General features: G+C 40.1%; 3 protein-coding genes across 4 annotated transcripts; all 3 read right to left on the minus strand.

Annotated features, from left to right (window-relative positions):
- Window positions 1-2,545: 2,545 nt before the first annotated feature.
- On the minus strand, window positions 2,546-3,525 carry LOC131248578 (uncharacterized). The gene is made up of 3 exons (XM_058248921.1): window positions 3,404-3,525; window positions 3,247-3,322; window positions 2,546-3,167 (listed from the first exon to the last, which is right to left on the minus strand). Exons 1-3 carry the CDS (start codon window positions 3,470-3,472, stop codon window positions 2,851-2,853), a joined length of 462 nt encoding a protein of 153 aa, XP_058104904.1. The 5' UTR covers window positions 3,473-3,525; the 3' UTR covers window positions 2,546-2,850.
- A 152-nt stretch (window positions 3,526-3,677) lies between these two features.
- Window positions 3,678-5,285, minus strand: LOC131249567 (uncharacterized). Its single transcript, XM_058250370.1, has 4 exons — window positions 4,703-5,285; window positions 4,467-4,594; window positions 3,800-4,254; window positions 3,678-3,684 (listed from the first exon to the last, which is right to left on the minus strand). The coding sequence occupies exons 1-4, from the start codon at window positions 5,283-5,285 to the stop codon at window positions 3,678-3,680; spliced, it is 1,173 nt and encodes a 390-aa protein (XP_058106353.1).
- A 16,580-nt stretch (window positions 5,286-21,865) lies between these two features.
- On the minus strand, window positions 21,866-99,461 carry LOC131248579 (protein HLB1). 2 transcript variants are annotated; one of them, XM_058248922.1, is made up of 14 exons: window positions 98,991-99,457; window positions 76,878-77,003; window positions 64,253-64,322; window positions 63,282-63,395; window positions 63,115-63,198; window positions 55,347-55,397; window positions 52,462-52,491; window positions 51,788-51,850; window positions 51,567-51,632; window positions 51,234-51,362; window positions 49,820-49,855; window positions 30,347-30,466; window positions 28,964-29,134; window positions 21,866-22,159 (listed from the first exon to the last, which is right to left on the minus strand). In XM_058248922.1, the coding sequence occupies exons 1-14, from the start codon at window positions 99,338-99,340 to the stop codon at window positions 22,049-22,051; spliced, it is 1,521 nt and encodes a 506-aa protein (XP_058104905.1). In that variant the 5' UTR covers window positions 99,341-99,457; the 3' UTR covers window positions 21,866-22,048. The 2 variants fall into 2 exon arrangements, with proteins under 2 accessions (XP_058104905.1, XP_058104906.1); XM_058248923.1 differs by lacking the exon at window positions 28,964-29,134 and having other exon boundaries at window positions 98,991-99,461.
- Window positions 99,462-144,179: the final 44,718 nt, after the last annotated feature.

A 144,179-nucleotide genomic window follows, 5' to 3' on the forward strand; every position in this document is an offset into this window, starting at 1 on the left:
CTTGGTACTTCTATGATCACAACATGCGATTACCTACATCATATAAATAGTTGGCATGTATGTGAATGTTATGTTGTGTACATAAAATGACTAAACATACAATTAGTTTAAACATAACTTGAGTATTAGTATTTATTTATTTTATGATAATAAAAATGATTTAATTGGATTCTTAATAAGGGTCATGGTATGTGTGTAAATAGGTTGAAAATCATGGTTATAAAGTGATAATTGCATAATTGTAAATAAGATTAAAAACATGGGTAAAAAGTATTTCTATCTCAACTGTTATTTTGAAAAGAACCATGGCAAAATAGTATTTTTAACTCTTTTTTTTTTTTTTTTTCATTTTGTCTTTTAGTGCATGAGTTTTAAGGGTGCAAATTGAATAAGCAAATGTGACCCACTTGATATTTTGATTGAGTTCATTTATGGGTTTGGGCCCTAACAGAGGATGACCATTCAAGTGGATGGTGTAGATCCGACGCATACGTCAATGTGGTGTATACATCCCAAAACCCAAAGTAATACCCAACTTTCAATGTTAGAACCCTTCCAACACTAGATTTTTTTTTTCTTTCTCAATTTTCTTTTTGTACTGAATCCACTCTAAGCATGTATGTAATATTTTAATTGTTTATATGATTGTTACCCTCATAGTGACCGTTGGGCAAAAATCTTGGTCCTAAATGAGATTGTATGGTCCATAATTATCAAAAGAAACCAACATACGGTCCCATTATTTTACTTCGGTGGGGATCATACAGATCTCAGATCCATCACAAGATTTCATTATAAGCTTTACATGACCTTCCAAACATATTGGACGACGACAATATAACATATACATCATGTTGGGCCCTACTACCCTAATCCCAAAAAAAAATGTGGACCATTTTGGCATCTAGAACAACTTTGGTTCCACCAATGGAACCTTGAATATTATGTGTGTATATTAAAAATTGGGTCCCATTGTGAGAATCTGAGCTGGCCATCAGATAGGCACATAAGGTTTGTCTATTGGGCCCAAATATTTCCTTGATACAAGACGTTTGTGGATCGGATGATGTTTGATAGTGAATGCTCATTTATATTGTTCTATAAACTATGGTCGACCTGAATTTTGATTTAGGATGAATTTTTAGCCCTAAGATATATAAGGGCCGAAGAAATGAATGAATAGCATGGATCTTTCACACACATTTAAATGGGCTTTACACAAATGATGCACAAATCCGGATCAATTATGGATCTAAAATTTTATTAAATATGGTTTAGACATGATGAGTCTTTTAGCTTTATAAAAACTTTCTTGGCAGCCCACACATGATTCGTATGCACTGGATCCTTCCTATTTAATAGTTTAACAACATTATTTTAAGACATAGGTAAAAAAAGAGCCAAATTCGAGATTCTGGTGGACTATACTATTACTACCAGTGTTTGAGTTGTCGGTATCGCTACAAGTTTTGCTGGCCGGAGATAAAGATATAATATCGTTATCGCCGATAACCGGAAATGCAGGGAAAAGGGGGAAAATATGGGGGAAATGGTGGAATTTTTCAGTGAAACTTTAGGACATGCCTAAATACACATATTTACATATTCAGGAATAGAAATTTTATAAAAAGAATGCATTAAATTAGAAGTTTCCATTTAATGGGGGCCAAAAAGTATGCGTTGTCGTAAGAAATCACTCAAGTAGTAACCAAAATTAGTTTATATAATACAAATGCAAGCTTACAACAATTAAGACATGCAAAAGTAAATGAATTGAAAAAAATACACATTTCTGGCCATGTTTCATCCCCACATAGAGTGACGAGGTGGCTCGTAATCATTGTCCGGATCCCATGGCAATTGAGAGTAGTACTGCTGCCCAACATATTGGCAGTACTATTCCCAGGTCATTCTCTGCTCGTACCAATTGAGGAACTCTTTTATATACCTCTGATAGTCATCCTCCCCAAACTGTACGAGAACACCTAAACGTGGGAATTGCGTGACATATATCGACGGCATTTCCTGAGCAGGGTACTGAGGAAACAGATCAAGTCCAACCCCGACTCCTTGATAGTATTACTGCCAGTCATATGGGTACCCCGAATATCCTCCTGTCAAAGGGTCATGACTCGAAGAACTATCTTCCGGCTGCTTGTACCCATGGGTAGATGAGCGTGACTGAATGTCAGAACTGTCATGATTATACCTGTGATATCCCCCATAAGCATAAGGTGGGACAGAGGTGGAGCTCCCCTGATCTGAACTTATGTCCATAGATGACAAGCTGCGTGTGAGAGCATCAGTCGCGGCGCGTCCGGCTTTCTTCTTTGAACGACGTTCGAACATATATCTGAGCTCCGATGCTCTCACCCTGGATGGTGGACGAGATCCATGATCCCCGTCCTGAGTGGCATGGTCAAAGCTCTGCTCCTCAGTGAACTGGCCAACGGATCGTTAGCTCTGAGCCGTCGTGTACCCCCCACCACTGCCACCCCCACCACTGCCACCCCCACCCCTACTAGTACCACCTATACTAGTGTTGGTGCCTCCGTCCCCTCCTTCATCACCATCATCATCGTCGTCATCGTCCCCAGGACCAGTGTCAAGTGGGGGTTGAGTCTCATCATCATCATCACTCACTACAACTTGATGATGAGGAGGAGGCCGTGAAGATGCTTCCTCACCCTGATTGGAACATGCCGAACTCCTCACCAAAGGATCAAAGGAGTCTGTATCCGCCTTTTGTTCCTCTACTACCTGATCAACATCGATATCCAGAGCCGCTGCTCCCTCGGCTACCTGTGGAGCAGGGCCTCCCTCTGCATCATCTAAATCAGCTGATTTGACCTACTCATAAAGTGGGTCCTCATCATCATCACCTATCTGTGTCATGTTACCTATAGACAACAGGTCTAACGGGTCTTGATTTTCTTCCATGTCTCGGTCTACCCGCAACTGCCTCTCTCTTAACTTCATATTGTAATGGCAGTAAACGAGCTTTTGTAGCTTCTCATATGCTAGTCTGTTCCTCTTGCTGGTGTGTATGAGTGACCATGTGCTCCAGTTCCTCTCACACGGTGAGGAGGATACAGTCTGTGCGAGAACACGGACTGCCAATAATTGCAGTGCGGGCGTGTCGACTCTATACATCGCCCACCACTCACCTATATATCCATGAGGAGCTTGTTTTAGTTTGAAGTTTAAATAAAAAATACAATTACCTAATTATGTTACCATACTCACATGGCATCATCGTTTCAGTCGATGCTTTTGCTAGTGCGGATGAGAACGTACCCCTTGCATCCCTAAACCGCAGCAACTGTAAACACAGATTCACATGTTATTATTTTTAATCACCCATATTTCTAGAGGCTATAAGGAAGAAATTTTATTGCATTACCTGGTTACCGAAATCTGCTTGCGCTGTTGATTCTGGGAACAATCGTTCAAACGCCTCGTGGACGGCCATCGTCAAATCTTTATTCTCATGGAGCCGACGTTTATAATGAAATTTGGAATTCAGGTAGTATGTTGAAACTCAAATATTAGTTACTTAGTTGTATTAACATGCAAACAGAAGTGATGCTTAAAGTACTCAGTTGTATTAACAAACTTACCAGCTTGGTGGAGTGGATGCTCGAGAGTCCCAGTCCATCGACGATCGATGATATCGATCACCCACTGATACGAAGTGGGGATTGCAGTCATTATTCCCTGTCTCATAATTCTCATAAGCTCATACATTGACCTCATCGAAGGCCACATCTCATTATCTACGGCTCGTAGGACCTTGTACATCGGATGCAGGAAGGAAACAACGTTGTGAACTTTATCCCAGAAGGCATCGGAAAGCACTATATTTGAACATGTCTTTACACCCTCAGTCTTCTTCTGATTCCACTCCATGTATCTCTCGGATCTGAACAAATTTCTGAGACCCACGCGGTGCCTGTATAAGCTGTCAAGTGCAATGAAGTTCGTGGCGAATCGTGTCGCGCCTGGTCTAACGATGTCCCCTCCACAACACTCACGCATTGCAGCCAACAACCATGAGTGATTATATATAAAGTTTGTCACTTTCCTCGCATCCTGGATGGTTTTCTTGACAGAATCCCTCTGGCCAATCTCCTCGAGCATTAAATCAATGCAGTGTGCTATACACGGGGTCCAATAGAGATTGAACTTCTGTATCAATTTCTTCCCCGCCTTAACGAACGCACTACCATTGTCCGTCACAACTTGGACAACATTCTAGGACTCAACATCTCTAATCACTCCTTTCAGGAGAGCATATATGTATTCGTGATCTTTTATTCTGGCTGATGCATCAATGGATTTGAGGAAAACCGGTTGTCCTCTACAGTAACCATGAAATTGATAATGGACAATTTCGTGGGTCCTGTCCATCCATCACACATGATTGTTACCCCATACTACTTCCAATTCGGCTTGAGTCCACGTACCCAAGCCTGCATCTCCTCGTACTCCCGATCGAGGTAGACGCCAAGAATCTCCTGTGGCGTGGGAGGCTTCACGCAGGGCCCTGCACGCTGCACCTCCTCAATCATATTTTTGAAGTGAGGATTGGCTGCTGCATTTGTTAGTACATGGCTCGAGATGAACCACCTAGATATAGCGCCACTTACTTTCTCCCTGAGCCCCTTGCTCTACATATTTTTTAATCTTTTTTTATTAACACCTGCGATGGGTGCATCTGGGACACGAGCGTTTTGCGTGCGTTGTAGGCCATGCCTGCTGCCTCCCTCAAATCGTCTGCTGCTCCCACCAGCCTCATGTCGGGACGTCCCAAACGACGGCCTACTCTCATCAATCCATTTTCTTTGCTCCCCCTCCCACTCTGAAGCCCGAGACTCACGAATCACTTGTCTAAAATCACTCATTTCTCGAGCCGTAACACAGTCATCGAGGTACACAATCCCCTCATCGTCGTCATCATCATGCTCGTCGATAGCACCTAGGCCCCATCCAGTGCCTCGTAGCTCCTCCCTCATATCCCTCTCCCAATCCCTTTGCTGCAGCTTGCGTGACTTCACTTCAGTTAAAACTGCTTTCATCTCCTCTCTCACTGGCCTTGTTACACTTGGACAGTCTTTCACATTCTTGTATCCCCCTGCCAAATGTTCTTTTAGCCTAGACACTCCCCCACTCCGTATCACTTGGCCACAATAGTTGCATATGGCTCCATATTTATTTCCCTCCACTGGCCGTCCATGTTTCCACCTAATGTCCCGTGCTCCTCCTTTTTCCGATCCAGACGACATTTTGCTCCCTAGTAGTATACAAATTTGTAATAATCGACAAAAAAGGTGCATCGGCTCGTATTCAGTGTAATAAGTCCAAATCATTTCAAGGGTTAAGATGTTAGATCAAATCAAAATTTCATATAAATTACAATCGAGGAAAGAGTTTGCAGATTACATACCAAGTAAACTTTAAGGGGCCTATTGTGATTTATACATACAACATGATGAGTATTGGAAAAAAAAAATGAAACAGATATAGTCTCAGGTGGACAATGTAAAAGGAAACGGTTGTGATTGTACGGTCCACCATTAAACACTTATTAGGACCCACCATAATGTGTCCATAATGTTTATTTTCCATCCAACCCGTTGAAAAGGTTACATAAATCTAGATGAAGTGAAAAAACAAATATCAGCTTTATACAAAACTTTTGTGGCCCATAATAAAGTTCAAGTGGACCCCACCATAGAAAATAGGGACTGTGATTGCATATCCACCATTAAAATCCTCCTAAAGATGGCTGTACTGTTTACTTGACATCCAATCTGTTGATTAGGTCATACAGATCCAGATGAAGGGAAAAAACAAAGATAAGCTTGATCCAAAACTTTTATGGCCCTCAAAAAGTTTTTAATAGTTGAAGCTTATTCAACGCTTTTTCCAATAATGTGGTCCACTTGAGACTGTTATATACCTAAGTTTTAGTCTCATTCTATCAAATGATGTAGGAAAATAGTTGGACAGCATAGATGAAACACATTCATCATGGTGGGGCCCACAGAGCACCAACCACCATCCATGGCTAGTAGTAGGGGCGTAGCCAATCTAGTTCCTTTGGCTACAGTTTTTAGCTACAGCTTTAATCTGTAGCCAATGCCCCTGAAATTGGTTTGCTTACTGAGTTAACTCTTATTGTACTGAGTAAACTCAGTTGGGCCCACTGTGAATTTATGTGGTTTATCCACACCTTCCATACGTTTTTCTGTCTCATTTTAGGCGTTGAGCCCAAAATTGAAGGTTATATAAATCTCAAGTGGACCATACCACGGGAAACAGTGGAAATAATGATTTCCACCGTTGAAACCTTTCTATGCCCCACAGTGATGTTTATTTTTCATCCAAACTGTTCATGAGATCAAACAAACATGGATGAAAGGAAAAAACAAATATAATCTTGTTCCAAAACTTCTGTGGCCCCCAAGAAATTTTCAACGATATAACTTTAATTCACATTGTTTCCTATGGTGTGGTCCATTTTAGCCTTGTAAATCCTTTTGTTTTGATATAAGGCCCTAAAATTATCTAGTAAAATGGATAGACAGACTGGATAAAATACATAAACCACGGTGGACCCCACAGAGTTTACTCAATACCGTTAGCATGCTATACGCAGTACGTAAACAAAATCGGATTGCGTACTCAGTTACTCAGTACGCTCTTATTGTACTGAGTAAACTCTGTTGGGCCCATTGTGAATGTATCTGGTCTATCCATGCCGTCCATCTATTTTTCCATTTTATTTTAGGGGTTGAGACAAAAATTTAAGCATACCAAAAGATCAAGTGGACCATACCACAGGAAACAGTTGGAATAATGATTTCCACCGTTGAAACCTTCATAGGGCCCACAGTGATGTTTATTTCTCATCCAACCTGTTCATAAGATCACTAAAACATGGATGAAGGGAAATAGAAAACACAAGCTTGATCCAGAACTTCTGGGGGCCCCAAGAAATTTTCAATGTTAAATGTTCAATTCACACTGTTTCTTGTGGTGTGGTCCAATTGAGGCTTGGATATATTTCATTTTTTGGTTCAAGCCCTAAAATTAGCATGTAAAATGGATGCATGGAGTGGATAAAATACATAAATCAAGGTGGACCCCACAGAGTTTACTCAGTACGCAATCCGCTTCCGTACGCAAACAGCCATCCCCTTTCAACAGCAGCGCAGGACTCGATTTTCCTTCCTCCGCTGCAAGCTTAGTGGGGCCCACTGTGATATTTGTGAAAAATCCTCCCCGTCCATCCGTTTTGTGAGTTTATTTTAGGACATGATGCAAAAAACTAACCGTATCTAAATCTCAAGTAAGCCTAAAACGTGATAATTAAACGTCCACAGTTGAAATATTCGTGGGGCCACATAAGTTTTGATTCAGCTAATATTTTTTTTTTTTTGAGTTCATCCCAATAGTAATGACATTATTAACGGTACCGATGGCATCTAAACATCACTGTTGAACCCCAGGAAGGTTTCAACGGTAGGAATTTTCCTAGCCACATTTTTCCTATAGTACGGCTCATTTGAGCTTTGGAAACGGATAGGCTACTCCCCTGCCGTGCTCTGTGGGCCCCAACACAAGGTATGTGTTTCATCCATTCCGTCCATCTATTTTTATAGATAATTTTATTGTATAGAAAAAAAAGAAACAGGTATATCCCAATGTCAATTGGACCACATTACAAGAAATAGTGTTGGATGAACTTTGACCATTCAAAACTTTTTGAGGGCCATGAAGGTTTTTGAACAACCTGATCTTTTTTTTTTCCCTTAATCTGGGTCTATATGACCTAATTAACAGATTGGATGTCAAATAAACAGTATCGTGGGCCTTAGGAGGATTTAAGTGATGGATATCCAATTACTATTATTTTCCTGTGGTGTGGTCCACCTGATACTTTTATCCATCTCATTTTTGGGATAAAGCCCTACAATGATCTGAAAAAATTGATGAACGGAGTGGATAATACACATACATCATGGTGGGGCCCACATACATCATGGCTGGACCACACCATAGGAAATAGTTGAATTGCACATCTACCGTTGCAAATTTCTTGGGGCCACGGAAGTTTTGGATATGCTTAAATTTTTGGGCTCAACCCCTTGAATTAGATGGAAAAACGGATGGACGGCTTAGATAAACCACACATGCATTTAACGTGGGCCCAACTGAGTTAGTCAGTACAATAGGAGCGTACTCCCACAGCGACCGTACCTCCCAAGCTTAGAAGTATTTCATTTTCACCTTCGCTCGGCACGAACTCCTCACCGCGAGAGGGATTTTCGCGCGAGAGAGGGATTTTCGCTCCGTGAAATCTGATTTGCCGTTGCGAGAGCGATTTTCGCTCGGTGTGAAATCCGATTTCAGGGATTTTCGCTCGAAGCAAGAAATTCAAAAAACCGAGAAGCTCTGTCGAGAAAAGAGGGGAGATAGCGAGAAAAGAGGGGTTTTGCGTACACATATCGGCTCTGTCGATCGAGAAGCTCCTCTTCTAGCTCCGGTTCCGACTTCTGATTAACCAGGTACGAAAATCACTTTGAAAATTTTTTTCCCCGATATCCCTGATATTTATCGCCGAAAAGAGGGGTAGGTGGCTACAGTTTTCTCGTGGGGTTGGTGGCTATAGTCAAGATTCTGAAAATATCGGACAGACGCCGATAATATCTCCTAATATTTCGTCGATAATGGAGTACGAAATGCATATTCCGATAATATCGCCCATCTCGAAAAAATCACCGATATTTCATCGATATTTCGTCGACAACTGGCAGAGAAACGAATTTAGGGGGTTTCGGTGTCGCAGAGCTGACGACACCGATATTATCGTCGATATTATCGACAATTCGCCGATAACTCGAACACTGATTACTACATTGCAGACTGTTTATTCACTATTAAACCTTCCTAAAGCTTGTCTAGGGCCCATTATGACATTTATGTCTGATTTGAATTGATCATAAGGCCACACTAATATGTTTAAAGAAATATACAAATGTCGGCTTGATTTGGAGTCCCTTTAGGCTCCAAGAAGTTTTTAATGGTAGATGCTTAATATCCACTATTTTAATTGGTATGGCTCATTTAATGATCATGTTGGCCTGATTTGTAGGATCCCACCTTATATCATTTGTAAGAATCGAGTGGATCGTGTGGGTTAAACCCCACACGTTAGAGCAGGCCCGACACAAATTCACATGTCAAAAGTAAAATTAAAAAATATTTCAGGGTGTTATGTATTTTGGTTTGGTTTATATTTCACATGCTTTCTGTGCTCAAACGTACACTACCTATATGTATGCATGGAATGGACCCTCAGTTAATTTGCACCATCCATCATTGACCACATGCATAAATCCTATGATTATATAGAAAAAATGAAATAAATAAAGTATTAATCTCTCTCTTCTTCTTCTTCCTCTTTTTTTTTTTTTTTTTTGTCTTTTCAGGGGCTTCCTTTCTCTATATACCCCCCCCCCCCCCCCCCCCAAATTTTTTTTCTAAGTGCATATCTTCTCCTCTCACAACTTTATTCTTGAGAAGACGGAGTTATTAAGAGGTTAAGAGATACAAGGAAGAGATTCGATTCTCTCTCTTAAATTCAAAATTAAAAAAAAAAAATCATTTTATTTATTTTTTATTTTATAAAAATTTACGAGTGTGGGCTGCTTGTGATGACCAGGTAGTGTCCACTATAAGAGTTGGGAGAATGATCTACTCTAATCACTAGGTGTGGTTGAATCACGGTAGGCAAGATTTCAAAAATGAAATAGAGCCAGTGATTAGGTGGGTCGCACCATGATGAATAAATAGAGTGATAGTTACCATTAAAATAAACTGCTTTGAGTTTTATTTTCATTAAAAAAAAAAAAAAACTTATGCACACGTGTAGTGCATGTATGGCTCAAATGTATTGATGCCCACGACTAGGTGATGAACAGTATAGATAAAAGTAAAAATAAAAAATATGGGTCCCACGTCTACAAGTTTAGAGAGGCACATAGTCTTGTTGCTTTACCATTTTTTTAAATATAATATATCAATATCTTATAGAGAGGATAGCCATCATCTCTCCTCTTTACATGTAAAACTTCTAACAAGTGTGCGGTAGATTTGTACTATACAAATGGAGTGAGATTTGACCACGGCTCATTATTCGACGAGCACTATCCATGAGTCCAATATTGGCTCATGATCTTTCATTGGTGGTCTTGATGTGCTTTAATGGCCTATACTTATCTGTAGTTCAAAGCCAAGCATGTATACAGTTAATGGAAAATCTGATTGATAGATTTGATGAATACATTACAAGCTTCATAATGAACGGTTTATTTCGAAATTTGGATGCGTGATTTATGAATGAAGAGTACTCTCTATGGTTTAGATTCAAGCTAGACTAGAGTTGAATGGTTAAAATTGATCGATCTACATATGTAAGCACTCAAAATCACGAGTCGTTATATAATGTGAATGCGAATGCGAATGTGAAAGTGGATATAAAAGTGATATATAATATTAAGCATGCATTCATTATTTATCTCACACTCTCAAACTTGGGATCAGAGTCCTTATATTTGGGTGCTGAATTTTGGGGTGTAAAAACTTATTTTATTAATTGAATGTAAATGCAATACAATCGATATATAAATAAAATAAAGCAAAAATCATTGATGACGGTTTAAGCGAGCGAGACAGCCATGGATGATTGAGAGTTTTCTGAACCTGAATGGTCATGAGATAGTTGTCGAAACCTGGATGGTTGGGAGACGGTCATGGTTTGATAAGCAAGCTGTAACTGAAAATTTTATTAAGGACTTAGAAATTTTTGGTATCTAACGATGGTGCTATTAATGGTAAACTAACCTGAACACGAGTTGTTATAGCAATATGTAGGACAAAAGTGGAGACTAAACCAAGCCACACTAATCGATCTGGACTTGCTATAGTATGATGCTCAACAGAAGTGGAGATCGGGTTAAACTAGGCTAAGTTAAGATACGATCGGCGTCCATGTGAGAAGAAAGATTGATGGACAACATTAAGCTTAAAGGAGTTGTGTTTAGATTGACGACATCAGGTGCTTTTTGTTTTCTGATGCTTTTATAGACTTGAATTAGGCGGTGGCCTTGCGTATGATCCATTGGCTTTTGGGATCGATATTCCAATCAATTACCAGCCTTAGCTTGGTAAACTTTTATTTTGATATGAGGCAGCTAACCATTATCTTATCATGTATGGTGGAGTTTTTGTTTTTAGATGGTTTTTTCCTCTTAGCGCGTGCTCAAGAGTCTGCAAAGACTTGTAACTGGATATCACTGTCTTTCGCATTACACTGAATTACACATGATCTTTGGCCACTTTGCGTATGTATAACATATGCTTGCTTGCCATGTGTCGCAGGGAGAATGATTGCTTTTAGGGTTTCGGTCGTATTATGCATCTAAGCAGCCTAGCTTTCTTGGCGTGATACTCGTCTTCTACAAAGATATGTATATGATCCTCATAATCTCTCTCACGTGCTCCGTAAGTACTTTTGCTTGCCTTCGTACAAGTGTATCAACACATGAAGCATTCTACTCATTAGATTTGGTTGTGACAAGTTGGGTATAACTACAATCTTCAGGTTTGGTCGCGTAGGCACATTGAGCATTAAATCTTTATCAGTTTCTTTTTAACTATCCATTTTTTATTATACATGTGTGGTCCACTTAATGAGCAGACAAGCATGATTTTTTTTTAGCCCAGGAGCTTGAATTGTGGGATTAGCCTTATGAGCGGCTAGGATATTTTAGGCATTCAAGTTTGACACGTGTAAGAGGTGAGTGCCAATCTTAGAAGTGAATGGTGTAAATACATAGATATAGTGTGTTTCAAGTATTCAGGTTTGCAGTGTGGAAGAGGTGAGTATCGATCTTAGGAGTGAACGGTATAAATACTTGGATATTAAAATTGCACCGGGAGTTGTCTAACATAACACCACGACAATCTGTAAAAGCTTGGCGGAGCTTACAATGGTGGCTATGTGTGAATATATAGGACCGATTAAAAATTCTGCCAATTTAAAATTTAATTGCTTAATTATACAATTTATCAATTCAAATTAATTATGACAATTAACACTTAAATTTCCAACTCATAACTAGGACCAATCATATATAGATTACAACAGATATTCCAATTCAAGCAACTAGTTTATAAATGGTAATGTATATATGTGTGTGGGATGTACAAACTATTTTAATCGTAACATTCATCTAATCATGCATTCATATAATATTAATCAATCAAATAAGCATAATTAGAAATGTGTTCAAATGATTTGATTTTTCAACACCACTCTCAAATGTTAGGATTATCTGACTAATCAATCAGATAATCTTAACATTCATCTCAAACACAAGCATATATAATGGTTCAATTTTTTAACACCAATCTTGGCTGACGCACTCTCCTAAAGTGTATCGGTATTCACTATTTTAGAGGTTCTGAATTATGTTCACCTCTAACCTTTACAATCCTACACAAAGACCGACTCTTTCAGAGATTTACATGATTTTCGATAGGCTACCCACGAACCTCAGTCCTATACAAGAACCTACACGTACACACCCATGTTGGTGACCTATACAGGGACTTAATTTAGGTCTTATACAAGAACCAAGGTCATACAAAAGAAGTTAATCGATTTTGGCTATCAAACTCTTACATTCAATCTTGCACAAGGAAGGAGTGTACATGGACTCTACAAATGACAACCTTACTTGTCGGATTAAGCCCCGTTAACATACTTTCTCGAGATGTTTTTTCAATGCTCTCACATGCTTTGAATCAATTTCTTATTACTCCCCCGATCTTTGAAGTAAATGATTCAGCTCTACGATCAAACACCTTACATGTGATGCTCCTTTAAGGTGACCAAGGCAATGGGAGTTGGCTGAATCTCTTACAACTAATGATAAAATTGGATTCATAGTAGAGATTCACATAGATGGTCATTTTAGAGGTTGTTTAGACAAAGAATATACCTATTAAGTTTAGTATAACATTTATAGAATATGATATGCAAATTTCTTCCATAAATAGAGTATTTGAATGCTTATATAGTGATGAACCACTTAAAAGAGGGCATAAATCTCAATGGGTGAGAGCCTAGAATGATTTGGAAGTATTGAGACACTCTAGGGTCTTTTTCTCACTCAAAACTATCATATCAACAAAGATCTAATTGCTAGATTTGTAAGAAAAATGCTCCAATGGATCTAACGACTACTCTTCAGTCGGACCGAAAATAGGGTTGGTCCGATAGAAATTGGCAGTGTAGGGTTAGTTTAACCTAAACTATCAGGATATGGTCATTTCTAAAAACTGTAGGCTCGAGCTTAGGTCGGGTTGAAGTTGGCTTCGGTCGCACCGAAGGACTCTTTGGTTAGAGTCGAATTACTTGAATTTAGGATTTTTCTTGTTGTCATGTTTTGAATACCTTCGGTGAGACCGAAAGTTGCCTAAAATTGCTTTAAAGCCTAGCATAACATATTTAAATGAATTCCTAAGACTTTGAATGATCAAACAAGATTTTTCTATTAAGAATAGATCATTTAGAGGTATGTTATTTTGAACTTAAAGAGGTTTAGGATATACTAAGGCACCTCATGTTTACCTATTTCTTCACTCCTTAATGCTCCATGTTTTCATGTATTTTCAATCTTCCTTATCTTCTAATGGAGGCTCAACCGACTCATTGACACAGAGACTCACGTGATTGACCAACAAGGTACACGAATAAGTGCACAACAGATATGGTGACAAATTTGACAATTTAATGGTTGGATCAGGTGGGTCCACATGTGGTAATAGTGGAACGTTGGATAAGTGGGTTTAACTAAAAATAGTAGATGATTCTAAAATTACCCTGATTGGATGACCGTGAACATATAGAATAGGGGCTTGAGAAATGGACGGCATGGCCATCTTTACTCTCACCATCTATTTTTCATAACTTTGATCTGATGGTTTTGATTACCCAACAATGATATCGAGCCATTGTGCAATCTCCGATGGACCACCTCTATCCATTAGATGTTGTTGATCATAGACGGGCACACATGGTTGCATATAGTGTTGCGCATGAGCTGAGCTAAACCACGTTTGACCCAAGTTTGGTTTGGCTTGTTTATGTGACATCGTTTGTTTGAGCTTTACACAAGCCAAACTTCAAGCCTATCTTTATTGTTTGAGCTTGGTTTGGTCCAAATTATATGAGTTTGAGTTTGGTTTGATTAATATCTGAGTCGAACCGAGCCAAGTTCAAACATGAGTTATATTATTTTTATTTATTTATTTATTATTATTATTAAATAAACAATATAAATAATATGAACTTTTTTAGTATAAAGATGACATTACAAAATAATATTAAAAAAGATTCATACAAAAGTAACAACGCTAAAAAATAACATAAAGTTTAATATTCTTTATATGATAATAATAATGAACAAAAAGTTACGAATAAAACATAAGCATATATGCGTTACGAATAAAACATAAGCATATATGTGTCTCAAAGTTCACAATCTTAGAAGGCTATGACCAAAGTAATATAATTACATGGAATAAATATCTCAATGTAGGTAAAAAAAAAGTACTTTCATATAGACGTAGTCTCACCTTTACCCTCATGCTCATCCTCATCCTCCTCATCAAAATCATAACTAGTACTTTTGTAAACTGGATGCAACCAATCTTAAGAACATATAAATCATATTCAAAGCTTAAGTTGACTAAATAAAAGAAAACAACAGTGTGCATTCATGTGTTTGTATTATGTATTATCCACATTGTCATACATATATATTATCGACGCCATCCAGCATTTTTACATATCATTTTAGGACATGATCTCAAAATTGAATCATATCCAAAGCTCAAGTGGATCACACCATAACAAATAATATGCATACAATCTACGAGCGGAATTAAGCCAAATCAAACCATGCTGAATCAAGCTAAGCCAAACCAAGCGAGTATTGCCCTAGTTTGAGCTTCATTTGTTTTTTTTAAACGAGATTGACTGCAAGGTTTAGTTTGGTTGAACTTCTATTCCAACCAATCTAAGTCAAACTTTTTCAAATCAATCCAAGCCGTGCTTTCGAGCTGGCTTAGTCTGTGTTCAGCTCTAGTTGCATAGAGCTCACTGGAATAAGGTAAGAATAACATGTACTAATCATTTCTCATGAATCATGTGGCAATTATACATGCAAAATTATTCAGCAAAAATAAATAAATAAATAATCCAATGAGGAATTATATAGTGTTATCCGCATCGCCAAATATATAGATTTCATTCATGTGGGCCCATGTTTTTATAATGCCAAACCATTGATACGATGGGCCTCGGCATAGATGGAGTGTTGTAAATTATTACAGATTAATATATTTCTGTATAATGTGAAAATCAAAAAATTGTAAAATAATCTGAAATCAGGACAAGCAGAAGCACGTCAGAAACGCTGTCCTTAAAGCGTTATTTGCCCCTACTTAAGTGAATTGAATATGCTGATAGGTTACAGGCAAACCGCTTATAGGATACGACGAGCCTGGTGTGGGTCTGCATTCAGCAAACACGAAGGCCCACTAAATGGAACTCTTATACACTCTATCTGACAGAATTACAATATAGAAAAAATCCCAAAAGAGAAAGAAAGAGAAGAAATTTCTTTTGATTTAGAACACTGCACTGGTCAGTACTTCAGCCACTAGTTCAGATGAACTGTTCTAGACTACACCGTTCGTCTGTTCTTCTAGCAAAGGTTCAACCCTTGCTGTCTTGCTGGAACCATTGGAGTATTGGAGAGAAGTAGTGAGCTGTGTCTCAATTCGTATGGATCTACTGGAGTGGGTTGAGGGATGGTTTGGAAACCCATCTAGACCCTCCTGTTATAGGCTATGATAGCTGGGGATTATGGTCCAGAGAATTAAATCTCATGACCGTTTTCTAGCTGTTGGAGAAAACTAGCCGTTTTATGGCCGTTTTCTGACTGTTGTGCATGGGCCATTAAGCTGCTGCATGCTAACTGTTGTGAGACAGCAGCTAGCCATTTTCTAGCTGTTGGGTTAGCCATGCAACAGTTACAGCTGAACCGTGCACTAACTGCACAGCTGTTACAGATCTGCTGCAATAGTTCTATTTTCCAGCCCTCTATATATTCTGGAGGACTCTCATTCAGTCCTCTAGTCTTCCCTTCATCCAGCCATCTGCCTTAGTCGCACTGCGACTCACACACGTCTCGCTTCGGTTCGCTCAAGGTCACGAAGGAGCGACTCTCTGCGACACGATGCGGACGTGCGAAGTGCGCCACTATCGCCTCTACAGCCACACTGCCTCACTGATGCAGGGGAGGACGTGAGGTCGAGCATTGTCTTCCTCAAGAGGATCACTATGTCTTCCTCAAGAGGATAACTATTCTGAATCCACGGAACTTCTTTGGACTCCTCACAAAGACTTCTCGAATCCACGAGGAAAGAAAACAGAAAATAGAAATAAATTCTAATAAATTCGAAATTGATTAATGAATGAGTAAAAACGAATTCACAACCCTTTAAATAGGGGTACCAAGCAATGGGAAAGAAATCAGAATCAAACTACAACTAAAACTCCTTGAATTCGCGACTTACTATAAATAGTAAACTTACTATTTATAGATGGTCGTGATGTGTACTAGTGTGCAAGGTTTTCGCCCAAAAATAGTAAGTGTCCTATTTGGCTTCACCAAACCATTCTCCTAATTATTCTAAGCTTTTTTCACGTTGGGCGCAACTTCTAAAGCCCGATGGATGAAGAGTTATAATCAATCTAAAACTTACTATTTATAGTAAAAAACGAAATTAAAACAGGGAAACGACTGTCGATCAAGGGGTTTTTCGCAATTTCGGGCTGCATAACCAGGCATAGCTAGGTTGGTTGGCTAAAGTAGCTCATTCTACCCCAAAATCATATATTTTACGTCAGATAACTCATTCCGGATTGCGAGATACGCTCGATCTAAGGTCTGATGGTCCGGATCACTTTTGTCGTCGACCGGGCCTTTTATGATCCATCTTGGCCATGAAACTGTCCGCGACCCGCTCTACATCACTCACATGCCCATGCCCACGCCCTCGCATCGAGCCCGTGCCCGTGACCAAGCGCACGCGCGAGCACTGGAACACGCAAGGTCTATAGTCCTTAGACTAGGTGAGTAAACATTATAATACTCCACTGTTTTCATTTAAACCATTTTTCTTCTCTTCCCTTTCCCATGTGGGACTATTCCTAAAAACCCACAAAACAGTGTTTTTGCAAAAACAACTTTTTTATATATCGTATATTATTTTTTATTATTAAAATATATTTTATAAAAATCAATATTTTTGCAACATGGAGTACGCCCAAAATTGGAAATCCCAATTTTTTAATATCGTGGAAGGTGGACTATAAATACACGGTGAGATGTAAAATAGCAACGGTGCACATTAAATAGATAGAATGCCAAATATCGTGAGGGTTACGGTATTTCAATGTGTTATATATGTTTCCAAGGCATCCACCATCCACGGTGAGACCCATCATTTCAACGGTTTGGATAACAGTGCATCTATTGATTGAGTGTACTTTGGGAATGAACGGATCCTACTTTGGGAATTGATCGTGTACGTTCCAACGCATGTGAGTTCCTATGCAGTGGAGCTCCTGTGCGGCTCAGAATAAAGTGTGTAGAATTCAAACTGTGCACCATGTGTGCCCTGCAGTGTTCACCGAAGCTCAAAGAAATAAGGCTGCTCAAAAATGCAGAATCACTCCTAAAACCTCTAAATTCATGTGGTGTGGCCCACCTGAGTTATGGAAGAGCCTGATTTCTGAGGCATTCCTTGATCCTAGCAGGGTGCGATCTGATGAACGGGTTGGATGGCATATAAACATCAGGTTAGGCCCCATACAAAATCAAGAAGCTTCTATGGTGGTGGGTGTCCCATCCCCATTAATCCATGTTGTGTCTCAGTGGTGTGGCCCACCTGAGTTTGGATGCCAAATCCCTCCATGCTGGGTGTTCCCTCAGCTGATCCATTAAAATTTAGTTTGACCTAGTTTGTTTTGAGAGAGATCCATTTGAGGGGAGGTGAATTTTAATTAGGCCCACTTAAGGTGCTCTTTTGAGTACTAAGTCTTGGACCGCCAACATTACAGAATTTCATGATTTTGAGTACTAAGTCTTAGACCACAAACATTATTAGTAGGAATGACCTTATGAACAGTTTGGACCGAAAATAAACAACAAGGTAGACCCTGAGAAGGTTTCAATGGTAGGCATTTCCCTATCCACTTTTTTCTATTGCTCACTTGATTTTTGGACTTACGTCATGACATGAAGTAGCAAAACGGATGGACATGGTAGATTTCTGACAAACATCATAGTGGGCCCCTCCTAGCTTCCGATCATAGTAACTTCCTGTGATGGAGGTGGTAGGCAATCCACGTCTTTGCTTGTCTATCAGGATCCATCTATCTTGCCAGATGTTAATGGACATACTGTTGCCTATTGTCAGCTTTTGCAACATCCAATTATACACACATGTAGCTTGTAGTGCACTTCTTTGACTTAAAAGGAACCAAGGATCTCATCAGCAACAATGACAGTTATAATATTGAGAAAAATGTTGATAATCTGGAAGTTTGTGATGAATGATATCCGGTCCACTTATTAATTGCTTAGGGCCTGTTCTGAAAGATGCATTGCATTGGAATTAATATCATTATTGTATAATGATTATATGTCTGGAAATATCATGGTATTTCGACCATCCAGTCCCAAATTTGGGATCTAATTCTTCCTTTAGGAATATTATGAAAAACCAGTGGTAGGTGGATACTGGAATTGTAATCAACGACTGGATTTCACAACTGATGCCGCTCACCTATATTCACGTTCAACTCAGTTGTCATATGTAAAAGGCAATATAAATGGGTGGCATAGATAAAACACATGCATCAACATGAGGCTACGAATGCAGTGGATTTCAAAAGTATCTTTTGTTGGGACTGAAAGGTCAAATATCAGGGTTAATTCAATCATTTCCATTGATTTCAAATGCCGATGAAATTTATATGCCACCTAATACAATGCAAGACCACTTAATCCGGTATTCCAAATAGGCCCTTCGCAGCTGCATTTATGGTATACAAGTAATTTAAATTAAACTGTCCAATTTTTATATATTGGCTTAAGTTTACGGTAAACAAAATAAATAAATAAATAAATAAGTAATGCTTATTTAGTTATCTGAGTATCAAATTTTTGGATTGGACTTTTATAACTGAAACATATCTGATTATCATATTTCAGGAAACAAGTTTCCATGAATTAGAGGTTAGGATTGTAAAAGCCATCCAATTTTTGGACTGTAACTTTGTGACAATGAGTTCCACAGTTTAGCCGGTTGTACACCAGATGTGTCACCATAAAGTGCCTGTATATCAAGCGTAGTAGTAGTACGCTGGAGTATCAAATAACTCTATAATATTTCTCTCTTCGCACATAGAGTCTCTCTATCCCTCTCTCTCTCTCTCTCTCTCTCTCTCACGTGCATCGCACACGATGGCGACAAGTACAGACATTTAATGAAGAAAACCTTGGGCCCGTAAGCTTTCTTAGTAAAATCAGTAAGAAGGCTCTTATACTTTATATTCTATGTTTAGTAAGAAACAAAAACTAAGTGCCCCACCTCTCTCTCTCTCTCTCTCTCTCTCTCTCTCTCTCACTCTCTCTCTCTCTCTCTCATCCATCCCATCCGCATAAAGCAGTCACGACAAGGCCTACTCTCCCAAATGAAATTCCTATGTATGGCTTCAAGAAACATTAAACTAGTATATCTCTAGTTGTAGTGATTGTAATGTATTTCACATTCAAATAAAGATAAAGAACAAGGTAGCCTATCCGCTTTCATATTGATTGAGAGTCAAGGTGCCGTCCTCACCCTACCTTCTCTTTTATCTAAAAGAAGCGCATAGATTCATTATTCATCACGTGGGACCCTTTTCTTAACATGCCCTTGCAGAAAAATCAGGGCCGTCCACTTATCAGCCGGGTCACAAACTCACAATACATGAGAGGGTAAAAAAAAGAAAGAAAGAAAAAAAAAGATTAGATAAAGGAAAATATAATGTAAAGTCTCCACGCAATATAAACTGGAGGTCCACCTGAGACTTATTTTTGAGCCAAGAGGATCCCACTTGATAAGTGGCCAGGATCTCCCGCGAGTCACCTCTTGAAATTTGAAGAGGCGAAGAGCCACAACAATTCCATTTAATATATTATTTTAATGCTTATTTGGCAGTATGTGAGGAGGTTAACGAAGGATAACGTCTCAACTAGATCTCACAACTTAAGGTGGTTCTATTGTGTAACAGTGACGTGGGAGCAGGTGGGCCATTTGATAAAAGGTCCTGATGTTAAGCTCCAGTTTGATGCTTTGATTCAGACAAGTTTGCTGATGGTTGCAGCAACGTTTCCTACTTTTTGGATGCTAGTGCGGTAGGGCATCCCACTCCCAATACCATTAGCTTCTCCACAATCTAAACAAGTGGACCTCCACCGCATTTAAATCTGTTTTTATATATATTTTTTATACCTAGATTTTTATCATACTTGCATGAACATCAGTTTCTCTGATAAACTTGTACATCCGGGCATCTGGGCTATCCATTACTCCACGCAGTGAAAGTCGCACCAACCATCTGTGACACGTGTGCAGAGGAAACTGGAAGAGATTACCCTTCTAACAGGGATGAATCTGTGTACTTTTGCCTAATCTGACTCAACAAGAGTGGGGTTCATCACATGGATGGTCCGGATGAATGGGATCCGACAGCGTCTAAGCCCTTATTTGATAATGCAAGATGGTCCACTTGAGATTCAACCAGTAGTGAGTCTTTACTTGCTTGAAGAAGAAAGAAAAGAGCTCTCCTCCCTTTGAGACAACAAGGGAAGAGGAAACTCAGTTACCAATTTCTGACCGTCTTATCTTCTATCTCAATCAGGAGCCATTCACCTTTCTTGTTACTTGTCCCATCTTCTCTTCGGTCTAATCAGGCAACCCTCAGCCACTCAGTTTCCTCCAGCCAAAATTGCGCAGCAACCCTCAAACGACCCACTTGCCTAACCATGAATACCTATTACAGATTTACATCTCTTGTTGGAAGAAATTTCCGTTTTGGCCACCCAAAAACTGCTCAGTGCAGATGTGAAGATCCAAGTCGATGGTTGTCTTGGGTGCGAACTGCCTCAGCCAACAGGCTCGAGGCAACCAGTGATTGTAAGTTGGTAAATTAGTCCATGTGGGCCCCACAGACTCTCTTAAAATTAGCTTGGCTCTAACTCCCTGTGACTACAAGACTCTTCATTTCATTTCACCTTTCATTAAGATATCACAGAAACCTGCAGAAGATCTTGTCTTGCATTGCAGGATTCACCAGATTTCATCTCCTTGGATTACTTGATTTCTGGCATATGATCCTCTTCAGCATCCACATTCATCCACTCTCTTGATGCAGACTATCCGTTTCTGTGGGCAATTTTCTGACCCAGGCCTTGTAAATTTAAAGGGGAAAAAACCAAAAAAAAAAAAAAAAAACAAAACAAAACAAGCAAAAACTCATTTTGCATTAAATCCTCTTAAGTCCTGATGTTTTTGAAGGCCAAAAAGAAAATGAAAAAATTAAAAAGAAGAGCAAGGAAGAAGGAAAAGAAAAAGAAAGACGAGCACAAGCCAAAACAGCCCAGGAAAGTAGAAAAACCTAGACATTGCCAGTCTAATAACTCGAAACGAATTATAATGATGGTAGGATAATAAAGTTCAAAAGAACATTGCAAAACATGAATATTCTACAGTCCTTTTATTTGAACAAACAATATCAGCGTAGGCCCAGTATCATCTCCATAGAAGTGATTGCCCATCAACAATTCGTCAATCAGCCAGTTATAACACCTGCAAGAACATCACTCTTTCCACGTGCAAAGATGGTGTAAACAAGGCGAATAGCATCCAGCCAACCGTCCAGGGATTCCCATGTGTCGGCAACCTGAAAGACATAACATAAATTACAGATTCCGACTTCAATCAATGAAAAGAAAAATTATGCTGTACTTGACAAAATCAAAATAAGATAAATAAAGCATGTACTACAGATGCAGTTGTTCTGGAAAAAGAAAAAATATATATGTGGTGCTGCAGATGGAACCGATTTTTCTTTGCAAAGTAGCTTATTTCAGTCCTGCCTGTAAAACTGACAGTCTCTAATTATAAGTAGACAACTTGCTTCAGGAGAGTTACAAAATGTTAGAGTTTTGTTAAGCCATACTCCCACTACATGCAGTCACAGGTGCCCTCCTGTTTGGGACATCCAAGCCATTCATCAGGTGAACCCCAACAAGGTCATGAGCTGGACGAAAAATAGGCTGGTCGACTCATCCACTTGGCTACACATGTACAAAACAAAGGACAGTTTCAAAAAGAACGCACATGGTCCCCATTCAACATATGCATGATCTGTCTGATGAGTTGACTGGCCCAATATTTTAAGTCAGGTAATCCACTAGGCAAGGATCAGGTGCCTCCATGGATGTGAGGTCACAGCTTCCTTTTTCTTTCTGCGGAAAATCTTCTGTTAAAGAGACCAAGTCTGAAACTTTGTTACTCTTGTCAAGAAGACATCAACACTAAACCAACCATAGTGCCATACATCTAGGCTGATTGGCAAGACATGAGAGCCAAATATTTAAGCTTTCTATGAAGCTTGGGGTTCCAAAGACCAAAAGGCCAGGCAAATCATGAATAACAGGATGAGTTTGTGATATGAAAATGCAAGCATTATCATGATGAAGATGCATCCAATTTAGACGTCCAAGAACAGATAGACAATGCTTTCCGCGCCGTTTCTTCGTTAAGGGGGGCTACAATGGAGAAGCCACACACAGGCACTTGAATAACGCACCAACCATCGGAGCCTCCCAAACATTTGGTGGTTTGACTGGACTGGGAACACAAACAATTATAACTTTTAGACAGGCTGATGGTAATTCAAGTGGATCATTAGGGTCTAGATGGGTGCCAGGAGTAGAGGTGAAATATACTGCCATGGAGTTCGCCATCAAAATAGAAAGGAAAAAATTAATAATAATAATCTCTGCTGACTATTGCTGAAAATGGTCATTTCAAAATCAACATCTATCACCTCTCCAGATCATGCAAGAGCACATTCCACATTTTCGCAAATCAATCAAACCAAAACCGTGCCAGCTCCTCTCTGTATCTCAATTTTTGGGGAACTGTATTTTCATCTCTTTTAAGCAAAACATCAAAATGACGTTCTTGAAGAACAAATGGAACTGAGTAATTATATTAGTTATTTCTTGTCCCTCTCCTCTTCCCTTTCCTTTTTTCTTTTAGGTTATTAATGCACTCATCATGATAACCATCATCACCTAAGCCTTATCCTAACTAATTGGGATCAACTATACGAATCCTGTTATGGAATTCTACTCTATCAATGACCTTATCTTCAAATAAACCATATGTTATGCAGGACACATGATTTAATGCTAGCATGCAACGTGGAGATTATGAAAGAGTCCATAAAGTAACTCAATGAACAAAAGATGTTAACCTACTAAGTAATTAAGAGTAAACAATAGAAAATAAAATCTGATTTAACCTAAATCACATGCCTACATGCTAAGAAATCATATAAATCAATTCAAACTAGGACCGATGAAAGGATAAAATTACCAATTTAGCATAGGCACATTCCACACTCAAGGGATAGATTTGTAGGTTTTGTGATTAGGGTTAGGATGATAAAAATATGAAATTTGAAGAATTAGGGTTCATGGGAATTGAGAATTTTAGAATTAGGGTTTTTGAAGAAATTGGGAAAAATCTAGGAGAGTCAGGGATTTTAGGTTTAGGGTTAGGGTTTAGGGAATTGAAGAAAGAGGTTTTGATATAAGGATGAAGGAAAGCCAAAAGGGGGTAGGTGGGATTCACACGTGTGGTCGTACGGTCACACGTGTGGTGTGGGATGGATGGGTTTAGGTCGGTTAGGGTTTAGATTGTGGATGGGTATAGAAAAGTTGGGTTTGGGAGAAGACGAATATCTGGGATGGGGAGAATGAAGAATCTAAAGAAAATACCTAAATGGGGAAGAAAAGAAAAGGTGCGGGGATAGATGAAGACCTAGTACATCCATTGATGAAGATTAGCCTCGCACCAATCTTCCTTCCAAATCGCATGGAAGTATCTTCAAATCACATGAAGATGGGAGAAGTAAGCAAAAGCTTTTCTTTTTTACTTTTTTTTTTAAATTACAAAATCCAATGAGGTTGGATCTCCACCTCGTGTTTTTATTATTAAAAATTCAGCATAATTACAACTATGTCACTCACTTAAGTGAAGTGGCACATACTCCAAAATAAGAAAACTAAAACATTTATTATCAATCTCAACCATCAAATAAATCTTAAAAATAACAAAAAACATAAAGAAAGCAAGATCAGAGTCCAAGGGGCCCAGATCTAAAAGATCCGGTGGCCCGATGGCCTGATCGGCAAGATCCAACGGTCGGTTCGACATGAAATAGAAATCATATGACAAAAATGATCTCCTAGGCAGCCCACATGCATCATCCCAAGGCGGGGTCTTCCTAATGCACGTCCAATGCATGTGGGGTCTTCAAAATGGCCCGGCGGGCCCCATCTAGAACTCGTCTCCCATCCACAAAGAAAACTGCACTAATGTGGGTGGTCGTATCCGTCTCTGGTACACCTGAGTAGGTCCTCTGATATCCTCATCAATTCCCTTCAGCTAAGAAGATTTCGCCTCTGGCGAAATAAAGCTGCAGTGATGCTCGAGGAGATCTGAGTCTCGTCGCTGAAGCTCTGCCTCTGTGATCCACGTACTATTTGATTTTGGTCTGACCTTCCACTTAACAAAGTATTCCTGGTAACCGCCATGTTGTGTGGAAACTGCTTCTTCATCTAAGATCTCCTCGATCTCCTCTCTTCTTGTAGGTATGGATGGTAAAGGTTGAGAAGAGGGGTCCAAGTAATGACCATGGGTTATGGGACAAGTCGGGAGCATCATCATTAAAGTTCATGTGAGGGTTAGGGGAATGTCCATGAAATGGTACAAGATCTTCCACATTAAATGTGGAACTGATACCCATGTTAGGTGGAAGATCTATCAAGTAAGCATTTGAACCAGCCTTTTCAAGATTTTATATGGTCCAGTGTTATGAGCTTGTAATTTTTATGGCTCTCTATGGAAACCCTTTTGGATGTATTTTAATCATGACTTCATCACCCATAACAAACTCTTTAAACCTATGGCGTGAGTCAACAATCATTTTGTATGTTTCATTACTTGTATTGATTATTTTTTTAATCTCCACATGCAAGTCATGCATATGTTGTGTAGATGCATGTGCAGACTCTGAAGGCCTATGGAACACAGTCATGGGTATGCAATCTATAGGGGTCCTAGGCTCATTTACTTGTCTTTCCAAATCCACTTCCTCCCCAGTACTCATTTGATTATGATGAAGGTTTGGTGGAGTTAATGCGTGAATATCCCGCATGGATGTAAGCTCATCCGGTATGCCCTCTAGAATAACAACATTGGACTCCTCTAATACTGGACTCACCTCAGATGGTAATTCTACACTACCCTCAGGTGGCATTTCCATAATAACCTTAGGTGTGACCTCACTTACCATGTGGGCATACAACGTCAAATCGGTTTTAGTCTCTCTTTTAGACTGTTTGGCATTAACTATAAGAAGAGACTTAAGCTGAAGTTTCATCACACCTTCAGGACCACGTTTCTTGACGTCCTTCTTTTCCAAGGTGCTTTTTAGCGGGAGAGGCTTCAAGACAATCATTTTGCCTCTATATAGAAACGAACACGTATTCGAGCGACCGAACAATATTGCGTCCCTGTCATATAACCAAGGCCTGCCCAAAATGATGTAGCCTATATCCATGGGCAAAACATCACACCACAACGTGTTCGTATAGGAACCAAACTGGATGGAAATGGGACAACGCTGAGAAATCGGAATCAAAGATGCATCAACCCATGAGACTCGATAAGGTTGAGGGTGAGGAACGACTAGCATATCTAAGTGGTCCACAGTGTGAGCAGATACCACATTGATGCAGCTGCCACTATCAATGATCACCTTGCAGTTTTTGCCACCACACTCGGCATAAGTGTGGAAAATTGAATTCCTGCACCAATCATCACTTTCTACAATTTGGCTTAAGGCACGGTTAATAATTGCAAGTGGCATAGTCTCAACTCCTTCAATTTGATTCCCGGCTTGTGATTTGACATCTTCCCCCATGTTGGGGTTTGCCTGAATGAAGGTTTCAAGCTGATCGATACGCGCATTGGTCACGGTCAATTGAGTCATGGTGGTCTTATTGTGCGCTTCAATAGCCGTCAGACGATTGTTGATAGCATTAAAGGCCTCGGCAATCTGCTCTAGATTCACAGTGGGATGTATACCAAAGCCACGTCCACAACAAGTGGGCATACACAAGGACACTCTAAAAGGAAACCCTAGGTCCTATGACAATGTGATGACAATGATAGTACTAACCTAGAGATTACGCTAGACACTAACCAGAAAATCCAGCAAGTTGCTATCCTCAATTCTTACGTTGAAAATTCAGTAAGATAGTAATCCTAAGGTGCCAAACTGAAAATTCAACACGGGTGTAATCCGAAAATTACAAGCTGAAAATTCAGCAATGTGATAACCTGAAATTACTATGCTGAAATTTCAGCAATGGTATAAGTGGGGATGCAAACTGAAAATTCAGCAATAAGATACTCCAACAAAAATTCAATAATATGATCCTATATGCAATGTGTACTCTACTAACCATAGATGTGACTCTAACCTAGATGCAACACAAAAATCTTACGCTAAAACTATCTCTCTAATACCAAATTTGATGCAGGACACATGATTTAATGTTAGCATGCAACGTGGAGATTATGAAAGAGTCCATAAAGTAATTCAATTAACAAAAGATGCTAACCTACCAAGTAATTAAGAGTAAACAATAGGAAATAAAATCTGATTTAACCTAAATAACATGCTCGCATGCTAAGAAATCACATAAATCAATTAAATCTAGGACCGATGGAAGGATAGAACTACCAATTTAGCATAGGCACGTTCCTCACTCAAGGGACAGATTTGTAGGTTTTGTGATTAGGGTTAGGATGGGAAAAATATGAAATTTGAAGAATTAGGGTTCATGGGAATTGAAAATTTTGGAATTAGGGTTTTTGAAGAAATTGGAAAAAAACTACGAAACTTAGGGATTTTAGGTTTAGGATTAGGGTTTTGGGAATGAAAGAAAGGGGTTTTGATATAAGGATGATGGAAAGCCAAAAGGGGCTAGGTGGGATTCACACGTGTGGCGTGAGATGGCTGGGTTTAGGTTGGTTAAGGTTGTAAATTGCGGATGGATATGAGAAAGTTAGGTTTGGGAGAAGACGAAGATTTCGGATGGGGAGAATGAAGAACCTGAAGAAAAAACCTGGATGGGGAAGAAAAGAGATGATGGTGTGGGGATAGATGGAGACTTTGCACTTCCGTTGATGAAGAATAGCCTCGTTCCAATCTTTCTTCTAAATCGCATGGAAGTATCTTCAAATCGTATGAAGATGGGAGAAGAAAGCAAGAGCTTTTCTCTCTCTCTTTTTTTTTAATTTTTTTATTTTCTTAATCACGAAATCCAATGGGATTGGATCTCCACCCCCCTGTGCTTTTATTATTAAAAATTCGAAATTAAAAATTCAGCGTAATTACAACTATGCCACTCAATTAAGTGAAGTGGCCCATTGTTCAAAATAAGAAAACTAAAACATTTATTATCAACCTTAACCATCAAATAAATCCTAAAAATAAGAAAAATATATAAAGAAAGCAAGATCAGAGTCCAAGGTGGCCCGATGGCCTGATCGACAAGATTCAACGGTCGGATCGACACGAAATAGAAATCCAATGACAAAAATGATCTCCTAAACAGCCCACATGTATCATCCCAAGGTGGGGTCTTCCCGATGCACATCCAATGCATGCGGGGTCTTTAAAATGGCCGGGCGGGCCCCATTTGAAACTCGTCTCCCATCCACGAAGAAAATTGCGCTAATGCGAGTGGTCATCTCTGTCTTTAGTACACCTGAGTAGGTACTCTGATGTCCCCATCAATATGTCATCAAATGGTTATTTATCCATTCAATTTTCTCGTATATGTAGTCTGTAGCTATGGAATGTTTTCTGTACCTTCAAGTAGAAATTATGGCAGCAGTAGTGGAAGATGAGGGCTTCAGGTGAGTGAATTTATTGAATTTACAAACAAATGCACGTCTATTCAAGAAGTGCTACCAAAACAACAGACACTCCAATACGCAAACAGTTTACATTTGTGAATCGAACATCAAAATAACGACAGAAAAAGGACATGAATTAAGGCACCACCAATAGTGTAGGAGATGCCATTCTGTGGTGTTTCTTGCACTGACCTAGGACTATGAATGGGCAGTCAAGATGTCAGAGCATGGTCCTGACTGATTATGTGCTAGGTTGTCACGGAAGATGGAAGATAGGGAAGTGTGGCTTATCACATGGAGTATGGCATCAAGTAGTGGAGCACAACTGAGCCAGCACTCTATCAGATACTTCAGTAGCGTGACAAAGAATTTTGAAGTTCAAATAATAAACCAGCCACTTACATGACTAAAGACAACATCCTTTCTCCTGCCTACAAACAAATAAATTTCCAATGGACTTGAGGAAGGAAATCTTTACCAAGTAAACTGGTCCATGAATTGTATCAATACAGAGTCCTGCACCTGGTGGTAAGGTAAGATCTACACATGCTGATACAGAAACAATGTCTGGAACATCGACTTTGACAGCTGATTTACCGATGTATGCTGCAGTATATGACCTAACAGAAGGACTTTCAACCTTGTTAACCTGCAGAAACAGATTCAGCACATTCACTTGAGAATTTCAATAACAACAACAATCAGCCTCAAACACCTGAGTTCGATCAGGCGCTACTAAAACCAAATAAATGCATAAAATAGGAGAAACTCCATTAATGGAGAGTAGGGAGAGGGAATGAAATGGTAAGAGGAAGAGTATGGTTGGTTTTTCTTGAGAGTTTTGGAAGGATTAAGGGGGTTTTCAAGAGGTTGGGGTGTTTGAAATTACTCATAACATTGTCATCAAATCCCAGCACCCTCATTCAGCTCCTCTACCTCTCTGTCCCCCTCCACGTCTCCTCCCCTATTTGGCATTCTATGACACCAGATACTGGATATCTTTAAAATCAAACTATCCAATGGATTTAGTACAGTTGCAGTCTCTACCATTATCTGAAGAATTAGTTGCTCATGCTTAAATTCAAAAAAAAAAAAAAAAAAAAAGGACAGAGAGGAGTACATAATATCCAGATTTTTGGAGGTTGCATTTTTTTTATTTTTTTATTTTTATAAAAATCTTTTGAAGGTTATTTCCACTCACTGCTCTCTGGTAGAGGAATCATATATCATATTTATAGTTTAACCACTTGACTTCCATCTGAGCTCAAAATAAATAAATAAATATCTATTCGAGCTAAACAAGTTGCCCCATTGTTTTTAACAGCAAGTTGCAGCATACACATAAATGCGGTAAACAAATTGCAATGCAAAAAAGATAAATAGAAAAAAAAAAAAAAAGGTTTTTTAATTAATAAATAAGATTTTATTAAGAAAAAGAGAAGGAGAAAGATTACAATAGAGGAAGGAATCCCTGAAAAGAAGGGTTCTACCCACCCTTTCTCTATACACAGTATCAACAACAGAATTTCCCTCCCATGAGGATGAGAAGTAACCCCAGCAGAACTACAGAATTCCTTAAATCTCTTCAACCCAGATAGGAAAGCTCCAGAGACAGTTTCTTGAAGCAGCCTATAAGACTCTATATAGATTTTATATGGGCATTAAGTGATTCATGATCGAGGACCACACATCCCTTTTACCATACCAAATATAAAATCCAAAATGTACAAACTCAGAGATAATGACAAGATAAATCAACTGTGAGAAGATATTTATATGATATTTTCCTGTGATAAACAAAGGATAATAATTTACCCATCTGAAGCTCATTTACATCAAAAGCCAGGAATAGTAATCTGACCTGCTGAAGTCCTTCATGATTCAAAACAAATTGGGATCTTCTCCAATCACTGTGAGGTGCAATTGGATTCCCTGCAGGTGGTGCGGTCAAATATCCCACCTTAAAATAGGGCAGAGGTAGCTGGCAAGAAATGGTGTTTTTTGTCAATAAACTACAAAAACACTCATAACCTGGCAACGCTTGAATTTAATAATTAAAAATGGTAACAAGATTATTTCCCTACAAATATTTAGTCATCTAATTTTCTTAGTAGGTGTGCTGGGTGTGAATCCAGAAATCAATGTTGAAGCCAAGAATGCCTACCATTGATCTATGGGCTCAAACCCATCACCTAGATTCCCATAAGGCAAGGCATTTCTAATATAATGTTTTCCAAGAGTTGGGCGAACAATTTGTCTTACAGGAAGAAAGAGAGGAATTCCTGAACACAATCAAGCATGGCAAGTTATGTACAAGCAAAATGGACAAATGAAATAGCTGAAATAATCTACTTTTATGATTGACCAGAGATAAAAATTAGTATAAGGCTGTAGGATTTGCAACAGAGACATTGGTGGAACATTTACCACCGGAAAAGAACTATTGGTTCCTACATTGTCAGGTAGATAATATCAAAAGCCAATGCGTTCAAATACTAATATAATGTGTTATGGAACCGTAACTCACTAGACTAATTTTGCAGCAGACATCAAACATTTGCAGACTATACTTCCACGGAATCATGCTGACAAAAGAATTTAAAAGTAATACTCACGTATTCCTCATCCTACTAGAATGACAAACGCACATCAGTCTCATCTGTGAACTTAAGTGGAACTTTTGTCTCCAAGTAAGCTTTTGAATCTTCCCATCTCCCTTGGATGACATTCACTGGAATACTCGGCTGGTTTGGCATGGCTTTATTTATTTATTATAACAAATTTGGGTGCACAGTGTTGAGTGTGTAGGCAGCTGACTATCGTAAGCATGAAAAGGTAATTAAACAAATATCTGGAGGCCATTCAAAACAAAGGCAAAGTTTGCTGGCTCGTCTGCCATAGTTTCCTTCTCGTGAATATTCACAAATTGAGAGCAGACGAGAGGTCAGTGGACTGGTTCCTTTTGGTGACTACTGGGGATATGAGAGCTAACAGGAGGTCAATGGACCCCATGGAAAGAATTTTGGAAGCACTGAGAGAGGTCCAAGTTGTCCCAAGTATAGCAGAAAACAAATATGAGAATCCCAATGATCCATATAATTGCCGATGTAATAACCAATACCACCTTGTAATATCCAATACCACCTTGTAATATCCAATACCACCTTGACCTGAGTTACCTTCAACTTAGCCATTGATTCAGGAGCATCTAAGAAGCAGGAGAGTCGAAAGGGATCATGATACCAATAAGCAGTAACCTATTTTTTTCTCACTTTTTTTTAATGAAACTTTTCAGGTAGCAAATTGATGACAAGATAGATCGAGTGATGGCACTAACAAAGTAGTCCTTGGATCATATTCAGAGTAACAAGAAGACTCGAAAGAGTCTGATCTGAAATTGGATGGCTGAATTTGTGAATGATCTACATGGGAGACCCACAACCCTACTCCATGATTAGATCATTATTCAAAGTATTTCAGGAATTTGTGTTAGGCATCTTCTTGTGTAATTAATGTTTTAAATGTCTAGGTTCATTGTAAAGTGTCTTCAGATTTATTGTTTAAAATAAAGTGTCTAGATACATTGTTTAAAATAATGTCTAGATTCGTTGATTAAAATTAAGTATCTAGGTTCATTATTTATAATAAACTGTCTAGGTTCATTGTTTAAAGTGTCTAGATTCTGGTTTTCCATCTATAAATATGTAACCCTTGCTAGAAAGAAAGGACAATGGAATCTCCATAATTCTTTGCATATTAAAGAGTTCTTAGCTTGGTTTTTTGGTGTGAGAACCTTGTTGGTAGAGCCTGTTAGGACATGAAATCAACAACGGTAAGGTGGTATTTTATGTTTCTTGCTTGTGCCAACTCTTTAGTTCTTGTGATATCTCACATTAAGGAGTTGTGGTTGCTTCATAAATGATGTCAGAATGATACAAAATTGCTCTCGTAGTCCTGTTTGAAGGCTTATTGAATTCGCTCTCCAACAAAATCAAGATCATATTATTCAAAAAAAAAAAAATAGAGGTAATGGTAATTTTATTAACAAATTGCCAAGATGGTGCAGCAGCAAACTAAAAAAAAAAGAAAAAAAAGAAGAAGAAGAAGAAGAAGATCACAAGAAGCAAACCTCCCCACTGAATTACATAGACAAAATACACTCATTCTCCCACCCAGTGCTTTAAATATCAATGATATCAGCCGATATATCCCACGATATATCTTGTATCGCACCCACCTGTGCGATACGATACGCACAAGTAGTGGGATATATCTCACATGATCGATCCAGTGAGCATTTTTTATTTTTGATCCTTTTTTTTTTCTTTTGTAAATCATGTTAAATCGGTGTCCAATTGTTACAAATCCATGATTTTTCATGTTTTGCATGAAAAAGATTAGAAGCTTCGCTTTCAAAATTTGGAGGACATGGGCCCAGTTGCAGAAAATTGAAAAAAAAATATATATATATATTCCCAATTTTGCGCAAATCAGTTGCAATCATCATGTCCAAACATAAAATCAAACAAGTATGCAGCGTTCGAGTTGTCGGTATCGCTACAAGTTTCGCTAGCCGGAGATAAAGATATAATATCGTTATCGCCAATAATATCGCCGAGAACCGGAAATGCAGGGAAAGAGGAGGAAATATGGAGAAAATGGTGCAATTTTTCAGTGAAACTTCAAGATATACCTAAATACACATATTTACATATTCAGGACTGAAAAAATTGCAAAAAGAATGCATTGAATAATAAGTTTCCATTTAATGGGGGCCAAAAGTCATGCATTGCCGTAAGAAATCACTCAAATAGTAATCAAAATGAGTTTATATAAATATAAGTATAGCTAAAATATAATAATTAAAATAAGTAAAAGTAAATGAATTAAAAAAGTTTTTGGACAGCTTTGAGACAATGCTACTTTTCACTTCCCTCGTCTGGATGGCTTGGATCATACAATTGTTGTTGTTAAACAACCAACATCAAATGGGCCACTGCCAAGAAAAAGGGAAAAAAAAAAAACTAATCCAAAACTTCTGTAGCCCCATGAATCTTTCAATGGTGGAGGTTTAATTTGCATTATTTCCGATCATGTGACCCACTTGAGTTTTGGATATGCCACATTTTTTGGCCCATGTCCTAAAATGATTTAGAAAAATAGATGGGCGGAGTAGGTTTCTCACAAATATCACGGTGGGTCCACTTACCATTCATGGCAAGCCCTTCTTTGAAGGCTGTGTAGGAGTGGATTGCAGATTGAGCAACTCTTAATGTACTGAGTAAACTCCATGGGGTCCACCGTGATTTATGTATTTTATCTACTCCGTCCATCCATTTTACCAAACAATTTTAAGGCTTTATTCCAAAAATGAAGCATATCCAAAGCTTAAGTGGGCCACACCATAGGAAATAGTGTGAATCGAACGTCTATCGTTGAAACATTCTTGATGGTCATAGAAGTTTTAAATGAAGCTAATATTTGTATTTTCCATCTATCTGTGTCTTTGTGATCTTATGAGTAGGTTGGATAACAAATAAACATCACTATAGGCCCTAAAAAGGTTTCAACGTTGGAAATCATCATTCTCGTGATTTCCTGTGGCGTGGTCCAATTGAGCTTTGGATATGCTTCAATTTTTGGCTCAACCCCTAAAATGAGCACGAAAAGTGGATGGACGATGTGGATAAAGCCCATACATTCATGGTGGGCCCAACATAGTTCACCTAGTACATTAAAACCATACGAGTAACCCAGTACGGTGGGATTTCTTCACAGTCCATTATTGGGCCATGGGGCTACATCAATAATATAAGATGTATATCTACACCGTCCATTCACTTTGGCAGATTATTTTAGGGTATGGGCCACAAAATCAGTCAGATCCAATTCTGAGGTGGACCACACCATAGAAAATAGTGGTCATTGAATGGCCACCATTAAAAACTTCTTGGGGCCCAAAAGTTTTGATCATCAGCCTGATAATTGTGTTTTCCCTTCATTCAGGTCTATGTGAACCTAGTAAAGTGGTTGGGTGGCAAATAAAAAGTACAATGGGCCTTAAAAGAATTTTAATGGCAAGCGTTCAATCACATTGTTTCCCGTGGTGTGGTCCACCTGAAATGTGGATCTAACTGATTTTTTAGCTCATTCCATAAAATGAGTGTCCAAAATAGATGGACGGAGCATATAAAATATGTTACATCCTAGTGGGGCCCATAATACCGTAAGCAGCTACGACTCGACTGCAACATGAGCATCATCAGTGTCCCAAAAAAAAAAGGACGCGGATTAGATACTGATAGGTTGAGTAGCGAGTGGGCTACTAAAGTGACGTCACCAAGTTCTGTGGACACCACTATGATGTATGTGTTGTATCCACACCGTCCATCCATTTTGAGATATCATTTTAGGGCATGAACCAAAGAATGAGGCTGATAAAAAGCAGTAGTGGACCCCACCATTGAAAACAGTAGGGAAAGTGATTCCCACTATTGAAACTATCCTAAGGCCCACCATAATGTTTACTTGAAATCCAACTTGTTCAAAAGTTCCAAAAAACATGAAATAAGGGAAAACACAAATATCAGTTAATCTAAAACTTTTGTGACCTTCAGAAGTTTTTAATGGTGGGCGTCACTGTCCCCACTGTTTTCTGTACTGGGGTCCACTGGAGCTTTGGATTTAACTCATTCTTTGGATATTGTCTAAAATGATATCTACAAATGGATGGAAGGTGTGGATACAAAACATACATCATGGTGGGGCCCACGGAACTTGGTGACGTCACTTCAGTAGTTAGTTTAGCTAGTAAACCTGTCGGTAGCTAATCTACGCCTGAAAAAAGGGGTCCGATGCCATTTTCCAAAGGGGAATAGGGTTTTCCGTTTCTATTTGGAACCCAAATCCCAATCTAAGGGTTTCCATTTCGAACCCAAATCTCCAAATCGAACCAAAATTCCCAAGAGAGCACAAATTATTTGCCGGAATTCTCGTTGATTTTGAAAATTTTCATCCATTCGAAGAAAAAAAAGAAAGAGGGGAGGTTTTTTCATACCTGCAGAAGACCGAAACACATCTGTTGTCGATCAAGGCCCACCGAATTCTTCTTCCGATCAGGCGTACCTCTTCTACAGGTACCGAAATCACCTTCTTACAATTTTTTTATATTTTATATTTTATTTTTTGGCATTTACGATGCTCTCCCCAAAATTTCTGATAGTGCTTTTTTATTGGCGAAATGGAGTTGGTAGCTACAACGAATTTGTCGCCCGGCAACTCTGATTATCGGGGAAACTCTAAAAAATTGCCGATAATTCGCCTAAAACTGGCAGAGAAATGAAAAAAGGGGTTTTCGGTGTCGCAACGCTGGCGACACCGATATTATCGACTTTTCGCCGATAACTTAAACACTGCATATATGTAACTTGATCTAGTGATTCTTCTTTTTCTTTTGAGTGTATTGCTTGTGTTTCCACACGTCGTCTTATAAATGATATGAATAGACGTTGAATATACTTACATCAATTCAGTTAGACAACACATAGATTAAGACCCCATACAAAGAAAACCTATTATGCGCACTTGTTTTTTGTAACGTTTTGATTTATAAGTGTGTATTGATGTCTTTTTAAACGATCGTTGAAGTTTCATTGAAAAATACGACCAATTTCCCAATGTTTCCCCATGTTTCCAACAACAGCGATACATTATGCTATACAACCGACATATCCCATGCAATAACCGATACGTATCTGTATCCCAAGGGTGTGATACGTAACGCGATACCGATATTTCGAACACTGCTCCCACCATTACACGCACACGCATTCCATGACAAAACCCCTCGCCGTCACCCTTAGCCACTCAAGAGTTCTAGCTAACATTATTGAAGCACCTCCCGTTTCTCTCCTCCCAAATCGCCCAAAGACTCGTGAATAAACATTGCCGCCACAAAGCCTTCTTCTCCACAGCATGCTAAGCCATCTACAAATTACTAGCTGAACTCAGCATGAACCAAGATACACTTAAAATAGTGAAAAAAAAAAAAAAAAAAAAAAAAAAATTCCACACCTTGAGAGAAAATGGGCAATGGAGGAAGAGATGATTGACTGATTCGGAGTTAGCACCGCACATCAAGCAAACATTAGGTAATATCATCCCCTGTTACTAACGATTCTCTAGGCCCAAGACACTTTCCCTACCGACAAGCCAAGCCAAAAGCTACAATGTTCGGAGCGGCATTGTAGAACCACATATATTGTATTCTTGGATGCTCCATCCACCCCTAGCTTGTGAAGCATTTGGTAGAATGACCTAACTAAGAAACTCCTTGATTTGTCCCTTTGCCACATCATTTGGTCCTTTTACCCGCTAGCCAAATAACACAAATGAATGACTTTAAGAAGCAAAGTCATTACTATCACCTCTTCATCCGAAAGGAACAAACAGCATGGTGGGGACCACACCACAAAGTTACTACACATCCAGACATAGCATGTTACCAGTATGTTGTGGGTCAAAGTCAGTCGAGCAATTTTTGGAAAAAAATTTTGCAAAGATGTATCTCCAAACCACACATCTTTCCAAAATTGAATCTTCTCCCCCATCCCTAAGACAAAAACCAATCCCTTCAACAAAAGCTTGACTTTATTGAAAGAATCCTTGTCCAAATCATCGAGGCTCTATACAAGGATGATTCCTTAGTGCACCACCCTCCTACACCACAACCATATTTGGTAGCTATTTTAACCCTCCATAATGCATCTTCCTTCATCTCCAACCTCCATAACCGCTTACACAACATCGCTCTACCCATCACCTTCGAGTCCTTAATTCCAACCCCTCACTCATCATAAGGCTTACACACCTCTTTCCAACTTAACAAATGGAACTTGGAACGCAATCTATCCAATCTCACTAGCACTGACTTTGGACAGCAAAAGAGTGACATAAAGTACATCGGCAAATTTGTTTCAATTAGAGTTATACGACCCAGAAGGGATAGACACCGGCACTTCCATCGAGATAATTTCCTTTCAACCCTTTACACTACTACATTCCATGGATGTTTTTCTAGCTTGCCAATGCACAATGGCAACCCAAGATAGGTGGAAGAGAAGGATCCCGCCTCATACCTAAAAATGTTAGCCAGCTTCAGAAGATCCTCCCTAGGCAAGTGAACACCTAGCATTACATTTTAGCAATATTCACCTTCAATTCGAAAACAACTTCAAAACATCGAATAACCATTTTCAAATTTTCCACCATAACCTCATCAACATCGCAAAACAAGAGTGTAGCATCTACTAACTAAAGATGGGAAACCAAGGAGCTAATCCTATCCGCACAGAAACAACAAAAGAGATAACTTTGTTACCCACATTCAATCATTCTACCCAGCGCTTCGGCTACCACCACAAAAATGAGAGGGGATAGCGGATCACCTTGCCTCAATCCTCTCGAGCAATGGAAAAAACCTTTCCAAAATCCGTTAACCAACACCAAGAATTTGGCAAAGCTAATACACTTCTTCACCTATCCCCTCCACGTCACCCCACATCCGATTCTCCCAAGCATGTAGTCCAAAAAGCCCCAATCCATATGATCATAAGCTTTACAAATATCCAGCTTACAGACGACGCTACATAACCTTTCCTTGTATCTACAGTCTATGCACTCGTGAGCTATTAGAGCGCTATTCAGAATTCATCGACCCACAACGAAAGCACCTTGGAACTTGGAAATTACATTTGCTAGCATCCCTCTAAATCTATATGCTAGAATCCTAGCAATGATTTGTAGATGTTTCCAATTAAGCTAATGGGTCTATAATCTTTTAGTTTTTCTACTCCTATAACATTAGGAATCAACGCAATGAATAAGGCCCCGATTTCCTTCGAGAGCTTCCCCCGATTGTGAAACTCCTTCAAGAACTCCCTCACATCCCCTTCCACACTTTCCCAAAACATCTGGAAAAAAATGCTAAAGGAAATCCATCCGGCCCTGATGCTTTCTCTTCTCAAAGAGTCCACAGCTTCCTTGATTTCAGCTTTAGAAAATTACTCCAACAAGTCTGCTTTCATCTTTGAGACGCTTTAAAAGTGCAAAATATCTAGAATTGGCCTTTTCCACCCTTCTGTTGTCAACGAGTCTTTATATAATCAAACTACCATATTACAAATCCATTTTTTTCTCTTCCTTGACTTCAGCTTTAGAAAACTCCTCCTCATGCAAGTCCACTTCCATCCTTGAGATGCCCTAAAAGTGCGAATTATCTAGAATTGCCCCTTTTCACCCTTTACATCTTGCTCAAGGCACTCACTATGCCATAAAAAAATCTTGTATTCTTGTCACTCCCCTTTAGCCAAGCAACCCCCGATCTTTACTTCCATTTGATCTCTTTCACCTTAAGGCAACTTGTGTATTCTTTTTCTTTTCTTTTCTTTTTTTCTTTTTTTTTCTTTTTTACATTGGATAATTTTATTCAAAAAGGCCGCAGCCGAAGATTTACAAAGAAACCAAAAAGAAGCCAAACAAGAGGGGGGGAAAACAACTCTAACAAACTATTAGGGAAATGAGTGATTGCCTTTGCCACATTTGCTCACTCCATCACATGCATTTTGACCCTATTAAAAACCTCTGATATATGCCCTACCTGATTCCTAAAGCAACGATTATTCCTCTCCAACCATAGGAACCATAGCCCTGCTACTAAGCATAATCACTCTGCTTTTTTCCCTTTCTTCCCTAAGCCAACTCCATGCCACATTAGAAAGAATTGACCAATGGATCCCAGCCACACCCATACCATTCCAAACAAATTCAAAAAACATTCCCACATCCTTCTTACAAATGAACAATGAAGAAATAGATGATCCACCAATTCCCCATCCTACTAGTACATTAAACAAACATTCGGAATAATCAGCTTCCTCTTGCGAAGATTATCAACCATTAACACCTTGTTACACCCACAAGCCAACGCTACAAGCTTAGGAGGAGCCCCATATCGCCAAACATAAGTTGTCTAACAAACCCCCTTGCTAGAACCTCCGCCACTAAGCATTTTGAAGAAAGATGACTTTTCAAGGATCCACAATAACAAATCGAACTATGATAACATAGGATACACCTTGTAGAGCAACTTGAGCTAGTTAACCAACTCCTCGATCTGGTCATCGTCTAAATTTCTCTTACACGACAATGCCCAAATAATTTCCCCACCTTGCACATTGAAACAATTAGCAACCAAAATATTCATCTCTATCAAACAACTCGCTAGACAAGGAAAGACCTCACACAATTTCTATTGCCCCACCCATGTCCTCCCAAAACCTAATGTTCAAACCATTTCCTAGAGAGAAACCTACCCCTTCCCACACCTTGCCTTTTATTGATGCCATCGATTTCCAAAGATAGGAAGATCTATATAGGGAAGATGATCGAATCCACCTTCTTCTTTTCCTACCCACCACCTCACTCCATAGGCTACCCTCTTCCACCCTGAACCTCCAAACCCATTTTCCTAATAAAGTCATATTCACTACCTCTAAGCTTCCCAAACCTACTCCCCCTTGATCCCATTGTTTGCACACATTCTCCCACTTCATAAGATGAAATCTATTTTTCTATTCCACTCCCCTCCATAGGAAGTCCTTTTTTTCCCAGTTTAATCAAATATCGACTTTGGGCATTTAAAAAAAGACATGAAATAAATCGGGAGGTTCAACATTGCCACCTTGGTTAAGTTTAGCCTCAGACATCTTGCGTATTCTTGCCCAAAACTCCTTCAAAGAAATGTATCTTTCTCAGATAAAACCACATCCTTAGCTTTAATGTCAAGTTTATGAAATCCTACTTACGATTTCCTCTATTTCCCCCTCCCCCCTACCTAATAGCTCTTTTTTTTTCTTTTTTTTTTTCCATTTTTTGATTTTCCTCTTCATTAGCTTCATCTTCTGACTTAATCTACTGTCGGATGAGCCTTTTCTTCTTGAAATCACCACTTCAGATATAGTTACAAATCTCCCAAACATACACTTGAAATTGAGCTCTGTCCACCCCTCTAGGTAGTTTTCCACAAAGAGGGTGGGGAGCTTAGGGATTGAGCCCAGTCGTATCGAAACCTTCTTCCCTACTATCAGAGGCTTCATGCCTATTTGCTTCCATCCATCACCCTTTGCCTTCTCATTCACCATTTCTCCATCAACCATTTGCCCTCATCACACCCGCTAGACGTTTGATCCTCCCATCCACTGACTATTTCTCTTTTGTTGCCCCATCTAGCCGATGCTCACCCCTTTGTTAACCACCCGACCTGCTTCATCAACCTCCTTCAACCCTTGACTGGAGATATTCCTGGTGCACCATTAAATCCTACTCCACCCTCCAACTCGACACCCCTTTCCCGTGAGCCTCCATTAATAGGCATATTTTTTTCTCTTACTTCCCACCTTCCAAACCGACTCTTGATCTCTTGAACTACATCTTCGTGTCCTGATTTCCTCTTATCCTCACGAATGATTTCCTCGGTTCCTGCCCTACTCCTAATCTTTCTTCTTCTTCTTCTTCTTCTTCTTATGTTTTTGAAAGATGATAATTTTATTGGGCTAACCACCAAAAAGAGAGACAAAAACAAAAACGAACACAACTGAGAAGAAAAGTCAAAAAGGAAACAATGAACCAAAGACCCCAAAACTTTACAGGACAAACCCAGCAAAACTAAACAAACACACCGCATTGGGGAGCCCACTCCCTAACAAAACAAGCTACCTTAATAGCAGCCCTCCCTCTCGATTCCTTAGAATTACAGAAGCATTAATTATTTCACTCTAACAAAATAGCCCAAAACGAAGCCAGCAACGCCGCTCTCCACTTTTTTTTCTGCCCAAGGAGCCTCCTTCAAAGTGCCACAAAAGAAAGAAATCAGGAACCATAACAACCATCACCCAGCTGACTAAGGCTGCTCTAAAGATGCCTAACCAAACTATTCAAGAAAAAGAGCAATGAAGAAACAGGTGGTCCACTGACTCTTTTGCGTTCAGACATAACAGGCAACCGTTGGGGATTATGAAAGACCTCTTTCGCTGGTTATCCCAAAAAACAAAAAGGAGAAACAAGAAACCACAAAAATGCCCTCAGTTGGGCAAGGATTTGCTAAAGAAGGGAAGGAATTCTTAAGACGGGAAGCACAAGAAACGAACTCTACTGCCCTTCCCTATCATAAACCTGAACCTAGCTGAAACAAAATGGGACATTTTAGCTATAGACTTCCAGAGAAAAGAAGTCCTATAAAAGGAAGAATCTATAGTCCACCAACCTATAGTCGTGGTATCATATTTAGCAGTTATAACCCTTCTCTAGAGGGAGGAGTCCTCAACCCCAAATATCCACACCCACTTTCCCAACAAGGCCGAATTGACCATATACTGACTTTTTATACCAGCACCTTCAGCAAATGGCTTGCAAACCTCATTCCACTAGGGAAGGAGCCACTTGGAAAAGACCGAGGACAACTCTTCCCAAGAACTGGGTCTAAGTGATGGGTGATTGGGACCATACACTCTCAAAAAGACCCACTTGAACGCAGACGCAACCTCCATGAAGACTATATTCACACACACACACAAAAAAAAAAAAACCCCCACTCAAGAATCTTCTTTCCTCCATAACATCAGAATCCCTCTCGACACCCCAACAAAGTCTAGTGCTACCCACCCAACAGGCTTACAGCCCCAAACAGACTCAACTAAATGATGGTCCACACTTTGGAGCATAGACTCCTAGAGGACAATGATAGCGGCCCTGGACTTTTTACAGACCGACTTTACAATGAGACGCTTTTGGGGGCATCCCAACCCTCAAACATTCCAAGATAGAAACTTCATTGGGAAACTATTCTCAGCCTCTGCCTTTCCTCTCACCAAAAGGGAAAACTACCATCTTTGGACTGACCAACTTATCTCGAAGGAAGAGAGCAGGATAGGGGAGAAAAGAAATAAGAAAAGCAAAAATGGGAGAGGAACTCGAGGGGCTTCCTCTCCTGCACAATCAGCTAAAGATGAGGAAAAGACTCTTTGAGGGACAAGAAGCCGAGGAGGAGACTCAATATTCGAAAGATTGACACAAGGGCCCTGACCTTGGAGATCTAAGGCAGTAGGCGAATGACGCTTGTCACCGTTATAGGACGAGAGATCATTGGAGCCCCCCACTGAAGACCCCTCATTTAGAGAATGATATTCACCATCAAGATTTAGGGATCCAAGTGTTGACACCGAAGATGACCTTAACAACGAGATCTGATTGCAACCGTCATCGTCAAAATGAGGAAGGGCACGGAGGGTTAACATGTCAACCATTGAAGGACCAGATGCCCAAATGTCTAGGGGAACGAGAGAAGAAAATAGCAAAGGGTCGATCTCCTCAGGACACCTATCCTCTTCAATACCCAAGGGACAAAAAAGAGCCACCTCATCATTAATAGCAAGATACAAAGGAGATCGACTCAGTTCCAGGCAGTGTTGTCATGTGTGACCACACATTCGCATATGGGCACATTGGAGTGCAAAATCGCAGATGCAACAGTGGCATATGCGATCATTGTATGATCGCATATTGGCCAATGGTCAGAAATTTGACCATTTTCTTACCATTTGAATTTTGTTCTTTTAAAAAAAAAAAAAAAAATCAACATTTTTTCCCTATAAAAAGGCATTCATAACCTCCTATTTGCATTTTACATGCACTCAAACTCTCTCTATACTCTCATACACCTTCAAAGTCTCAAATCTCTCATTCTCTCTTACATAATTACATTCTTCATCTTTCAACTCTCAAATTCAAAGCCGCCTCCATCTTTCTTTCAAGTTTCAATCAAAATTCAAGAAAATAGAAGCAAAAATACATCAAAATTGAATTCCAAGTCAAGTCTCACATTTCATTTTTTACATCAATCTTTTTCTAATTTGTAGATATCATTTCATTTTCTACATCTCATAATTCTCATTCATTTCATTTTCTACATTCTCTTATTTATTATATCCATTCTCTAGTTACATAATATACATTCATAACATACACACGCTCTCTCTTTCTCTCTCACTTTCTTTACATGCAAGAGTCAAGAGACTCAAAACATTTTTTTTTTTAATTTATAGTTTGTTACAACTTACAAAAAGATTCATAAGATTCAACTTTCAAAAATCAAGTAAGAGTTCAAAGGCAAGAATTTACATTCTACAAGAGCAACAAGAGTACAAGACTATACTTACAAGTCTACAACATTCAAGAGTCAAGACTCAAGAGTCAAGACAAGAAGTCAAGAATATATTTCCGAATTTTAAATTGTGAAATTTCTCTCTCTCTCTCTCTCTCTCTCTCTCTCTCTCTCTCTCTCTCTCTCATCTCTATTTCAGTATTTCTCACTCCCTCTTCCTCTCCCATCTCTTAAGTCTTGACTCTTTACTTTAATTTTTACTAGTTTACAACTTACAAGCTATAACATGAAGAATCAATACACATACCATACCATGTCTTCTTCCCAATCTCCCTCTTTGCAACCCAAGTCGAATGACCTGGGTTAGAAGTATGGGCACTATCGTAGTGTTACGGATAAGACTCACATAGTATGTGAGTTATGTGGGTATGTGGGTTCCGGTGGTATTACGCAGTACAAGCAACACCTTGAACATTTACCGGGGTCAAATGCAAAAGCATGCAACAAAATTATTCCAGAAATCCGAAGGAAGATCATGGAGTATATGGATAAACAATCAAGAAAGAGATGCGATAGTGTCCTACGTCATGATGAATATATGGAACAAGACGTGTACAAAGATATAAACATAATTGATGTAGATGAAGCTAGTCCTACTCTCCCCTACTTCGACAGGTCGGTTTAGACCACCACCAACGGCCTCGAAAAGAGCTCGAGGGCATGGGCACATGGATAGATGGTGTGGACCACACCCCAAGAATGTAGCCGACCAAAGGGGTCGGTGCAAAGGGCTGGCTCAAAAAACTTTAAAAAATCGGTATAAACAAAAAGATAAGAAAACCATCATTCAATATATTACCAAGTGGTTTTACCAAATCCGCATTGCTTTCAACGCAATTAAATCGAGAAGCTTCAAAGTTCCGATTGACGCTATAGGTCAATTTGGACCTAAGCTTAAACCTCCTTTATATTATGAAATGAGGGAGAGATGCCTCAAAACCGAAGATGATTATACATGATCCTTTATAGCCAAATATAAGGAATCGTGAAAAATGTATGGGTATTCACTCATGACCGATGAATGGACCGACAGATCCAGTCGGTCTTTCATTAACTTTCTAATAAATTGTCCAGCTGAGACAATGTTCTTAAAGTCTATGGATGTATTAGGTCATTCGCATACTGGAGAGTACTTGTTTACCTTACTAGATAATGTAGTTAAGGAAATAGGTGAGGAAAACGTTATCCAGGTAATTACAAACAACGCAGCCTCATATATAATCGGTCTTCTTATGGAGAAGAGGCGCCGTTTATTTTGGACCCCCTGTATAGCCCATTGTATTGATCTGATGTCAGAAGATATAAGTAGGTTATTTTTAAATCTGATTGCAAGGGCTAGAAGAATCACGATCTTTATGTACAAACACGTCCTTCTTCTCAGTCGAATGAGAAAACACATTGGAGTAACTTCCTACGTCCAGTAGTCACCCATTTCGTTACAGCCTTCTTAACACTACAAATATTATATACCAAAAAATCAGAACATAGAAGATTTGTAGTATTGACCGATTTTACAAGTGGGCATTGGTCAAAAAAGGCTGAAGGGAAACAAGTTCAACAAACAATCCTTTCACAAAGTTTTTGGACTCGGGTGGTAAAAGCACTAAAAGCATTCGAGCCCTTAGTCACTGTGTTGCAATTGGTGGACGGGGACGAGAAGCCTCCAATGGGTTACATATATGTTGCGATGGAGAGGGCGAGAAATAAGATTATGGACCGTTTTAACTATAGAGAGCGTGATTACAAGCCTATTACAGATATTATAGATAGAAGATGGGGCAGCCAAATGTTATCTCCAATGTATTCGGTTGCTTATATCATTAATCCAACCTATTCATCTGCTTCTCCTGATCTAACAGAATCACTTACTATACATATGGTTGGATTTATTGATGTGTTTGAAAGAATGATTCCAGATAAAGAAGAACATGACAAAGATCTCAGCTCTATTGGACTTCTATACAAAGAGTAAGGGCATATTCGCAAAAGATATCGTCATCAGCTATCGAACAATGAAATTGCCCAGTAAGTAGTATGAATGTCTCAGCTTTTTTACAAATAGTTTTTTTACAATGTAATCTATAAAGTCTAACCTACTTAAATTGTTTTTCTCAGCTGACTAGTGAGTCGCCTATGGATTGGACTCAAATAAGAAGGATCCAGCTCTAAAAAAGTGGCCATAAGGATTCTTGGACTCATGTGTTCTGCCAGCGGTTGTGAGCACAACTGGAGCATGTTCGAGGTAGTAAGTTTGGAATGAAAATGTTAGTATGTTAGTATGTTATAGACTTACAATTTGGTAGTTGTAACTTCAACTTATAAGTGTAAGCTAATTAACTAAATAGATAATGTCAAATGCATTTTCTTTCATGCAAATTCACACCAAGAAAAGGAATCTTCTTGAGCAAAAGTAACTCAACGACTTAATCTTTGTCCAATACAATCAGAAATTGCGAGAACGATTCCAGACTAAGAAAAAAAAAACTTGGTTTCTTTGACCCTATCTTCTTAAATGAGCCGGATGCAAATAACAAGTGGCTCATAGAGACTGAGAACCTGGTATTTGCTGGGGAGGACCTGACATGAGTGGAAGTTGAAGATGTTGCATACGAATCAACACCTGGAGAAGGTACTTCTACTTCCACTCGAAGGCGAACGACATGGGAGCAAGTAGTAGCAGTCAAACCGCGAAAGAGATTGAGAAAATAAGAGCAGATGATGATCAGGCTGAAGATCCACCATTGGATGTTGATGAAGTATTAATATATACAGATAAAGAAACAAAAGAAGTGTATGTAGAAGAAGGAGATGACTCGGATGATAACGATGATGATGACGATGGTGGTAGTGATCAAATGCCACAATGGCAAATAGATCAATGTATATAGTAGCATTTACCATTTAGTATTATTTTGTTATAATAGATTAATAATAAATAAGTAGCTTCTTCATTTTGTTTACTTACGAAGTGTGTTGATTGATATTTGTTAATTGTATTGTCGAATGTTGATGACTTAATGTTTAATTCATTGTTTAATTGGTTTTATTTTACTCAAATGTATTTTAAACATATAAAATTATTTATCTATTAACTTAGGAAAGTTCCCCCCTGCTTTCTTTCTTTTTTTTCATATTTTTCTTATTTTCCCGTATTTTTTGGATTTTAAAAAAAAATTTCGAAAAAAAATATGTGACCGCAAATGCGCACAGGCATATGCGATCGCATGTGATATGACAACATTGGTTCCAGGTGTCTCAAATTAAGAATGGGACCTGTTGAGGCGTCGACACGTGGGTTCCAGGAGGGCTAGAGGAGAGAGAGTGGACAGTTGGGCCCCTGATTGAGAATTGGGCTTCCAAAAGCTCCCTTCATTCCTAGAACTGCCCAAAATACGAGAGGGCCCAGTTGACAAATCTAACAAAAGGTGGCATGGGAGCTCCCGAACGTGGACGCCATCAGAAGAAACACACCTCCAAACCAAGCGCACATGCAAACCGAGCTCCACAGGTGGGATTTGCAGGAACAGTGGACTCATGGGAAATATCTACAAGACAACCAAACCGTAGCCCGCCCCTTAGGAACATGGTGCTCTTGCAAGGAACGGTAGCAGGACCATCGAGCATTGTGGCTCACACATCAGGAGCACCCATTGCCACAGCCTCGACACTAGCTGCAATTAACATCAGCCCACCGCCATCACCATGGAATCCAGCAGGGAGATGTCTTGAACACTGGCTTTCCCAATAGACTTTGACATGGAATTTAACCTCCCCTACCAAGACAGGGATAATGGAAGGAGGAACAGCCCCATTGACAATGTCGATGCATATACGAACCCATCGAAGCTCTTTCCAACTGAGAGAATCGTCGTCTATACTGACAACATTCCCTATATAGGAATTGATCTGCTAAGCCTCAAGCACTCGTCACATCTACACAGAGAAACAAAAGGGTCATTATGGAAATTTTGACCCACCAAAATAATCCTATAGATGTTTTCTCTTGGACCAAGAGAAAACCATGGCGCCAAATCAGAAAAATGTTTGAATAGGAAATTGTCGACCAACAAACCACAAGCGTGAACAAACTAGAAAGACTAAAAGAGGGATACCAAGGAGAGAAGCCTTCTTTGAGGAAAACAACAAGTCTCTGTTGAAGCCTAGACTTGATGGATTCAATGGCAACAAGCTGAACAAACACCTCTCCATTAGAGAGAAAAGGCTAAGAACACAAGGCCATGGGAAGGAAGGGAAGCGAACGATGAAGAAAGACCATGACCGGCCAACCTCATGGCAGAACCAGGAGGTCCTTGATGGAGCAAAGGGGTACTTCCGAGGACCTCCTTAAAGGACACCCTACCCCCCTTCAAAGATTGCCCCAGATAACCTCTAGAATGAATATCAGAAGGGGCAGAGATCTTGTGCCATTCATAAATTCACTTCATGATTGCAAGAGCTTTTCTGGAGCTCACTCTCTGATTCTCTATGATTTGAGGAAGTGATGGCAAAATTATGGTTTAAATGCATGAGTATGATGGAAGTATTAAATTTGGCTCTATTTTAACAAGTTGTTTGGTTCACTAGTTCTTTGAGTTGGCTTTTGTATCTATCTTAGAGAAAAGGAAAATATGTTGGTCTAGGGACTCTTTTCAATGTGTTTTATGGTTGCTATTAGATTTCATGCATGGCTAGGATTAGACTACGGCTTTTCTACGCTTTGGGACAATTTGTATGCTTGACGGAGCCTACTTTGGATGCTATTGCATGAAGAATGGGAGAGATCTCCAGTACTCAAGCAAATTGCTGCAATGCTAATCTACATCAAGGTACGGAGAGAAATCTGCATTTCTGAGATTCGATAGTGTTTAATTTGCTGGCTTTATTCATTACATCAATCACCGAATTGATCAACCACAGCCAATGTGTGGCTATTACTACATTCTTTGCTTTCTTTTCTATCCACCATGCAAATTTTGACATGAAAACTAAATTGATATCAATCAAGAAGATATGTTAACCACATCAATTCTCAAACTTGCTCACATGTAAAGCCAACTTTGAAGCAGATTTCTCCACCCATTATGCTGTTAGTGCAGCTCAGTTCTCTATTTTTAGGGGAATCAATCAAATAAATTTCAGTCCCACTAAAAGTCTCCACAAGACAGCTTGAGCATATCAATGGTCTGCACTGGTTGTGTGAAGATAAATTCAACATAGATTTTCAGTTTGATGAAACCCTCCATTACACAGTCCCACTAGAGTGATTCCAGAGGACTGTTCAAGCACATCGATGGTCTGCACTGGTGGTGAAAGGATATTCAACATAGATTTTCAGTTTGATGCAACTTCCTTCTCCTTCCTCAAGCTCCACTGCAAGAGCTATGACTGATATCCAGCGTGTAAGAATTTGCAGTACAGATTCCAGATCATAGTTCTATCATGATGTAAGATTTTGCAGTACAGATTCCTGATCTTAGTTCTATCATGATATGTAGGTCATAACAAGTATGCCACCAAAAATTTTCATCAAAAGAAATACTCATCATCATAGCCTTGTAACAGTTATTTGGGGTCAGCACATTCAAGCATAAGTAACTGAGGGGGAAAAAAAAATAGAAATGATGACCTACAACTGGCTGTAGGTTAACCTCGCCTACAATTCATTTTTACAAGTATTTTTTCCCTTGAAAGTATCATATATTTTTAAGGCAAGAGTGGAAGAAGATTTCTGAAGGCATTAAAACTGAGTTGTAGCACAACCACCTTCAAAGAAAATTGTCTGAGGGGACAAATATAGATAAATAACTCATTTTATAAAGATTCTCCATTTGGAACAGGGTGCAAATTCCCGTTGCACCTTATTTAAAAGCCTCTAAGAATGGAGTCCTTTAAATTGGCTTGAGACAAAAAATCAATGCAATACTGCGCCAGATTTGGCAATGGCCATGTCAGCCATTAGCCATTCTGCTTAATACAAATATGGTAACTTCCAAATGGAGCCCTAAGAATGCATAACAATAGAAGTCCAAATAACTCTGAAGTGAAATTAATACTGACCATAGAGCGGACCAGCCTCAAGGCACTGCGATAAACCTGCATGTCAGAGACCAATTAAAACATTACTCTATTTCAAAAGCAAAATAAATATAGTATGAAGCAATGTTGTTAGAATTTTATGATTCATGATCTAAATCACTGATAGAACTTTTTTTTCAGTACAAATTTCACAGTCATTATTCAAATTCAAATCATGAACTGCAAGCTTCATATGATCGGTGCAATTTGACTCACAGTTGTTTCGACTAAAAGTTAAGAAGTCATAGTTTGGGTGGAAAGCATCACCTTTTTTCATGATTTTTGAGTTCTTTGCTGCTTGGCTATCATTCAGAAGTTTTTTCGTTTTTCTTTTTCTTTTTTTTTTCGGATAAAAGAAAAGCCTTTGTTTAATAATTAGAGGATTTGAGGTGGAGTATGAAGGCACTTGTATTTTTTTCATTTTTTTTCCTTTCAAACTTTAAACAAACTTTAAACCATGAAAAATAAAATAAAAATAAATAAATAAAATAAAAAATAAAAATGACCATTTTGTTTACATCACCAGTAGTATTCTAATTTTATCTTCTGCCTCGTGATTCTAACCAGTGGAACAGATCACCATTGGAGGAACAAGTCATCATCTCTTTGTGGAAGATTTGCTGCTGGTGAGGCAATACTAGGATCAGGTTTCCTCAGAAATCTAAAACACTAGTTTCTTTCTTCTCCTTTCTTTCATTTTAGCTTTTCCTTCTGTGTTTTTGTTCGTGGGTGGCGAAAATGGTGGAAGAGGTGGACACAAATGCTCCCACATGTATTTATTTTATACATAAAATAATTAGCATTTCCTTCTGTGTTTTTGTTCGTGGGTGGCAAAAATGGTGGAAGAGGTGGACACAAATGCTCACATGTATTTATTTTATACATAAAATAACGTTCAGCCATTGATAAATAACAAAATAAAATTGTGATCCACCTAAAGAGTGAATTGGGCTGATTTTTTGCACAAGGTTATCCTTGTGGTGGAGCCAACCTATTGAACAGTCTGGATGTCACACAAACATGACAGGTTGGAAGATATCTGATGGGTGGACAGTAACTTACAGTCCACCAGTGTGCGAGAGAGAGAGTGAAGGATTCCATCCCTCTCTCTCTTTCTGAAAAAGAAACAATTTGTTTTTCCATTTCCGTATTCTCTGTCATTGTTTTCAATAAAATCAGTTCTTTTAACCATTTATTAAAAAAAATAAAAATGGAAGTGGTGGAATCAAACTCAGAAATCTGGAGATCCATTCTCTAGTAGAATTCAAGTTTTTATACTTATACAGTAAAGATAGCATTCCTCTTCATTAAATTTGCCTACACCCACAGAGATATGTAACACAGGACAAATTTTAGGAATGAAAAGGGAATAAAAGTGATGAACATGCAAATTTACCGAGTAATTTGGTTTCAAAGCATGAGCAGCCGCGATATATATAGCTGAATTACTGTAAAGTTCATTAGGGGAGACTTCTTTTGCATCAACTGGCCTACCAATTCTTAAAGTGTCCTCTGCCAACCCATACTGAAACCCATTTAAAATAACAAAATCAGATAAGATCGTAATCAAATTTGAATTTTAACACAACTTGCATAGAATAAGAAGACCACTGTATAAAGTATTTTATGTTTTGTTCTAACAATATATGGCAAGTATTCAAACTGAAAAAGAAAAGCATTCAACTTTGGGACACCAAATTTGGAAGGAAAAGAGTTCTATTAAACCAACCAGAACTGTGCCAAGGTTGTAGATTGCTCGATGGAAATCAAATTGCAATTGGATTGATGCACGGAACTGCCAAAAAAAATACAAACGGAGGGCATCAAACATGGATAAAACATCAAGAAATTACCGATTCTTAAATAACCCATTAAGAGGCAAATCTTTTTGGCTGCTTACTCCTACACCTGCATCTTGATAATCCGATGCCTTCGAATAAGTTTCTGTACCTTACTTATTGCAGTTCTTACAATAGTCTGCTTTTCCCGGGCAGGAACAATAGCACTGAGTTCCTAAATAGCAGCAAAAGAAGCAGAAATCAATGCTACCATCATAAGCACATTATGGAAAAGATTTTCAAAAAACTTCAGTAGAATCAAGAGACATACATTATAAACATTAATGATATGGTGAAAAGGAAAAAAGAGAAAAGTGCATTCATATCATCAAAGGTTAAGAGGAATGCTAATTGCAAATGCCCCATCTTCAAGTGCCAAACACACACCATATATAACAGCATGGCATGTGTCTGAGGTTCAGGAAATTCATAGCACGGTGCATGTGTCCTATCAAAAATTAGGCCATCCCACTCATCAGTTGAGCAACAAACACATTATATGCAGACATTGGTTAGCATTTTTTATATTATTTGATGAATGACAATCAATTAAAGAAAAAGAGAAACAGATCAATGACAACACTGGTTATCATTTTTCTGACTATCCATTTCTTTGTACATGCATGACCCCGACAGGAAAGGTTTTTGGGCTAAAGAACATTTATCATGAGCATCCTCTATGAACGTTCCATTCACATGTGTTTGTGTTTGGTGCTTGAACAAGGGACATCGGAAATTAGTATTCCACAAAGGTTTATCCAGTTCCTTGACTGAAAGAGAAGATACCTGCAGAGCAAGTCCCCAATTATTAAGTGCCTGCCATCAGTAACAAGAAAGTATGAGAATATATGCAATAAATGTAACTAAAAAAGACTTCTCAGTCAACATACTCAGAAATTAGAAATGATATGAGGATTTAAAAAAATCCCTCGCGGAACAACAAAATAACAGATATTAACTTCCAGCTTATGCCCCTCAGTTATGGTACAAGATCAGCCACAATGATTTAAGAGCAGAATGAAAGATGATCAAGAAATGTGGTGGAAAAAATACTTGAAAAATGATAAAATTTTCAGAATAAAAATTTAGCAGCATGAAGCAGGAGCAATTATTTGGTTGTTCTTGAACAAAAGGTACCCCTCAGAAGCATTTGTACACAATAATGAATGCGTGATTTGAATTTAGATTTAATTAAAGAATTACGAAATTTGAAAGGAAGTCTCAAGATACATTTACATGATTAAGGATATGTATGTGGGAGTGGTAACAAATGTGAGGACCACTAATGGAGAGACAAATGAGTTTCAAATTATTTTAGGCTTATACCAAGGGTCGGCATTGAGCTAATGAGCTTCGTATTGGTTTTGGACAAGTTAAAAATGCATTTGCAAGAAAAGGTCCCAAGTTGTATGCTGTTTGCAGATGACAGTTTTTTTATGGACGAGACAAGGGAAGGCATAAACATAAAGCTAGAACTGTGGAGGGATGCCTTAGAATCTAAAGGTTTTAAAATAACTAGAACTAAAATAGAGTATAGGGAATGCAATTTTAGCAACGATAGGAGTAGCAAAGAGTAATTTGTTCAGACAACTGACCAAGAAGTTTCAAAACGACCATTTTCAAAATCTTGGGTCGATAATTCATGCGAGCGGAGAGATTGAGAAGGATATTGCCCATAGAATTCAAGCTAAGTTGAAGAAGTTGAGATGTACCTCTAAAGTCTTATGTGATCGTCATGTGCCAATCAAACTAAAGGGGAAATTTTTATACGATAGCTAGAAGACCAGCCATGGTTTATGGGGCAGGTTTTTTTTTATATATATAGAGAAGTTAATAGGAAAGAATGTTGGCCAATTAAGGAACAACATGCTCATAGGATGAGCGATCTGAATGATGCTGAGATGGATAACTAGCAAGTTGAGGAAGGATAAAGTTGGAAACAAATGCATCCGAGGGAACTTAAACTTAGGAGCAGCACCAACAGGTGATAAGATGAGGGAAAGTAGACTTGTTTGAGCATATGCAACAGAGACCAAGAACTGCACCAGTTAGGACTTTGGAGTGAGTTGGTTCAAGTTGAAGGCTCTAAAAGTGCAAAGGGAAGGCCCAAAAGGATGTATGTGGAGGTAGTAAGAAATGACCTGAGGACCTATGGTTTAGCCAAGGATATGGTACGTGATAGAATGGAAATGGCGAAATAGGATTCATGTAGCTGACGCCAATTAGTTGGGACAAAGCTAAGATGATGATGATTTTGACTAAAGAAAAAAATGCACAAAGCAATTATAAGTTTATAACTATAAACTCTTAGTACATTTAAAGCCAAAAATGATAGAACTTCAGATAGTAAAATTTGATTAATGATGATCATGGTTTAAAGACAATTAAGCTCAAACAACTCAGCATCGGTTGGCGTTATTACAAGTCACATATATAACACACCATCATATTTTTTATCAACATGTCGGGAAATTTTATTAGAAAAGATGAAAAAACAGAAGAAAACAGCAATCAAACAAAGACAATAGCCCAAATCCCAAATTGAACATACAACATGCATCCCTCACCTCCAATCAGTTACTAACAGAGATTCCTCAACAGCCCCCCACAACTATAAGCATCTGAATCTGCTTCACAGTGCACATTGGAAAAGAAGCCAACCCCTTCATTGTTTCTATCAGTGTTTGCACAAAAGAAATTTCAAGACCCATGCAAATCTCTGATTTCTTCTATCACATCAGCAATTCTCCATGGGTAGATACATCCTCTTGCCAATGAAATTGTATTCTTGGAGTGGATAGCAGCAAGCTAATCATTGAGATTATGAGGGAAGTCTACCCTTGTTATCTGGTAAGGTCATTGAGTGCCATCATGCGTTGTTTCTGTTAGCGTTCTGGTGGGAATTTTTTTACCAATGTGTGGTGCTATGTTTTTTCTTTCTTTTTGAAGAAAATGGTTTTATTACTCCGCAAGAAAAAGCACACACGAAGTAAGCCACATAAATCAAACACCTCAATCAGATGGGAAGTCTTCCACAGGCTGCGGCGTGATGGTCCACCTTGTTGCCTTCTTCGAGTCTCCCCTCAATTTTTTCACGCTAGTCATATTGACCAGACATGATTCTCCGATAATTATTCATATTTGCCAAACTCAATTAGACTAGATCATTACAGAAAAGGGCACCCCAAATTTAGAAAAACTTGATAGTGTTTTCGTAAATAGTATAAATAATTGGTACATACGTACGTATGTATGTATGTATGTGTGTGTGTATTAGATAACACTTTATTTCCAAACATTTCCCCATTCCCTATTTTTCTTTCTTTTCTGGATTTTTCTAAAATAAAATGCACTCCACATGACTTAGCCAAGTCATATCCAATTGGTGAGCCATACCTATTTTAGCCACGGCCAAGTTTGGCCACCCATGCCTGAGTCTTTAGTCTCAATCATGGTATTGATTTATGGTGTTGGGAGAAAGGGGAGGTTCACAAGTGGAAACAGGAACGAGATTTCATAGGACAAAACAAAACAAAAAAAAAAAAAAAAAAAAGCACCTTGAGTAGGAGAATCCTATTGCCAAGGAATTGAATACGAGCGACTTGCATAACACATCAAAACCCAGAGAACATAACAGGAAAAAAAAATATACAAATTTTCTCAAAGCATACCTGAGGACTGTTCCAGTTGAGTTGAACGGCTTTCTCGTAATTTTTTGTGGCCTGCAAAGAATTGTATTAATGTTTCCAGTCATGCATTGTTCTTCAAAATGACAAGAGTTATTGTGACATCTCACTACATACTGCAGATAAACTATTACATGCAAGTCCTACATTGTGAAATTATACAAGCAGCTGAAAAGTTAACACATCAAGCATCATCAATAGTTTCAAATTTAAAACTTAATCGTTTCTTGAAACTTTAATTTCATATCCAAAAATAAGCCACGAGATAAGCATAATCATGTAGCGGTCACCAGTGTTCGAAATATCGATACTATCGGCCAATATTATCAGTATCGCACCACTGCGAGACGATACACCCCCAATAACCACCGGAAGATACTAAAAAATTCAAAATCCCAATATCGGCTGATATATTGTCGATATCGCACGATATATCGACGATATGGCGAGATTTCCTCTCCATTATCGTCGAAGACAAATGCACGGACAGAAAATTGGATCCGGCTTGTGGAGAATAAAAAAAAAAAAGGAAATCGGAGCGTACCTGGCTGGAGGTGGGCCACTCGACTAAGTAGGATTTTCTGCAAATTTTCTTCAACTTCCTCCTTTCTTGGAGATTCCGGCGAGGAATCAGGCCGTGGTCGACATTTCCGGGTCACAGGGGAGAAATCTATCGACGTCCGAAGAAATCCAAGCGAAATCTGGAGAAATCCTCTCCGAAATGTCGAGAAATCATCGTGAGATCTGAAATTTCCTGGATTTGGGCGAGATTTTAGGGTTCCGGCGTCGAAAAACAAGAGCGTCCGAGCCCTCTTTAAGTGATTTTGGGTTGGGTGGTGTACCGCACACCACCGAGTGTTGACGTCATCAAGTGTTGTGGGTCCCATCATAAGGCATGCATTATATCCAAACCGTTCTTCCATTTCGCGAGCTCGTCGTAAGGCTTGAGCCGAAAAATAAGACAGATCCAGAGAACAAGTGGACCACACTGCAAACAACAGACAATAATGGGAGATTGAACGTCTACCATTGAAACCCTTTCGAGGTCAGAGAAGTTTTGGATAAATATGATATTTATTTTTCCTCTTCATCCAGGTCTGTGTGACCTCGTTAACAGATTGGATGGAAAATAAAAGTCATGGTGGGCCCTACGAATGTTTTAACAGTGAGAATCACTGTCCCACTACTATTTGTGGTGTGGTCCACTTGAGCTTTGGATATTAATTATTTTTTGGCTCATGATCTAAAATAATCTCTCCAAATGGTTGAACGGTGTGGATATAATAAATATATTATTGTGGGGCCATATAACATTAAATCTGGTCCAAAAGGAAGCGGATTGGCTGGTGTACCACACGAGGACGCGGATTGCGTACTACCCCCACCCGTCCCTAGCTCCGAACGGGCAGGTCTGTGGTCGGGCCCACCGTGATGTATCTGTACATCCAAACCGTCAATCCCTTTTCTCATATTATTTTAAGGTATGAGTACGAAAATGAGGCATATCCAACGCTCAAGTGGACCACACCAAATAATAAGCTTGGTTGCATTAAAATGCACTAAGCATTAAATGTCAATGGGATTAAATGCAAGAGTCATTTTGTAGGGCCCACCATAACGTTTATTTTCCATCCAATCGGTTCATAAAGTCACAAAGACATGAATTAAGAGGAAAAACAAATTTTATATTGATCCAAAACTTCAGTGAACCCCTAAAGGGTTTCAATGGCAGACGTTTAATCCCCCCCCATTACTTTTTTCAGTGTGGTCCACTTAATCATTAGATCTGTCTTATTTTTCGTCTCAAGTGGACTATACTCAAGGAAACAATGGTGGTTGAACACAGTACCATTAAAAACTTTTTAGGGTGCACCTTGATTTTCCCTATATTTTAATAGGCACTTAATTTATTGATAACTTCACATAAGTTTGAATGAAGAGAAAAAGCAATTATCAGCTTGATCTAACCTTTTAACCTTTTGTGGCCCACTAATGGTCAATCATCATTGTTTCCTATGGTATGGTCCACTTGATTATTGGATCTGCTTCATTTTTTTTGAATAATGTCCTAAAATGATATGAAAAAATGGATGGATGCGGTGGATACTGAATATAGTTGTCATAGTTCAATCGCACAGCGCATATCTTAATACAATATACAAAGGAAACCTATTATGTCCATTTCTTTTTTGAGATTTTATGATTTAAAAGTGTGTATTAGGGTCTTTTTAAATAATCCCTGAAGTTTCATTGAAAAAATCAACAATTATCTTAATGTTTCCCCATGTTTCCCAAAAGTGCGATAAATTATGCGATACAAACGATATATCAAATTATGCGATACAAACGATATATCCCATGCGATAACCGATACGTATCTGTATCCTAAGGGTGCGATACATTGTGCGATACCGATATTTCGAACACTGGCGGTCATACAGATATGATTCAAAAGCCAAATCAAAGATCTAAACCAATTCTCTATGATAACATGCCAAAAAGTCTCTTCCCATGTTGACCATAAATTTGGTTTAAAGACTTGGCGATTCAGTTCAACAACTCATTCAGCCGTGGGTCAGGTCAACGTAGGATACAACTCAAACAAGTCAGACCGAGTTGCCCCAACTCTTTTTTCTTTCTTTCTTTTTTCTTTTTTCTTTTTTTTCTTTTTTTTTTTTTTTTTTTGAAAGATACTGATATCATTGAGGCCAAAAGGAAGAAGAAGAAGAAGATGAAACAGGCAGACAAAGAAAAGAAGAAAAATACTAATACAAAGCAGCCAAACTTAAGGTGCCCATTCCCTTATACATGAATTCACCCTATTTATCACCCAATGCTTGGAATTCTTCCTATTCCAGAAACCAATCGTTCTGCTCAAGCCAAAGGATCCATATAACTGCAAGGAGGGTGATCTTCCAACGAGCAGAGGAATTCTTATCTGGAGCAACCGAGTGCCAAACTTGAAAGTTGCAACAGAAGATCTCAGGAATAAGGCATCACCCACCGCACACTGAACTGACACAATATGCTGGTCCAAACCTCCCTTGCTAGATCACAGTGAATGGAAATATGATTAACAGATTCTGCATCCTTGAAGCAGAGGAGGTAGATATTGAGAAGCACTATTCATCTTTTGCTCAAGTTATCTACTGCCAAAATCCTATTTCTTCCTGCCAACTAGGCAAATGCTACAACCTTATGGGGAGCTCCATAAGTCCAAACTGTTGCTGCAAAATCACATAGCAGTGTTCGCAACATCGATACAATCGGCCGATATATCAGCCGATATTATCGTTATCGGTCCTCAGCAGCACGAAACCCCGAGAAATTATATTCAAAAAAAGAAAAAAAAATCCCCAATTTCTGGATATCGTGCGATATGTCACACAATATCGCAATTTATCGTGCGATATTGCCAATAAATGCATGATATTGTGCGATTTTATTAAAAAAAATATATACATAGAAAAAATCTCTTACCTATTTTATTTGCCTGAGGGAGCCTCAATCGAGTGAATTTGGGGGGTCCGGATCATGTAAGAAAACCCTAAACCCCTCGTTTTTCTTCGAAGAGAATTATTTTGGAAGGAAACCAAATTTCTGGCAATGATTATGGGGATTTGATTTGGGATTTGAAAAAATAAATAAATTTAGGAGAGATTTTTGGGATAATTAAGGATTTTGAAGTCGCCGAGGCTCGTGGGTTGCCAGTTTAACAAAGAAGAGAAGATAGGAAGAGAGTTTTCAAACTCTCGGTCTTTTTTTTTTTTTTTTGGGATATAGGATTTGGTGCGACTCGGTTGCACAAAAGACGGTGCGACCCTTACGTTGAGGCCCACCTTAATGTATGTATTGTATATCCATGCTATCCATCCATTTGGAGATATAATTTTAGGTCAAGAGACAAAGAATGAGTTAAATCCAAAGCTCAATTGGATCCCACCACAGAAAACTGTGGGGATTGAACGCCTACCATTAAAAACTTCTTAGGGCGACAAAAGTTTTCGATCAAGCTGATATTTGAGTTTTCCCTTTGCCCATATCTGGTTGGACTTATGAATAGGTTGGATCTCAAATAAACATTATGGTGGGCCCTAGAAAGGTTTTAAGTTTCAACGGTGGGAATCACAGTCCCCACTGTTTTCTGTGATGGGTCCACTTGAGCTTTGGATCGGCCTCATTCTTTCGCTCTTGCCCCAAAATGATCTCTCAAAATGGATGGACGGTGTGGATACAACAGATACATCATGTTGAGGCCCACAGTCGAGGTCCCACCAACATTGTTGGTTCCACATTGCGTGTACAGGCGTGGGTTGGGTACTACCCAACTCTGGGCGCAGTTTGGATGGATCCCTAACTGTGGGGTCCATTGTGATGTATGTGCCTTAAATCCACACCGTCCATACATTTTGCAAGCTCATTTTAGGGCATGATCCCAAAAATGAAGTAGATCCAATTGTTAGGTGGACTATGGACCATAACACATGAAACAATAGTGATTGAATCGTCATCATTAAAACTTCATGGGTCCACCAGAATGTTTATTGCCATCCAACATGTTGGTAAGGTCACAAACACCTGGATGAATAGACCACACGAATATCAACTTGATCCAAAGCTTTTGTGGGCCCATGAAAAGTTTTTAATGATCAATTACAATTGTTTGGTCAACTTGAGATTTGGAACTACTTCAGTTTTGGGACCATGTCCAAAAATGAGCTTTCAAAATGGATGGACAGAGTGGATATAGGGAACATAAATAATAGTGGGCCCAAAAATGAAGTATATCCAAAGCTCAAGTGGACCACACCACAAAATCAATGTGAATTAAACGTCTGTTGTTAAAAAAATTTAGGGGTCTACCATAATGTTTATTGACCATCCAACTTGTTGATAAGCTCATAAAGACTTGGATAAAAGGAACACACACACACACACACACACACACACACATATATATCAGATTGATCCAAAATTTGTGTGGCCCACAAAAAGTTTTTAATGGCCAATAACCATTTTTTCGTGTACGGTGGTTCATGTCCACTTGAAATTTATATTTGTGTCATTTTTTGGACCAATCCCTAAAACCATGTGGCAAAACAAATGGACGGCATGAATATACCACGCATTCATCGAGGTGGGACCTACTGTCGGGGTCCCACTCACATGGTTGGTTTCGTGTGGCATGTCCCAGGCGCAGACTATACAAGTACAACCCAGGTAACACCTGCTAAGGTGTTATCCCTACTATGGGGCCCACCTTGATGATGTGTTGTATATCTACACCATTTCTCTTGCCCATATTAGGATGTGATCTAAAAAATTAAGCAGATTCAAATCCCAAGTGGACCACACCAAAGGAAACAATGGTGATTAAGTGCACCATTAAAAATTCCAAAGGGCCATCATATGGTTTTCATAATGTTTATTTTCCATCCAACCTGTTAATAATGTCAAGCATACCTGGATGAAGGGAAAGTATAAAGATCATCTTGATCCAAAACTTTTGTGGGCCACATAAAAATTTTTAATAGTCATTCATCATTGTTTCTAATGTTGTGGTCCACTTGAGATTTGAATCTTCTTAAGGTTTGGGATTGCGTCCTAAAATGAGATGGAAAAACATATTGACAATGTGGATGTACAACAAATACACCAAGGTGGGCTCCACATGGTCAAGGTAACAAATACATCACTGTTTTTGTCAGACAACACACAACGTAGAACCTTATACAAAGGAAACTACTATGCACACTCCTTTTTTGAGAAGTTATGATTTAAAAGTGTGCATTAAGGTCCTTTTTTACAATATTTGAAGTTTCATTGAAAAATTCAATTATTTTCCCCATGTTTCGCAAAAAGTGAGATAAATTACCCGACACAAATGATATATCTCATGCAATAACTGATACGTATCTGTATCCCAAGGGTGCGATACATGGTGCAAAACCGATATTTCGAACATTGATCACGAGGAACCTGTAATGAAGAGGTTGAAATCCGAGTGAAGAAAGATCTCACAAAGAAAAGACCAGAATTATTCAATCTCCGCACCAGAGAATCCTTCTCGTCTGGGTTAGGCTGAATCCCTTGCAACCGAGACAAAAGACTAAACAGCTCATCAATCTCCTCATCCAAGAGATTTCTATGGTAAGGTGGTAAACTAATTTAAGATCGAAATATCTGGACCCGGACTAAGCCCAGCAAGCCTAGGAAAGGCCGACCTTAGAGTTGAATCCCCGCACCATAAATCTTCCCAAAATCTAACCCGAGAACCCTCCCCAACTAAAAATCCCATCCCCTTGAAAACCTTGGGCGCTACCCTAGCTATATATTTCCAAATAAAGGAAGTGGGATACAAGGATGATCCTTTATCCACAACCCAATATGAGAGGCTCCATACTTTCCAATAATAATGGACTTCCAAAGACCGTCTTCTTCCAACCCAAACCTCCAAACTCATTTTCCCAACAAAGCCAGATTTACGTCCTCAAGCTTCTTGATTCTTGCACCTCCTTCAGAACAAGGTATACAAACCTCCTCCTAGCTTAACAAATGGAATTTGCTGGAAGGAGCCCCTCCTTGCCAAAGGAAATTCCTCCTTAGTCTATCCTTTCTAAGACTAACTTAGGGCACTAAAAAAGAAAGATGAAATACCAGGGAAGATTAGACAGAAAAGCCTTGATTAGGGTGAGTCTACCCCCAAGAGACGGGAGCTTATTTTTTGAGGGAGAAAGCTTTCTTTCCATCCTCTCCAACACCTTATCCCAAAGGTGCTTCGATGTTTTCCCTACACAAAGGGGCAACCCGAGATTAAGAGGAAAGGGCCCTAGCTTTAAACCCACAAATATTTGCCATAAAAGAAGATCTTCGAATCAGACAGATGAGCTCCAAATAGCTCACTTTTGATCAGATTGACTCAAAGACCCGAGCCCACCTCAAAACACCTTATAAGTTTTCCAAGGTTATCCACCATCATCAAACCATTAGCTTTGAAAAAAAAATAATGATAAGAGTATCATCTGCGAACCGACCCACAGATGACCCCTCCCAAACATACGACTCAATGCTCCATAAATGATGACAAAGTAACTAAAAAAATTCTAAAAAAGACGAAAGAAAGAATATATATATATATATATATATATATATATATATATATATATATATATATAGAAAATTTCTAGAAAAAGGAAAATGTGGTTTAGGCAACTTTCGAGTTAATTTGTTCAATTAGGACCTAAAAGTACCCAAAAAAAAAAAACATAAATCCATTAACTATTTTTCCAATTAAAAAATATTTTTAAGTAAACTATTTTTGTTAAATTAATATATTTATGCATATTAACAAAGTAAACCCAAAGATGTTTTGTTTAATAATATTCAAGCAATAATCCCCTCAAAATAATCTTTTTTCATTTTTGAAATTAAAAATAAAAAAATAATTAAAAAAAAAAATCTTTTTACATTTTAAAGACTTTATACTACAAAAATCTTTAAAATTAGCTATAAATGCAACATTTCAACATGGATACCATAAAGGGAAAGCAAAGTCATGTAAATGCACAACACAATTTACTTTCATAGCAAGAAGTGCAAAGAGGAATGCTGAAAAAAGTGTAAAACTTCAAAGATATGAATACAAGATTATTTCCATGAGCAGTGTAATGATGGCACCAGTAAGAAGGTACCGTAATAACTAAAATAGCCACATCAATGACAACATCAGTATTGTAAAACACTAAGGCCAGACCTGTTTCCAGAGTTCTTCGGCCTCCTTAGTACGACCACGCATTTTTGCTCGATCGGAGATAGCAATAGCCCAATTGTAAAAGGCCTAGCATAGAATGACAGTAACTCATCAAACTGTACTAAAGAGAGGAAATGTAAACAAGATTTCACAAGTAGGGTAGAGCATACATCATGAAGAGTAGGGCAAAGTTGGGTAGCTTCATCATATTTTTTACAAGCCTCCTCAAGCAAAGCATCTTTTGAGGGTGAACTAGATTCTGGACCCACATTGTCTGCACTTTCCTGTTAAGAAGAATTAATATCAGTAAGAAAGAATGCTTGCAGCTTGATGCATTTTGAACCTGATGAGAAATGCTTGAAAACTCATATTGCAAAATGAAGGATCGAATAGGAAAATCATTCAAATGTGAACTCCAAAATTTACAGAATCAAGCAGGAAAAAATTGTAAGCTTGCTAAGAAAAATCAGAATCAGAAAATTTCTTTTTTTTTCTTTTTTGTTTTTTGCTTTTTTTTTTTTCTTTTTTTTTTTTTGAAGGGAATGATATTTTATTAAAACTATCAAAGACAAAAACAGACTACAATAATGCATCCTAATACACCAGAAAGATAACAATCCGCACATAACTCTAACAATGAAGCCCACCCCATAACATCAAACTTGGCCCTTCTAAAAACCTTTGTGACTGACCCACTTTGATTTCAGTAGGACTGATTATTCCTTTCCCCCCACAAAGCCCAATCAGAACCAGAAACTAATGGAGTTAAATAAGAAAATTGACATTAAATTCCAGGCAATATGAGATTCTAGTCATGATCACATCGATATATTGAGAAGACAAGGTAGGCAGTAGACAGACACGTCAAGGAAATCAATTCAGCTAAAGGGACCCTTGTAAGGTTTCCAACACATTCTGATTATCCCAACAAACAGCATCATACAGCCATTGAATAGGCATAACAAGCAATAGATACACATTTATTCAGTTCACTAATTTTGCTGCACATGTGCATTATGTGAGAAGGCAGTGCAGAGCAAACATGAGGCAGTTACGTAAACAGTTCTTTATGCATTAATGCCTATCAGATACAGTTAGGAAAAAACAAGTATCCAGAATGTTCAAGCAATTGGTATCAAACCTGAAGAACCAAAGCCCAATTGTACAGCGCATCATAGTCTTCAGGATTTCTCTCTATTGAACTAGCATACCTACAGAACAACAACAGGATTGTTTATGGACATATGAGAAACCAGTTAGAAGCGTTGACATAATTGCTTAGCATGCATTTCATCACAATAGACCTTGAAAAGGTTGTAAGAAGTAAAAGCTAAAAAGATAGTGAAAACAAGAACCAGAATAGACACCTAGAAAGGTATAAACTCCCAGTGATACAAGTACAGTTTGCAAAGGAAAGAACATGAAAACTTATATGGTTTTCAAACATAAAGAATGTTCTCAAATAGTGTAGAAAGTGAGAACAATGAGTATGGTAAAGAAGTCCCTAATTAGATGAAATATTGGCAAGTGTATCCCAATGCCATCTGATGTTTTAACACTCGAGTGAGGACAATTTTCCATAAAGAAAATTGCAAGCAAAATAAAGTAAATATCCGAGTTAGTATGCTACGATACAGACTGTCGCAAGAACATCACATTGACCAACAATGAAATCCTATTTTGTACAGAAATTTACAGTAGGAAAATATATGTCACTGTGTGAGTATGCTATCTATGTACTTTTCTGGAATTCTCTTATGAGTTTATATATATATATATAGAGAGAGAGAGAGAAAGAGAGAGAGTAGGCCTCTCTCTCTCTCTCTCTCTCTCTCTCTCTCTCTCTCTCTCTCTCTCTCTCTCTAGTTTTGGTGACATCCCCACCCTCATGGGATCATTAGCAATGCCCACAGGATGACCTATTGTCGATCCGAACTGTTCATGCATTCATACAACTAGGAGCAAGCCATGGTGCAAAACTCATGCCAATCAGGTGATCCCAAGCTTCCAATCAATAGCATGAAAATGTATAGTCAAGATTGACGGGAGAAACAAAATAGCTCCAACCAACCTAAAAACAGCTAGTAGATAAATCCCACTTTGTATTTCTAGACAGCTAGCTGATGGGGAGGATGCGCCCAAGCATAGGCACCTCCAAGCTAAGCACAAGAATTACACACAAAGTAGAAAGAGACAATCCAAAAACTTTATTCAATTCAAAAGTGCCTTATACTACTCATGCCATGCACTTATATAAGCATTGAGACATACATATAAGGAAGATTCTTAATGTCATTGACAACCAATAACTTATTACAATAATAAAAAATAATAATAATAATAAAAATAAAAAATAAATGCCCAAGGGATAATAAGGTAATTAAGAAGTTTGACTGATTGATTATTACATGGCTGGCTAATTGATTTTGCTAGCTAGCTAGCTACATAGGAGGTTTGGGCCTCTTTATTGATGAGCCAACTGTGAGACGGGCTTAATGGACCTGAGCTTGGCCAATAGATCGTGGGACTAGTTCAGCCTGCATCAGTCCTCCCCAATTTGAAAGAACTCGACTCTAGCGAGTTAATAGCCTAATATTGATCATAGAGGTCAGGAATCAAGTACTTGAAGTCTATAGTTGTACTCCATATAGCATCAGAGAGAGATCGTCCTTGCCAACGGATGAAAATTTTCTGATAACCAGGATGAAAATTTTCTGATAACCAGCTTGACGCATGGAGATGAACTGGTCATCGAAAACATCAACGATCGTGTCTGTAGATGGCAAAATGGTCACAAGTGTGATGGCTTGTTCCTCGATACCATTGTCAGTATGGTGCCTATGTTAGATTGAAAGATCTTCTATATTGAAAGTAAGATTGATAAGTAAATCTAGTGAGAAATCTAAAACATAAGAATTGGCACTAATCTTCTTTATGATTTTGAATGATCCCCCATTGCAAGGATGGAGCTTCTTCGAGGTACCGAGGGACAACTTTTTAGAACAAATATAGGCCATAACAATGTCTCCTTTCACAAATTCAACAAAACGTCTTACATCTGCATATTGCATATAACTTTATTGTGTCGAACTCGTCATGCACATGCTGCATATGGCAAATGAAGTCATTAACTTCCGCGCTTAGTCTCGACTATGTGAGTAAAAGAACCAAATTGATTGGAAGATGCAATCGTATACCAGTTACTACTTCAAAAGGTGACATCTTTATGAACCTGTTGACTAAGTTGTTATAGGCAAATTCAACCATGGGTATTACTAAGTCTCACATAGCTATATTATCGCGAACAAGACTCCAGAATAATTTGCCCAAGCTATGGACCACTTTTGTTTGACCATCGGTCAAAGGGTGGTAGGCACTAGAGAACTAAAGCTTGGTTTATGTTGTTGCCCAAAAAGTTTTCTGAAAAATAACTCACGAAGTTGTTATCACGATCTAACACAATCGTCTTCAAATGCCCATGAAGATGAACAACATCTCGAAAAAATGGTCAATACTAAGAGCGTCTGTTGCATTCCAACATGGTATGAAATGAGCCATCTTTGAAAATCAATTAACCACCAAAAATACTGAATCAACTTTCCAAGCAGTCTTTCGCAAACCCAAGACAGTTTATGCTGAGATCTTCCTATGGAGCATGTGAGAATGGCAGTGGTTGATACAATCCACTATTTTTCTTTTAACCCTTAGCAAGCTAGCAAACCCTACATAACTGGCAGATCTTCATGACATCTGATTTTAGACGAGGTTAAAGCATTTATCTCCAACGAGGGCTAGGGTCTTATCACAGCCCAAGTGACCACTACATCCACCAGCGTGGAGTTGTACACAAACCGAGTTAGCTCGGTTAACTCACTCAACTCAACTCGGAAAAGCTCGATTTGACTTGGCTCAAAACTAGGTTTGAGCCGAGTTGAGCTGATTTTTTTAGCTCGAAAAAATTTCGAGCTGAGTCTGAGCTAGACCAAGCTCGACTCGACTCAACTCGGAAGTTGACACGAACTTGACTCGGTTCGAATCGATTCAACTCGGATCGGGTTCACTTAATATAAACATTTTGTAAATATTTGTATTTAAATAAATTATATTATATATATTATAATATAATATATTATATACATTAAAAATTCTAAAATCTAAACTCGAACTCAGATCGTAGGCTTGAACTTGAACTCGGCTCGAAAGATCGAGCTCAAACTCGGCTCAAGCTGGCCCAACTTGCTGACCGAGCTGAGCTGAGCTAGCCAATTAGGCTCGAGGACCGAGTTGAGCCAAGTTCGAGCTGGGGTAGTCTGTTGGCCAAGCCGAGCTAAGCTCGACTCGGTTCGGCTCGTGTATAAGCTGCACACCAGCGTATAACTCCCTCATAATATACTCACAGATGGACATACTGGGTAGGCAAAGTTGTGTCCCCTAGAATAAGTAGTCATCATGAATATTGAAATGTGGGTCTTGCATGATCTCCACTAAGAACGTCTATATAAGTACATCAAAAATTCTTGTCGTCAACATACTCACGCCGTATCTCTTCGAATCCCAAAACAGTGGCAGACATCGATGACAATAAATGCGCACGACAGCTCAATGCATCAGCAACTTGATTATCCTTGCCAACCTTATGATGGATGACAAAAGAGAACTCCTGAAGGTAAGCGCTCCACTTGACACGACAAGCACTTATCTTCTGTTGAGAGTTTAGGTACTTGGGTACTTCATGATCATAGTATAGGATCATGACGAGCATAAAAGTGATAGGCACGTTTGTGAGACCGAATGGCATAATCAGCCATTCATAGAGACCATCCTTCTTAAATGTCGTTTTTAGAACTATACATGAGCCGAACTGAGTCGAGCTTGGCCTAGCTCGACTCGGCTCAGCTAGCGAGCTACCCCAGCTCGAACTCGGTCCTCGAGCCTAACTGGCCAGCTCGGCTCGACTCAGCTCGTCTTGGTCAGCAGCTTGTGCCAGATCAACCCGAGTTCAAGCCAAGCTTGAGCTCGATCTTTTGAGCCAAGTTCGAGTTCGAGCCTACAAGCAGAATTCAAGTTTAGATTTTAGGATTTTTAATGTATATAATATATTATATATATAATATAATTTATTTAAATATAAATATTTACAAAATATTTATATTAAGTGAACCCGATCCGAGTCAAATTAATTCGAATATATTAAGTGAACCTGATCTGAGTCGAATTAATTCGAATATTTTAAGTGAACCTGATCCGAGTCGAATTAATTCGAACCAAGTCAAGTTCTGAGTCAAGTCGAGCTCAGTCTAGTTTCGAGCCAAGTCAAATCGAGCTTTTTCCGAGTCGAGTCGAGCGAGTTAACCGAGCTAACTCGGTTCGTGTACCGCTCTAGTCATTTTCCATTCGTCACCAGGTCGAATGCGGATCTAATGGTATCCACTGCAAAGATCAATCTTGGAGAAGATGCTTGCAACTGGCATCAAGTCCAGCATATCATCGATCCGAGGAATGGGGAAGCAGTACTTAACTGTGATTTTTATTAATAGCTCAGTTGTCTACACACTACGCCAACTTCCATCCTCCTTGGGAATAAGGAGGGTTAGCACAACACATGGACTAAGGCTCTCTCGAATTTAGCCCTTTTTTAGCAACCCATCAACTTCACGCTTTAACTCGGCATGCTCAACGAGACGCATTCAATATGCCGATAAGTTAGGCAAGGATGCTCCAAGAACCAAATCTATGGCATGTTAAATATCCCACGGTGGAGAACACCTCAGGCAAATCATCGAGCACTAAATCTTGAAAGTCATGCAACATGGATTTGACTTCATCGGGAATAGACTCATCCTGGTCAATAAAAGGCTCTTGCACCTATTTTGCGAGTAGAGCGAACATTATGCCTCTCCTTGTTTTTTTCCTCAAACTTCTGCATGGTGAGAACACGAGAGTTAGAAAGAGCAGCTGATGTCGACGACGGGGGTGTGGATGAAGGAGGCGACGTAAGCTACAACAAGCAAGGATGGATACGATGGCCTCCTCATAGGAAAGTATGTGCGTTAGCCTCATCGTCGCTTCGTACCGTTCAGTCAAAGAGCCAAGGTCGACTAAGAAGGATGTGAGCGACATTCATCAAAATTATAACACACCATATGATGTCCTCATAAATGCTAATTTTGAAGGACACTAAAAACCTTCGAGTCACAAGGATGGCAATACCATCAACCCACACAAACTTGTATGGTTTTGGATGCCTTTCAGTTGGCAATTTGAGTTTATCAATCATCGCTTGAGAGACGATGTTCATTGTACTGCCACCATCGATGATTATGTTACATAACCTACCCTGGCATTTTACTCATGTACGAAAAACAGTGGTCCGTCGCCAGTTTTCCTCTTCCTCTTCAATGGTGGTAAGAAGGCAGCATATCATAAGAGTAGGGCCTTCAACCTTTGCTTTGATTGCAGTTTCAACAGGGGGGTCCTCTGGCTATGATCCAGGCTATGCATACGACTATTTGATCTCAATGTGTTCATCATAATACTCAAGGTCATCCGAGTAGTAAGTATCCTCCTTACTTCCGCAATAATCATGGTGTGTCATAAAGGCCATTATGGGGCCGTTACATAAAGGTAACGGTGGCAACCGTTACACGTTACAGCGTCACAACGGCCGTAATAGCCATTATCGAAGAAAAAAAAATGACATGTAACCGTCGTTAAAGGCCCATTACATCCCTTATAAAGGCCATGGCATCCCTGTAATGGTATGTTATGGGACAAAAATAGATTTTTCATACTTTTTTTCAATGTTACAGGGCAGATACAAGTTTTTTGGGTTTTTTTCTCAATTAAAAAAAGAAAAAAAAAAAAGTAATCATGATGGTCGTTATGAGGGTCGTAACAACCATTACGACCTGTATTGTAACAGTAACGGTGGTGGCCATTATGCCCACCGTTACCGTTACGGAATACCTTGGCAATAATGGAGGTTCCTGGCTTGCGGATATTCATTAGAAAAGTGTCATATCTGGTCCACAACATTAAACAGTCAAGACACCTCCATTCTTGACTAAGGGGAGGATTAGGGCCTTGCCCTTGTGTGATGTCCCTATAGTGCTAGTTGCCTTTGGTATAAATTTTGTGGCAGAGGGCGTTGCAAAGGTTGTGGCTTCCTTACATGTGGAGTTTGCATCTGTGAGCGCGACTTAAAAGGGTCAGGAGGCGGTCGATAGCCCTGTGGTGGAATCCGGTTAAGATGTGGATTCAAACCCTTTCTCACAAAAGGTTCCTCGGCTAGAGAACCATAACGTCAAAGAGTATGCTATCACGGTTGTTGTTCAACTTATCGAGACTTCTGATAAATATCATCAACTGACTCGAAATCATACATGATCATCTCGCATTGGATTTTTTGGCATAACCCTGCCATATAGCGGTTAGCCGTTACACGATCTGTCTTTGCAAGCTTACAATGGACGGAAAGCTCATTGAACTTCTCAATGTAGTCATTCACCGATAAAGTACCCTATTTGAACACAAAGCTCCTAAGGAAGAGTATCCATGTAATTTGAAGGCAAATACTTGCTCTCTAGCTTCATTCTCATGTCAGCCCACCTGGCTATAATACAACAACCCGTGATGAGATTGTTATCGTCAATGCTTCGCCACCAAATTCTTGTTGGGCCCTTCAACTTGACCTTGACAAAGGCCACTTGTTGGACATCGTCCATGTCATTCCATGCAAAATAATCTCCAAGCATTGTAATCCGATCCACAAAAGTCTTTACATTAAGACGGCCCGTGAAGTTTGGTAATTCAACTCGTACTTTCTTGGTGATATCGTCTTTATTAGGTATTTCTATCGAGGCATCAAGGGCTTTCTCTACAAAGAGTCATTGCATGAAGTCATAAACAGACTCCTAAGGACCCATACCATTTTGATTCACCAAAGGTTTTGGTTGGAACCCTTGTCCTGGATTTGGATCATCGTCAAGATCTTTGATGGGGTCAGGCTACTCTTCATGTAGTTGGTCGACAGTAGTTCCCATGCTGGCTACCCTCGCGAATAGCTCGATGATTCAATTGTCTCGTTGTTGATTGGTAAGCCTCCCTCAATTTATGTTACCACCATGGGTAGACATCGTATTCAAGGGTGACGCCAGAAAATAATGGATAGAATATACGGCCGCCTCTAGTTTAGAGCAAAAGATTATTAATGGGCAAAGATTCTAGGGTTTAATGGGTTGAAATAAGGTTGGATTGGGACAATTATTGGTTTGGGATTTTGGACTTTTAATAGGTTGTGATAAGGGTAAGATTTGGAGCAGAATATGGCTGATTTTTTTAGGGCCTCTAATCGGTTGGAATGCGGCAGATTTTTTTGGGTTTTCATCGGTTGGAATAGGGCTGATTTTTGTGGGTTTTAATGATCTAGAATGGGGCTGATTTGGGGGGGTTTTAATGGACTGGAATATAGGTTAGATTTTTACTAAAATAGGGTTGTTACTGGGTTGGATTATGGAGGGTAGATGGCTGCCAAAATTTCAGAAGTCTCCCCTTGTCAATTGGACTGTTGGGTTTTATAAAAGAAAAGAAAAGGTGATTGGGGGTAGGAGGGATGGATGCGATGAAGAAAATAAACGAAAAGATTCAGAATTTTCATGATTAAAGAACCTGGAAACAAAATTTGGAGATTGTCGTTGATCCAGGACTTTAACCCAACTGTTGAGACCCTCTCTGATACAAAATTTGTGCAGACAGCTGATGAAGAGGATCTGCCCAAGCGTAGGCCCCTCCAAGCTAAGCATAAGAATCACACACAAAGTAGAAAGAGAATCCAGAGATATCATTCAATTCAAAGTTGCCTTGATACTATTCATGCCAAGTCCTTATAAAAGCTTTGAAGCAGACATATAAGGAAGATTCATAATGTCATTGACAACCAATGACTTATTACAAAAGTGGAAAAGTAATAAAATAGATGCCTAAGCAATAAGAATGCAATTAAGAAGTTTGATTGATTGATTATGAATAGCTAGCTAATTAATTTTGCTAGCTACCTACCTAAATAGGAGACTTGGGCCTTTTTATTGATGGGTCAACTATGAAGCTTGGGCTTCAACTTAAGGGGCTTGGGATTGGCCCATGGATCATCGGTCCAATTTAGTTTGCATCAATTTCTTATGATTTAAGAGTAACATTTTGATTTGACAATCCTAACCATGTGATTTACGGCTCATAAATAACGGATGATTGTAACAAATAGGCCCCGTCCAAAGGGTTAGGATCATTCGATCTGCATGATTCTTACAACATGGCTTGCTCCTAGTTTTATGAATGAATGGTCAGGTCGATAATAAGTCACCTCGTGTGTCATTTAAAAGGTCTAGGGGTATTAGTAAAAGCCATATGGTGTGGGTGTGGGTGTGTGTGTGTGGGTGTGTGTGTGTGTGTGTGTTTGGCGGGGGTATCCCAAATCGGTTATGTATCGGCCGATACGTAACAGTAACGGTGGGGCCCATTACGCGATATGGGGGCGTAACGGGCGATGGGCCGATATTGTAACCGTAACGGCCGTTACGGGCCAGTAACGGCTGTTACGGGCCTTGAAAAAAAAAAAAAAACTTACCTTTCTTCTTCTCTTTCTTCTTCTTCTTCTTCCTCTTCTCGGACAGCTGCGGCCCTACTGCGACTCCAGCCTTCGTCTTCTTCTTCTTCTTCTTCTTCTTCTTCTCTCTCTCTCTCTCTCTCTCTCTCTCTCTCTCTCTCTCTCTCTCTCTCTCTCTCTCTTTGTTCTTTCCCTCTTTCCCTCTTTTTTCTTTTCTCTCTTCTTCTTTCCCTCTTTTTTCTTTTCGGTTTCCCTCTCTCTTCTTTTTTTTTTTTTTTGCAGGTGTACCACACACCATCTTAGCTGTTGTAGGTACGTGTCACGCTAAGGTGAGCGCTGACACTCCTTGAGCTCCGAGTTGTACGAACGGTTCAAAGGAGATCAAAGTTATATGGGCTCCACAGTGATGTATTTATTATATATACACCGTTCATCTATTTTTAAATATCATTTTAGAGCATTACCCAAAAAATGAATTGTATCCAAAGATCGTCTGGACCACACCAAAAATAGCAACAGAGATGATGATTTTCACCGTTAAACAATTCGTAGGCCCACCATAACATTTCTTTTCCATCCAATCCGTTCATAAGGTCAAAAAGACCTGAATGAAGAGGAAAAACAAATTTCATATTGATCCAAAAGTTCTGTGATCCCAAAAAAGGTTTCAATGGTAGACGTTCAATCCCCCACTGCTTTTTGCAGTGTGGTCCACTTGATAATTAGATTTGTATTCGTGTCAAGCCTTAAGACGATCTCGTCAAATGAATGGACGGTTTAGATATAACACATTCATCACGGGTAGGGCCCAAAAAACTTTGACACGTGCTACACTTCACAATCCGAGTCCCGCCTAATTCGGGTCCTTTAAAAATTGTACACGAGACATATATTACTTAAAATTTACCAATTAAATTATGAACTGCAATTGCTAACTCACAATGCCAAAATCAAATTATTTGAATAGTTTTAATTGTTATTTTGTGGACTTTTATTTTTTAAAATAGGGCCTTTTGATTTTTTTCATGATTCACTATCCAATTAATGTCCACCAATACATAAGTGGGATAATGGCAATAAATTGCATGAATTTAAGGCTAATTTGGGGCATAGATTGGTCCTCCAAGTCAGCCCGAAATTGGCAACGCCATCTACCTGAATTTAATTTCATTTTTTTAAAGAACTATTGGGAGAGATATTAAATTGTTAAGTATATAAATTAGATATTTAGAAAATTAAATATATGAATTTTGTAGTCAAATTCAAGTTACCTGGTTCAAAAATTAATCAGACAGTCCGATACAACTTCTCACCAAAGAGTGGACCGTTACACCACCATAAACATGTTTCAATTTATAAATGAATGCATATTTGGAATGCTTAGAATATTCCAGATTTAATTCATATTTTTTTGGCAAAAAAAAAAAAAAATTTGTGCCGTTACGCCCCCGTATTGCCGTTATGCCCCCATATCCGTATCGGTTTTAGAGGGCACCGTTACGCCAACCGATACCGATACAGGATACCTTGGTCTTTTGGGAAAAGGCGCAGCACTTGTTGCCCCGCGCCCAACCCAAACACCCCCCCCCCCCCCCCCCCCCTCTCTCTCTCTCTCTCTCTCTCTCTCTCATTCATCACTTTCTAGTTAATAGAGCAAGCTTTTGGCCCTAATCACAGTCTATGATAGTAAGACCCACTATCAATGTCATCCGGCCATATGTATGACATCAATAGGATACGGTCAAGTGGACATTTGCAGCAGAAAAGTATGGGATCTATAAGAAGATGACTTTTGAGAATTTTTCTTGTGATTTTTCTAGGAATTTTTAACAGAAAAAGTCGGGAAATGGTCCAAATTTCAGTTTCTCGCTGTGTTGAAATTCTGCCAACATTTGGGTGGCTAGATATTTTTTGTGAGAAATCTGTTTTGTACCCTTGTTTTGGGTCCTAATGCTGAAATTTCCTTGTGCCTTCATGTTTTGATGTTGTGAGGTTGTAAAATAATGTGTGGATTCATGTTGAAGATGGTGGTCATGCAGTTACTGTTCTCCTTTTGCACTTAAGGGTAATAGACGCAAACCGTTGGATGTGATGCCCAAGCCAACTTGACATGGAAGATTTCTACAAGAAATGGAGCTTTCCCTTTCCGTTCATCGTTCCTTCCTTTATTAGGCATTTGTCATCATTTGTGGGCAACCATTATGAGTGTAGTTACTCACTAGTTGTGTAATGTTGTAGGTGTCTTTAAAAGGATTTTGCATGTGAATGGTGGTTTGGTGGCTCAATTCTGCTCGAGTTTGGATAACCTACTATGTGAAGAGAATATTCAATGGACGAGGAAAGCTCATTCTAAAAACAAGCAGCAATCGAAGATCTCGTATCCCACCAAGGTGTGTTTGAGCGTTAGTGTATATGTAACTGTGTGCGCACTATCTCTGTACTCCTGTGGAATGCTATATGTTTCTTTCATGAGTGTGTGTGCGTGTAGAGAGAGAGAGAGATGCTCACAAACTAGTTGGATATTTCAAATTCATCCAACTAGTTGTGCATTAAATAGTAAAAAAAAAAAAAAAAATCCCTCCATGCACATGTAATGTGCCCTCATGAGAGACTACTAGGGCTGTCAATGGGCCGGGGCTCGGGCCTTCCAAATTCAGGATTTTGAATAGGCCTGGCCCAATGACCTAGCCCGAAATAGTTCAAACTCCAGGCCGAGACCAGCCCCAGGCCTGGCCCGTTGACAGCCCTAGAGACTACGTAACATCAAATTCTACATAGGTGCAATGGGAACACGTGTTAAAGATTCGGCCCATTCATCAAATAGGGCTAACTAATTAGATGTTATATGCCAAAAATTAGTAAATGGTTATCATTATTGGAGCCACATGTGCAAGTTGAATCTGGACTGTCTGAACGGATTTCTAACAGGCCACTTTTCTTTTAGAAGAATATTTTACCATTGATTAGAGAAAAATCACATTTTTATATCCTTCACATGGTTCCAACGCACCCTACCTAAGTAACGGACTGGATTTCTTACATGTGGCGCATCGCTCGAATACATCACACATGTACAACTCTCTCTCTCTCTCTCTCTCTCTCTCTCTCTCTCTCTCTCTCTCTCTCTCTCTCTCTCTCGTATGATTACATTCTTTCATGAGAGCTTCATCTCTCTCCAACTAGCCCACCCTTGATTTTTTATGGGCCCACTGTGATGTGCATGTGAGATCCACTCCGACAATTAGATGTGTAATCCCATGCTGGGCCCAAAGACAAAAAAATAATAATAATAAAATTAAATTAAATTAAATAAAAAAATTTTAAAAAAAATCCGGATGACCTTTGATTCAGGTGGACCACACCAAGGGAAACGGTTTAGAGAGAGATGCCCAACCTTGATTTTTACAAGGTCATTGTGATGAGTACATAAAATCCACTCCAACCATTAGATGTCACACTAAAGGTCAAGCTTGGGGCCCAAAAATCAGGCCCATGCATGATTCAAGTGGGCCAAACCAAGGGAAATAGTTTGGAGGGTGAGTTTTTCCTTGTACATTGTTTCCAATCGCGCGGTCCACCTGAAAAACGGATGGGACTGATTTTCAGGACCTAGGTCTAACATGGGGTGACGCACCTGATGGTCGGGGTGGATTTCACATGAACACCATGGTGGGGCCCAACTAAGCCACTACCCCTCTTCCAAAGTGATCTCTTAACTCCTCTCCGAACACTTGTTAGCATTAATTAATCCCCAAATTAGGCAATCAGTTGTGTGTGAGCATTTCATACTCACACACGTGTGTGTGCATGCATACATGCATACATGCACAAATATACATATACACACATACGTGTGTGTGTGTATTAGTGTTAGTCTTTTGGCTAACACACAACCCTTGTTGCACTAAACTTCTCCCTCCCTTCCCTCTTTCCATCTCACCACTTCCTACTTTTACAAGTTGGCTTCATAAAAGAATTTCGGAAATAACAAACTAGAGAATTTGCAATGCAAACTCAGTATCCATCGTGTTGTTTGTGCGGATAACACAAAATGTAACTAAATATAAAGAACCCGGCAACAGCTATTAAAGTAACATCTCTCTCAAGATTGGCATACTGGAATGGCAATCAGAAAATAATAGAAAGACAAACAATATGTTAATACCTTTTAGCAGCAAAAGCAAGAATGCGTTGGCGAGAACGACCTTCCTCATCCACGCCAGTGACACTGTTGATCAAGTTCATGGCAACATTGTCGTGGCCTACATTCTGTTGTTGTGGGCTTTCTTGACTGAAACAAAATCAACAAAAAAGAATATTAAAGAACAAAACATGTAAGGTTTCTTTAGGAAAACTAAATGTAATAAAAATAATTAAAAGAATATTTTCCGTAAGTACTGGCAACAAACACCTCCCCTGAGAAAAGTAAAAACGGAAAACAAATGAACCTACAAGTCCACCAGAACATAATGGGTTAAAAATGAAATAATATCACATTATAAAAGAAGAAAACCTAAAAAGATAACAATTGCTCCAAATGCCTACTGACCTAGTTTCTTTCTTTTTAACACATAATATAAACGCAACAATGAATACTTCTAAACCAGATAATATGGACTACTTTAGTTTCAAAAGTTCCAGAATGAAGTGCTGATCCAATCATCATTCCTGATCAGTTGAATGACTAAATACATAACTCACATATTCACCCTTTAAGGCAGAGAAAGGGAATATATATATATATATATATATATATATATGGCAACAAAAATATCCCAGAATGATGGCAAAATTCAAAAAATACATATCATCATCATCATGCAAGTCTTATCCCAATTAATTGGGTGAAAATTCAAAAATAAATATCACATATATTAACCCTTCCGCTCAAACTTTTTCTTTGATAGGCAATCCAGTATAGAATCCACAACCTCAAGATTGCAATACAGCACCACCCAATTGACATAAGGGTTGAACCCCAAGATTCCCCTGCAAACTCTTGTACACTGACAAAGAGGACCATGAATGCCCAAATGGAACTTCATATCAGGTGATAGTGAGTTTTTCTTACTGAATCAGCACAGTAAGGAAGAAGAGAAATGGCATTGACATGATGCCTTCGAGAAATTTTTTTGTGAACATAGTGGTAGTTGTATCCATATGTTTGGTGTATGCATGAAGGGGATTCAATGTGAGATCCTAACAACATTTTTATTGTCACAAATAGTGGCAATGGGATCTTTAAATGAACAAGCAAATGGGAACTGACTAACAAAGCCACACATTCTCTGTGGTTGTGTGGTATGGCCGCAGGGCATAGAAAGGTACTCAACTTCTTGAACTCGCAAACATCTTGAGTTTCTAGAAAAATGCATAACCCTATAGTGCACCAGCCTTAACGATGGTCAGTCCAATGCCAGCCCAATTGGCATCAAAAGAGAACAAGTGAGGCAACATAGGAAGAAACAGATCTTGAGAAGAGGTACTGCAAACACTGGTCAAAATTAATGAACCACTACATGGGAAGCAGCAACAAACTGGGTCACAATATGAACAACGGATGAAGTGTTCGAGTTAGAAGACGTAAATAAATCAAGTTTCCAAGTTAATGTTGGTGCCTATGGTTGGAAAGGGATAATAGGATCCTTAGAGGAAAATCCTGTATGATGAGCACTGTCTCACAAAGTAGTAAGAATAATAATTAATACAAAATAAGGTGGTTGATCTTCATTGGAGCAAAGCGAACAATAATATTAAAGGAATCTCTCATCATCTTATCAAACAGAATTGAAGAGAGGTATTAAATTGTGGTTGGGAGGTTCAGTGTTCGAACTATCAGTATCGCGCAATGTATCACAACCTTGGGATACAAATACGTATCGGTTATCACACGGGATATATCGTTTGTATCGCGTAATTTATCGCACTTTTTGGGAAACATGGGGAAACATCGGCAAAATGGTTGAATTTTTTATGAAACTTCAGGGATTAATACACACTTTTAAAGAAGAAGAAGAAAGAAGAAGTGCACATGATAATTTTCCTTTGTATAGGGTCCTAAGTTATGCGTTATCTGATTGAACTAAGGTAACTATATTCAAATATGATGCATAACGTTAAAAATTTTGTGGGCCACATATTTTTTTTTGGATCAAGCTGATATTTGTTTTTTCTTTTCATCCAAGTCTGTGTGAACTTATCAATAGGTTGGATGGTCACAGTGGACCTTAGAAAGTTTTCAATAGTGGGGGATCAATGACAAGTGTTTCTTATAGTGTGGTTCACTTGAAACTTGATCAGTTTCTTTTTTGGGACCATGCCATAAAATAAGCAGTCCAAACAGATGGACGACGTTGATATGCAGTACATACATCGATGTGGGCCCTAAAAGTTTACTCATGTACGCAGTTTGTTTGGTTAAATCCAAGAAACCAACAACTTGAATGGGACCCTGACCATGAGGCTACCTCGACATAAGATAGTGTATCAACACCGTTAATTCATTTTAACATATCGTTTTAGGCCATGGGCCAAAAAATAAGGCAAATCCAAATCTAACGTGGACCACACCACACAAAATAGTGGTCATTGAATGACCACCATCAAACTTTTTTGGAGCTACAAAATTTTTAGATCAAGCTAATATTTATGTTTTCCCATCTAGGATTATCAAACCTTATGAATGGATTGGATGGCAAATAAACACCACGGTGGGCCCTAAGAAGCTTCAATGATGGACATCATTGCCACCACAGTTTCTGTGGTGTGGTACACTTGAGCCTTACATCTGTCTCCTTTTTGGGCTGATGCCCTAAAATAACATATGAAAATGAATTGGCGGTATGGATTGGCTGGTGTACCACGCACCAGTGACCTAGCTGGTGTGGGTACGTATCGTGCGAAGATGAGCACTAACGCTCGTCGAGCTCCAATTATACAAACAGTTCAAAGGAGAACAAAGTTACATAGGCTCCACAATAATGTATTATTATATCCACACCGTTCATCCATTTGGAGAGATCATTTTAGATCATGAGCTCAAAAATGCGTCACATCCAAAGCTCAAGTGGACTACACCACAAATATCAATGGGATAATGATTCTCACTGTAAAAACATTTGTAGGGCCCACCATAATGTTTATTTTCCATCCAATCTATTCATGAGGTCACACGGACCTGGATGAAGAGGGAAAACAAATATCATATCGATCCAAAACTTTTGTGACCCTCAAAAGGGTTTCGATGGTAGACGTTCAATCTCCCACTGCCTATTTTAGTGTGGTCCACTTGATCTTTGGATCTGTCTTAATTTTTGGCTCAAGCTTTACGACGAGCTCGTTAAATGGACGAACGGTTTGGATATAACATATACCTCATGATGGGACCCACAGAACTTGGTGACGTCAACACACCATCCAGGTCGGTGGTGTGTGGTACACTAGCCCAGCCGCATCCCGTAATAAGGGCTCGGAGCCCTTTTTTTCGAAGGAGAGAGGGTTCCAGCATTCCGGAACCCTAAAATCTCTACCAAATCTATCATTTGGCCGAGGTTTTCTTTGGATTTTTTTGAGAATTTCTCTTGATTTCGTCGAAAATTTCCCTGGATTTTGTGATTTCTCTGAATTTCGACAGATTTCACCCAAATCTCTCCCAAGTCAGAGATATTGTTGTTGCGATTCGAATGGCCCTTCAAATACAGCTTCCGATTAGGGAGATCTCCTCTACAGGTACCGAAATCTACTTGTTGAAAGTTTTTCTTTTTTTCTTTTCTTTTTTTTTTTCATTTTTTTTGATTAATGATGTTGTACCAACGTCCGGAGTTGTAGTATCGTTGATATCGCACGATATCAAATGATATTTGGTGATATTATGCGATATTTACCAATATATTGATCCATATAAAGATTTCTTCAAATTTTTAGTATCTTTCGAAGGGTTTCATATCGCTGGACTGCGATACCGATAATATCGACCGATAGTATCGATATTTCGAACACTGGGGAGGTTAACAAAGTTAAAGGAAGATAGTGAAGTCCACCTAGTGTTCGAGTTGTCGGTATCACTACAAGTTTCGCTGGCCGAAGATAAAGATATAATATCGTTATCACCGATAATATCGCCAATAACTGGAAATGCAGGGAAAGAGGGGGAAATATAGAGAAAATGGTGGAATTTTTCGGTGAAACTTCAGGATATACCTAAATACACATATTTACATATTCGGGAATGAAAAAATTGCAAAAAGAATGCATTGAATAATAAGTTTCCATTTAATGAGGGCCAAAAGTCATGCATTGTCGTAAGAAATCACTCAAATAGTAACCAAAATGAGTTTATATAATATAAGTATAGTTAAAATATAATAATTAAAACAGGTAAAAGTAAATGAATTAAAAAAGTTTTTGGATAGCTTTGAGACAATGCTGCTTTTCACTTCCCTTGTCCGGATGGCTTGGATTGTACAATTGTTGTTGTTAAACAACCAACATCAAATGGGCCACTGCCAAGAAAAAGGTTTAAAAAAAAAAAAAAAACTAATCCAAAACTTCTGTGGCCCCATGAATGTTTCAATGGTGGAGGTTTAATTTGCATTATTTCCGATCATGTGACCCACTTGAGTTTTGGATATGCCTCATTTTTTGGCCCATGTCCTAACATGATTTAGAAAAATAGATGGGCGGAGTAGGTTTCTCACAAATATCACGGTGGGTCCACCTACCATTCATGGCAAGCCCTTCTTTGAAGGCTGTGTAGGAGTGGATTGCAGATTGAGGAACTCTTAATGTACTGAGTAAACTCCATGGGGTCCACCGTGATTTATGTATTTTATCCACTCCATCCATCCATTTTACGAAACAATTTTAGGGCTTTATTCCAAAAATGAAGCATATCCAAAGCTCAAGTGGACCACACCATAGGAAACAGTGTGAATCGAACGTCTATCGTTGAAACATTCTTGATGGTCATAGAAGTTTTAAATGAAGCTGATATTGGTATTTTCCATCCATCTGTGTCTTTGTGATCTTATGAATAGGTTGGATAACAAATAAACATCACTGTAGGCCATAAAAAGGTTTCAAAGTTGGAAATCATCATTCTCACGATTTCCTGTGGCGTGGTCCAATTGAGCTTTGGATATGCTTCAATTTTTGGCTCAACCCCTAAAATGAGCCCGAAAAATGGATGGACGACGTGGATAAAGCACATACATTCATGGTGGGCCCGACATAGTTTACCCAGTACATTAAAACCATACGAGTAACCCAGTACGGTGGGATTTCTTCACGGTCCATTATTGGGCCATGGGGCTACATCAATAATATAAGATGTATATCTACACCGTCCATTCATTTTGGTAGATTATTTTAGGGCATGGGCCACAAAATCAGTCAGATCCAATTCTGAGGTGGACCACACCATAGAAAATAGTGGTCACTGAATGGCCACCATTAAAAACTTCTTGGGGCCCAAAAGTTTTGATCATCAGCCTGATATTTGTGTTTTCCCTTCATTCAGGTCTATGTGAACCTAATGAAGTGGTTGGGTGGCAAATAAAAAGTACAATGGGCCTTAAAACAAATTTAATGGCAAGCGTTCAATCACATTGTTTCCCATGGTGTGGTCCACCTAAAATGTGGATCTAACTCATTTTTTAGCTCATTCCATAAGATGAGTGTCCAAAATAGATGGAAGGAGCAGATAAAATACGTTACATCATAGTAGGGCCCATAATACCATAAGCAGTTGCGACTCGACTGCAACATGAGCATCATCAGCGTCCTAAAAAAAAAAGGACGCGGATTAGAAACTGACAGGTTGAGTAGCGAGTGGGCTACTGAAGTGACGTCACCAAGTTCTGTGGGCCATACATCATGATGTATGTGTTGTATCCACACCGTCCATCCATTTTGAGATATCATTTTAGGGCATGAACCAAAGAATGAAGCAGATAAAAAGCTGTAGTGGACCCCACCATTGAAAACAGTAGGGAAAGTGATTCCCACCGTTGAAACTATCCTAAGGCCCACCATAATGTTTACTTGAAATCCAACCTGTTCAAAAGTTCTAAAAAACATGAAATAAGGGAAAACACAAATATCAGTTGATCTAAAACTTTTGTGACCTTCAGAAGTTTTTAATGGTGGGCGTCACTGTCCCCACTGTTTTCTGTGTTGGGGTCCACTGGAGCTTTGGATTTAACTCATTCTTTGGATATTGTCCTAAAATGATATCTACAAATGGATGGAAGGTGTGGATACAAAACATACTTCATGGTGGGGCCCACGGAACTTGGTGACATCACTTCAATAGCGAGTCTAGCTACTAAACCTGTCAGTATCTAATCCGCGCATGAAAAAAAGGGGTCCGATGCCATTTTCAAAAGGGGAATAGGGTTTCCCGTTTCTATTTGGAACCCAAATCCCAATCTGAGGGTTTTCATTTCAAACCCAAATCTGCAAATCGAACCAAAATTCCCAAGAGAGCACAGATTATTCACCAGAATTCTCGTTGATTTTGAAAATTTTCATCCATTCAAAGAAAAAAAGAAAGAGGGGAGGTTTTTTCGTACCTACGGAAGACCGAAACACAACTGTTGTCGATCAAGGCCGACCAAATTCTTCTTCCGATCAGGCGTACCTCTTCTACAGGTACCGAAATCACCTTCTTACAATTTTTTTATATTTTATATTTTATTTTTTGGCATTTACGATGCTCTCCCCAAAATGTCTGATACTGCCTTTTTATCGGCGAAATGGAGTTGGTAGCTACATCGAATTTGTTGCCCAACAACTCTGATTATCACGAAAACTCTAAAAAATCGCCGATAATTCGCCGAAAACTGGCAGAGAAACGAAAAAAGGGGTTTTCGGTGTCGCGATGCTGGCGACACCAATATTATCGTCGATATTATCGACTTTTTGCCGATAACTTAAACACTGAGTCCACCCAAAGTATGCTACAAGCTAAACTTCGATGGCAGTTCCTTTGGAAATCTAGGTCTGGTAAGCGTCAGGGGGATTATTAAAAACCATCAGGGAATTACTATGTTGGGCCTCTGGGCGTTTGCAATCATAACTATGCCAAACCAGCTTCTCTTCTTCATAGGGTTAAACTGGCCATCAGCTATAACTTTAACCCTATTATCTTTGAAGGTGACTCGAGCAACACCATTAGGTGGACGAAAACTGGGCATATTGCCCATGGAACATAGCTAAGCTCGTTGAGGAAGCACTGGATTTAGAATTTTGCCCATGCCCATTGTGAAGAAAATCCAGAGGCAAATGCATTAGCAAAAGAGGGTATCACCAAGGAAACTTTACACATTATCGGCAGGAGATGGGAGTTCTTTTTCTTTTCCTAAGGTTGGAAACAATGTTGCATGTTGCTGTAAAAATAGTGCAATGCTATCATATTGTGTATTTGGCATCAGCTTGCGGTTTTCTTCTTCTTAATTGATGAAATAGTTGCATAGTTTTCACTAGTTGCAATCGTATCATCCATGTATTGAGGAAGCATGTCCTCTAGGAGAGAGACCAAGATTAACGTGGATGAATGATGATGGTTTTGAGCAAACACATCTTGACTAATTTTTGGCTTGAACTTCTTTGCAAAGGCAACAAACAAGAGGACAGGCAAAAATAAATACAAGAGGAAAGGGGTTGGAGGTGACATGTAATGAACTTGTCCATTCAAGAAGCATGCCAACATCCAACTAATAGAGCAGCCAACAACGAATAGCTGCAACAGAAATAGTGCACGCATTGGCTATCCTGTCTGCATGAGCAAAGTTCCATTCCGTCACTTCAATATGACCACTGGCAACCACTTAGTGCCATACACGTCAAAATAACTACCAAATCATGTCCTAACTTCATAAAACCAACATTTCTCCAGTTGCAGTTTTTACTAGATGATGGTATGGGAAAACGATCCAAGTCTCATGCTGTTGGAGGCGTAATGAGTGTTGTACACAATTTATTTATTTTTTGAAATGATAGTTGTAGACATTTTTTTAAGAGAGAAATAACAACCATTTTATTAAAAAGCTCGCAGAAAGAGAAAAGAATACAAGCCAACTACGACCAAACAAACCAGCCTAAGCCAATTTGATAACAAAAGCCCAATCCTCTATAAAAGCATTAATTCTTCTAATGAGCTCCTCAAGATCTGCACAACGATTCCTAAAACAGCGATCATTCCTAGCCCCCCAAATAGACCACATCACCGCCATAATTAGAAGCCTCCATCTAGCTCTCCCCACCTTGCTTACCCCTCCACTGTGCCACCCCCAAAGCAACTCCTCCACAAATCTCGACATCACCCAAGCCATGTGGAACAATGAAAAGAAGTGGCTCCAAACCTTACCGACGAAGGAGCAATGGATAAATAGGTGGTCCATTGACTCTCCATCCTCCATAAGGCATATGTTAGGAAGAATCATGGCCCGACGCTGAAGATTATCAATGGTTAGGATCCTCTTCCGACCTAAAAGCCAAACAAAAGTTGTCACCCGGGGAGGGGCCCTGTAGGACCAATGATGAAATGGGTGAGAAGAGTAACCGGACTACGACTTCCCAAAGAGGCAAGCTAACGAATTAACCGAAAAAGACCCGTTTGGGTTTGACGCCCAAATAATCATGTCCTCCCTTTGATCTAGAAATTTGACCCTGGCTAGAGTTACCAGAAGCTTTATGAATTCTCCCAATTCATAATCCGACAGGTTTCTTCTGCAAGGTGCCGCCCAAACCACCAAGTCCCCTGAGAAGAAAAAACATTCTGCCACTGGAACAAGGTGATCAAGAGCAAGGTGAGCAATGCTTGGAAATTGGACTTCAAGCGCCCAGTTTCCGCGCCATACGTCCACCCAAAAATGAATACAGCGACATCAGCCACCGAGAATGCTAATCCTTGACTCAGTTGCCGCCACGGCTTTCCAAATGGTGGAAGCTCTATAGAGAGATGAGTGATTAACAAACCAACCACCCTCAATGGATCCATAATTAGAGTCGATCAATTCCCTCCACAACCTGCCCCTCTCAACCCCGAAGCGCCAAATCCATTTGCCAAGCAAAGCATTATTCATGACTCCCAAGGGTTTAATCCCAGCACTCCCAAGGGTTTAATCGGCTTACATACCTCCTCCTGTCTAAGCAAATGAAACTTCCTCCCCTCACTAGCCCCTTTCCAAAGATAATCCAACGTTATTTTTTCTAGCCTTTCCACCACTGCCTTGGGACACTTGAATAAAGACATAAAGTAGACAGGCATATTGGAGAAAGCTGCCTTAATAAGCGTCAGCCGGCCCCCCAAAGAGAGATGGCATCACTGTCAAGAGGCTAACTTCCTCTCAATCCGCTCAATAACCTTGTCCCAAAGATGCTTAGCCGGCTTTCCAATGCAGAGTGGGAGGCCCAAATATGTGGAGGGGAAAGTATCCAGCTTGCAACCGAAGATACTAGCCAAAATACAAAGCTCCTCCTTTCCCATGTTAATACCAAGCATTTCCGACTTAGCAAAATTAATCTTCAACCCAGAAACCGCTTCGAAGCACACCGTTAACTTCCAAAGGCTATCAACTGCATCTTCACTAACATCACAAAATAGGATCATATCATTAGCATACTGAAGATGACAAATTTGACTTCCCACGCTTGATACTTTGAACCTATTGAACAACCCACCCTCAACACCTTTGGACAGCATCCAACTAAGGGGCTCTCCAATAACCACGAACAGGTACAATGACAATGGATCCCCTTGCCTCAACCCCCGCGAGGATTTGAAAAAGCCTTTACGAGATATATTGACAAGAACCTAGAAGGAGAGGGTTTGCACACAAGAACTAATCCATCCCCTCCACTTCAAACTGCATCCCAGCCTATCAAGCATGTAATCCAAGAAATCCCAATCAGCATGATCATAAGCAAGGTATTCAAAAACGGTAACGGTCGCCATTACTGTTACGATATGGGCCATAATGGCCATTACGACCCGCATAACGGTCATTATGGCTTTTTTTATATTTCTAGAAAAAAAAAAAAAAAAAAAACCATTTCGACACCGTTACAAGGCCATTACGATCCGTACAAGACTATTACAGGCCATTACGAGTAGTTTTCCTGTAACGGCCATTACGTAACCGTTTTTTAATAGCTTGGTCATAAGCCTTCTCAAAATCCAGCTTGCACACAAGGCCACTCTTCCCCTCCCAGTGTCTAGAGTCGATGCATTGGTGAGCCGGTAAGGCGCTATTCAAAATCTGACGACCAACAACAATGGCGAACTGATTTTCCAATATAACTTTAGATAACACCTCCCTGACCCTGAAAGGTAACACCTTCGCTAGAATCTTATAAGGTCCCCCGATAAGGTTGATGGGTCTAAAATCTTTGAGATGCTTGGCCCCCTCTACTTTTGTAATAAGATCTATGAAAGATGCCCCAAGTTCTGTGGATAAACGGCTCCTCTCTGAAACTTCAGACACAAAATCCATAAAGTCCTTCTTGATCACGTGCCAAAACTTCTGAAAGAAAAGCATAGGAAATCCACTAGAGCCCCGCCTTGTCCCCACACATGGACCGAAGAGTCGCTACAACTTCATCTTCTAATATTGGTCTCTCCAACAATTAAGCTTCCTCTGGGGGATTTTGGAAAAATGAAGGTTATCCAATCTAGTTCTGCCCTAGCGTTCATCTATCAACATGTTTTTGAAATAAGAAACATTAGCCACGCTGATTTTGATTTTATTCGCGATCCTCTCTCCCTCAAATCTCCAAGGAGGATATTCTATTTGTGCGGGCCCGGGCACTAGCAATACTGTGAAAAAAGTGAGTGTTCCTATCTCCTTCCTTCGACCACACCGCTTTAGATCTTTGGCACTATTTGATCTCCTCTTCTTTAGCCTTTTTCGCGAGGTTAAGAGTAAGGATTTCCCTCCTAGCCCTATTTTTAGTTGAAAGGACACCCTTTCTTGGATATCGAGCACTTGAATTTCTTTCGTCATCCTATCGAACTTAGCCTCCCTCAGCCCAAGAACCTCCTTTTTCCACCCTTTTAGCTTGTCCTTAAGCATTCTAAATTTTCTAAACAATGTATTTAATTTATTCGGAGCTATTGGAACGGGATCCATTTTTTAAGAATATGAGTAGAAGCATTTGTAACCAGCGTAACCTTCCATCGAAAAAGAATCCCACCAATCTGCCACCAACAAAGAAAAGCCATCTACTTCCAACCAGGCCACTTCAAATCCGAAAGGTTTTGGGCCCCAATCTTCTTTGGAGATCTCTAGCGCAATTGGCATGCGATCAGATACCATCCTAGGGACCACGTTGATGCACCAATGAATACTGCTACAGTCAATCAACCGACACCAGAAATCAATACAACCTCAACATCATCGGTGGCTCCTGACCATTCGACCATGTGAAAGTGGGCCCACTCATCGGCAAGTCCACCAAGTCATGCCTATTGACCCAATCTAAAAAGGAAGCCATGCTCTTAGACACTTCCCCCCTTTGACTTCTCATAGGAGAAACTCACAATATTAAAATCACCACCAAGACACAGTGGCACATCCCACCTTCCTCTAACATTGTCAAGTTCTTCCCAAAAACTGTCATGGAGAGACGATTGGCATGGCCCATATACAAAATAAAAAACCCAATGAAAATTGGATGAGATGTCCTATAGAAACACCGGAGCAGAAAAAGAACCAAGAAAATAATCAATTTTCTTCCAAACATCGGACCTCCAAGCGACGAGAATTTCCCCCGCAGACCCCATCACATTAACCGCAATCCAATCCACACTCTTTGACTCCCAAACAGAATTAAGCATACCTGGATTGCAAGAAGGAAGCTTTGTTTCCTGAAATGTGATTATGCCTACCTTCGATTTCTTGCAAATCTTCCTGATCTAGGCCTTTTTAATCCTATAGCCCAGCCCTCGAACATTTCAAGAAAGAATTAACATTGGGCACCTCCTTTCCCTATTCTCACCCTCTTACCGCCACTTGCTTTCGTCGCGAGTTTGTAATTGATGGAGCAATTGAGACTTAACAATTCTCGCATACTCTTGGAGGACTTCTTCGGCTTGGAACCTTGTCCCTCTTGATCCCTTTGCGCTGCGCTGGCCTCAGCAAAATGAAAAAACTCATAGACATCCTCGTTCGAGAACCATAGGATAGGCCCACCAATCCTTCCACTCTGAACAGTGCATCTTTTGCCCACATAAATTATTCCCTTGTGCTTGAACCCTCCCATTGTAGATTCCGAAAAGATGAAGAGTCTTCAATCAGCCCACTAGAAACAATCAATACTATGGTAGTAGATGTCTTCTTGCAACAAAGAGGTGTGACCATCAACGCTCCCTCAAGTTTCTCCCCAACTAAAACCTCCACTGCCAATTGTTGCTCCCCTTCCTCTAGGATCGAGTTGTCCTTGCTTATCATAGGCCCCACGTCTCCTTGAGAATCATAGCTAAAATTGTTCCTGGCAAGTTTGAACTTCTCAAAGTCATCTTCCGCACTTACTTATCAAGGTCGCGTTTCTCCAGAGCTCCCTGATCTTCAAAAGAAGTCCCTAGCGAAAGGATATATCGAGGGGATGGACTAAACGAGAGGCATTCGGATCACACATGACTTCACTTATGTCGCATGTGGGAGTAAAAAACCCCACCTGCACGTGCATGGGAATCGGATTCACTTGAGACACGTGACTGAAGAATGAACACGTGTTCCACTTGGCCTTCTACTTGCCGTGTGTCACCATCTGGAGCATCAACAAAATCAAACAGCTGGAATCCACTTTCGAGACAATTGTCCGGCTCGACACTCCGAACCAAGCAATGAGGATGAGCTTCGACGTCCAAGCCATGGTTTGGGACAGGATTGGAATCTGAACCTACCATTTGAAACAAGCCTGCAGCTGCATATGTAAGGATATGTGCTCCTGTGGAAGACAAAACACTAGATGTCTTCTCCCAAAGCTTCCCTACCTTACCTACCACGTTTACAACCACCGCTTCTCGACAAGTGTCGTGGATCATATCCGGTACTCCCTTGGATGACCTTGCCTGTAGTCCTTCGTTGAAAATGCCCTAGCATCCATGTCTATCGTTGTCACACCCAGCCACACAACCTCCACACCGCACCCCATCGAGGAGAAAGGAGCCTTGGCTCCTCCTTTTGCACCCACATAGATACCTGCCTATCCCTGATCATCACCTTCATTGAGCTTCTTGTAGAAAGACCCCTTCTTCTACCTCACGCGGACTCGAATCACCCCCATTTCCTCACCAGCCTCCATGGCTGGGTCGATTTGCAGCACTTTCCCTAAACAAGAAGCTACTTCAAAATCGAACATAGGGAACTCTTCCCATCTCCATCTCTTCCCAATAGGTCCATTTCCATTCAAAGTTGCAGCCATGGAAAGGGTGTCGACATTCACATCAGGCACTGGCCAAAGCCATACTTCATTCTAACCTATGGATTTAATTGAGTACTTATCCAGCTGCTAACGACAACACTCGTCCAACCACTAAGCAATCTGAGATATTGTAGCCCATGGGAAGGTGGAGAGAACAACCTATAACGCCCCGAAATTCTGACTCTTGTGGACAACACGAGAAGCCAAGTTTCCAGGCTTTAATTGAATATCTCAGAGTATAAATACTCCGCATCTTCTTTACAATCATTATAATTCATATTTTCATGGCAATCATGGCGTAAATGATAGGAACAAATCTCATTCCATTTTAAATAACTATTCTAAGCTCCACTCACTAAAGTCCAATCAAGCACAAAAATAAAATCCAAGTTTTGTACTCCCATGAGGGGACTTATTAGAATTTGAATTTGAATAAGCTACCATTAAAGGAAAACAAAAAATAAATAATATCATGGCTAAGCCGCCTCAGCTTCATTGTCTGCCATTTGTTGCCATGACCCAGTGTACTCTTCTTCATGGAGCTCTTCTATGGGATTGTCACCTGTAAAGTCTACGATTTTTCCATAAGATGAATAACTTGCCTAGGTTCAACTCAGTGAGGGACTCCCTCCATGAGTAACACACAACAATCACATAATCAGCATGCGTATAATTCATCCAAAACATCTATATAGAATCTTCTTAATGCAATGTATGATATGCATGCTCTAATGGGGGTACCCGACTAGATGAAACAGGGATGCCCACGCTTTCCCCAAAACAAGATTCCCATCCTTTTGGCGGAAACGGGATTTCCCATGCTTTCACATAATCGCTAGCCACCAAAGGTTCCAAGCCTACCAGTGAGATGGTGACCCCACCACTGTCACAAGCTCCCCAAAACCCAACTAATGAAACAGGATCCCCGCACTTTCACTAGATAGTGTACAACTAGAGAAACGGGAATAGTCGACACTTTCTCCATGGTAACACCAGAGGGGTTGACCCAACTCCTGGATCACAGTGAATGCATGAATTAAGTCCAATCCTTTAGTTAATCCAATTTAATCTCCAACCGATTTAAGATGTGTACACTCTCTAAGTTGCCACTACATCAACCACATTCTAAAATATCATGGTCCACCATGCCCTAAGATGGTCGTTGCCCTTCACATGACACCTAACATGGAGGGACGGTTACACCTAGTCATAGTGCTACTCATGACTCAAAACCGTAATTATCCACACATGGATTCATAACAAAGAATAATCCAAATCACTTGGATTCTCCTAAAACCATAACAATCTACTCAAACGTGGATGCGTGGGTCCTTGAGATGTGGCATTCCAATCACATATGTCCCACATGACATCACAACCTATATGAACCATACCGAGTTCATTCTCATATAATTCCATCATGTAACATCTCTAAACATATCATATTTGCATATACAACTTGTAACAATTCTAAACATATATCCACGAGTTCACAAAAACATAAACGCCATATTCCAAAAAATTTCCAGCAACATAACTTCGCATAAACACCATGATAACCATCATCAAATAAAGCACAAACATACTCAAAGATAGGCTAACTCAACCTACATTGTATAAGGTCCATTTGAGCTAGTTTGGTGGGTGAATCGAGTTGACTCGGCGGGTTAACTCGCATAATGAGTTGACTCACTGAGTTACACATCCCCACATGTATTACAATCATGAAACATCATTCACAACATTTGATCACCACAAGTACACGAACTATGTGGTTTCTAACACCATACGGTCATTAGACATGAACCCATGTACAAGTAGTTTGAATCCCTAACCTAACTTTGCTCAATCTCTAATCTAAACACATACATCCATGTAATTAATCACTCAACGCATGATTCACAACATTAATTCATCACAAATCAGAGATTTAGCATAAAGGATTTGAATCAAAACAAACAATCAATCAACAATTGAAAACAACCTACAACTACATGAAGGTTAAGCTAGTGTTGGGGAAATGCTAGAAGGGATCCTCACCTCGGCCGATGAGAATGATCTAAACAAACTTGGATGATGATGATCCCAAGCACAAGAGGGTTCAACACACTGGGCCTGCTCCATGGGCGTTCCAACAAGGGTGGATGGTGTGGGCTTCATCATACATAAGGTGGGGTCCACACCTCAGTGGACCACCCCACAATAATGGAGAAAAAAAAAAGCTGATAAACATGGCTAAACTTCCATTCAAACAGACAACAAATGGGCCTAAAATTTTCTGGACAGCAGCATGTTGTTGTACATTCCAGCCCATAAAGCTTGCTGGAAGATTGATATTCGTCACATAGATCACGATATGGCCTACCTTAGTGGGCCACACAGACCCTAGACCAGACTACTAGTTGCATTTCACCTTGTATGTCAAAATGGGTAGCAAGATGGGCCGTCGAACATCCAGAAAATGGACAACAAGACCGTCTCACCTTGCTGGACAGTCTGGGCGTCATGGCCACTCTAGGTGGGCCACGCCCACAGGGAAAAAGAGAGAGGAGTAGAGGGGGAAGGAAAGAGAGAAAGAGAGAGATCCACGGCCATGGGAGGGGGGGCTTCGTCACTATGAGCCCCTCCAAACAAATCAAACCATACATCAATGGGTTCCATGCATGCATGGACCCTACATCTGAAAATCTGAGGTGGGGATGCCATCCTCACCATGAAATCAGGGTCTAGATGACCCATCAAAGCCATGGATTTAAACAAAACATTATGATGGGGTCCATGGAGAATAGCCCCATCATGGCTTATGCATGCAACAAGAGTGGGCCATTGGCTACACCTATGGGGTCAAGTAGGATCTCCACCATTGATTGGTGGGTCCTACATGCTCCCATGTAAGAAAAATCAATAATCTAAGGAAGAAAACAAAATACCCACTCCTAGGAATGACACCCACCTCAAATCTCCTTCTTCTTCCACCCTTAGGTTCTAATGTTGGATTTAATGGTGGTGATAGGTTCTTAAGGGCTGGATTAGGGAGGCTAGAGCTTGCAATGGTGCTGGAAATGGAGGTTGCTTGGGACTTTTGGGGCTCTCTAGCAGGGGAGAAATGACGAACAAAGAGGAGATAAGAGAGAGAGAGAGAGAGAGAGAGAGAGGCTAGCTAGCTAGGGAAACGATTGCTCTTAGGAAGGGGTTGGCATGCTTGGCATCATTACAAGGCATGCTTACTAGAGTAGGGTGATGTCACCCCTAGGCTAGTAGCCTAGGGTGACTACTAGCCTAGGGTGACATCATCCAAATGATAATTCCTAGGAATGCTCAATATCTTGAATAGCTATGGCCCCGCAACGTGCAGTCTACGGCTATGATGATGCGCGGGCCATAACTCTCAATATAAGCATCGCATAGGTGCACGAGACGCGGCGTTGGAACCGTGGCGACGGCGCAATCGCAATGGCATAAGTCTCGGGTTGAGTGGGCTCGGGTTCACAGGACGCAACTCAGGATCGCTCGCAAATGCTATCTATAGGTCACGGGTCGCCGGGATTCGACGGGGTGGATCGCGGGATCCTAAGGAATGGAATGGTACTAGGACACAAGCCTGACAGCTCTCCCCTCCTAATAAAAATTTCGTCCTTGAAATTTACCATCACGCAGAACAAAATAAGAAGGAAGAGAAAACATGGCATCGCATAAACATATATATCAAAAATAGAATACAAGGCACAATCAATCTACAAAAAGATAGGGATAGCGCTCTCTAATCTCAGCCTCGCGCTCCAAGACGCCTCCTCGACACTATGGTGACCCCACTGCACTTTCACCAATGGAATGATCTACATGGGTCTCCCAATTGTTGGGCCGAGGTTGTATGGCAGACTATGCAGATCTCCCAATTGTTGCCAGACTATGTAGATCATTCCTATGGTGAAAGTGCAATGGGGTCACCATAGTGTCGAGGAGACGTCTTAGGAGCGCGAGGCTAAGATTAGAGAGCGCTATCCCCATCTTTTTGTAGATTGATTTTGCCTCGTATCCTATCTTTGATGACCTATAGATATCTTCTTCTTCTTCTTGTTCGACGGCGACTTGTAGATATCTTCTTCAACGACCTTCATCCGTGACCTGTAGTAGATATCTCCTCCTCCTCCTCCTCCTCCTCCTCCTCCTTCTTCTCTCTCTCTCTCTCTCTCTCTCTCTCTCTCTCTCTCTCTCTCGCTCTCTCTCTCTCTCTCTAGGACGTGGGGGCTAGGGTTGCTGGAGTTGCGCTAGGGTTTTGAGGAAATAACAATAAAGAGAGTGGGTTTCATGTATATAACACGAGGGAGGCAAGGGTTGGACGTCCCATGCATGGGATGGCCTTGGACGGTCCACTCTTATGACTCTAACATGGTGTTTTGAGAAATCCACTCCACTATTCTAGTTTGGGATGAAAAGGGTCAGAATATGCAATTTGTTTGGGAGTCCACAACTCACAATGGTGGATCTTGAACGGGGCTCGCTTAATGGACCGTCATGGCATCACAATCGGATTCACACCTTCCACCAAAACTCATAGTCTTGTTAGAAAAATCATCATTCAACTTTTCATCCATAATTTTAAGGGAAGTTGGAAAGACTACCTACCACACGCAGAGTTTGCCTATAACATTAGTTTTCAAGTAAGTATAGGTATGGCACCCGACAAAGCTTTATATGGCTACCCATGTCATGCACTGCATTGTTAGGCAGAAGTAGGTGAGTGTAGTTTGATTGGGCTCGAGATCATCCAAGTCACTTCAGAGAAAATAGATATCATTCGGATGTACAAGCTACGTAGAGTAGACAGAAAAGTAACATAAATACAAGACGTCGAGATCTTGAGGTCCTGGTGGGGCGACCATGTGTTTTTGGAATTGTTACACGTTGTATATACAACTATGATATGTTTAAAGGTGTTATATGATGGAATTATATTGGAATGAACTTGGCATGTTCATATAGGTTGTGATGTCATGTGGTACATATGTGATTAGAATGCCACATCTCAAGGACCCGCGCATCCACATGTGATAAGATTGTTATGGTTTTGGGAGAATCCAAGTGATTTGGAATATTTTTTGTTATGGATCCATCTGCGGATAATTACGATTTTGAGTCATGAGTAGCACTATGACTAGGTGTAACCGTCCCTCTATGTTAGGTGTCATGAGAATGGTAACGACCATCTTTTTAGGCATGGTGGACCATGAGATTTTAGAATGTGGTGGATGTGATGGCAACTTGGAGAGTGTGTTCATCTTAAATCGGTTAGATATTAAATTGGACTAACTACAGGATTGGACTTAATTTATGCATTCGCTAGGATCCAGGAGTTGGGTTAACCACTCTAGGTGTTACAATGGAAAAAGTGTCGTCTATTCCTATTTCTCTAGTTGTACACTATCTAGTGAAAGTGCATGAATCCCGTTTCATTAGTTGGGTTTTGGGGAGCTAGTGAGAGTGGTAGGGTCGCTGTCTCACTAGTAGGCTCAGAACCTTTAGTAGCTAGCGATTATGTGAAAGCGTGGGAATTCTTGTTTCCGCCAAAAGTATGGGGATCTTATTTTGGGAAAAGCGTGGGCATCCATATTTCATCTAGTCAGGTACCCCTATTAAAGCATGCATATCATGCATTGCATTAAGAAGATTCTATATGGATGTTTTGGATAAATTATACACATGCTGGTTATATGATTATTGTGGGTTAATCTTAGAGGAATTCCCTCACTGAGTTGAACCTAAGCAACTCATTCCTCTTGTGGAAAAACCACAGACTTTGCAGTTGACAATCCCATAAAAAAGCTCCACGGAGAGGAGTATAATGGATCATGGCAACAAATGCTAGACAATGAATGGAACATAGAATAGTTATTTAAAATGATAGTTTATTTACATTTAAATTGTAACATCCCCTCATGGGAGGACAGAACTTGGATTTTATTTTCATGCTTAATTGGACTTCGATGAATGGAACATAAATTAGTTATTTAAAATGGCATTAGATTTATTTTCCTGTCATTGCCATGATTGCCATGAAAATATGAATTATAATGCAGAGTATTTATACTCTGACATGTTCAAGTTAACACCCGGGAACTCGGCTTCTCGTGTTGTCCATGAGAGTCAGAATTTTAGGGCGTTACACGACCGAACCTTGAAGGCTGAAGTCAATCCCAAGATTTCGGAATAACCTCCGAACTTAGCTTGATAACAGATTCTCCTACTTGTTGTTCCAGCTTCAAAAGAAATATTGATTTCTGAGACAACCCTCCTTCTTGAAAGATTCCTCTCCTCAGTTATCTTCACCTCACCTGAGGCTTCCTTCCCATGTACTACATCCCTGTAAGATGTCAACCCCTCACCTCTACTTAAAGGACTCGGAGAAGGTCCCTCCCCGACAAACCTTCTCTTCAATTCTCTCGAGAGAATCCTCTCCTGTTTGGCTTTCCCTCCGCTTTGCTCCCTCCCCCTATGGGACTGCTCAGGACCAAACCGAGCCCTTTGGACCAACAGTTTCTTCCCCCTGAAACTTTCGCCATGCAACAACGCCACTGGCCAAGCAAGCTCTTCCTTCAAGTTCATTCTCACGAATGTGAATCCTCTACCACTCGCCGTGAACCTATCTCGAGGAATCACAACATCCATCATAGCACCAGCTCTGCCAAAAACCCTAGCGAAATTGACAAGGAGCCACCCTTCCGGAAATCCTTGGATGAACAACGTGGGGTAGCTTAAGAGGTTTGTCGTCCTTCCCGATTTAGTCTTTACATGCTTCCTCATGCTGTTAACCGTTTCCCACTGAGCATCCTCTTCTACTCCAGTAGTATCCATGATCTTCTCCTTGCCCTTTGAGGAATTCCCTTAAGACAAAGAACCAGTTACATTTAGAGAAGCTGTAAGCGAATCAGTCCCAACTTTCTCCTCCTCTCCCTTTTGTCGTCCCTTCTTGCTCTTGTGCGTCATTTCGAATCCCTTTTAACACTTTCTTCTTCTTCTTCTTCTGATAGTTACGCTTTCTTCTTCTTCTTGCTCTTGCACATTTGTAGACATCATGTTTATCAATTAAAGAAAAAATATTAAAGAAAAGAAAAAGTTTCTCTAGGCATTATTTGTTGCCAACATGGATTTGACATCCCCCCCTAGAAGATTGAGGATCCCAAAAGAACAAAAAGGAACCAAAAACACATGATGATGGAGAGTAACAAGTAATGTTCAATGGTCAATGAAACAAATAAGATCGACAAAAGGCCGAGAAAAAACATGAATACATAGTTTTATTGGCGTAGAAACAACCAGAGATAGCTAATTGAGGAGGCACTTGTAAAGAGCTAGTACTAGAGGAGCAGAGAAGTGAACACTCACAGCTTTCGTGGGAGAATAAAAAAAAAACGAGATATCTGATCTAGAAAAGCGTTGTGCTATTAGAAGTGCTGATGGGGGCCGATGTAAGAGTGTTGCATAGAACAGAACAAGAACATAATTGCTTAACCGGAGGACGAGGGGCAAAAATACTATTGACCAAGAGAATCCTCAGATAAGTTATCCATAGAGGAAAAGAGAACGAGCACTGAGTAATTGGCACAAGGAAATCATGGAGGAAGAAAAAAAAAATGCTTTCAAGAAGTTAACATGTATAAAGATCTGAAGTCAATGGGAGATTTCAGGATCATAACATCAACAACCCTTTGCGTGAGTAACCAATCCTGAAAAAGAGAAGATGGTGGCGAGCAGCAAGAGTTTATCAGACCGGTGTAATGAAACACAAAAGTGTGGACGAGGAATGCTATTTGACCCAAGCATCACCATCTGACAAACACAAGCACTCAACACATGCCCACATCACATGTGTGAGAATTTTGGATCATTCATCAGGTGGACCCCACCTCAGATGTTCCTTAGCCCAAAAACCCAGCCTAGCCACTCATTAGTTGAATCACACATGTACATCAGAAACAGATGGTTAAAAGAAATATGACCAATGGTGCACGTTCTAAATATAGCCCACCCAATGAATAGGCTAGCCTGACTTTTCGACTATCACGCATCCATTGAGGAACTGTCATGATGAAAATCCTAGATCTCACACCTGTGTTACACATCGGCACATGTTGGGCAGGAGTGGAATTGCAGAACAGGATGCGAGTAGCCAAACCCAATTGACCTGATGACATATGGTTTATCTTAGCACATGTCCTTGATAGAGTGGAATTGCGGAACAGGATTCGGGTAGCCAAACCCAATTGATAAGGCTTAGAAGACAATGATGATGATTTAAAAATGACCAAAATAGCCTTGAATCCCATCACAATCATATAGGCTTTTCTAAATGGGTCGTATCTCACTCAAACAGTATTGGAATTGCATGATCTCCGGCTCGTTTAGCTGAATAGACCTTCAAAGGGGACCAGTTGTGCATCACCCTAACATTGTTCGATACCCAAAAAGTAGCCCACTAAAAATGTGACAAAAGTACTAGCAGAAAGATCAACTAATTCTAACTGTAATAAGTAACTAAATGACCACCGATTAGATCCATAGTGCATGTTGGGAATGCTATCTTCTATCAGATAAACATAACCATCAAAATGTTGGATTCTTCAATCTAGACTGTTGGACACTCCAAATCCTTAATCAGGGTCCTCAAACAGGCCTGTTCTTCAAGCATCCAACTTGTGTGGGCTGGATGCATCAACATGTCCCACAGATTATCATATAACTCTACTAAATCTAATCCTTCTCAAGAAATCCAGTTGCAATACTTCAACCAGCAATAACATGACAGAACCATTTTTCTACAAAATCGACATCTGAACCGATATTGAAAACTGACCTATGTGAGGAGCCCACATCCCGCCTTTCACCGTCGGAGGCAGTGGCCGTGCTCCTACGCAATCCCCCTCCCTCTTCAGAAGCCTCATTTCGTTCCGGCGATTTCTCTTCCTTCAACTCATTCAAGAGCTCCCTCATCGTGAGAGTCCGATTTTCTTCGCCGTTCCCGATCTCAGAACGCTCGATCTCATCAGACGGTGAGGGTTTCTCCACGTCGTTCGATCTGATCTCGGTCTCTTCTTCAACTGCAGGATCCGGATCGGCTTTTGTAGGAAGATCCGGCTCGCTTCCGTTAGGAAATTCCGGATTCTCCCCGTTTTTGGGTTCCGGTTCGTCGCCGTTTGAAGGCATTTCCAGATAACAGGGTTTTTGTGAGGGACAAGATCTTGGGACGGGAAAATTACCGGGTTTTCCTGAGAGAGAGAGAGAGAGAGAGAGAGAGATCTCCTCGCACTGCCTTCAGTTCAATCGCAAAAGAGAGGAATTCTGAGGGAAACGGTACGGTGCCCACGATTGTACTGAAAATCCCATGCATCTTATCTCTAAACCGTACACGTGGATGATTGAGACCATCCGTTCTTCATAGATGAACAGAATCAAGATGCATTCCACGATACCAGGCATCCGATTTGTGGATTTAAATGCATGGTGAGATCAAAATAATTGAACGGTTGCGACACAGCAGAAAAAAAAAGGTGCCTGAAATTCTCTGATCAGTGTTGTCTCTTGATTTCTCACCGTCCATTGTCAGGGACACTAGATGGATGGTCTCGATTTAATATTATTTCTTCCAATTGTACTGTGGGAGGTAGGTTGTATGGGACTTCTCATGTAATACCAATCGACGCGTTTGGATAGTGCAAACGGTTCGGTTGCCTACTGATGCTGCCACTAGCGAGGTGGACATTGAACACCGCATGTGTTTAATCCATGCGGTCTATTTATTCTATGGGATCACCCAAAAATGAGCAGATGCAAATCTAAAGTAGACCACACGGCTAGAAAACAGTGGTGATTGAACACTCACCGTTCGAAACTTTCTAGGCCCACTGTAATATTTATTTTCCATCCTTCGATTAGATCACACAAACCTGGATGAAGGGAAAACGCAAATATCAGCTTCATCCAAAACTTTTTAAGCCCCAAGAAAGTTTTTAATGATGTGCGTTCGATCACTCTTGTTTCAAGTGGTATGGTTCACATAAGATTTGGAACTACCTTATTTTTTCGTTCATGCGGTAAAATGACCTGGAAAAATAAATGAATGAAGGTGATAAAATGCATACATCATGATAGCCCACGAAGTATCATACAGGATGAGAAAAACACAAATATCAGCCTCATCCAAAGTCCAAAAAAGTTTGTAATGATATGTATTCAATTACTCGGGCTTCATGTGGTGTGGTTCACATAAATTTATAGTTGCCATGTTTTTTAACTTATGTCATAAAGTGGAGCTTTTTCCCACCGTACGACTCACTTATGAGCAACGCACTTTCCTAAGCCCTCTCATTCTTACCTTCCACGAATTCTCCCTTGTTGTACGGACAACTTTTCACAGGTTCAAAATGCCCCTGCTCCAAGAGACACACCTTCGAAAGCTGCAGGCTGCATTTCCTTTAAAAATTTCACTGATTTTTTTTTCTTCTTCCTAATCCTTCACCCTAACAGAAAAATCTCATTTTCTGATTACTTCTCCCTCCTTTGTAACTGTCTACCCTAATAGTAAAACCCTCATTTTACTACTTTCTTCTCTCCCCTTTTATGATTATCCACCCTAGCAGTAAAACCCCTATTTTCGATATAACTTTATTTGGTCGAGAATACACTCACCACATATGTCATTTTCGACTTTTGTGAACCCAAGATAGGACAAAATGGTCCTCCCATCAAAGAAGCTTCAAATGACAGGTATATTTAAAATCCTTGTTTTCTTTTTGTGGACCCTACTGTATTTTATATGATATATCCGCAAGATCCAAAATCCACTTCTTTTTAAACATTGTATGGTATGGCATGTCCTAATAAATGAGCAAATTCAATGCTCAAATGGCCCACATTGAGGGTTTTTGAAACAAAGAACAAAGACCGATGTGAAATTGAATGAAGACCGAGGACCCACTTAGTTAATAGACTGAGGACCCACTGAGTTAAATTGACCGTGAACTAATTTTTATTGACCGCAAACTAAGTTAAATGTACTGTGAAGTGAATGGAATTGACCACAAACTGAGTTAAATCTACTGCGAAGCGAATGGAATTGACCGCAAACTGAGTTAAATCTACCGCGAAGTGAATGGAATTGACCGCGCACTAAGTTAAAATGACCGCAAACTGAGTTAAAATAACCGCGAACTGAATTAAATCTACCACGAAGTGAATGCAATTGACCAAGGACTAAGTGAAATTCGACTCATAACTGCAAGAAACTGACATCTTAACCGAGAACTATGTGAGATTAACCGATAACCACTTGAAATTGACCAATAACTGTGTGAAATTGACCGATAACTGCTTGTTACTCACCTGTCAATCATTCACAGTTCACAGTCATTTTAACTCAGTTCATAGTCAATTTTACTAAGTTCGCGGTCAATTTCATGATGTTCATGGTCAATTTTTACAATGTCTGTGGTCAAATTAACTCAGTTCTTGGTCAATTCCACGATGTTTGCAGTCAATTTAACTTAAACTGTTAATTTGAAGTAGTTATCGGTCAATTTCACATAGTCCCCAATCAAATTTACTTAGTCTCCGATCAATTTCACTTAGTCTGCGGTCAAACACAATTAGTTTGCGGTCAATTTAACTCATTGGCCAATGGATTTTAGTCAGTTCACGATCATTTTCAATCAGTTCGCGGTCAATTTAACTTAGTTCATGGTCAATTTCAGTTAGTTCGCGGTCAATTTAACTTAGTTCGTGGTCAATTTCAGTCAGTTCGCGGTCAACTTCACTCATTTTGCGGTCAATTTTACGACATTCTCGGGCCAAAATGTAACATATAACTTGGAAAATTGACCAATAACTGAGTGAAATTGGGCGTAAACTTGTTGAATTTCATTTATAAGTCGGCCACTTTGACTTGGAATTCGTCAAAATGACCGATAACTGCTTGAAATTGACATCTTTTTTTGTCGAGAACTTGCGGAAATTTGCCAACTACTACATGAAATTGACTGAAAAATGAGTAAAACAGGCCGAAAACTTGTTGAAATTCACTTATAAGTCTAACACTTTCATTTGGAATTTGCCAAAAATGACCGCCGACTCGGCAAACTGACATTATACTTTATAATTTTTCACCACAACAAGTCAACTTTCACATCATGCTTCATTAAATATTGAATGTTATTGTTGATATAATTTTCAATTCATCTTTGCAGATGACAAACCTTTGCGTAAGGGATTTGGTGCTAAAGTCCCGAACCTGTCATGCAGATGTTCATTGACATGGTGTTTTGATATCGTAAAGAGTGGTTTGGAGAAGAATGACAGTAGATTAAATATCTTTAGGCAATTCTCATTCTCATTTTTACTACATATTACATCATTTAGGTTTATAGGAGCTTTGTCTCACTTACTTATTGAGAGATACAGAGGTAATATTGTATTCTAGATACAGGGGAACCATTTGAAATTTTCGGAGATAGACTTCACCCTAATAACAGGGCTGAAGACCGGTGACCTCTCCATACCCAATATTCATCGTTCCAAGAAGTCAATAAGAGAGAAATACTTCGAGTATCCTATCGTAAAGAAACACATACAGGAGGTGATCCGTAAGATAGTTAATAGCAATAAGCATGAAGATGTCGTGAAGATAGCCCTGATATTATGTGTAGAGTGGTTTGTTAGGGGAACCGACACGAATATTACATGTTATACAGAGTATATAAACCTAGTGGACTCGTTGGAAGACTTTGATATCTACCCTTGAGGTAGTTTGGGCTTCCAGAGGATGACTGAAGGGATTGAGAGTGCCTTGATGGCATTACATAGGTTTCACTACAACGTCAACGGCTACATATTTCCCCTACAAGTAAGAATTCTTTTCTTGTATATTTTAATTTATAGTTTATATGAAATTATATTTATTTAAGACCATCTTGCTATTTCATTGTAACAGATATGGGCCCTTGAGAGAGTATCGACTCTCTGAGAATGTGTCATTTTATACGTTCCCTCCCAAATTCCAAGATTCATACAATCTCAAGGATGGATTGGTTGGAAGTATAAGAAAATTCATCAAATACTTAAGAGTGAAGATGTAAGTCAATTTTTATGAAGTTAAGTGGTCACTTATTGAAATATATATGTTTATGTACATGAACATAAAGGATGCTCTCTTGCATACTGAGATAATTCTTAGCTTAGAACCCACCATTGAGGAGCTAGAGACGGATGCTATTCGTTTGGTCCATGATAGATCTCACGTAAGATGTCATAAAAGTCGTCTTTTATGTTGAGATTTTATATTTTCTTTGACATGTTACATATTTGATATATACAATGCTTCATTTTATAGGGCATTAAAGATGATGATAATGAAGATATGGAAGAGGGAGAGGGACATGGAGAGGGAGAGAGCGAGGGAGAGGATGAGGGAGAGGGAGAGGGGGAGAAAGAGAGTGGTGATGAGGGAGAGGGAGAGGGAGCAGGATTGCAATTGACAGGAGAATTAAGGGAGGATAGGGAAGAGCTGAAGGCGGAGAGACTTTTGTTGGAGAGAGATAGAGAATAGTTAAATCAAAAGGAAAAACATATCAATGAGAGGGAACGCGTACTAAAAAAGAGAGAAGAATCGATGGAGAGGGAGAAAGAACTAACACTCAAGGAGAGGGAACTAATGCTAAAAGAAAAAAAAAGTCTTGAGTTAAAGTAGAAAGAGTTGAATGAGAGGGCAATTTTGAAGATGGAGAGGGAAACACTATTAAGGGAGAATAAAGAATTGAGGATCAAGAATGAGTTATTGAAGAATGAGAAGGAAGAGTTGGAGGAGGGTAAGGTGGAGTCGAAGAAGCAAATGGAGGCGTTTCTTATAGAGAAGATGCAGTTTTGGAAGGAGTTAGAGAATGAGAAGGAAGAGTTTGAGAAGGAGGATGAGGAAATAGAAGATAGGGAACAGGGGAACGGAGAGATGGAGGTTCAACACTAAGATGTGTTAGACGTTAATGTATGTGAGAAATAACTGTTGTCCATTCCAGTCTATAAGAGGAAAACTAAGAGGGTCATGAAGCCGTCTGTCTATAAGCATTCTCCATTCACATCCATTTCTATCATTTAAACAACTACAAGCAACCTCACCAACTCTGAGAAACCGAAAGAATTTTGTACTTCTCCAATACCCTTCCAGGCTAAGATTGACCCATTTAGGGTTATATCGAAGGAGGAACTGCATGAATTGGATGGTTGGGCCAACGTAAACAAAAATTCGACGGATTTATTTGGTTCAAGACCATATGGAAGAAAGGTGCATGGGTTGATAGCATGGTAAGTAACTCACATATATACATCCATGTGTATTTAACTCTTATATTAGACTAGAGCTTAATCCGCCATCTTTATTGATTAGGCTATTGACAAGTACGTTGATTCCTTAGAGAGAAGGCATAGTTCATTTCCTACTTTATATACTCAAGACTGCAAGTTCTGCCCTACATTTTTTTCTGGTAACTGTATGAATTGGATTATGGTTACTATGTTATTTGTTTATATGATATATGTTCTAATTTGGTATTTTGTCTTTAATAGCCATGTCTTGACCTATAAATGTTGACATTGAGAATGTATCGGGACATTGGTAGCGACAACGAGCATGTAACATTACAAGTAGAGAAACTCACTGTGAACAACATTATTAAACCTCAAGAAGGGCAGAAGCCCATATGGGAGTATGAACAGGTAATGATGTCATTACAAGTTATCAATGCTAAGTGTACCCATTTCTATAATTTTTCTAATGATATCTTATCTTATCAAACATGAACAAGCATATGTACCAATCAATCACGCCAATAGTCATTGGTACCTCATGGTCATCCACCCTCAAGACCGAGAGATCGTTATTCTCGACAGTTTATATTCGAGGGCAGTCAGTCGACATAGGGAATGTATCGAGTTGATGAAGGAGGGCTTGCCTATAATATTCCATGTTATAGGAGATATGTCTGCATTGGACAAGAAGGCTTGAATGGTTAGAGAAGATACTTTTATACCAAAGCAGACGAACGGATATGATTGTGGTATATTTGTCATAAAATATATTGACATTTTGTGCAGTGATAGAATTTTGTCAGGGACAGACTTGCAAAAATTCACTCTCATCTTTAGGAACTCAATAGCTAATGATTGCATGAGTGTCCACAAAAGATAATATATTTGTCTTAAGTATGAGAGGAATGGGAAAATTTTGTGAAGTGTTGTAATTTGTTATAAATGATGTCTTATAAAACATTCAAGGTAAAATGATGTAAATGATGTCTTGTATAAATTTTCATAAATTTACTGTAAATTATGTATTCTTAATAGTGATTTCATTATGAATGATGATTTGTTTGTGTATTAGTTAATTTCATCTACTCCGTGGTCAATTTCCTTCACTTCGTGGTCAAAGTCCACTTCATTCACTTTGCGATGAATTTCCTTCACTTCGTGGTGAATTTCATTCATTTCGTGGTCAATTCTATGCATTTCACGGTTATTTCCATGCATTTCGCGGTCAATTCCATTCACTTCACGATCATGTCCCTTCACTTCGTGGTGAATTCCCTTCACTTTACGATCAATTCCATACATTTCATGGTCAATTCCATGCATTCCCTTCCCTTCACTTCACTTCGCGGTCAATTCCATTCATTTCACAGTGAATTTTATTCATTTCGCGATCAATTCTATTCATTTCATTGTGAATTCTATTCATTTCGCGGTCAATTCCATTCAATTCATTCACTTCGCTGTGAATTCCCTTCACTTCGTGGTCAATTCCATTCACTTCATGGTCAATTTCATGCATGTTGCGGTCATGTCCCTTCACTTCGCAGGGAATTCCATTCACTTCATGGTCAATTCCATTCCTTTCGTGGTCAATTCCATTCATTTCTTTCACTTCGCAGTGAATTTCATTCACTTCACGGTTAATTCCATGCATTTCGCAATCAATTCCATTCATTTCGTGGTCAATTTCATGCATTTCGCGGTCAATTCCATTCATTCCCTTCACTTCGCCATGAATTCCATTCACTTCACAATGAATTCCATTCATTTCACGGTCAATTCCATGCATATCGCGGTCAATTTCATTCATTCCCTTCACTTCGTGGTGAATTCCATTCACTTCGCGGTGAATTCCATTCATTTCGCAGTCAATTCCATTCACTTCACGGTGAATTCCAATCACTTCGTGATGAATTCCATGCATTTCGCGGTCAATTCTATGCATTTCGCGGTCAATTCCATTTACTTCATTCACTTTGCGATCATGTCCCTTCACTTCGTAGTCAATTTCATTCACTTCGTGGTCAATTTCATTCACTTCATTTACTTTGCGGTCAATTCTGTTATTTAGGCACTAAGTAGTGGATTGAGGTTGTAGTTCATGGGTGCTCCAAGAAAAGGTTTGTGGTTGGAGTGATGTTTTTTTTTTTTTTTTTGGTATTTTGTTATTTTTTATCCGATCAGCATGATTCATGGATTATGACTTGCTCCTAGTTGTGTGAATGAATGAATAGTTTAGATTGATGATAGGTCACCCCATGTTATTTAAAAGGTTTGGAGATGTCAATAATATCTCAATTACATTCATTTCGCGGTGAATTTCATTCATTTTGCGATTACGTTCATGCATTTCACAGTCAATTCCATGCACTTCGCGGTGAATTCCATTCACTTCACGGTGAATTCCCTTCACTTCGCGGTCAATTCCATGCATTTCGCGATCAATTCCATTCACTTCATTCACTACGTGGTCAATTCCATTCATTTCGATAGGTGTGGGGCCCACCAAAATTATTCTAATTCAAATAGGTGTGAACCCCACCAAACTTATTTCAATTTAATAGATGTGGGCCCCACCAAAATTATGTACAAGAAGTGCAGGGCCCATCAAAAATTCCATTTTTAAAGGATAGGAGCGGCAGCACTACCGTGGTCCGGGTGGCGAGTGCGGCAGCACTAGCGCCGGATCGGTGGCACTGTCGCCCTGATTCTTAACGAGTCTAGGCAGCAGTGCTGCCGATCCGGCGCTAGTGCGGCCGCACTCTGGAAGTCTGGGCGGCAATGCCACCCAGCCCACGGTATCGTCGCCGCCCTTATGCTTTAAATTTTAGGTGGGTCCCATCGTGGGTACCGCTTTGATTCTTTTCACTTCTATTTAAGGCCTCCCACATGCTCAAACCCTCACAAGCCATTCCCAAACCCTTTCTTCATCTCCCTTCCTAAAACCCTCTCTTTTTCTAAAACCCTCTACCCTCAATCATCTTCTCATCTTCCAAACATCTCTATCTTCATCTTCCAAATATATCTTCTTATTTTCACAACCATCTTCTCATCTTCCAAACACCTCTCTCTTAATCTTCCAAACCCTTCTTATTTTCACAACCATATTCTCATCTTCCAAACCCATTATTCTCATGGGATTTCTTGCATTCTTTTCCTCGTTATTTTCCATCCCCATAATTATCTCTTTAATGGGGAAAAAGAGAGTGGTTCAAGCGAGTCGTTTGTTTCCGCAAACAAAAGAAGGGTGAGGCGGGCCGCTGAGAATGAGGCGAGTCCATCATCAGCACCTGTTCGAAGAAATGTCAAGAGAGCCATTGTTGATGCAATGAGTTCTTCACCACCACGTCGTGAGAGGAGGATGAAGAGGGCTCACAATCAGAATGCTAGGCCATTGGATGCGGGTCGATATCGCGATCAAGAAGTGGTCTTCAAAGTCACGGTGAGGGACCAACTATTTGCCGAGAATGACGTGCTAAATCGACTCTTGCACGCCAATTAGGGACCTATTTTTAAAGGTAAGTCTCGAGCCAGTGAGCATGATGTAAGGTTTTTCTACTCTCAAATCATCAACCCAAGTCTCAATCCACTCGGATTTGACATTTCATATGGAGACGTGATACAACCCATCCGCGTACAACACATCGCGAACATACTCGATGTATCACTGGGAACAGTCCATATCTTCGCAGACACTAAGGACTTGAACACATCGCAACATAGGAGTGAGCGTAGCATGAGCTTGTGCGGCCACCTCATTGAGCGGAGGAGAAATAGTAGTTTCAGAAACACAAAAATGATTCCAATTTACAAAATGTTGTACTACATTTTTACACATAATTTATATCCGAGAGCGGAAAACAACATGGAGATTTCTGTCTACCATTCAGAGATAATGTACCAGATAGGGTGTGGGGAGAATGTGTGCCTGCCCTCCATTATCCTTTACCATATAGTGAAGGCTGCGAAGTCAAAAAGAAAACATTCCTCCCTCCCATTTCGTCACCTAATTTGTAAGATAGCTCGAGATAATGGGTTTAGGGCATCTAGCGGCCCCTCACATCTAGAAAGAGTGATAACCGTGTGCCTACCCTCCATTATCCTTTACCATATAGTGAAGGCCGCGAAGTCAAAAAGAGAACATTCCTCCCTCCCATTTGGCCACCTAATTTGTAAGATAGCTCGAGATAATGGGTTCAGGGCATCTAGCGGCCTCTCACATCTAGAGAGAGTGATAACCGAAGACACCTTAAATCGCATGCAATGCGGCCTTGAATAAGAGGTAAAGCGATTGGAAGAAACTGGAGATGAGATTACTGAAGAAGAAGAAGGTGGCAAAGAGGATCAAGCTGAAGAAGAAGAAGAAGAAAAAGAAGAAGAAGGTGACGAAAAAGATCAAGCTGAAGAAGAAGAAGAGGGTAATGATGCAGGTGAGGTGCCCGATGCACATCCGGGTTTAAATGAGCATTTAGGGGGGATCAAGGCTGGTATATCTGATCTTAAGAAGGATTAACACTACCTGAAGCGTAAGATGCAGAGTATGCAACGTACGATAAGGCGATGTTGTGTTGTGTACAAAAGGAGAGAGTGCCTCCTCCCTTGTTAGACTCGGTATCACAGTAGGGAGTTGTAATGGATATGGACTCCCTCACTTCGTATGTTTGCATGTATTACGTAACATCCTTATGATAATCATTTCGTACGTCTGCATGTATTAGTTAGCATCTTCATGCATTTTCCATGTTTCTTTGCAACTTATGTACTGAATGTCTTATAGAATGAAAGTGGACTTATAGAAAAACTTTTTGGGTTACCTAAATGCATAAGTATTGTGTTCATATGATGATGAATCGGGCTATGACGAGAAAGATAGATGAACTTGTGTCATGTTTGGAATGTATTTAACATCATGTGGGTGCACAATATGGAGTGAAAATCACCGAGGTCATTGCCTGGATTTGCACCATTGCAGATCAGTCATGTCCCAGGAATTTCTCCAGCTGGAAAGCCTTATCCAAATACTTGATGGGTTTTTATAGCTGAATGTGGACCATTGGCTAGAACATCCATTTTCAAGACAATTCCATTCACTCCCTTATTGAGAAGTGATTGAATTGACCGCGAAGTGAATGGAATTGACCGCGAAGTGAAGGGAATTCATCGCGAAATAACAGGAAATTGACCGCGAAGTGAATAGAATTGACCGCAAAGTGAAGGGAATTCATTCACCGCGAAGTGAAGGGAATTTATTGCGAAGTGAATGAAGTGAATTGAATTGACCGTGAAATGAGTGGAATTCACCGCGAAGTGAATAGAATTCTCCGCGAAGTGAATGAAGTGAATCGAATTGACCGCGAAATGAATGGAATTCACCGTGAAGTGCATAGAATTCACTGCGAAGTGAATGAAGTGAATAAAATTGATTGCAAAATGAATGGAATTCACCGTGAAGTGAAGGGAAATCACTGCAAAGTGAATGGAATTGACCGCGAAATGAATGAAATTCACCGCGAAGTGAATCGAATTAACTGCGAAGTGAAGGGAATTCACCGCGAAATGAATGGAATTCACCGTAAAGTGAAGGGATTTCACTGCGAAGTGAATGTCTTATTGACTGAAAGTGGCCTTAGTGAAGAACTTGAACTTGTGACATGAATCGGGTTATGCCGAGAAGGATATTGGATAAGAATTCCAAATTTATTAGAACTGATTTCAATGCAATCCTATTCAAAAAGCCTAATAGTAGCAGGTTCGTGAAATTCCTCTAGGACAGATTTTTAGAAAATATCTCGCCAATCATTACTATTTATTCAAAGTTTGAATCGTAATGGTAAGAAATTCGCAATTTCAAAGAAAGCAACAAATGTATTCAATATATAACATTCACAGTCGTATTACAAAAACTGTATTACAAATTACATTATTTCAGATGTATTGAAATTTGTAACTTTGACGATTATGCCCTATTTGTTTACAACGTCCACACTTTACTGTTTTTTGTTCCTCTCCACGGGAAAGGATCCGTGCCTTCTTCGGTCTTCTAACTGACCTCCTATGTCGCAGGGGCTTGATACTTGCACAATTCTCCCTGAATCCAATAGAAATTTTTCATTGGCTCTTGTCTCATACTGGGTACACGGAATCTTCATACATGATCTGGTAATTCCTTACTGTGTATAATGGGGAGCAGTACGAATAATGAGGAAGATTATAGTTTATACAGGCTGAAAGAACATGAAAACAAGGGAATCCCTTAACTTCAAATTGGCGACATGTACAGGAAAGCTCATTGAACTTGACAGTATCGTTGTAGTCTCCCACAACATAGTATTCATTCCGAGAAACTGAATGGCAACGAACATCTTGTGCCTCTGGTATGAGATCCTTTTATTGTTTCTCGGCCCACGGTGTCAACGGTCCAACAAATGATGATGCTGATTCCCTTCTCTTATAGAACATCTCTTAAATTTTAATTCTAATCGTCTCTATCAGCATAGTCACCGGATATTCTTGTGCTTCTTTGAATAGAGCATTAACACACTCAGCTATGTTTATAGTGACCAAATTGAATCTTTTTCCTTGAAAGCACGAAGATGCCCATTTTTCATACCCTATTTCTCTCAGCCATGCCATATACCGGGTGGTTTACAAGTTCGATATCGTGCATTAACTTTTCAAACTTAGCCCTCTTACAAGTCTTTACAACTTGCCAGTAGTAGATTTCTAGCGACTTATCTTTGAACGTATCCACCAAATTTCGGTATATATGGTAGGTGCAGTAGTCATGGATTGCTGCTTGAAAGTCCCAGGGAACTTCTTTCATTAGACCTTTATGCTAGTCTAATATGCTCATAAGACTAGGTAGATCCCCCAACGAACAATTGAGGTATGTGAGAAACCAGTTCCAACTGCTGTTGTTCTCTAATTCTCCGATACCAAAAGTGACAGGAAAGATGTGATTGTCGTCATCTAAGGCCGTAGCAACAAACAGAACACCCTTGTATTTACCTTTTAGATGCATCCCATCAACAGCTAAGACCCTTCACAAAGATGTTTGAAAACTTCTAACGCACTATCCGAGCATAACAAAACATCTCTCGAACCTCATCGTCTATGGATTCACAAGTAGGGCAGTCACTGTCCTCGGGTTCGCCCTCCTTATCTCGTGCAAATACATCGGGAGTTCTTTGTAAGAGTCTTCATAAGACCCCATTACGCGATTGATTGCAATCTCTTTAGCACGTCATGCCTTCTTATAGCTAATAAGAATATTATACTTTTCTTGCATTGCGAATATAATATCCTTCGGCCTTAATCCGAGGCATTGCTCAATGCAATTGACAACCAGTTCACTGGCTAGCCTACTGCTTGCTTACCGATGATCACTCTTCATCCATGACATTCCACATGTATGTATGGACGTGTAAGTATTAATCTTGAATATCCCTGTATCATTCACCCTAGATGCATGTATCCTTCATTTACACTTATCTTCCATACACGCCACAGTGAATTTCTTAGATGTGGAATACATGACCTGTATTGAAAGTTATTGCGAATTGCAAATTGGCTCAAAACGTACTTACACCAGCTCTTATCCTTAAATGTTTGGCCAACGACTATATCAATTAACTCATCAAGTAGATATAAATATAGTAACAGGTTTACATTGGTGAAACTAGCATCCTCGAAAGGCACTATGGCATTGCCGGTGATGAAGTCCGATGTTAGAGCTTGCTCGGGTAATGGAATGTCATTTCCACTTACATTTCTGGCGTTGGATGTTGAGGAAAATTCTACTCTTGTACATGAAGGTGATGTCTAACAACAACCCATTCCGTTTAGCTAGTTTTCTTTTCAATGAACGAACCACCACATCATTTGAACTTGCATTGTCTACTATGATGGTTTGTATATTCTGTAATCCCCATGTTATTAGACAAAGTTCAACTGTATTAGCGAAGTATTCACCACTGTGAGGTGTTGGAACCAAGCAAAAGTTAATAATTTGTTTTTGCAACTTCCAATCGTTATCTATATAATGTGCAGTTAGGCACATATATCCAAGATTTTGTATGGATGTTCACATATCAGTAGTTATACAAACTCTTTGAACCGACTTCTCAAATTCACCGTTCAACTTAACCCTCTCACATTTATATAACTTAAGACAATATTTCCTTAAGGTCATGCATGACAAAATATGAACTTTGACTGTATTACTTGACAAAAGTTCTTAAAACCCTTATGCTTGACAAAATTGAACGACAACTCATCAACTATTATCATACGTGCAAGGGCTTTTCTACAAGCTTCTTGATTAAAACTCCAATTTATAATCCTACAACTCTCACCATCTTTCTCTGCTAAGACTACCAATGTCTGTTGTTTTGGATCTTTATTATTCAGATATTTCTTACATTTATCCAAATGTCTCTAAAGTGCAGTAGTGTCTTGCTTACTATAAGCTTGATATTCTTGATTATAGTAATTGCAAAATGCTCTCTTCTCTTTTATTTTTGACTTCTCAACTTTTTTAAAGTGTTCCAATATTTCTGAGACATTATCATGTGTCGCCGTCGTCTTCCTTTTCTTTTTTGGATGTCACTTGTTCACTAACTATAGAACTACTTGTAACATCAACCAGAGCATTACTATCACCCATTCCAGACATCTACTTATATATCTTGTATCAAAAGAATTTAAAATAAATAAATCCTTACATAAGAGACATGTTGAAAATAGGTCATCAATATTATAATCATGTGTCTTTCATATTTCATGATATGATTACCAAAAAAATGAAATCTTTACATGTGTTGCACGCATATGCTGATCATGACCGTGAAAAATATCAAAATAATTTCAAATGCAAGGAAAAAAAGAAAAAAAGAAAAACGATCAAACCAACCTTTGTATGATGCAGAGAGAGAGAGAGAGAGAGAGAGAGAGAGAGAGAGAGAGAGAGAGAGAGAGAGAATAATAGATTGATGGTGATACATAGTCACATACCTTGTGAGATGCTCTCTCTCTCTCTCTCGATCTCTCTCCAATGCAAACGAACTCTTTGATTCCCTCTCTTACTCGTACGCTTGAATTTCTCTCTCTAAAATAGTTTGCCTATTACACACCATGACTTTTAGCATATGAAACTTCTTAGGGTCCCACAATGATTTATGTTTTACATCCACACTGTCTATCAATTTTTACATATCATTATGGAGCATGAGCCCCAAAGTGAGACACATCTAAAGCTCAAGCGGACCACACCACAGGAAGAAACGGGGATTAAAGTATCGTTGAAAACTTTTTGGGGCTATAGAAGACTCTGATTAACCTAATATTTGTATTTTAACTTATTCCAGGTGTGTGTGATATTATGAATAGGTCAGATAGAAAATTACAATCAAGCTTGGCCCTAGGAAAGTTTTAATGGTAGTTTGTTCAATTCATATTGCTTTTTGTGGTGTGGTCCACTTGAGCTTTGAATTTGCCTCATTTTTGGGTTCATGCTCTAGAATGATCCATAAAAATTGATGGATGGTATGGATGTAAAACACAAATCATTGTGGGGCCAAAGAACTACCACACGTTAAAAGTCATGTGGTGGATCACGCAATCTGGATAGAAGTTATGCCGTGGGAAATGGATTGGCTACTCCCCGCCGCTAGCCAATGGCTAGTGGTCGGTGCTGTGGACCCCAACATGATGTATGTGTCTTGTCCATGCCATCCATCCATCTTTCCAGATAAATTTATGCTATTGGCCCAAAACTGAGGTAGATCAAAATCTCATATGGGGCCACATAGTGTTGATTGAACTCTCACCATTCAAAACTTCTTAAAAATTTCTTGGGGCTACAAAAGTTTTGGATCAAGCTGGGTTTTTTTTTTTGGTTGCCTTCATCCAGGTCTCTGTGACCTAATCTACAGGTTTGATGTCAAATAAACAATACCATGGGCCTTAAGGGGTTTTTAATGGTAGATCTTCAATCACTACTGTTTTCCCATGGTGTGGTCCACTTGAATTTTGATCTACATCAGTTTTGGGTTGATACCATAAAATCAACTAGAAAAATGGATGGACGGCATGGATGAGACCCATACATCATGTTGGGGTCCATAGAGCATCGACCATTAGCCATTATAAGTAGCCAATCCGTTTCTGCTGCCGTGGAGCATGCAATCGGATGTGGATTTCCTGTAAAAGCCTTCCGCAAAAAGTTTCTGTGTAAGGATTTTGGGTGAGGCCCACTACGATGTTTATTAGAAATCAAACCCATCCATCCATTTTTCGAGTTTATTTTAGGACATGTGACCAAAAGTAAGATGGATCCAAAACTCAAATGGGCCACATGAGAGGAAACAGTGGAGATTTAATGACCACCGCTGAAATATTTATATGGCTACGAAAGTTTCGTAGGTTTAAGTTTTTAGTGTTTTTACTTCATCCTAGTAAAAATGACCTTATAAACAGTTTGGATGACATATAAACATCAAGGCGGAGCCTAGAAAGGTTTCAATGGTAGGAATTCCTTTTCCCACTGTTTCATCTTGTATGGCCCTATTGAGTTTTGGATCCTCCTCATTTTTGGTTGAATGTCCTAAAATGAGCTAGAAAAATGGATGGATGGGTTGGATTTCTCATAAACATCACGGTGGACCCCACATTGCATCCTTGCACAGGAACTTAATGCGAAAGGCTTTCACATGAGATCCACATCCCACGCAATCTGGGAGAGAAAAATCTGGTGCATGAGAGAGAAAAATCCGGCGCATGGTAGAGAGAAATCCTTCATCGGAAATGACGTGCACAGAAGACGATCCTGTTGATTATATATTTGTATTATAATTATTGGGTTTGGGTTAGGTTGGGCAACCCGAGACTTCATCCCGAGCCCGACTGAAATTCTGTCGGGCTAGTGTTTCTACAGCCCAAGCCCGAGACTGAACCCGACATATCCTTCCCGAGCCCAACCTGATGTCGGGTTGGTCGGGTTGAACCCGCTCGACTTTCAACCCTACTCTTCACTACAAACCTTGCCATGTATTTATCCTGTTTATTCTTGAAGATCCACTTGCACCCGATCACTTTTTCAACCAACGATAAACTCCACCAGCTCCCGCATCTCATTTTTGTACAAGGAGTCCATCTCATCATCCATTGCCGCTTTTCACTTTTCTGCATCCATTTCTTTGAGAGCCTCTTGAAGAGTAGACGGGTCCTCCTCATATGTAACAAGGGCATATGTAATATTTGAATCATCCCTGTATCTTGTCGGTAGCCTGCGATCCCACGACGGATTTCTTCTCACAGGTGGCTGCTCCACCTGCTCCTGTACCTTTGTTTGCGCATCTGTCTCAGCCTGAGTAACATCTGTGTTCACCTGAACATCTACAACTAACTTTTCTGGTTCCCCCTGCTCATTTTGCTCTTTCCTACGGAAGAAGAACCCTTCGTCGAATTTAATGTCCCTACTAATGATGATTTTCCATGTGACCTGATTATACAGCCTGTACCCCTTCACACCATCACCAAAGCCAATAAAGATATACTTTTTGGCTCTTTGATCTAGCTTATCTCTCTCAACTGACGGTACATGAGAGTAAGGTTCACAACGAAACACTTGTAATTTTAAGTAGTCTACCTTCTGACCACTCCATACTTCCTCTAGAATTTTACAATCAATCGTTATAAAATGAGACTAATTCACTAAATAACAAGCCATGTTAATGACCTCAGTCCATAGGTCCTTGCCCAACCCAATATTACTAATCATGCATTGGGCCCTCTCCAAGAGAGTCCAATTCATTCGTTGAGCCACATCATTTTGTTTAGGTGTGTGGCGCATTGTATTGTGTCTTATGATCCTTTCATCTTTACAATATTGATTAAACTTATAAGACCCGTGTCCTAGTTCGTACCGTTCCGTTAGCTTCCGCGGTCCTTCCGGTTGAATTTCGGTAATCCTCGACCCATATCCGACGTTTGCCCGTGATTCTAAGCCAAGTCCCGCTTACCGATGTCGGCTCAATTCGAAACTTGTATCATAGCGACCGCGTCGTCGCCGCGGTTCCAACGCCGCGAGTCGCGCACCGAACCGATACCCAGGTCAAGAGATGTGGGCCTGCGTTCATTCCAAAGAAAATATTGCGCGTTGCGGATTTTGAGGGAATCTCTACGAAATGTCCCATCAATCAATCAATCAATCACTCATGTCAAGTACAAGTCAAGTCACACCTTACCCAAGTACAACAACCCATCCCTCATTCTCCACAAAGTCAACTCTCTCTCTCTTCACCCATTGCTCTTTTCCCAAAATTTCAACCCAACCCATACCTCTCCTTACATCACCCATCACCCATCATACCTCACCCATCCATATTACTCCCATCATCTCACTCTCTCTCTCTCTCTCATTTCTCAAATCTCCCAAGCAACTCAAGCTTCACACGTTCAACCTCCCTCTCTCCCAAACCACAAGTGTGGCTCACCCTCTCATCTCTCATCCACACCATCAATCTCCCATCAACCTCCATCAAAAGGCAAGCTAAGGAGCATTGGAGTCTAAGGGACCAAGAAGAAGGAAGATAAGGTGGGTGATCTACCGTTGCTTTCAATTTTAAGGGCCACTTGTTGTGGGACCCACTTCATGTATGTGTTGTATCAATGGAGGGCCCATATTGGCGGGGTCCCTCCTCTCTATCACCGTATATCTCTCTCTCTCCCTTTCTTTCTCTCCCTCTGTCTCTCTCTTTCTTTCCCCTCCCTAGAATGAAGTAGGCCCTACCAAATCATGTTAAATCCACTCCATTCATCAATGGTGAGGCCCACCACATTTTAGGCAAAAATCCACCATCCGGTGGGAATATATATATATATATGTGGTATATTATACTTATATTATATTAATATATAAATATATATATATAGTTGGTGGGCCATGTCCATGTGGGACCCACCACAATGCATGTGTTTATCCATACCGTCCAGCGTCACTGGACGCTGGATGGGCGAGGCTAACATGGAGTGTGTATACTGACATGGGTGTGTACTTGCAAAAGAAAAAGAAGAAAAGAGAAAGAAGTGGTGGGCCACTCATGCAGGCCCCACCTTAATGTATATATTTAATCCAAGCCATCCATTCCATTCTCGGGATTATTTTAGGCGTTGAGCCGAGGTATGAAATTAATCCGAGCATCTGGTGGGCCGTAACATGGAAAATGGTGGTCCTTACCATTAAAAATCCACTTGATGACCCTATACACAAAAATACCTCGGATATTAGACCCGTTGGGCTTATCTTGAGCCGTAGGAGCAAGTGGACAGAGTGGATTTTGTTGATATGGGCCCCACCTAGGAAAATCTGTGGAAAAACATATTTTTTTATTAAAAAAATATAAGCGGCAGCAGCAATTGCTGCCGCTGACAGAAGGTGCAGACAGCGCCTGCGTTGGCTGCCTGGCAGACGACCGGCTGGGCCTCATGGCTCCAGCTGTGGGCCCCCATCGTGATGCGTTTCGAACATCAACACCTTGCATTTGATGGGTCCCCTTTGTCCACAGGACGTCCCCAAAAATCAGCCGTAAACGGAACTCAGGCGGGCCATATCATCTAAAATCATGTGAAGACATGCCCAAAACATATAAAATCATCTGGTGGGGCCTACCTGAGTTTTGGTTGTGGTTGAAACCTGGTCTGGACCCTCAGCCAGGTGGGACACTCATAATGGGTGGGCTGGATTTGTGAACCACATTTTGGTGGGCCCCACGCCCACCCCCAGGTCCAAGTGACCTTATAAACAGGTTGGATGGCAGATAAATATCACTGTGGGCTCCCTGCCCATGTGACCTAGTCAATAGTTGGGTGGAAAATAAATGCTCCGATGGGCCCCTCCTTGACCGTGTGACCCTGTCAACAGGTTGTTTGGCAAATAAACGTTATGGTGGGCCCTACATGACCTTATGTACAGGTTGGATGTAAATAAACATTACAAGTGGGCCCAGGTGGGTGGAAAATAAATATTACAGTGGGCCCTACCCTGGTCCACGTGACCTTATGAATAGTTGGTTGGAAAATAAACATTATGTTGGGCCTTAGGTTGCTTGGAAAATAAACTTTACTGTGGGCCCCAGGTCGGAGTGACCTTATCAATGGGATGGATGGGAAATAAACATTATAGTAGGCCCCACAAGGGACCCACTTATGTATGTATTGTAAACCACACCCTTTATTAGAGTGGGCTCCATCATGATGCATGTGTTTCATCCAACTGTCCAACCGTTTTGGAGATAATTTAAGGCCCATTGTTGAGGCCCATCTTAATGTATTGGTGGTCCTTGTTAAGGCCCACCTTGACGTGTATAAGGCCCATATTATGAGGCCCATTGTGAAGTATGTAAGGCTCGTGTGATTAGGGCCAGCTTGATGTATTTGTGGCCTGCCCACTAAGGCCCACTTGAGATATATGAGCCCATGGTTTAAGGCCCATTTAGTGTATTTGGGCCCTTGGGTCGAGGCCCAACAAGATCTATATAAGGCCCATTACAATGTGATTCTACCATGGTTCATGTGTTGACTATTGTAGTGGGCTATGCCTTGGGAACAATGTTGGTTTGACGTCCACATTGTAAGGATGATGTTGGTTAGATGTCCGCTTTATCACTCTCCCTAAGGCCCACTGATAGGCCCATACTTGTAGTAAGTAAGCCGTCTAGGCCCATCTCCGTTATACACAGAGCCCATCTCTTTATACATGTTTAGCATATGTCCATGATTCATGATCATTCGCATCATATGTATGCCTGATATGAGGAGTGGCCGATCATAGCATATGCCTTTAAGCAGACTGTTATGGGCTCCCTAATAGGTGGAGTTGCCCCATATAAGTGCATGGTACACGCAGGACTGTTGCATGACTGGTAGTGTGACTCATGCACTTGCATTTGTGTGATTGTAGTTATTGTATGCCCTAGCGACATCAAGGCCATAGCCTCTACAGACACATCGTGGATGGCAGGATTGGATACCAGAAATATTTGGTTTTAGCATACGGGCGCCATAGATGTCCCTGGGTGAAAATTTCTAAACCCGATGGTACCAGAGGATGACTCTAACGACGAGACCGAGTAGATACACGAGCACGCGAGGGCCGTATACCAGTAGGCCGCGTCTCCCACTGTGACGTGGTCAGTTGGAAAGGGGTGTGACCTTACCCGCTAGAGTGAGGGGGCAATTTCTAGGTTGAGTTTGACCAGCTTGAGGAATCGGTCCGCTATCGACGAGCCGGGCTCGATATTGGCAGGCGGATAGTGAGGTCTCTTCCACCCTCCTAGTTGTGCGTTCGGATAGGGGCGGCCAGCTGGCGTAAAGTGTACTTGACCCCGATGATTATCCATACTGAGAACCGCACTGATTTGATGCTCTAGTGAGGAGCTGCATTGATATGTGGATGAGGATTGACATGCTTGACTTGCATTCTGCATCGCATGGCTTTGATGTGGCCAATCGCATTCATGTTTTGCACCGCATGGCCTTTGTATGGCTAATTGCATACATGTGTCCATCAGCATCACCTCGCATTTCTTTGACCTTGCATCCTGAGCACGCTCATATTGCGCACACACTTACACCACCCTCTAAGCTTTCTATAGGCTTATGCACGATTGATGCGTGCAGGTGACGCCAGGTCGCAGCCGTAGCATAACCGCAACATGAGTGTGCGGTCGAGCCTTTGGAGTTTTGTTATTCGCATTATCTTGTATTTCCCTTTAAACGTATTGTACTTAAAGTTTTTGATCATAGTGGATTTTGTGATGGTATTCTTGTGTTTATTGTTCGTGGGTTATGCTTTTGGTTATACTCATTACGAATCAAATGATATTAGAAATCCTCCTTGTGGAATCCCAGGATCGGAACCTGGTAAATGGGTACCGGGAGCCGAGAATGGGGTTCTACGGAGGCTGTTGGCGCTGGATTCGGCGATCGAAAATTTTGTGAGCCCGGTTTCCGAGTTCGGGGTGTGACAAAACTCTCCTAAAGTAAATTCTCCACCTCTGCCATCTTAAGATTGAACAATTATAGTTTCAAGTATAGATGATTTTTAAGGGATTTTTTCGCATAGCTATCCTCTAATTTCACTCATAGACTCGCCACAGTTTTCTTTCTCATGACATTGTAGATAACCTCATCAGTTAGGCACAATTGAATGGAGGTTCTCGCTTTCTTATCCAGTTTGTTCCATTCATCGCCATCTATAGATTTTGGTCGCTTTTTAAGGACCTCATCTAATCCTTGCTGAACTAATAGGTAAATCATCCTGACCTTTCATAATTCAAAATTACTTTTACCAGACTACTTCTTATCATTATACTTAGGATTGGTAGCCATTGATACTCACTTTCGTATTCAAGCCTGCGCCCCAACGTCTTGCTCTAATACCACTTGTTGGGGATTGCGGAAGTACACAGAGATGAATCAAATGAAGTAATCCAATCGCACCAATCAAGCACAATGCAAACACATGGTTTTTTAATGTGGAAAATCCCTTATGGAAAAAAACTACGACACAAAGTGACAAATAATCACTATGAAAGTAAAAATTATAAGAGTTTAGAGAATACCTGATTCGATAAACCCTCGAATCACCCTAAGCTACGCCCTTGAAACCCTAGGAATGAATTAAAAAAGCTCTATATTACCCTATTTCCGATTTCCACATATATTTGTAGCCATAGGAAGAATCCAAAACAAAATTAGAAACTAATTCCGTAAATACACAGATCTCCGTAAAATCTGCGATACGTTCGATGGGAATTCGATATCATTAACAGCCGACTTCAATGTCACTATTGATGGCATCATAGTTCCATCATTGCTTCTCGTGCACACTTCGTCCTCCTTTTATGCATTCGCCAAGCCCAGAGAAGTTGCACAGAAGTTGAACTTCTCTGTAGGAACCACCTTGGTGAGTATATCCGCTGGATTCACACTAGTGTGAATCTTTTCTAGAGTCACGACTTATTCCTTAAGCACTTGATGAATAAAATAGTGACCCACATAATTATGTTTAGTACATGAGTGATAAATATAGTTTTTAGCCAAATTGATCGCGCTTTTGTTGTTACAATTAATTGACATGACCTCATACTGAAGTCCCAACTGATTTATCATCCCTCTCAACCAAATACCTTCCTTGAATGCTTCCATCACTATCATATACTCAGCTTTAGTCGTGGAAAGAGCCACTATGGACTGAAGCATCAACATCTAACTGATCGCTCCACACACTAGTACAAACGAGTAACTTGAAGTCTACTTTCTAGAATCTACACTGCTTGCTTAATCTGAATCCACATATCTAACTAACTTGGCTCCTGATTTCTTAAAAGTTAAAATGTAGTCTTTCATACTTCTAATGTATCGAAGTAGCTATTTTACCGCTTCTCAGTGTTGCTTTCCGGGGTTAGATACATATTTGCTCACAACACCAACCGCTAATGAAATATCTAGTCTAGTACAGACCATTGCATACATCAAATTGCCAACCGCATTCAAATAAGGCATATGAGATATATCTTACTTTTCTTCATCTATTTTAGGACTTTGTTACGAAAATATCTTGAAGTAAGCCGCATGAGGAATGTTAACTAGCTTTGCCTTGTCCATCCTATACTTGATCAATACCTTCTCAAGTTATTCTGCCTGTGATAACAAAAGCCTGCTCCTCTTCCCGTCTCTTTGTATATCAATGTCAAGAACCTTCTTTGCAGCCCCCAGATCTTCCATCTCAAATGTCCCTGATAACTGAGTCTTCAGTAAATTGATTTCAGATATGTTATGACTGACAATCAACATGTCATCAACATACAACACTGGGATGATGAATTTTTCATCACTCAGTGTCTTGTATTAGACACAGTGATCATATTCACTCCTCATAAACTTCTGACCCATCATGAATGAATCAAAATTTTTTATACCATTGCCTGGGCGATTGTTTTATGTCATACAATGACCTCTTTAACCTACAAACCTTGTTATCTTCCCCTTATACTTCATAGCCCTCTGGCTGCTTCACGTAATCTGCTCTTCTAATTCTCCGTGCAGGAATGCAGTCTTCACGCCCATCAGTTCCAACTTGAGATCGTATTGGGCAATCAACGCTAACACAAATATGATAGATACTTTACATTCGGCATGAATATTTTTATGAAGTCGATTCCTTCTCTCTGAGTGTAACTCTTCGCTACCAGCCTTGCCTTGTATCTATCCTGTTTCTTCTTAAAGATCCACTTGCACCTAATCACTTTTTTAACCAACCGTAAGCTCCACCGGCTCTCGCATCTCATTTTTGTATAAGGAGGCTATCTCATTATCTATTGCTGCTTTTTTACTTTTTTGTATCCGGTTCTTCAAGAGTCTCTTGAAGAGTAGACGAGTCCCCTTCATATGTAACGAGAACATATGTGATATTTGAATCATCCATATATATTACCGGTAGCCTGTGATCCCCCAGCGGATTCCTTCTCATAGGTGGTTGCTCCACCTACTCCTGTACCTTTATTTACACATCCGTCTCAGCTTGAGTAACATCTGTGTCAACTTGAACATCTACAACCAACTTTTCTGGTTCCTCCTGCTCATTCCACTCTTTCTTGTGGAATAAAGACCATTCGTCGAATTTAACGTCCCTGCTAATTATGATCTTCCGTATGACCCGATCATATAGCCTGTACTCCTTCACACCACCACCAAAGCCAACAAAGATATAGTTTTTTGCTCTTTGGTCTAACTTATCTTTCTCAACTGACGATACATGAGAGTAAGCTTCACAACCAAACACATATAATCCTGAGTAGTCTACCTTCTGACCACTCCATACTTCCTTTGAAATTTTGCAATCAATCGCCATATAATGGGACCAATTCACCAAATAGCAAGTCATGTCAACAACCTTAATCTATAGGTCATTTCCCAACCCAACATTAATAATTAGGAGTGCACATTGAACCATCGGAACCGTGGAACCGGACCGGAACTGTTAGATTGGTCCGGTTCTAGACAACACCAGTTCCGGTTCCGATTCCAAAAATTCGAGAACTGTTGGATACAGATCGGTTCCGATTTAAGGCCCTGTAGAACCGAACTGAATCGTGAACCGAACTGCTGATCCGAACCGTAGATCCTATGACTTCTTCCCATACACCAATTGCAACGATGACACTTTGAGAAACTACGACGAACTCATCTATGAGGCCTATCTTAAGGTGAGTATCTCTAGTTCTAAACCCTTCGTCGTGCAAGTTTTCTTTTACTGTTTTTTTTCCTTTTCTAAATCAATTTCGGTTTTGTTACAAAACACCGAGACCAGGCATTTGATGCAGTATTGGGAGATGCAACGATTGCCACAAATAGAATGATTTATGTGAGTGAAACACTTCAATATATTGAATCTGAAGAATCCATGATTGCCCTTATGAAGATAGATGATCATGTGGAAAGTTCATGGTCATTCGGGAAGCCACCAACAATAGAATTTTGGTTTATCACCTCCACTCTCTTCTTGTCGGTGGCAATTTTGGTTTGGATCTTTGAACGTACAAGTGTCCCAAAGTTCCAAAATCCACCTTCACAACATATAGGGCAGATCTTCTGGTTTTCCTTCTCCAAATCTGTTTCTTCACATAGTAAGTACCAAAAAATTCTTTCAGAGAGTGCTTGGCTACTTATCATCTGTTTCAAATTGTGATTAGAGAAAATGCAAAGGCAATATACCTGTGGATAGATTGAAGAGGCGGTACCAATGTTAATCTAGCATGTTACATGTGAGAATGTAGACCATTCATCAGGTGCAGTCTAATTTGAGCATTGCCTGGCCCAAAATTAGGCAGTTCCAATCATTAGGCGGCCCTCATGTGTAAGTTGAATATAGGCATGCAGTTTGCTAAATGCAAATGGCCCACTTCATAGGTGGATTGGCCTGTTATTTCTTATGTTTGGATGAAGCTCTCTGGTTCCATGGAATTGTAGGTCTAGTGTTTGGATGAATCCTTGGGATTGAAAGAACCATTTAATGAAGAACTTCGATTCCATGGAATGTTACATCCCACCACCACCTTTTTTAAATTAAAAGATAGTGACGGATCTTTTGATTAGAAGTGCAATTCCATGGGCCTTAACTGATTGAATAACCCAAAAAGAAAAAAAAAATCAAAACATTATCTAACTGGGCTGGATTTTTAAAAGCCCAGAACCGTGGAACCGATCCGGAACCGAACCGTTTTTCAAGGTCCGGTTCCGGTTCGGTTCTGTGGAGCTAATGGTGTAAGACCCGTGTCCTAATCCGTACCATTCCGTTGGCTTCCGCGGTCCTTCCGGTCAAATTTCGGCAACCTTCGCACCGAATTCGGTGTTTGCGCACGATCCTAAGCCAGGTCCCGCGCACCGACGTCGGCTCGATCTGAAACTTATGTCTTGACGATCGCGTCGTCGCCGCGGTTCCAACGCCGTGACTTGCGCACAGAACCGATACCCAGGTAAGAAGATGCCGATCAGCGTTTATTCCGAAGAAACACCGCGCGTTGCGGATTTCGAGGGAATCTCTACGCAATAAGTCCCATCAATCATCATTAAATGCAACCTTATCTCAAGTACAACAACCCATACCTCTTTCTTCACAAAGTCAACTCTCTCTCTCTTCACCCATCCCTCCTTTACTCACTTTTCAAACAAACCCATGCTTCATTAATTACACCCATCACTCCATCACCTCATATCACTCCCATCCTCTCATTTTCTCTCTCATTTTCTCAAATCTCTCCAAGCAACCAAGCCTCTCACGTCCAACACTCCTCTCCCAAACCACAAGTGTGGTCCACCTTCCATCATCCATCTACACCCTCCCATCTCTCATCCACACCATTAATCCCCCATCATCCACCATCAAGGTATAGGAAAGGTGCATTTGAAGCCAAGGGAGCAAGGAGGAGGGTTAAAGGTGGGTGATCCACCGTCATTTCTCCTATATTTTTGGGCCACATGTGGTGGGACCCGTTTGATGTATGCATGTATGAAATGGAGGGCCCATAGTGGCGGGGTCCCTCCTCTATCTCACCGTGTAGCTCTCTCTATTTCTCTCTCTTTCCTCTCTTTCTCTCTTCCTTAGAATGAAGTGGGCCCCACCAATATATTAAATCTACTCCATCCATCAAATAAGGTGGCCCACCTCATTTTAGGGAAGATCCACCCCTATTTAGAGTAAATGATATAGTCTAATATTTTATTAATATTTATATATATGGTAGGCCATGATCATGTGGGACCTACCTTGATGAACAAGGGCCACTCACGCGTGGGACCCACCATGTGGCTGTGTTTACCCAAACCGTCCAGCGTCCAGAGACGGTGGACTTAGGAATGGCTAGCAAAACAAAAAAAAAAAAAAAAAAAAAAGCAAAGGAAGAAAAGGTTACTTTTTGGTGGATCGCTCATGCAGCCCCACCTTGATGTATGTATGTGATCCACACCGTCCAATCTATTCTCCAGTCTTCTTTAGGCGTTGAACCAAAATTTTAATGCGATCTGATCATCAGGTGGGCCATAGCATCTAAAACTATGTAAAGACATGCCAGATCATAAAAAAATACTCGGTGGGACTCACTTGAAGTTCGGATGCAGGTGAAACTAGTTCTGGACGGGTAGAACAGTGGGATACACATGATGGGTGGGCTGGATTGTGAATCACATCTCGGTGGGCCTCAAAACAAAAAAAACTGTCGTAATAAAATTTTTTTTCGAAGCAGCAGTGCGGCTGCTGCGGCCGCGGCGAGCGGGCGGGCGCTGGGGCCGCGCGGCTCCCGGTGTGGGCCCCACGTGATGTGTTTTGAACATCAAGGCCATGCAGTCGGTGGGTCCCCACGTACCACCCATCCATCTCAAAAATTAGCCGTAAACAGAACTCGGGCGGGCCATACCATCTAGAATCATGTGAAGACATGTCTAAACATATAAAATCGCTTGGTGGGGCCTACCTGAGTTTTGGATGTAGCTGAAACTTGGCATGGACTGTCAGTTAGGTGGGACTCACATAATGGATGGTCTTGATTTGTGAACCACATTTCGGTGGGCCCCACATCTGCCCCAAGGTCCAATGACCTCTTCAACAGGTTGGACGTGAAATAATTATTGCAGTGGGCTCGCTGCCCACGTGAACCCCTCAACAGGATGTATGGAAAATAAGTATTTCAGTGGGCCCTTGGCCCACACAACCCCTCAACACGTTGTATGGAAAATAAATATTTCAGTGGGCCCTATCCAGGCCCATATCACCTCATGAATAGTTTGGATGTCAAATGATCCAGGCCCACGTGACCTTATGAATAGATTGGGTGATAAATAAAAATTGTAGTGGGCCCTACCCGGGTCCACATGACCATATGAACAGTTGGTTGGAAAATAAACATTACGTTGGGCCCTAGGTTGCTTGGAAAAATAAACATTTCTGTGGGCCCCGGTCTGAATGACCTTAACAATGGGTTGGATGGGAAATAAACATTATGGTAGGCCCCTCATGGGACCCACTGATGTATGTGTTGTAAACCATACCCTCCATTAGACTGGGCTCCATCATGATGCATGTGTTTCATCCAACTGTCCATCCATTTGTGGAGATAATTTAAGGCCCATTTTATGAGGCCCATTGTGATGTATGCAGGCCCATGTGACTAGGCCCACGTGGATGCATTTGTGGCCCGTCATTGAGGCCTACCTTGATATATGCATACGAGACCCATGCATGGGGTCCATTCGATGTATTAGAGGCCCAATGGGATGTACATGAGGCCCATTTCTTGATTTATGTGTTGACCCCTATAGCGATAGTGCCTTGGGAGCAATGTTGGTTTGATGTCCACATTGAACGGATAATGTTGGTTAAATGTCCGCATTATAACTCTCCCTAAGGCCCACTGACAGGCCCAAACTTATGGTAAGTAGGCCGTCTAGGCCCATCTCCACTATATCTAGAGCCCATCCCTTTATACATGTTTAGTATAGATCCATGATTCATGATCATTCGCACCATATGTATGCCTGATGTGAGGGTGACCGATCATAGCATATATCTTTGGATAGACTATTTATGGGCTCCCTGATAGGCGGAGTTGCCTCGTATAAGTGCATGGTATATACAGGACTGTTGCATGAATGATAGTGTGACTCATGCATTTGCATTTGTGTGATTGTAGTTACTGTATGCCCTAACGACATCAGGGCCATAGCCTCCATAGACACATCGTGGATGGCTGGGTGGATACCGGAAATATTTGGTTCTAGCATACGGGCGCCATGGACGTCCCTGGGTGAAAATCCCTAAACCCGATGGTACCAGAGGATGACTCCAACGTCGAGACCGAGTGGATGTACGAGCGCACGAGGGCCGAATACCAGGAGGCCGCGTCTCCCACGGTGTCGTGGTCGGTTGGAAAGGAGTGTGGCCTTACTCGCCCGAGGGTAGGGGCAATACTAGGTTGAGTTGCTCGCGAATGAGTTCGCTATCGATGTGCCAGGATAGGTATTGGCAAACTATTGGCCGGGCGGATAGTGAGGTTTCTTACGTTCACTTGGTGTGCGGTAGGAGAGCGACAGTGCCATTTGGAGTGTATTGAACCCGGTGATTATCCGAATGAGAACTGTATTGATACATGATGAGGATTGGCATGCTTGAGTTGCATCTTGCATCGCATGGCCGTGTTATGGCCGATAGCATTCATATCTTGCACCGCATAGCCTTGGTACGACTGATTGCATTCATGTGCTCATTACCATGTTTCCGCATCACTCTGACCTTGCATTTTGAGCACGTTTATATTGCGCACACACTTACATCACCCTCTAAGCTTTCCATAAGCTTATGCACGATTGATGCGTGCAGGTGACGCCAGGTCGGATGAGCATCCATAGTCTCGCTGTAGTTGGAGCGTGCAGCTGAGCTTCTGGAGTTTTGCTTCTTTTGTTACATTGTATTTCCCCTTTCTTTCGCATTGTACTAAAAAGTTTTTGATCATAGTGGATTTTGTAGTGGTGTTCTTGTGCTTATTGTTTGTGGGTTATGCTTTTGTTATGCTCATTATGAATCAGACTAATGATTTGAAACCCTCCTTGTAGTATCCCAGGATCGGAACCTGGTAAATGGGTGTCGGGATCCGAGAATGGGGTTCTACGGAGGCTGTCGGCGCCAGATTCGGCGATCGGGAATTTTGTGAGCCCGGTTTCCGAGTTCGGGGCGTGACAAATGGTCTGGTTCCGGTTCCATAATTTGTAGAACCGTTAGGAACAATTCGGTTCCGGTTTCACCCCAGAACCGGACCGAACCAACCCATGTGCACCCCTATTAATAATCATGCATTGGGCCCTCTCCAAGAGACTCCGATTCATTCACTCAACCACATCATTTTGCTCGGATGTGCCTTATGATCCATTCATCCTTATAATATTGATTAAACTCTCATGAAGTAAATTCTCCACTGTTATTCATCCTTAAAACTTTAACCTTTCGCCCTAACTACTTTTCTACCATCGCTTTTCATTGCTTGAAATTGGTGAAAACATCAGATTTATTTTTTATGAAATAAACTCATACTTTCCTACAATAGTCATCGATGAATGTGACAAACCATGATGACCCTCAAGTGAAAACTATGGGCGACACCCCTCATACATCAAAATGCACATAGTCAAGCACAACCTTACATTCATGTTTTCCAGATTTAAAAGATAACATAGATTATTTATCATATATATAATGCTCGCATACATTTAAATAAAAACTTTTTAAACTTGGAATTAAACAACGATTAGAAAGTACCTTCATGCCTTGCTCGCTCATATGGCCCAGATGTGCATGCTACATACGTGCAGTGTGGAATTCGCTATAGCTGCTGTAGCTCCACCCAATGAATTGCTCCCGATCAACCTGTAAATATTTACGTGCCACTGTGCTTTCATCACTACGAGTGCCCCCTTTGAAACCTTAAGGACACCATTGAAACCAGTAAATTGGTACCCAATGGTCTCGAGTATACCAAGAGATATCAAACTCTTCTTCATATCAGGAACGTGCCTCATCTCAGTCAAGGTACGCTCTATGACATCAACCATCTTAATGCACACCGATCCAACACCCATCACATTATATGCATTGTAATTACCCATAAATACCTGGCTACCATTGTACTCTCTATAATTGGCGAACTAACTCTAATGAGAAGTCATGTGATATGATGCTCCAGTATCCAAAATCCACTCATCCTTATGATAATTGTATAAGTGTCCGGTCATGGACACAGACAATATATTACTTTTGCTCGTACCTTTATCAGATGTGGTGGTGTTGGCTTCCCTAGAAGTAGCATCTGAGTTCTCTTTTTTAGCTTTAGGATTTGTACAATCCTTTTTCATGTGTTCTGTCATCCCATAGTTCTAGCACTTTAATTTACCTTTGCCCTTGCCCTTGGATTTGGATCTCGATCAAGAAGATCCAATGTCTCGCTAAGAATTCTGCCCCCTTGTAAACATTGCATGGTAGAGGCCCCCATGCTACCATTTTTCTTTGTCATCGCCTTTCCTTGAAGGGCAAAGATCACAGTATTAATACTAAAAGACGTTTTATCGGTGCACAAAGTGTCTTTGAAAGACTCACATGAAGCTGAAAGAGAATTTAACAAAATACATGCTTGGTCTTCATCCTCAACTATTTCCTCCACATCCAATAATTTACAAATCATCTTATTAAAGTTGTTAATGTGGGCTTCAACATCTCCTACCTCTGCCATCTTAAGATTGAACAATTGCAATTTCAAGTATAGACGATCTTCCAGGGATTTCTTTGCATAGATATCCTCTAATTTCGCCCATAGACTCGCCGCAGTTTTCTCTCTCATAACATTGTAAATAACCTCATCAGTTAGGCACAATTGAATGGAGGTTCTCGCTTTCTTATCTAGTTACCCAGTTTATTCCATTCATCACCATCTATAGATTTTAATCGCTTCTCAAGGACCTTATCTAATCCTTGTTGAACTAATAAGTCAATCATCTTGACTTTCCATAATTTAAAATTAATTTTCCCAAAGTACTTCTTAACATCATACTTAGGATTGGTAGCCAGTGATACTCACTTTCGGATTTAAGCCTATGCCCTAATGTCCTGCTCTGATATCACTTGTTGGGGGACTGTGGAAGCACACAAAGATGAATCAAGTAAAGTAATCCAATCGCACCAATTAAGCACAATGCAAACATATGGTTTTTTAATATGGAAAAACTCTTATGAGAAAAAACTACGGCACAAAGCGACAAATAATCACTATGAAAGTAAAAATTATAAGAGTTTAGAGAATACTCGATTTAATAAAGCTTCGAATCACTCCAAACTGCACCCATAAAACCTTAGGAAAGAAGTGGAAAAGATTTATATTATCCCATTTCCAATTTCCACCCATATTTATAGCTATGGGAAGAATCCCAAACAAAATTGAAAACTAATTCCACAAATGCACAGATTTGCATAAAATCTGTGATATGTTCAATGGGACCTTCGATGGGACTTTAATGTCATTGATAGTCAACTTCAATGTCATCGAAAGACTATCGATGACATCGAACCCTACTTCGATGGCAATGAACAATCACCAAAACAGTCCAGAGACAACATCAAAATCGGATTTTCTCGAATGCATTTCGATGAGTCTCGATGCAATTGAACTTAAGTTTCAATGACATCGAAGCTAATCTCGATGGCATCGAATAGGTACCCAAATAGTCCAACAATCAACTGGAGAAATTCTGAATTACTTCGATGAGATTGAGTAGTTGTTCGATGGCATTAACTGGGCTGTTGATGGCATCGACAGGAATCACAAGTTGGTGAATCTGTGATGTGGCAGGATGTCATTGGGGGACTTTTCTGCCGTGAAAGAGAGAGCCACGACTGAGTACGCACTCAAGCAAACAACTTTTGAAGGAGACCGTGGGCCTCTCTTGGTAGAGGGTACAATGCCCTCTCTTCCGGCTATTTTATGGATCCAAGGTGATTCTCAGGATGCGCTTAATCTGCTTATCTTGAAATGAGTCACAAAACCATATATCACTAAGAACAAATGATCTTGAATTGGCTTATCTCGGTGGCCATATGGCCATCCAAATCATCAGGTCCAAATTGCAATTATGCCCATGGATTTGCAACTTGTAACCCGACGGAAAACTTAAATACTCTGGAGGAGTGTGATGGATGATACCCAGGCATCGTGACATTGTACATCAGGAAATTCACATTGAGCTGGTCAAATCACGCAACCCAGTTTATATTTATCGTTAAACCAAAATGACACTTATTTAATAGTCTAACCATCGGATAGGTGGACATATATTGGACGGTTGAAGTAAAAAACATTCAATGGTCCTATCAATCACAGGTGAGTATCGTTCAACCAATCCGATTTTGGATTGTGAGTTAGTTACATCTCCACAATTTAGCCGGCTTAATTTGAGTTTATGTAGGCCACGTGTACAATTTACGAGTGCCTGCTATCAAGCATCATTCGCTGCCAGAGTATCAAGTAACTCTAAAGAATGCTACGTATGGCAATGGGTCGGGCCAGGCTAAGCCCAGGTCTGGTCTGGCACTTATCCTCCAGGCCCAAGCCCAGCCCAAAAATTTGGCAGGGTGCAGGCTCAATCTATTTTTGAATTTGATTGTTTCTGCTTTATATTTGATGAAGTGGGATACACGTGCGCATGCACATGCGGAAACAAATAAAAAAGCTAGGGAAACGAAATCAATGTTTTACGTTCAAGATGCATGGGTTGCTTGGTCCAGGATTAGGATGGCATATTTGTAAGATATAAGATAAACACACATACATATAAGGAAAAGGTTCTATGTGGTCTAGCTCATGGGAACTTCCCAAGAGATTGAGTTGTGTGGGCCCCACCATGATGCGTGTCGAACATCTACCCCATCAGTCAGATGCACCATTCCATGGTGGGCCTAGGGATTAAAAATAAAGTCAATCTGTGACTTGTGTGGGCCACACCACATACAAAAGTTGAGAGGGCTTACCCTCCATTAAAACATTCATAATCATTTGTTGGGCCCACCGAGATGTGGTTTACAAATCCAGCCCATCCATTATGTGTGTCCCACTTGGATGAGGGATCAAACCAAGTTTTAGATGAATCCAAATTTCAGGTGGGCCCCATCAAGTTCTTTTATATGTTTTAGGCATGTGTTCACATGATTTTAGATGGTATGGCCCACCTGAGTTCTGTATACAACTGATTTTTGGGATATCCGATAATTTAAAGGAGACCCATCAAATGCACGGTGTTGATGTTCAACACGCATCACGGTGGGGCCCACACAGCTCGACTGCATAGAACCTTTTCCATATATATATATGGAAAAGGTACTATGTGCTCGGCCTCACGAGTCTGAGGTCGAGCTGTGGGGGCCCCACCGTGATGCGTTTCGAACATCTACCCCATCAGTCAGATGCACCATTCCATCGTGGGCCTAGGTCTCAAAAATCAAGTCAATCCGTGACTTGTGTGGGCCACACCACATACAGAAGTGGGGAGGGGCCGTGCACCATTAAAACATTCATAATCATTTTTTGGGCCCATCAAGATGTGGTTTGCAAATCCAGCCCATCCATTATGTGTGTCCCACTTGGATGAGGGTTCAGACCAAGTTTCAGCAGCATTCAAAACTCAGGTGGGCCCCACCAAGTGCTTTTATATGTTTTAACAGTGTCTTCACATGATTTTAGATGGTATGGCCCACCTGAGTTCCGTATACAGCTGATTTTTGGGATATCCCATAATTTAGAGGGGACCCATCAAATGCACAGTGTTGATGGTCGACACGCATCATGGTGGGGCCCACACAGCTCGACCTCATAGGAGCTTATCGGAGCGCATAGTACCTTTTCCCATATATATATATTTGTGGGAACTTCCCATGAGGTTTAGCTGTGTGTCCCCACCGTGATGTGCACCGAACATCTATCCCATCACTTAGATGCACCATTCCATGGTGTGCCATTGGCTTAAAAATCAAGTTAATCAATGACTTGGGTGGGCCACACCAGAAACAACAGTTGAGAGGGGGTTACCCTCCCATTAAAACATTCATGATCATTTTTTGTGCCCACCCAGATGTGCTTCACAGATCCAACCCATCTATTGTGTGTGTTCCACTTGGATGAGGGGTCAGATCAAGTTGCAACCACATCCAAAACTTAGGTGGGCCCCACCAAGTGCTTTTATATGTTTTAGGCATGGCTTCACATAGGTTTAGATGGTATGGCCCACCTGAGTTCTGTATACAGCTGATTTTTGGTATATCCATAACCTAAATGGGATCCATCAAATGCACGGTGTTGATGTTCAACACTCATCATAGCGGGCCCCACACAGCTCGACCTCATGGGAAGTTCCCATGAAGTCGACCGGAGAGAACCATATATATATATATATATATATATATATATATATATATATATATATATATATATATATATATATATATATATATATATAGAGAGAGAGAGAGAGAGAGAGAGAGAGAGAGAGAGAGAGAGAAGAATGCTCCCCTAGGCACGGGTTCTCACTAGGTGAGAAATTTTTTAGAACTCATCTCTCGTGATGTGAGTGAAGGATCTAACCGTCCATGTGACGTAACACCCATGGGTTGGACTTTTACCTTGATCCAATACTTTGGTGAGCCATGGCTAAAATGACTTCTACACAAGCCCAACCTGAAATTGATCCGGCCACAGATACCAAGCCCAATTCGGGCCCATGAGTTACGTTTGGTCCAAAGATGGGCTGGGTTGGGATGGGCAGGCCACATCGCCTTTTCTCTTAATGTATACTGAACAAATTTGAACTTGGTTATTCCAACTTTCTGACGTAATTCTATCGCTATTGTATCTAAACGTAGCTTAGTTGTTTATTTCATGTGTTGCTTCTTGATGTTTATGATGTCCTCCAATGAGCTTTGAAATGGACCCTATACATCTACGGCCTTTTGATTGGCGACTTGATTCGTCTTTGAGTTGAAATTGTAGTGGATGTATCATATTGGTAGAGTTGTCGATGTAGTGGACCAGGCTTGCTTTGGGCTCGGCTTAGTCTAGAATCTGAAGCCTAAGGCACGAATCGTGGCCTAAAATCAAGCCCATTGTTTGACCAGGCCAAGCTTAGTCAGTGTCTAAAAGCCCATCAATTCAGCCCACTTAAGGTTTTCAAGGGCATTTTTTGAATATATCATTACTAGTTGACAATGGCAAGATTGTCAACCAACGGTTGAAAATTATACCATTGTTGTGGCCCACCCGAAGAATGAATGAGCATAATCTCTCTGGTAACGTGACTATGCATCTAATAGATGATTTGGATCCCACATACATATGATATGTTGGGACGTGTACTCATTCCGCTTAGAGGGAAGCTCCCGCGCGAGCAGGTGTGGAAGAAGTGGAAGTGAGAATGTCGACTTGAGTAACGCAAACATTGGTGAGAATTCAATGCCCCGAAAGCCTAAGGGTTCCTCCGCAAGGTTCGTCCATGGAGCCGAAAAAGTCCCAATTATTTCAAACTTTTGATTGTTTGAACCATCCCATTAGATGGATTGCTTTCCGCTCCGCAGGCCGAAGAAAATCCCTATTGCTGATATATCTTTAACCCCTTCTGTGATCCTATGAAGAAGATCTTGACTTGTTTGTCAAAGAGAAAGAGTGTTTCTATAATGACTGTAGCAGCCGTGTCAAAGTGCTGAATTCCCCATCATATATTATAAATGATATGATCAATGGTCTCATTTATGCTATGCTCTACATCGTGTTCGTGTGTGTTTGTTGAGCTTTCTTTACTTCAACACATATCTTAGTAGCCAAGGAAAAGAAAGCAAGAGCAATTCCCGTTGTAGCAGCAAGCACTAAAATAAAAAACAGTCTTCCCTAGTCATTTTTGCACAAAAGAAGTAATTTTCTAAAAATAATCTCGTAGGATCATCCAAACATGCCCTTAAAATGTTTTTTTTTTTTTTTAGAGAGGACTCAAAAGTTGGATTAGAATGTCCTAACCTTCCACTTCTTAGGCCATAACAGTGATTGCATCTTCTTTCAAACTAATGTGTTTGCAGACCGTTCATGTTGGGGTTACAAACTCCCATTAGTAAAGATTTTTAAAGGATGCTCAATATATGGTAGGACTGATAAGATCAACGGTCTTGATCATAAAAGGGTTCTGGCATTGCTTTTTTAATGGACTCGATAAAAATCAATTTTATCAAGTTAGTTTTATAGTATATATTTTACCGAACCAGGGATGAAACGAACTTGCAAAAGTGCAACTACACGCACGACACAAACTAGGACTCCGCTGAAAATGCCATTTATAACCCAAACACCCATTTTCAAGGTGCATCCAAACGGGTCTTAATTGTTGGGGAAAAGGTTTAAGTGCAACTACGTTAGTTATCAAGACCCAAAATCTCAGCACACATGTCACACGTGTACAATAAAACTTTAACTCCTCTGTGTGAACGACCTTGGTGAGCATGTTTGCTGGATTTACGGTGGTGTGAATCTTTTCCAGTGTTACGCCTCCTTCCTCAAGCACCTGTTGGATAAAATGGCGACGAACGTCAATGTGTTTAGTACGTGAGTGATAAACAGAAATATTAGCCAAATTGATAGCGCTATCATTGTCACAGTTAACCGACACGACCTCCTGCTGAAGTCCCAACTGATTTATCATGTCTCTGAGCCAAATACCTTCTTTAAACGCTTTTGTTATTGCTATATATTTTGCTTCGTTCGTGAAAAGAGTCACCACGGACTGAAGCTTCGACGTCTAACTGATCACTCCACTCGATAGTACAAACGAGTAACCTAAAGTCGACTTTCTGGAATCCAAACTGCATGCATAGTTTGAATCCACATACCCTACCAACTTTGTCATTGTCTTTTCAAAAGTTAAGACGTAGCCTTTTGTACCTCAAATGTATCGAAGTAGCCATTTCACGGCTTCCCAATGTTGCTTACTGTGGTTTGACATGTATCTGCTCATAACACCGACTGCCTGTGAAATATCTGGTCTCGTATAAATCATGACATACATTAAACTACCAACTGCATTCAAATAAGACACATGAGACATAACCTGCTTTTTCTCATTTGATTTAGGATATTATTCTGAGGAAGGCTTGAACTGAACACATGGGGAGCGCTCATCGGCTTTGCTTGGTCCATCCCATACTTGACCAGCACCTGTTCAAGGTATTCTTCCTGTGATAACTAAAGCCTGCTCTTCTTCTTGTCTCTATGAATATCTATTCCGAGAACCCTCTTTATAGCCCCAAAATCTTTCATCTCAAACGTCCCTGATAGCTGAGTCTTCAGTACGTTGATTTTTGACATATCATGACAGGCGATCAATATATCATCAACATACATTACTAAGATGATGAATTTGTCATCACTCAGTGTCTTGTAATAGACATAGTTATCATATACACTCCGAGTAAAGTTTTGACTCAATATGAAAGAATCAAATTTTTTATACCATTGCTTAGGCGACTGTTTCAGGCTGTACAACGACCTCATTAACCTGCAAACTTTTTCGTCTGCCCATTTAATTTCGTAGCAATCTGGTTGCTTCATGTAGATCTTCTCTTCCAACTCCCAGTGTAGGAATGTAGTCTTGACATCCATTTATTCCAGCTCGAGATCGTATTGGGCAACCAGTGCTAACATGAATCTGATAGATACCTGCTTAAACATCGGTGCGAATATCTCTGTGAAGTCAATTCCTTCTCTCTGAGCATAACCCTTCGCTACTAATTTAGCTTTGTATGTATCCTATTTTCTTTTGAATAACCACTTGCAATCAATCACTTTTCGGCCCGCTGGATGCTCCACTAGCTCTCATGTGTGATTTTTGTGCAACGAGTCCATCTCATCATCTATAGCTGCCTTCCACTTTTCTCCATCAGTCTCACTGAGAGCCTCCTAAATAGTAGACGGGTCCCCCTTATCTGTAATGAGGGCATATGCAATATTAGAGTCATTTATGTATCTTGTAGGTAACCTGTGATCACGCGGTGAGTTTCTTCTCACAGGTTGTTGCTTCACTAGATCCTGTACCTTTGTTTGCATATCTGTCTCTGCTTGAGTACCATCTGTGTCAATTCAGACGTTTACGGTTAACCTTTTAGGTTCCTCTTACTCCTCTTGATCATTCTTGCGGAATAGAGAGCTGTCATTGAATCTGATGTCACGATTAGTGATGACCTTGCATGTGACCTTGTCGAATAACCTGTAACCTTTCACACTAATACCATAGCCAATAAAAATGTATTTTTTTGGATCTATGGTCTAACTTATCTCTCTCAACTGACGGTACATGAGACTAAACCTCACAACCAAATATGCGCAAATCTGAGTAGTCTAACTTATGACTACTCTATACTTCCTCTGGATTTTACATTCAATTGTAGTAGAAGGAGACCGGTTCACCAAATAGTAGACTGTGTTAACAGCCTTTGTCCATAGGTCCTTGCCCAACGCAGCATTACTTAACATGCATCTGACCCTCTCCAAAAGAGTCCAATTCATTCGCTCAGCCACACCATTTTGTTTGGGTGTGTGGCGCACTGTGTTGTGCCTAACGATCCCTTCATGTCACTCCCCAAACTCGAAAACCGATCTCACAAAATTTCCGATCGCCGAATCCAGGGCCGATAGCCTTCATAGTACCCCATTTTCGACTCCCGACACCTATTTACTAGGTTTCGATCTTGGGATCCTGTAAGGAGGATTTTCAACATCAATTTGATTCGTAATAAGTATAAACATAAGCATAACCCACAAACAATAACCACAAGAATACCATCACAAAATCCACTATGATAAAAAACTTTAAGGTACAATGCGTATGAAGGGAAATACAAGATAATAATAACGGAAACTCCTGAAGCTCGACTGCACGCTCCTGCTACGACTAAGCTACGGCTGCGTCCTGATGTCACCTGCACGCATCAATCATGCGTAAGCTTATAGGAAGCTTAGAGAGTGGTGTAAGTGTGTGTACAATATGAGCGTGCTTAAAATGCAATATCAGAGTAATGAGGAATCATATTGATGAGTCCATGAATGTAATCATCTGTATCAAGGCTATGCGATGCAAGGCATGAATACTATTGGCCATATTCAGGCCATACGATGTAAGGGATGAATGATGTCGGCCATACCAAGGCCATGCGATGCGAGATGCAACACAAGCACACCAGTCCTCATTCGAATCCACATATCAATGCAACTCATCGCTATAGTATCAAATATTAGTATACTTCTCATGCTGGGCAATCACCGGGATTTAATAAACTCTACGCCAGCTTGCCGCCTCCATCCGAGCGCATAACTGGGTAAGTGAAAGAGACCTCACTATTCGCCTGCTAATATCGGACTCGGCTCGTCGATAGCGGACCCATTCCTCAAGCTGGTCAAACTTAACCTAGTTATTGCCCCCTCACTCAGGCGGGTAAGGTCACACCCATTTTCAACCGACCACGACACAGTGGGAGACGCGACCTATTGGTATACGGCCCTCGCGCGCTCATGTATTCACTCGGTTTCGACGTTGGAGTCATCCTTTGGTACTATTGGGTTTAGAGAATTTCACCCAGGGACATGTATGGCGCCTCGATGCTAGTAACAATTTTTCGGTGTTCGATCCTACCATCCACGATATGCCTGTGAAGGCCACAACCCTGATGTCGCTAGGGCGTACAACAATTATGTCATATAAATGTGAGGTGCATGAATCACACTATCAGTCATGCAGCAATCCTGCGCTTACCGCGCACTCATGTAGGACAACTCCACCTATTAGGGAGCCCCATAAACAATCTGCCCTAAGACATGCTATGATCAGTCACTCCTCATATCAAGCATACATATGATGCGTAATCCTAAGTTTATTAAACTCCAGAACGGTATGGTTTAGGATACGGGTCTTACACTTCATCCATGCAATATTTATTAAACTTAGTGGAAGTAAATTCTCTACCATTGTCAGTCCTTAAAACCTTTATTTCTCCCCCTGACTGTTTTTTCACCATTACCTTCCATTGTTTGAATATGGTGAAAATTTCAAATTTACTTTTCGTGAAGTAAACTCAAACTTTCCTAGAGTAGTCATCAATGAATGAAACAAACCATGACGACCCCCTCAATGGAAATTTCTGGCGATGACCTCCATATGTCAGAGTGTACATAATCAAGCACTCACATGTTTTTTAGATTTTAAAAATAATCTAGATTATTTACCATATATATAATGATCGCATATATCTAAATCAGAATTCTTAAATGCTAGAATCAAACAACAATCAGATAGTACCTTCATGCCCCGCTCGCTCATGTGGCCCATACGAGCATGCGACATACGTACAGAAGTAGAATCTACAACAGCTGCCACCGCTCCACCTGCTGAAGTGCTTCCGATTAACCTGTAAAGAGTTCCGTGCCTTTACGCTCTCATAACCACAAGTGTCCCCTTTAAAACTTTAAGGACAACATTAAGACTGGTGAACGTGCACCCTATAGCATCGAGTGCACCAAGTGAAATCAGACTTTTCTTTATATCAGGAACGTGTCTGACATCAGTCAAGGTGCGCTCCATCTTATCAAACATCTTGATGCTTACCATACCAATAACCACAACATTACAAGCATTGTCATTGTCCATAAAAATCTGTTCACCATCGCATTCCTTGTAACTAGCAAACCAACTCTGATGAGGAGTTATATGATATAATGCTTTTGTTTCAAGTATCCATTCGTTTTTATAATTGTCGTGTAAGTGACCAATCATGAAAACTGACAGAACGTCACCACCACTTGTCTCTTTATTAGATATGACAATATTGGTCTCCTTGGAAGAAGCTGCTGAATTTTCTTTCTTCGTTTTAGGATTTTGCAATCATTCTTCATGTGCCCAGACATCCCACAGTTCCAGTACTTTAATTTTCTTTTTCCCTTGCCCTTGGATTTGGATCTAGGTTTAGAAGATCCTATACCTCGTTTAGAATCTCTGCCTCTCGTCATTAGTACATCGGAAGATGTCCCCATGTCGTCGTTTAACTTTCTCATGGCCTTTCCTTGAAGGGCTGAGATAACGGTGTCAACACTTAGGATTTTATTTGTGGTACACATCATGTCTTTAAATGACTCATAAGATGCAGGAAGAGAATTCAACAATATACATGCCTGTTCCTCATCTTTGATCGCTTCCTCCATATCCAGCAATTTACATATCAATTTATTAAAGTCGCTGATGTGGGCTTCCAGATCTCCACCCTCTACCATCTTGAAAGTATAACACTTTAGCTTTAAGTGTAGGCAATTTTCAGAGATTTTTTTTTTTTTTTTGCATAAATGTTCTCAAACTTCACCCACAAATTAGCTGTAATTTTCTCCCTCAAAACATTATAGAGAACCTCATCCGTGAGACATAAACGGATGGAGGCTAAAACATTACTATCAAGGGTTTCCCATTCTTCATCTTTCATAGTAGATTTTCGCTCCTCAAGAACCTTAATCTCACCTTGCTTGGTTAATAGAGTAATAATCTTAACCTTCCATAACTCAAAAATATTTTTGCTTGAGTACTTCTCGATATCAAATTTGGTGTTATCCATTATTGCTAATCTTCAGATTCAGATCTATGCCCCAACGATTGCTCTGATACTACTTGCTGGGATTTGATCTGCGGAATCACATAGATATGGATCTAGGATAGTAATCCGATAGTATTAAGCAAATACAAAAGAATACAAAGATTTAACGTGGAAAACCCTTATGAAAAAAAACTACGGCACAAAGCAACAAAAATTCTACTATGAGAGCACAGATTATAAAGCTGGATGACTTACCCAGCTTGAGCAATCCTCAAACCTCACATTCTTTCCACCCATTGAAACCTTAGAACCCTCTTAGGAACCGTAGCACCCTTTTATAAATACTTAGAACCTCTCAGAATAGCTCCTAGTCCCGTATACATCCCTATTTATATATTTAGAAAGAAACCTAAATAAAATCGGAAACAAAATTCGCAGAATCTGTATTTCCGCAAACGAATCTGCGTAAACCTTCGATGACATCGAATTAGCTTCGATGTCATCGAAGAAGGACAAAACTGTCCAGCGACAAGACCCTAAAAATACTATTAAATTCGATTTTATCCAGTTTGCTTCGATGCCAGAAAAACAGATTCAAACATCTCTACAACAACAGTTAGCACACATCTCACAGGCATACAGGCGAGGTGAGGCATTCATGACGCATGAGAAAAGCATGAGGTTTCCTCAAGTGTTGGGAAAAAGATTCGGCGCCAAGCACTAATATCCAAGTTAGTGATTAAACCAACACAGTTACGACTGGTGTTTGGGCCCATCTATCTTTGATGCATCCAAACCATTTATCTTTCCGGATCTAAGTTGGACGGCCCTTGCACCAAAAATCTCACTTTTAAGGTGATCCTAACCACCCATTAGTGAGGCCCAACAAAAGGTCCAGACTCCTTCACAACTGAGTTAGAGGATGTTTAGGCACCACACATTTTTCTCCTGACCACAGAAATCATAACAACGGCTGGGATAAACCTAAGACTATGTCACCAAAGTATCCAAGCAGCCTGAAGTTCATTGGGGCATGTTATTTTTTGATGCTGAGTTTGATGAACGGTTCGGATTTTCACACACATAACACATATGATCAGTACCATCACAATAAAAAGGGAGAGGGGCCTGACAAAATGCCCGTGTTTTGCAGATGCAATGTAAAATGTAAGGTGAGTGGCATCCAAACACTCCTTATATAGCAATCAATAGCATTGGATCCCTTATCTAAAGTGTTAGACGATCCAAATCCTAATTTTCCATATACCTAACTTCCAATGATTTAATATTAGGTAACAACTATCAATACCCATCTTTTGCATTGATTTGCTTACACCCAATTTTCAATGATTTAATATTAGGTAGCAAGTATTTATAATTTTATATTCATCTTTTGCATTGATTTGCTTACACCCAATTTTCATTTTATGAGCGAAACACTCATTTTGGTGCTACTTCAATTACCAAAAACAAAAATGGGTGTGTGAAATCGACTCCAGTGGGTGTAAATGTGTAGGCAAGTTCTACATGGATGGTTCCATGAGGTGGGTCTATAACACTATACAACAATTAAGTAGTTACAAAAAAACATTTGGGATTATTTGTACATAGTACATTCATTAGTCATATCCCTAACAGCAGTCCTTAGTACTATTCTGTCTGACCTACACCTAAAGAGGTGTACATGGTTCAATTTCCACGTGCTTCATGAAATCCTTTTGTGGTTTGATGGACCCATATGCACCCCTCTTTAATGGCACCGTTACATGTGGCACGTCCCGCCAGCCAGCCATGTGTGTGGACCTCACCATGAAGATGATATGGCAAAACGAGAAGACCATTATGTATCATGGGGGCTGCATGCAGGTTGAATGTGGACCATTGGCATTTTATTTTAGACTAAAACAGTATTGTTTTCGTAGGGAAGGGCATGACACGACTGGTCTGATTTATGTGCTGGATCAACTGTGCCACAACTGGCATGTGTCTGGCATATTCGAAGGGTCCATGAGCCATTAGATTATTCTAAATATTAGTAAGTTTTATATGGAATTATGGAATTATAATTGTAGAAGAAGCATTGTATTTTTTTGGGTGTGTACTAACAAGCTAATCCAAATAAAATAAAATAAAATAGAAGAAGCCTAGTTCAAAAACTTATTTTATTTGAAACATATCTGAGTCAACTCAACTCAACTCGATCCGAGTTATTAAGGTTTATCGGGGGTGGTCGTTGTAACAAAATCTGACAGTTGACAACCTCAAAAAAAGAATTAGTCTGGACCTGATTTGGTCTTTCATCTTTAGCCTATTTAAAATATATCGGGTTAGTTTTGGATTGGATGGACAGTTGGAGGACTGGTCATTTTCTGCAGAACTCTCAAAAGGTACTCAATGGTTGTGACCTTATTTTAATGTGTCTGGGTCCAAATTTTCAGATCTATTTAAAAATTGGGTCAGATTTGGCCTCATTTTGGATCTGGTTATAAATCGGGCTTAGTCAGGTTTGAGATATGTCCACCATCTTAGACATGGTTAAAATCTGGTTATAAATCGGGTTCAGTACTCAGGTTTGTTAATGATTATATATATATATGGGAAATGGTTCTATGCGGTCGACCTCATGGGAACTTCCCATGAGGTCGAGCTGTGTGGGCCCCACCATGATGTGTGTCGAACATCAACACCATGCATTTGATGGGTCCCCTTTAAATTATAAGATATCCCAAAAATCAGCCCTATATGGAACTCAGGTGAGCCATACCATCTAAAATCATGTGAAGACATGCCTAAAACATATAAAAGCACTTGGTGGGGCCCACTTGAAATTTGGATGCATTTGAAACTTTGTTTGACCCCTCATCCAAGTGAGACGCATATAATGGATGGGCTGGATTTGTGAACCACATCTCGGTGGGCCTAACAAATGATTATGAATGTTTTAAT

This window comes from Magnolia sinica, chromosome 6 (genome assembly GCF_029962835.1).
Source record: "Magnolia sinica isolate HGM2019 chromosome 6, MsV1, whole genome shotgun sequence".
NCBI lineage: Eukaryota > Viridiplantae > Streptophyta > Magnoliopsida > Magnoliales > Magnoliaceae > Magnolia > Magnolia sinica.

Coding starts and splice junctions, on each gene's coding strand:
- LOC131249567 (XM_058250370.1), bottom strand. CDS start 5,285: ATGTCGTCTGGATCGGAAAAAGGAGGAGCACGGGACATTAGGTGGAAA. Junction 4,595..4,702: donor CCCAGATGCACCCATCGCAG/GTGTTAATAAAA, acceptor TAACAAATGCAG/CAGCCAATCCTCACTTCAAA. Junction 4,255..4,466: donor ACGAGGAGATGCAGGCTTGG/GTACGTGGACTC, acceptor GTTGAGTCCTAG/AATGTTGTCCAAGTTGTGAC.
- LOC131248579 (XM_058248922.1), bottom strand. CDS start 99,340: ATGCCTTCAAACGGCGACGAACCGGAACCCAAAAACGGGGAGAATCCG. Junction 55,398..63,114: donor CCGAAGAACTCTGGAAACAG/GTCTGGCCTTAG, acceptor AATTCTTTGCAG/GCCACAAAAAATTACGAGAA. Junction 22,160..28,963: donor TTCATGGACCAGTTTACTTG/GTAAAGATTTCC, acceptor TATGTCTTTCAG/GTTGCCGACACATGGGAATC.
- LOC131248578 (XM_058248921.1), bottom strand. CDS start 3,472: ATGGCCGTCCACGAGGCGTTTGAACGATTGTTCCCAGAATCAACAGCG. Junction 3,323..3,403: donor AAGCAGATTTCGGTAACCAG/GTAATGCAATAA, acceptor CTGTGTTTACAG/TTGCTGCGGTTTAGGGATGC. Junction 3,168..3,246: donor GACTGAAACGATGATGCCAT/GTGAGTATGGTA, acceptor ATGGATATATAG/GTGAGTGGTGGGCGATGTAT.